Raw genomic sequence first — 131485 nt, 5'->3', positions numbered from 1 at the left:
ACACCTGTGATGGGTGTGGTGATCCCAGGATACAGGGTTTCCTGTGTACTCTTGGGCTGTGATATGAATCTACTGGGAAACACAGCAGTAGACTATTCCCCGTTTCCAGTTACCAGGGCTTCCAACAATATCTTGGGGCCTCCGATGGATAGTCCATAAGCCTGTACCCCCAGACCAGGCAGGGCCCTGATGTGCAACTGGAAGTGGGGAGCAAGCCCAGCTGGCAGGAACTCACCCTCGATGGCATCAGCCAAGCGGAAGGGTTCCTCAAGGCTCAGGTCTGGGAACTGGCCTTGGATCCTTGGCATTCTTGTAGTGATATTCTCCATGGCCACGAAGGAGACCCAGCAGTACACATAACCACTGGGTGGGGCACACAGACAGATGCAGGGCTCACATGGGTATCCTGAAGTCAGCCTGCTGGAGAGAAGAGATGCATGCTTAAGAAAGGCGGTCATGGGTGTAGATCCCACAAAATCTCCACTGCTCCCACCCAGCAACAATTCTTTCCCTAATGCCCTGGGCCTGTGGAGCAGTCTGGAAGGACATCTCCCCCAATGAAACCTGGCCTTGCTATGAACACCCATCCCACCACCTGCGCATGCCATCACTACTGAGGTTTCACAGAGGCGGAGTGGCAGATGGGGGAAGCAGAGTACACTGGGACTGGGCAGGGGTCAGGCTCTGGCACCATCTGTAGCTCCCCTGGGCAGGGGCTAGGATGAATGCAATCCATGCCCATGAACTCTGGTCAGGGAACCAGTCCTGGGATGGCCACCACAGTAGGGTATGGGCTGGGCAGAAGTACTGATTAGCAGATGGCCCAACCATAGCTTTTGGACACAGGGCATCCCATAGCTCTCTTCCCCAGCTTTACTGGCCACTGGCACTTGCCCACAATTGAAGTCCTCATCCAGGTAGTAGCCACCATCCCAGAGCAGACTTACCCACAACAGGGCTTCACCCAATCCTTGCACATCACCACCACCTGGTTGTCTGCCATTTGCAGTTGCTTTCTGGAGGCACCATTTACTGCAAATGAATGGAGACAGGGCAAGCTCAAGCCACACCAAGGAAAGGATGGTATGGGTGCTGCCCTCCCGGTATCCCTCAAAGTTGCATGCCTTCCACGGACACACCTGCAGCTTCTGCCAACCAGCAGAGCACTGATATGAGTCTACTGGGGAACACACAGCAGTAGACTATTCCCTGTTTTCAGCACGGACACTCTGGCAGCCTCTGCCAACCAGCAGAGCACACTTTCTGTCTGGGCTAGCACACTGCCATCCTCACCCCAGCTAGGGATCAAAAGCACCAGCAACCAGGCCCTGGGCCTCCAATCAGCTCTGTGAACTCAGCATCCTTGGTCCCAGCTCTGTTGCTGGGAGGCTGGCTGCCCTAGAGAGGGGCCTCTACCAACCAACTGGCCAGCCAGAGGAGCTCTTGGGACAGCAAGTCAGCAATGGAAGCTAGAACAAACCTGCACCATACATGGGCCATTGGGGCTATGCTCCTGGCCCTGGTACTCGGGGGCACGGGGCTCAGGACAGCTCAGAGCCACAGATGCTGGACCTGACCATTTGGGCCCACACAACACACATCTGGCCTTGCAGGTGTGCAAGTGCCGTTATGACCCAGGGCAACTGGGCAGACACAGCTGCAGGGAGACTCCCACAGTGCCCAGATGAATCCATGGCTGCCTGGCCATCCATGGAAGGCATGAAAATATGAGGGCAGAACTGTTACCTTCTCCCACCCTGGGCTAGCCACATGTGGCCACTGGGAATAGTGTGCAGGGTCTATGGGGCCAGTGTCTGTAAAGATGCCTGAGGCAAATAGGGTTGGCAGGGTTGGCACACCAGAAACTTACCTTCAACAGCCTCCAGCCAGTGGAAGGTCCCTTGGAGCCCCTGGTCTGGAACCCAGGCATAGGCCCAGGGCATTCCCAGCAAGAGATCCTCAGGGACCATGAACAGGACCCAGCAGTCCAGGATAAGCCAGCATGGGCAGGCTTCAATCTTGCTCAAGTATTGTAGAGTCAGGCTGCTGGGGAGGGAAGAGATGGAAGTGTGTAAGGCAAAGGGGTGTCCTGGATTTAGATACACAATATTCCCCTCAAGTCCCTCCCACAGTCACCAGATACCACCCCGAGACCAACCTCCCTCCTAAGCCCACCATGAAAAGAGTCCACCTGCTGAAACTCAACAAATGGCTGTCTTCCGCTCATGGGGACATTGTGAGGCTTTGCAAGGACAGGGGAGTTAGTGCCTGCCTGGTGGAGATGGAGAAACACAGATTACACAAAGGCTATGAGGGCAGGTGCGTCCTGGGACAGGACCCTGATTGGGGCCTGGAGACCAAAGTCCCTGGAGGCCTGTCACCACACCCGCTGAGAGTTTCCAGGGAACAGTGCTGGGAGAGAGGGCAGGATGGGGCTAAGACGCTGGATGTGCTCGAGTAGCAGGACTGAGTCCGTGGGCTCTGTGGTCCTTGAGAGTCCACCTTCCCTGAGACCCTAGATCCAGGGAAAGCCACGGTACATGGCTGGATGGTGGCCACTGTGGCATGTGCAGACTCACCTGGGGTGGGCCTCCACCCTGTCTGCAGAGGCCACCAAGTCCTTGTTAGGTTCTTTGTCCTGCTGATATCTGGAGGAGTCTTCGACTGCAAATGAAGTAGCATGGGTCATGTCTTCGACAGTGTTGCGGCCAAAATGCCCATTGCATTGGCCAAACCTGGAACCTCGAGGGACAAGTTCTATCTCAAGTGCCTGTTCCAATGCCACATGGCAAATGGCTCTATCCTATGTAAAATGCCTGTGCCACTGTCCTACCACAACTACCAGGTTACAAGCTAGTGGACCCATTGTCTAGTGCAGGAAATCCAGAAAAGATCAATTTTCTACCCGCTGTCTGAGAGAACAGTGCTGAAGATAGAGATGGGTCTTCTCAGCCCGGGGCTCTTTTTCTTCTAACAAGCTGCCTCCTGTCACACCCTCCTTGCTGTTCTTTGAAACTGTGGGTGCCACCTCCTGCTGCAAAGGCCTCTGACACCAGAGACAGGCAGAGCTTTGGAATATTGGAAAATTCATGTCTACACATTGCTCCCCATTTTTTTCCACCCCAGGCAAATCTGATCATGTCATGACCACAAATAGTCTGTGGAAATGGGCTGCTGCTGGAAACATGTCCCCTACAGGGACCTGGGATCTAAAGAAAATGGAGACTTTCCTATGGTTGCCTCACCAGTACTAATCCTGCAGACAAGATGCCTTTCCGTCCTGGCCTGTACCACCAAGGGCTCTGGGAATCTTAGTCCATGGAAACTCTCAGGATCACACTGGATGAGGTCTTGAGGACATTGGTTGGGTAGGTGACAAGTCTGTGACTCTGCCCCTGACTCCTGATCCGACTCTTGGGTATGATCTGCACCTTTGACATGCAGTTCCCTAAGGAGGGGGAGGAAGAGAGAAAATGTAAGGAAGAAGGACCTTCATGATACTGATAATGTCCCAGTTGAGCTGTCCCATCCCAGACATATGTCTCTTAAGCCACCAGGCACCCTGCACAAAGTCCCCTTACGTGAACTCAGTAGGCACCGGCATCTCACACTGTGGCTCTCCAGCTGTTGGCATCTCCCTCAGTTTAGACTCAATCATGGCTTGGCATTCTTCCCAATGTGAGCCTGACAGAGACATGCCTGCTTCAGTGGACAGCTGGCCATGCTGCTGAGGCCGCTGTTCAGGGAGGAGAAACCACACTACCCAGCTCCATGGAAGTACTTCCTCAACAAGCCCTAGCTTAGGAAGGCGCAGAGTTCTGAGGGTCAGCGATGATTCCCTTCCCTGAACTGTGACTGAATCACAGCAGTGCAATTCCAATACTTTGCAACTGTTGAAGTCACATCCTGGGTGTGGGGCAGGAAACAGTGACTTTTTAAACAAAGATTATTTTCCTTTGAAAGACAGAGATGGAGACACACAGAGAGATATCTTCCATACACTGGCTTATTCCCTTAATGGCTGTTATGGCTAGAACTGGGCCAATCTGAAGCCAGGAGCTGGGAGTTTCTTCCAGTTTCTTCCATGTGATGAACAGGGCCCTGCTCAAGGACTTAAGCCATCCTCCTGTGCTGTCCCAGGTCATAAACAGGGAATTAAAAGTGGTGCCACTAGGACACAAACTGACACCCATATGGGATAATGGTGCTGCAAGTAGAGGAATAGCCCATTATGACACCACCCAGGCCCTAGGAAGTAATGATTTCTGTATGGTTAGAAAAAAGAAAGCTCTGCTAGCACAAGAGGCTCATGGTTCCCTTGTGCTGAGAAGTTCAAGCTTTCCTGGTTGGAAAATTTCCTAAGACTTAAAACACCAGCTAGAGAGAAGGGTATAAAGCAGACTCCATTCAAAAGCCCTGGAAGAAAAAATATATTCATACCAATGGATTTCATCATCAGGGAAAATAACTATAAAAAATATAAAAAAGAAAATGTGGTACACACACACTATGGAGTGCTACTCAACCATAATGAAGAATGAAATCTTATCTGTTAACAAAATGGACCCAGCTGCAAACCATATGCTTTGTGAATATCATGTTCTCTATGATCTGTGATCTGTATGATACACACAGCACCAGAAGCATACTCTTTGTCAGTGAGGTTGGCATACTGGGAATCAGCAGCTGTAAGCAGCATGTCACTATATTCATGAGTCTATACTCCTGAGGCATAAGGTTTCTGTTATTTTAGCTTATTTTTCTATATGTTACTATTATTTTTTATTGGAAAGTCAGATATACAGAGAGGAGGAGAGAGAGGAAGATTCTCCATCCACTGATTCACTCTCCAAGTGGCCTCAACGGCCAGTGCTGTGCCAATCCAAAGCCTAGAGCCTCTTCTGGGTCTCCCACATAGGTGCAGGGTCGCAGGGTCCCAAGGCTTTGGGCTGTCCTCAACTGCTTTCCCAGGCCACAAGCAGGAAGCTAGATGGGAAGCGGGACCACTGGGATTAGAATCAGCACCCATATTGTATCCTGGCATGTGCAAGGCAGGGACTTTTAGCCGCTAGGCTACTTCCCCCTAGCCCTGTATATGTTAGTTTTTCCTTTTACCAACCTGTTATGCCATGATACCTTTACACACTGGCAAGTTAAGCTTGTTACTTTGAAGCAAATGAGTAAACTTTTGTAGCAATTTGGGAGATAGTAATAAGAGGAGAAATAGGGAGGGAGCAGGAGGGGGAGAAGACCAAATCTGCATTGTGAAAAATGTATCTCATTTTATAGAAGTTTAAAAATTAAGTTTAAAAATACACTAATTTCCACCTTTCTCAGTGTATGGTAGCAATGGAATTTCTCTTGAGGTCAGGAAGAGACATTTATCAACTCTATAAAGCATTTCATTTCTCAGGGAGCAAACTCGAGTCAGTCATCACTGGGAAGATCTCCAGGACTCACTGTGTTCCCCTTGGCGGATGCCAACAGCAAGATGAAGAATGATGTCCTTGAGGTCTTGCAATTCCTGTTGATTCTTCTGCAGCTGGGACAGTACTGCCTGGTTGATGGCTACCATGCTCATTTCACTGGTTGGGTCATACAAAGGACTAAGCGGCACTGCCATCCTGATGTTTCTGGCAGGAGAGGTAGATCCAGAGACTTAGGGGAAGAAACCCAAGGGCCAAATAAGTTCAAACAAGTAACATTCAGCAGCTTTCATTAGGGCAGAGTGATGACAAAAAAATCCCCAAATATCTAAACTTACTGTTAGGAAACACCCCACAGAAAGTCAATCTTCAATCACTATCTCATCAGTGTTAGGTACTGAGATCTCAGCTCTGAAGCAACTACTTCCAGCTTGGTCACTGACACCAGTGAGCACACGAAGGCCTGCTTGCCAAGTAGCTATTGGCTGTACCAATAACACAATTAGAAGGAGGGGGGTGTCATGGAATCTTAGGAGCCCCTGCCTTCCAGTTGCCTAGGCTACTATTGGCTGAAACACAAGGCCTCCTGCCTGGATTTAAGGACGCCACAGTAGGGAAGCAGCCACTCATCCATCAGGGAGCAGTGTACCCTGTGCTGACCCTGAACACCTGCCCAAGCTCATTCCCAGCCTCAGTGCCTCCCTGTGCTTAAAAACCTTTAGGCTGCATTAGTTTCCAACTAGTTTTACTTTCTCCAGGGCTGTCAGGAAGTCACCCAACCTTACCTATAGATTAAAACATATGTCTAGAAAATAAAACAAAAACAAAACCCCCAGACTTCAGAGCTTCTCCTCCAAGGAGACATATCTCATTCTATCTAAACTGCCATAGTGTTCCTCACTGGGTTTCTGAAAAGAAACCTTAGTCATCATGAAGTGAGTCAAGCAAAAATTAGAAACCTTCAATACACACTGATTAAAAGGGGGAAAAGAAAGTATTTACACTCAAAGACAAGACTTTTGAAAATATACCAGTCAGACAAAAAGAACTCACTTCCTGGAAACTAATGAAAATGGAAACGCAACATCTCAAAGCTGTGGCAGCCAGCAAAAACAGTTGTAAGAGGCTACTTTATAGCAAAGGGCACCTATATAAAAAAAGAAATATGGAGATATGAAACAAAGAATCTAACAATGTATCTCAAAGATGTAAGGTAAGAATAAGAAATCAGGGGCCAGTACAGTGGCACAGCAAGCTAGTCTCCATCCACAACATTGGCATTTCAGATGCCTTCTAATCCTGGGTGCTGTCCTTCCTATCCAGCTTCCTATTAATGGCCTTAAAATGCAGCAAGGATGATCCCAAACTTGGGCCACTGCACCCAAATTGGAGACTTGGAAGAATCTTCTAATTCAAAGCTTTCAGCCACCCAACTCTAGCTGTAGCGGCCATTTGGGGAGTAAACCAGTGGATGGAAGTTTTTTGTTTTTATTTTTGCTGTATTTCAAATAAATAAAGGAATCTAAGAAAAGAGAGAACAAATACAATCCAAAGTTAGTTGTATAAAGAAAGATTAAAACCCCCAATATCTGAAACAAAAAAGCTCAAATGAACTCACTTTTGGAAATGGGGAAACAAAGCCCAATGCATCCTGAAGTAAACTAATTAAGGAATATTAGAGAAGTCTCCAATGAGCAGAATTAGGGATGGAAGAGAAGATCCTACAACAGACATAACTGATATACAGTGGCTCATCAGCAACTATTCAGAACAATCACATATACCTATGGGACAATAAACATAAAATGTCCAAATTCCTGTATGCCTGTAACATAACCAAGTTGAACCACATGGGCACAGAAAACTTGAACAGACCAATAACATGTTAGAAGACTGACTGAGGAATAAAAAGCCTATAAAAATAAATGCAGACTACATTGCTAGCTTCTACTAAAATGTTTAAGAAAACAAACACCAATGTTGCTCTATTCCTCAATATGAAAGGGAGAGAATCCTTCCAAATTCATTCTTCAAGACTAGCATACCCTTGATTCTTAGAACATATAAGGATGCACTCCGAATCAAAAACTGTACAATATCTCTAAACAAAAATTCTTGGCCAAATTCCAGCAAATGGAATTCAGCAACACATCAAAAACATCATTCACCCTGATTGAGTGGGATTTATATCAATGTTGCAAGAAAGGTTCAACGAACCCAGGTCAATAACAAATTACTTCAACAGAAAGAAGGAGATACAAACTCTAATTATTATAATAGTCATAGAAAAGCACCTAATGATACAAAAAACCCATCCAGGACTCAGCAATGGAGTGCAATTATTAAGAAGGAACTTGCTCAACATAATAAAGGATTTACACGATGAACCCATGGCGAATGTAATATAAAAGTGGGGAACATTCATATCTTTCATATCTTTGATATCTTTAACCAGACAAGGATGACCAAAGATGACAGAGAACACACGAACTGCTCTTATTTCATGTTGTACTGGAAGTTCCAGCCAGAGCAATGAGGCAAGGCAAGCAAATCAAAGTCATGCAAATAGGAAGCATCAAGCCAAATGACCTCTGCTTGCAGTTGGCATGATTCCATGGAGAGACCAACCTAAAGATTCCCCCAAGGCTATCAGAACTGATGGCCAGAGCAGTAGAATTGCAGGATACAAACCCAACCCATAAAAGCAATTCTATTTTTACATACCAATAACAATCTTACTGAGAAAGCACATATAGTACCAACTCAGTCACAACATTTACAAAAAGAATCAATTCCTTGAATTAATTTTAACTAGGACGTAGAAGAGTTTTGGGACCAGTGTTGGGGTTTAGCTGATGAATCCACTGCCAGAGCCAGCATCTCATATGGGTGTCAGTCTGAATCCCATCTGTTCCCTGCTAATGTGTCTAGGAGAGTACAGGAGTATGACCCAAGTCCATGGACTGTGCATGTATGAAGGTGACATGGAAGAAACTACTGGCTCGGCTTTAGGTCAAGGAGTGACAGCATTTGGCGAGTGAATCAGTTGAAAGTGTTTTGGCATCATTGTAAAACCATTGCATGTGATTCCAGCACCACAGATGGGTACAGCGTGGGTCCCTGGTGCTCCACTCTACCTCCCTGTTAATGGCCCAGGAAGAGCAGTGGAAGATGGCCCTAGTGCTTGGTCCATTTTACCCACATGGGAGACCTGGATGAAGCTCCTAATATGTGACTTTTGGCCTCGCTCAGCTGAGACCAGTGTGGCTATCTGGGGAGTGAACAAGCAAAAGAAAGATTTCTCTCTGCCTCTCCATCTGTGGAGGTCTTTCAAATCAATCTGGTTTTTCTTAAGAAGCAAAGTAATCACTTTGGAAAAAGTTCTGGGGGAAACAGAGATCTGATCAAGTCCTGATAAGCAAAGATAAACAAAGAATAATAGTCAATATTAAAACAGAGAATCTGATAATAAATGGACAAGATTGGCACATCTCACCCCCCCCAAAAAGCCACACACATAAATGGTAATCAACCATACTAAAAAAAACATTCAAACCATCTGTCCTCAGGAACTTGCAGATTAAAACAAGAAACTAGTACCTACCCATGAGAATGTCTAAAATCCAAAGTGCTGATACTACGAAGTACTATCAAGGATGCAGTACAGCAATGGTCAGTCACTGCCAGTGGGAAATAAAGTGTGCTGGAAGACTCGCAGGTGCTTAACAATGGGGCTTTATGTTCACTCAGAAACCAGCACGCAAGTCACTTTAGACTTGTTTTTATAACTGTCAAGAACTGGAAGTAACCCAGACGTTCTTTACATAGTGAATAAACAGCATCCCTGGTATAACCATACCTACAATATGCAGAGGGGGAAAAAAAGCAATGAACTATCAACTTAGGAAAAGACATGAGGGAACTACTTTAACTATGTAATTCTAGAAAGAGACTAAAAGTTGACAGATACACTGTGTGATTCCACCAATATGTCACTCAAGAAAAATCCAAACTATCCAGAAAGCAAGAAGACGAGGAGTTGACAAAGGTGAAGGGGGTCAGAGGGACAAATTGACAAGCAGAGGGATTCTTTGGATCTATAGTGATTCCTGACAGAGTTGTCAAAACTCACATGAGTGTTCCACAAAGAACCTTAGGGAAAACTGTCAACTAGTTAACAGTGATGTATCCAGACTGGTTCAGCAATCATGATAAAATATATCACAGTAAGGCAACATACCAGTAAGGGAAATTGTATGCTGGGGTGTGGGATGGGAGGTAAGTGAGGCTTCTCTGCACCACCTGCTCACATTATCTGTCAATCCTAAACTAGTATGGAAGTAGCATCTATTCAATGCAGAGTGTGACCAGCTCAAATCAAGATTCTGACAGCATGCTGGGAAATGGTACTTAATGCTGCATAGAAAGGTGCAGCAACCTTCAGTCAAACATTGATGAATTCTGTACAGGTGTCTTCACCTGCAGGCACTGGGAGCACACCTGGAATCCAGGAGGTGGATCAGCTGGGTTGAAGCACTCTCACCTTGGGACACAGCAGAGACTAGGGCATCTGGTCAGAACAAGGAGAAATCACTGACCATGTGAGGACTCTGGAAATTTATCCTGAGACCTCCCAGCTAGTCCAGCAGAACCCACACACAGAAGACAGAAGGAGAATGTGAGGACGTGAGGACAGCAGGGTGAGAGCTGCATGTCTGAAGAATAAAAGCAGCACCAACTGGGAGATGAGTCAGCAGACAGAATGAGAACCCAGATGATGATTAGAGCATCTGAGAAAGAGACCTTTCCAAGGTCTGTGCTACCAACCTTTCCCATGAAGGCTCCAGGCTTCCAGCACGGCTCAATCATGGCCCCTGCAGCCATCTGGGGGAGTGAGCCAGCGCATGGAAGGTCTTTCCCTTCCATTCTTCTCCCATCCCTCACCCTCCTATCCTTGTCTCTCATTCTCTTGTCACTCTGCCTTTGAAATAAACTATATATATTGTTTTTACAGCAGTCCTGCCTGAGATGCTCTGCTTTCTAGCAGGAAGTGCCCCTCTACTGAGATGACTCTACCTGATAATACACCAATGACACTGGCCTGTGAAGCCCGGGTGAAAATGGGAACATGTGCTGGCATAGACCTTTCTCTGTTTAAAGTTCAGGTGAATTGCAGTGAAATCATTTGCACTGCTAAGATCGCTTTATCATAGCCTGGCCAGACCTAGAGCACATTGTTTACTGTCAAGATGGACAGTCCCAGCCCTTGTGTAGCATCAATTATTTCCTCCACGCCCACACTTAGTAGGGGGCATCTTTCAGTAAGAGCAGCTCTGAGGCTGAAGCTCTGGAAGCTGGGGCTGGTTTGCGGCCACATCCTTGCATTCTGGGCACTGCTGCCCCCCTCGGTCATCTTGTGGACAATCTTTGTCCAGGTGCATAAATTCAGTGGGAAGAAGCTTCTCTCCCATCCTGCCTGTCATGTTGAGGATGCTTGCTTTTCTAAAGATCTGCTTACTTATATGAGTGAGAGAGCGGTTTTTTTAAGAACATACTGGTTTTAGGCGTCCCACAATGTCTCCTGATGCTTCTGAAATCAACACATGCTTTTCTTACCCTGCTTTGGTTCCCAGCTGCGCTGAAATGACCTCCTCCTTTTGAGGTCAGTCACATTTACCAGAGCACATGACTTTCTCCTATCTGCTTCCCCAGGTCTGCCTCAGCACAGGCACCTGTGAGAGATGTACATCAGAGAAATGAAATGACTCAGCTGTAGCCCTGAGGCACACTGGCCCAGGACGATCTGCTGCAGCCATCTGGGGGAGTGAATCAGAGCATGGAGGATCTTTCCATCTCTTTCCCCTCTCTGTGAATCGTTCAAATACACGCACACACACGAATATCCATTGCTTTCGAGGATTTCATGTTATTCACTCTAGGTTGGACCTTTGAAAATTACTGGATAATAATCACTAGTTTCTCCAATTTCTTTCCCCCTGGCTTGGCTTTCTGATGAGAATAACTGTAGAATTAATAGAAGGAAATTGAACACAAGATGTCTAAATTTTTTTAAAAAAAATTATCTAGTTTTCTTATTTGAAAGGTAGAGGAGCAAATATGGAGGCAGAGAGAGAGTTGCTTCGTACTCCAAAATGGTCATGGCAGCCAGGTGGGTGGCAGGCTGGAGCTGGGAGCTAGGAACCCCATCACGGTCCTCCAGGTAGATGGCAGGGACCACCTGGTGAGTGAAACAGCAGATGGAAGGTCTTTGTCACTCCTTGTAAATCTGCTTTTCCAATAGGAATAAAGTTTAAAAAGTCATATCAGAACAGATTTACAATTCTTTCTTAACACAAACTTTTTCAAGTACCCTCACATTGCTTCTGGCATTACCATAAAAAATTTTTAAAAATTTGGCACATAACAGACGTCTCTTCTAAAGCCAATACACTCTCAACCAGCAACAAAGTTCTGTCCCGATTCAGCCTTCTACAAGGCAAACACAAGCCTCAGAATATTTCCTTCTCACCCAAAGTCAAATTCTCCATTTTCTCAAAAGCTTTATTAACCCCGTTTTCTCTCAAGTCCCCTTTCTGTTCCCAGTATCCTGGAGACCTTTCTCAAGGTTCCCTAAGGAACCCTGCTCTCAACCCCCAAATCATCTTTCCCTCATTGTTCCTAAGCGTCTTCCCCAGGCCCTGTCCCTGGTCCAACACAGATCCCTCTCGAGTTCCACTCACAATCCCATGCAGCCCCGTTACAGCTCTTCCAAGTCCCCTGCGCCTTCTGTAACATCCTTCTTCCCCTTCCTGTGTTGAGATGGGGGCATACACCAACCACCTGTTCTCAGTTCTTAACTGCCAAGCGTTTCCTGTCCAGGGGTCCTCATTCTTCCCCAGGGTTTCCCTCTAAGCTTATCACCCTTAGTCTCCCAACTGCAAGAGGAGTATGTTCTGCATCTGTTCCCTGTCCATGTCTCTTTACAAGCACAGACACCAGCTTCTGACATGAGCCACCTTGTTTCCTCACACTAAGGAACCTAAGATGGGGTCTGAATGGGCTCGCTGCTGGCAGGCGCTGCCACTTACCTCCACGGAGCTAGGCCTGGGGCCTCAGGGGTAAACTCAGTTACCCTGGCGCTCCCCACGCCAGCCCCACAGCACCCATGTTTGCTCCGGCCCCAGACTTCCCCACTGCTGTACCTCCTTTCTCTGCACCAGGCCTTGCCCCATGTTTGGCCGCCACAGCACCAGCTTTCGCCACCCCAGTAAGCCCACAATTCCGCGTCTCAGCTGAGCGTTGCCGCGACTTCCTTGCTGCCATCTGGACAGCCTGAGGACGCGCTAACGCTGCAGCTGTCCCCATGCTGCCGCTCGGTACTGGCGACCACTCCATGCTGCGTGCACCGCCTCCCACATTCCCTGTGGTCACTGCGCAGGGGCTACACGCCCTGGGCCCGCCTATTCTTCAGGAAGAAGCGGGACTCACGTGTTCCCTTTTCCTTCTAGTTTCAAATGTTCCCACGTGGACCAAGGTTCCGGATTACTGCTTCCTATCCATCTCGGGACTGGCTTCCCTCCGAAGTAACAAACCTCTGCAGGTGCCTCCAAGTGAAGAATTGCCATTACTTGCCCACCTGAAGCCAACTTTACTGCTGGCAGAGCATCTGTAAACGTTAACACATGTATTGTAGGAGAAACACCTGGAGGCTTGGCCTGTCCTCTCTTGGGTCCTCCACACTTTGCCAGTCAGTGATCCAAGAGTGGGAACCTGGGACCACTCACCCCTCCCCATGCAGCTTTCCCATCCACCCTTCAACGGCGCATCAGATGGACGGGCCACCAAGGACAGCAGGGCAGAAAGAGGGAAAAGCTCAGGCTCCCTGCAGGCCTGGGCTTCCGGCAACGGTTCACAGGGGGCTCGCGGCAGCCAGAAGGCGCACCAGGGGGTGCTGAGATCACCCGCTTGCTCCTCCACGCTTCCTACCAGCGCCCACAGCTGCAGCCACGTTCCTGGAACCCAGTCCTCCAGCGCATACATGACTCACAGGGTGAATCTGCAGCTGCTCCCGAGGGTGGCCCGAGGCACGAGGGCAGCTCCAACTTAGTCGGGGGCCGCTCCTCAAGGCCAGCCCGGGCTTCATTGGTGACCCGCGCGCACGCGGTGAGGCGGTGAGGCCCCGGGGAGGTGGGAGACCCGCGCACCCTGTGACTTTGGTCCGCAGCCCTGCGTGGTGACAGCAGCAGCTGTAGGCGCTGGGGGCGCGTCACGAGGAAACGTGACGCCCTAGTTCCTTGCCCTCGCCGAGGCGCCAGCTCCTGCAACGCGCAGCAGTGCATCCTGCAGACAGCGTCATGCCTCTGAGCGTCTCAGGATGCCCCGGGTTTGCACAGCTTTCTGCCTGGCTGCCTAGGACCTGCTGACTTCGGTCCCACCCGCCCTTGGTCTGCAGCCTCAGATCACTGGGCGGATGTTTCACAAAGTAAGAGTGTGTGCATTCCTAATAGCAGAACTCAAAAGGCATTTAGGGAGCAAAATCTAACAAAACGAAAGAGAATTGGATATGAACAAATCATAGCTGAAGAACTCCTTTTAGTTGTTGATAAGGAACATAGGTAAGACATAACAGATGTGAAAACTGTCAGCTCACCCTCACACCAGGTCTGCCTTATTCATGACAACACAAGCCTGGTTCCTGGACCCATTTGCACACTGACCATACTCTCTTCCATTCTGCCTCACATAGTGGACCCTCTTTTCCAGAGGCCCAGCCATGTTTGTGATTTCTCATTTAGAAGTGACAACTAGTTTTGTTGCCATTCTGACAGTTCAATGGAACGGATTCCCCTTAAGGTGCAGGCGTAAGTAGTTTCCGCACATACCAATCGAAGCAGCGATCTGGCCATCTTCCTGCGTGTTGGAGACATGCAGCTATTCAATTCAGATTTTTCTTTTTGGGGAGGTAGCAGAGATAGACATAATTTGGGAAGGCCTGGTCTCAAAAACTCCAACCTGATAATCTCAATTAATTCAACCATGATCAATTGCCCTGATTCTACAGACTTGGGATCACACAGTCCAGTACTTTAACTTCTTAACCACCTTATGGAAATTTATGGGTGTAGAAACAGTGGTATTTTTAAAAAAATTATTAATTGTATTGCATTATGTGACACAGTGTTATAGGCACTGGGATTCCCCCCTCTCCTCCTCGAACCCTCTCCCCATGGTGGATTTCTCCACCTTGTTGCATTACCACAATTCAAATTCAGTTGAGGTTCTTTCATTGGAAGTATTTACCAAGTACAAAGTCCAGCATCTTATTATGAAACAGTGCTATTTTAAAACTTAAAGGAGCCTGTGAAGGTAACACACAAACAACCTCAGGGTGAGAGGGGAAACCGACAGCAATGATACATAGAAGCATGGCTTATGTGCTGAACTTCCCATCTATCTGCCTTTACGCAGTGAATAGATAATTTATTTTTAAAGATTTAATTCTTATTTGAAATGCCATTGCAGACAGGAGATCTTCAATCCACTGATTCACTTCCAAAATGTCCATAACTGCTGGAGCCGAGCTGAACTGACCCAAAGCCAGGGATTTCTTCTGGGTCTCCCATGTTGGGTGAAGCAGTCCAAGGACTTGAGCCATTCTCTGCTGCATTTCCAAGCCATAAGTAGGGAGCTGGATTTGGAGTGGAGTAGCCGAGACACAAAACAAGCACCTACATCAGAGTCCAGTGCTGCAGGCGGAGGATTAGCCTATTGCTGTCCCATTGCCAACCTCCAGATCATGGCTCACAGCATACACATGTAAGTTAAAATGCATGCTGGTGACGTTGGAGTACATCTGCTTTTCATCTCTAGTTAATACAAAAGTTTTCCTCTTGTATCCTAAGCATGGAATCCGGAAGCCTGTTATGACCACATCCCATTTAAAAATAATAAAAAATACATATCCCGGACCTTGCCACTATGACATGTGACAGTAATTGTCCTAAGCCGGTACACATGGCCATGGGAGAGTCATCCACAGAGGAATCAGTTGTATTTCTCGAGGTTTTTGTTTGTTTGTTTGTTTGTTTGTTTTGTTTCTATAAACATTGAAATGTCTGTGGTTAGTATCTTTGTGGATTTCAGCCCCTTAGAAAAAAGGCTCTGGACACAGCCCATTTCCTATTACTGACTTTTTATTCATGAGTTGATGATCTGTTGTTTGGTGTGATTTGTGAAGCCTGTTAAGCCAAGAAGGGAGCCCTCTGAAGACCAGTGATCACTCCAATAGAGGATGTTACACAAGATGTTCCAGAAACAAAGACATTGCAGACAGAAGGGGGCCAGGGAAAACACTACTCTTTTCCTTTGCTTTTCCTACTCAGTGTCTAACACTCACTGGAAACTTCCTTATTCAACAAGCATCACACTGTATTGACATATTTCATGCACTTCTTGCCTTCGACACCAACACCCCAGGAAGGTGAAGTGTCTTTTCAAGCCACCGCTGTCTCCACACCTTGGCAGAGAATGCAGTTAGCAATCTCCCAGGATCTTGACTTGGTTTTTAGAATAGTCTCACCACGTTCTGGCTGCTATGGTCTTCCTCCTCTCTGCTTTTTCCCCTCGGAGAAATGAACTGCACACAGATGACACAAACTTTTCAATCAAAAAGTTGCAGAAGAAACATAGCTGTGCTTGCCCCAACCAGAAGGGGGCTGCTCACTTTCTTTTCTCACTTCAAGAAGTGGTATAAAAAAAAATAGTGCTGGGGAGGGGGGTGGGCATTTGGCAGAGTGGGTAAGTTGCCTGGGATGTTCACATCCCATTCTGGAATACACATTCAGTCCCAGCTCTGCTCTCTAGGTCTCCTTCCTGCTAGCGTGCATCCCAGGAAGGAGCAGGTAACGGGCTAAGTGCTTAGGCCCGTGCCCCCCATGTGGGAGATGTGGGATTCCTCACTTCAACTTGGCCCAGCCATGCTGATGTAGGCATTTGGGGCATGGACAAATGGAAAGAAATCTCTCTTTGTCTTGCAAGTTAGTAAGTAAAAATTTTAAAACTACAAATGGAATTTCAGGTGGGCTTCCTTTGTTGACCACAGGTTCCATAGCTCTTGGATCTTTTACCCAGGATACCTCATTGACTGTAAGCAAAGGGGTCCGAACACTTGCTTCTCATTTTTATTTTCTGAAGATCACTGGATGTCTTTGTGCTGATCAAGAAAGATTCAGGATGCATTCCAGAGTATGAATTTAGAAACACATGCTGTGCTTACCTTTATTTATCTGAGTTAGTAGATGGAAGATTAGCAAAGGTATGGTCAGTGTGTGACACTGCTTTCTGATCTATATTTTACGACCTTTCTCTCTGGTTTGTGCACCATTTCTCCCCATCACCACAGTATTTACAACCCCACCTGGTGTTCAACACTCCTCTGCATAGGAACTATTCAGATGTTATGCCAATTATTAAAAAAAAAAGATTCTTTTAAACTATGTATATTGTTTTCCTTGTCTTTGGGGATAAAGTATAACTCATGGAATCATTCACAAGTTGATCTTTACGTGATTCTCTTGGGTCATTTATTTTTATAATTAAAAAAAAAATATATATATATATTTATTTTATTGGAAAGTCAGATTTACAGAAAGGAGAGGCAGAAGGATCTTTCACTGCTGGTTCATTCCCCAAATGGCCACAATGGCCCAGACTGAGCTGATGAAGTCAGGAGCCAGGAGCCAGGAGCCAGGAGCCAGGAGCCTCTTCTGGGTCTCCCATGTGGGTACAAGGTTCCAGAGCCCTGGACCATCTTCCACTGCTTTCCAGGTCACAAGCAGGAAGCTGGATGGGAAGTGGAGCTGCCAGGATTAGAACTGGCGCCCATATGGGATCCCGGCGCATTCAAGGCAAGGACTTTAGCTGCTAGGCCACACCACTGGGCCCTTCCACATTGTTTCTTTCATGTATGTGAGGTAAAGGGGTATTTTAAGGGAGAAGCCCCACCCAGTCTCCCACCCATCCTAGGTCCCAATGTGGGGCATGCTCCAAGGGTCTTGCTCTAGTGGTTTTGATAGTTCAACAGCCATGAATTGCTGCCTTCCTTGCCACTCCAAGCACAATGAGGTTGTTGAAGAATCCACTGATTGACATAGTTCATCTTAGAGTCTCCATTTGCCTAGTTTTTCACTGCCAACATATAGCTGAGGTGGTTGATTGACTTGTTCTGTCTTCTGTCTTTTCAGGGTTAGGGTTCTGAGTCCAGCAGTTTCATTGGGGAGATCCCCAAAGAGACTTTGTCTGAGGTGTTCCCAGACCAGATTCTTGTATGTACTAGCAAGTACAGGGCCCAGCACAGTCCATTGCCCTAATCAGCTGGTGGTTGCAATTGCTGGGTTGGTTCTGTTTCCAGTGCTATCTTCCATGCGAACCAATGGGTGTTGCAGTACGCACTAGTTCTGCCCAGCACACACTTGGCCCTCGCATAAACCAGTGGGAGCTGCAGCCTAGTCGGAGCGACTCACAATAACCCCCACAAGGCCCACCCCATATCCTGGTTTGCCAGTATATACAGCAAACTAGTCCAGTCTGTCCCACATCCCATTCAGCTCTCATACATGTCAATGGACATTGAACCCTACTTCAACCCGATGAGCCCGACTATCCAGCCCACACACATGCTGTTGGGTGCCTTTCTGTCTAGCCACCCCAGCCCCTGTCCTGGGTTTCGTGCCCTCCAGTGGGGGTGGTAACCCAAGACAGAGGAACCCACTATTTCCCTTGTAGGCTACTCCCACTCCCAGATCATGCACTCTCCATGTGGTTCTGCAGTTCGACAGAATTAGCCCCCTGTGCTAGCATCTGCCAGTTGATGCTGCGGCAAAGCCCAAACAACCCTCACCCACTCTGATTTATGCTTGCACAAATAGGAACAATCAGCCCAGCCTGGCTTTTCCTTGATCTAGGTCACATGAGGCGCACAGGTGTAATAGCCCTGCCTAGTCTGGTCTGCGCCCCTTCAGCCCACGCTCTCCAGTGGGAGTAGCCGTCCAATAGGGGAGCACCCCCATATTCCCCCTTCAGGCTCTGCCCCCTCCTTTCCTGGTTCTCACGTGTGCTGGTTGGGTGCTGCAGTCAAATCTGGTACAGGTAGCTTCATGTTGGCATTCCATAATGTGCACTGGTTTTATGGCGCGACCGAATCTGGCTCAACCCACACTCTGTTCTGGTGCTTGGATTTGCCAGTAGATGATGTGAACTGATTCAGCCTGGCCTGCCCCCGACCCATGCCAAGTGTATGCCAGTGGGAAACTTTCCATGGCTTATTCTGGGCTGTTTCCTTTCATGCCTCTTGCGCTTACCTGCCGGGTCTGTGTCCTGCCAGAGGAGTTGCCCAGGTTCCTCCATCAGAACCTCTCCCAATGCAGATTTTGCGCACACCAGGGAGTCCATGAGCCAGCCCTACTCAGTTCACTGCCTGTCCTAACAGGAATAGTGGCTTTTCCTGACTGGCCTTCAACTCAAGCTGGTTCTTACTGTTGGATGTTTCAGCCCAGCCATGGCTCGTCTATGCCCACATACAGCTCACACATGGCTCAGTAGAGGCTGAGACTTAGCCTTGTCTGTCCTACATCTACCCTGGTCCTCCAGAGCACCAAATGGTGTTGGAGTCTAGCCCAGCTTAGTGCATCCAGTCCCAGTCCACATTTGTGCTAAGTGAGACTATAACTGTATCCTGATCAGAACACAGCCCTCATTCCAGCTCTGTGTTCCTTGGTGGGAACCTCCACCCAACTAGGATGTCCCCTTAGCTCCCCAACTAGGGTGTCCCCTTAGCCCCATATATCACATGCATGCCAGTAGTTGCTCTGACTCAGCTTGGCACAGCCCCTCACCTGTCCCAGCCCTTGCCTTAGACACTGTATCTTGGCGTCCCTGGCTCACGCAGACCAGTAGGTGCAAGAGCCTAACTCGGCATGACCTGTGCTCCATCCTGGTTTCTAGTTTCGCTTGTGGGCTAAGGTTTGCTCAGTCCTGCCTGGTACACCCTGTTCCATTACCAATCCACATATTAGCCAGCCTTTGGAGCTACTTTGCCCAGCTTGTCTGACCCCCAGGTCTGGATCATGTGTTCAACAGCTCAAACTATGATCCACCAGGGGCGTTTCCCAAGTTCCTCCACTTGACCCACTCCCAGACCCAGTTCTCACACATGCCATTGGGTTTTAGGCCAGTGTCTGGTATAGTCTAGCCTTCCTATTGGCCTTGTATGAGCTGATGAACACTGCAGCCCGGCCTATCCCACGCCCTATTCAGGATGCACATTTGGATGTTGCTGCCTTGACCAGTCCAGACTGTTGTGGGTTCCTTTACCTGTGAGTGATGGCAGGCTCCTAGTCACACCTAGTTTATTCCAACACCCCTTCAACTCTTGAGCTAACCAGTGGGGCTAGTATTTCCACGGGTTTTGGCCCACACATCCCCCACAGAATCTACCCCAGGATATGGTTCTGTCATGTGCTACTTAATGTCATAGCCCTGCCTAATAAGACCCGTTTCCTGATCCATCATCATGTCAGGTAATAGGATATGGTCCTGCTAGACAAGCCTCAAGCCTTAGCTTTTGCATGGACTGGAGTTCAGTGATTACAAGTACTACACAGTATTTAAAGGAGTTTGGTATATCAGTCTTATCCATAAAGATCATCTGGTCCCTCTCCTCCAACCTACTAGGTCTCATTACCCTCGCTAACCTTCAAAAGAAAAGTTACTCTGTCATTGGGATTCTTTAGGATTAAATGACATCCAGAAGTATAGTGGGCTTAACATGGAGATACCTAACCAGTAATTCAAAGCCCCAAAACCCCAGAGCAGGCCACCATGTGCACGCGGTGACTGGAATCAGGGCTCTGAGCATGGAGACAATCCCGGTCTGGCACTCACCAGCAGCCAACAGGCTGCTGGAAGTTTAAATCCCTAGGTCCCAATTTCGCCCCCTCCCCAATCCTATCCCCCACACCATGATGGAGGCGGGTGGGGCCTGGGTCTAGGTCATTTATTTTTAAAAGATTTATTTAAAGGCCAAGAAAAAGGTGTTTTAACCTATTGGTTCCCTCTCCAAATGAGGCATGCAATAGCCAGGGCTGGGTCAGGCCAAAGTCACAAGCCCAGAATTCCATTTGGGATCCAAGTACTTGGGCCATCTGCTGCCTTCCTAGATGCATCAACAGAAACCTCATTCAGAAGCAGAACTCCAAGTGGGACTCATATATGGGAGGCAGGCATAATAGCAGCAGTTTAGATGGCCGTGCCAGTATTCCTATATCCTCGTCATTTAACATCTTCCATACATGTTTTTTTTTTTTAATGATTTGTTCTCTTTTACTTGAAATACAGAGATAGGAGAGACAGAAAGAGAGGTATTCCATTCTTGACTCATTCCCCAGACGGCTACAGCGGCTGCAGCTGAGCTGGTTGAAGCCAGGAGCTTTTTCAGGTCTCCCATGTAGGTACAGGGTACCAAAGCTTTGGGCCATACTTCATTGCTTTCCCAGGCCACTAGCAGGGAGCTGGATGGGAAATGGAATAGGTGGGACATGAACTGGCATCCATATAGAATGCTGGAGCTGCAGGTGGAGGCTTAGCCTGCTCTGCCATGCTGCTGCTCCCTTTACCTCTTTTTAAAATTAGCTTTACTGAGACATAGTTCATCCTTGTAAAATATACAATTCAGTGGCTTTTAATATGTCTATTTTCTAAGAGTTCATGAATTGAAAGTATACAAAATATCAGTTTATTCTGAAAGGCTTTCGTTTTTATTAAATGTGTTTCTGCTAGTCAGAGCATAAAATACTATTTTTAGGTCAGTATATTGACATTTAAATAAAAAGATATAAACATATTAAAGGAATGAAATCTATATTTTTATTATACATGAAATTTGAGTTCTTACCTGCGGTTTTCTACAACGCATAAACCTGCACTGGCTGCACACATCAGCGCTGTGGCAATGTTTCTGGGTATGTGAAGGTCACATTGTGTGTGTCTCCGAGGATCTGTACACATGTGGCTTAGCTGGTTTCCTAGGGCTGGGGGTGGGTGGGTAAGGACTGCATTTTACTGAACCTCTGCTGCTGTCTTTTGAGGAAGCATGTCCAAATCTTTGCTTCATTTTACTCATCAGATATATGGAGCTTGGTGTCTAGTTTGTGCCTTCTCTTTTTTCAGATATAGCTGGCATGGATGGTACTTAGTAAAGATGAATGAAGCTGTGGATAACAATGCAAGAAATCAGAATGGCACACCCTGGTATCAATCAAGCCAGAAATGCTTCTTCCTAAGGGTAGCTCCTGGACTCTGGCAGATACAGAGGAAGACGGAGTGGGGTCTCTCCCAGCACCAAATTTGAACTGGGCTGAGGAAGGGGTGTGAACAGAACGCATGGGCAAATATAAAATATGAGGTAAACTAAGGCAGAAAAATATGTGTAACATGATGATTACATGTGTATGCCCTTATTTCCTTAACTATAAATTAGCACTGGTGGTCCGACAAGTAGAAACATTTGTAAAAATCAGGGAGAAAACATCTGATGTTGGGACAGTGTTGGAAGGTTTTGCAGGGTGACTCTAGGTCAAGGGCAGAGCGAGTGGTACAAACAGGAGGCTCTGGGAAGGCTTCATTCCATAGAGGAGCAAAGATGTCTGTCAGACGAGGTAGGAAGAGGGTATTCTGGGGTCTGGGGAGATTGCCAGGCAAAGCAGACCCGCAGCAAATGAAGACTAGGGACAGCAACACACTGGGGAGGAAACTGAAGATCAGGCTGCGGAGGGCCTTCCCACATGCCACAGAAACACAGACATTCATGAGGGAGAGGCAGGGAACTCCTGTGGCAGCAAGAAGAAAGGACTAAAAAGTGCACAGGGATCTGGGAGTCGTGCTTTATGATTTACATGGCGCTGACATGGTTTGTTAAAGGCTAGCTGTGATGCTGTTAGGCACAAGATGATGAGGGATCACCCTAAGTGAAAAGAGGTAAAGAACACTTCCTAAGCAAAGTTGTGGTGGTCCACACCACAGTGCGATGGGCTATCTGCTGCTTGCGATGCTGGCATCCCATATCGGAGTGCCAGTTCAAGTCCCAGCTGCTCTGCTTCCTGGAAGTAACTGGGACGGCAGCAGAGGACAGTCCAAGTGCTTGGGCCCCTGTCACCCATGTGGGAGACCAGGATGGAGCTGACAGCTCCTGGCTTTGGTCTGGTCCAGATCTGGCTGTGATGGCAATGTAGGTAGCGAATCAATGGGTGAAAGGACCATCTCTCTCTCTGTGTCTGTCTGTCTCTGTGGCTCTGCCTTTCAGATGAATAAACAAACAAATAGTAAATCTTAAAACCGAAAGAAAATTTTCCAAGAAAGGACCTTGTGTCAGTAAGGAGACATACAAATAGAGTACAATTTTAGAGCTGCTGCTGTTTAAGGCAGTGGCAGGGCCATCTTGGCATCATGTAGGAGGGAGTGGTCAGGTCACAGTGACCTGGTAGGGAGGAGGAGCTGGAGGTATGAGATACGGAAGGAATGTGTACAGAAATAGACACAGTGAGATGGAAAAGGAGCAGGTTTGGGACAGAACCCTGGCACAGGCAGGGAAGTCAGTGAAGGAGAAAGAGCCACAGGAGAGGAACAGGCAGGTGTTGCAGGAGAGGCCAGCTCAGAGAGGTGGAGAACTTTGCAAAGGATCTGGTAACTGCCTTTCTGTGAACTGTAGGACCAAAGACTCAGGTGATTCTAGGAGAAAGCACATTTCACAAAACAAAACAAAAAAAAAAAAAAAGGAAGAACCAGAGCAAGCAGGTTTAAATTCCCTGTTTTAGAATAAAGAGCTATGCATGTCCACAGGCAGAGAAGAAAGAGCCAATACGGAGAGTATAAACGAAGCAGCAACACCCCTGCAGACACAGATGGGCAGAGGAGCAACGGGCACAAAGGGAGCCTGGGGTGGCGGGGCTAGAGAATGGTGCTTCAGGAGAGGCAGAGAAGCCTGCAGCAGCCACCAGGGGCGGGGATGCAACAGAACAAGGAAGAAGAGAGCAAAAAGGTGGCAGCTTTCTCTGGGAAAAGCTGTGAACACAACTGCTTCCTTCACTGCCTAGCCTTCTGCCCCAGGATCCTGCATCCTTACTTGGGAGACTACAATCTCCAAGTCTGGTTGTGCTCAGAGAGAATGGAACATACACAGGTCAGATACAGACCCAGAGAGGCAGGGGAGTACAATATGAGACAGGGAAGGACGTGGATGACTGAGGACGCTTTGAAGTAAGGGAGAAGGCAGCTCAAAGAACTGCAAGTAGCTCAATTCTCAGCAAAGCCAGAACAGAGGAGGTGGTGAGGAGCATGCAGCAGATGTAACACAGCCACCTGAAGGCCCTTTCAGGGGAGGGTGACTGCAGGTGACTACAAGACGGAGGAGCAGCAGGAGGACCTGTGGGGATTCTATGCATTAGCAAAGAGGGCTTCTGCAAGAAAATCTTGCAAAGCTCAGTGAATAATGACTGGGCAAAACAGCCTCAGTGAGGCATGAATGGTGAGAGGCAAAAAGCTAATAGTGCTCTTAGAACTTAGGAATGTCACGTAACAGTGCCTACAGCCTCAAGTGTGGTTAAGAAAGAGGCAAGGCAGGCCAGGGAAGCTGCAGGTCAAGGGACTAGAGGTAGAAAGAGAAACAACAATAACAGCAAGAACAAGAAGATGGTGGGAAGAAGGGAGAGGAACGGTCAGATGGCAACTGTCAGGGGGACAGATTTCAGAGTCTGGTGCTTAGCAGAAATGGCTGGAGTGAGGGTGTGAATGAGAAACTCTGAAGGTAGGCCCCCAGAAGCAACAAGAACACGCTGTTGTCAACATGGAACTACAGTGAGGGACTCGGGGTCTTTGAGGAAGACGACGGCAAACCAGAGGCAATGCCACGCACACTAAGGGTGGTGCCATGGGAGGGCACCCACTTCTTTTACTATCCTGTCTGCCTAATGTGAGGACATCTGATTGAGGGCGGGCAAGCTGCATGTCTTCAGTACCTCTTCAAAAGTGCTGAGATTTATAGATGGTACAATCACTGCCCACATCCCACTCCATCCTCTGGAAGAAGTACACCATGGTGCTTTCCAGCAGCAAGCCGCTCAGGATGGCCATGAAGGAGAGCTTCCGGTTGATGTTGAGGGTCACTGCAGAAGAAAAGACAGTAAATGATCAGACATGTGAAAGACTTCAAGTGTCTTATAAAGCTGGTTTGGGAAAAAAAAAATCTGTATCTGTTCCTGTTTGTCTATGTGGTGGTCATGTCCTATTTTTCCGGCTGGTAAACCTCCTGTAAGAAGCAAAGGCTCTGCTTACAAAATAAATAAATAATTAAATAAATAAATAAAATTAAAAAGCTGAGTTTCTCCTCCATGAGTCAAAAGGCAGATCATGAATATTAAAGAGGAAAATAAAAAAGAGATGACAAAGTCATAAAGACATTAACAGGGCAAAAAGATACGCCATGATGTATCAATTTGTAAGATGACAAGCATGATGATAAAAGTGTCAGGTAACAGATATATTTTAAAACAGCACAGTGTGTACTATGGGTACAATTCTGGGACACAGGACCATTTACTGCTCTGCTGGTGTGGCAGATATTGCCGTGGGCTGAGAGACGGGTGCCTGGCATCTATCCCGTGTGACAACTGCCTAGCCATGTAACTTTGGTCAGGCCACTTCGCCTACAGAGTTCCACCAGCTCATTCATAACATACAAGTAATGATGGCTGCCCTGACTAACCTAAGAGGACAGAGAACACAGGCAGGAAAAATGTGGCCCATGATACCGTCCCAGTGGTTATGTGAAACACCAAGGTTCTGCCCCAGACACACATGTTAGAGTGTTCAGCAGGTTATTCGACACTCAGGTTGCAGAAACACTGTGATTTAGAAACAAGGCTCTAAGTTTTGATGTGGGTGGAAAGCGGTGAAGGCAGAGTGAAGACAGAAACATACCTCGGATTGCCTGGAAATTTGATGTAAGGACAAACACTTTAATGAGTTTGAGGCACAGAGGCGTGTAGTCATGTTCCCAAATGACGGCTGGAATCAGCAAGAGCTTTCCATAGCTGGACAGCAACAACGCTTTCAGCAGCAAAATGAAGTTGGGTTTTTTTTTCGCTGTCATGGGTCGTTCCACCCACAAGAAGGTGAAAATGCCAATTAAATAGGCAGTTTGTTCTATGGAGAAAATACGAAATATAAATATGAAAGTCTCTATTGAAATCATATCTGTCTAAAGACAAATCTACCATAGTTCCAAAATACAAATTTTCAGCTGACTTCATTGGAAATGCGTTGCCATGATCAAACTGTTTTTCTTTTTAAATAAATCCCTAGCTGTTGTGTCAGATCCTGCTGGCATGATTTCAGACAAACATCTCATAGTTCTTTTATAAAGTACTTTAGCATCCATTGAAGCAAAACAACCCCAACAGAATTGCAGTTGACTTTCAGATCTTTCTAGGAAGTGTGATTCTGTTCAAACATGTTCAGTGTAAGAGATCTCTACAGAAGAAATGAAATCGGAGAATGAAAGCTTTCAAGTTTGAAAGATGAGACCTATTTGGAGCGTGGGATAATACCGGAAGATGTGTTTTTTTTGTATACTGGTTTACTGAATGCTTATTAGTTGTGAGATTTTGAATATTCTTCTGTTTGAATGAGAAGACTACTTAAAAAAAAAAAAGAATTGTTTATCTATTTGAAAGCAGAGTGGCAGAGAGAAGAGAAGGAGACATTTTCCACCTACTAAATTACTTCCCAAATGTCTGCAATAGCCAAGGTTAGGCCAGGCAGACCCCATGAGCCAGAAGCTCCAAAGCTCCATACAGATCTCCCACGGGGGCGGCAGGAGTGTTAGCAGGCAGCTGGGTTGACAGCAGAGAAAACCAGGACTCGCACTGGAGCTCCAACATGGCATGATGTGCCACCATGAGGCCCCCTCTATTTCATTTTACCTATATTTTCTTAGTGTAGTTCTTATTTTCCAGAAATTTCATACAAAGAGTCTGGACTGGAGGAAGCAATAGCCCTACTGGTGTTCTAACATTGGAATACAGAACAATCTGTTCAGTTCTTATTAATTGGGAATCTCTTTTTTTTTTTAACTGTACTATTATACTGCTAGCTCCTCTGCTTATTTAGTTGTGCACATTCCAAGAAGTCTGTCTTTAATTCTATCCATTCCTTCACCCCTTGCCCCTGCTTAAGCTGTGTTATTTGTAGATAAGGTATATCTGTAACACCAGATTTCTGGGGAACACATATTTCATAGAAAATTCTTCTTTGAATGTTTTACAATTTAATATGGCTAAACTAAAGAGGTTCTGAGTGTCGATGATTAGAATCAATAAAATTGATTTAGGATGGTTACCCTAAACTTGGTATCTCTTTCAAGGGAGATTTTAAGGGAGATGCATTCTTTCTCTCACCAGATTTACTGAAAGGCTTGTCCAATACGAGGCTCTGCTCAAACAGGTAAGTCATATAACACTTGGATTTTGGATTAAAATATAATAAAATGAGAGAGAACTCTTTACAAACAAGTGCCAGTCAAGTCTCCTGCTGGAGCTAGGCCTCCCAGCAATTCTAGAGAGGGAAGGCTGGACCAGATAACCCCCACATGTTCTGCCTTTAGGATTTATGAGACATGTGGAATTGTGACAGCTCTCAAACTCTGCCCAATATTCCCTACAGGAGACACTTAAGGCTTTGGTGGATTGGCTCTGCTCAGCAGCAACTGCTGCCCAACTACAGGAGACTGTAGTGCAAGAAACACTAGGTTGGGAGCCAGGGGCATGACATGAAACTCTGAGGATGTCGGGGAAAATCATCTCCCCATTTCATGTCTGTTCCAACAACTAGGGATAGGATAGAAATTCTAACTTCCATAATTTATATATGTGAAAACTGCCTAGCAATTACCACCTATAAAAGTATTTTTAATCTGTAAAATGCTTCATTTGTGGGAACTATTCTTTCCTTTTTAAATATTTACTTTTATTTGAAAAGCCAGGTAGCACAGAGAAAGAGACAGAAAGAAAATCTTCCATTAGCTGGTCCACTCCCCAAATGGCTACAATAGATGGGATGGGCCCTAAAGCTAGAACTGTGCAACTCCATCCGGGTCTCCCATATTGGGGACAGGGGCCCAAGTATCTGAACCATCCTCCATATCCTCCTGGAACACATCAGCAGGGGGCTGAACTGGAAGCAGGTCAGCCAGGATCAGAACTGATGCCCTGATAGAAGATGCTGGCATTGCAGGTGGTGGTTAACTCACTGCATCACAATGTTAGCCCTAGGAGATATTCTTGATAAACTCCAATAGGACTTTATAATCCAGTTAAGGTTTAGATTAAGACAAACAAACAAGTAGCAGTAGAAAGAAATTTCTGGTTAAGCATCAAGAGATTCACTGTAGAGTAGATGCTATAGGAATTCCAAACTGTTATAAGACAAGTCTGGTTTTTATATTAGAAAAAGAATATGAAGCAGGCATTTGGTTTAGCAGTTAAGATGCTGAGTGCCTGGGATGCAGTCCCAGGTCTTCTCTCAAGTCCAGTTTCTTATTAATGCGCAAGCTGGGAAGCAGAAAGTCATGACCCAAGTATATTTAGGTCCCTGCCACCCATGTGCTTGCTTCAACTATTGAGGGCATTTGGAAAGTGAAACAGTACATAGGAGGTATCTATTTGTCAGGTCTGTCACCTAGGTGGTAGGGAACACAAGTATTAGAAGCACCATCTGTGGTTTCCTGGGTCTGCACGAGCAGGAAGTTGGATCAGAAACAGAGCAGCCAGGGTTTGAGCCAGGCATTTCAATATGACACGGGAGAGACATGAGCTAATTCCAAGTGGGAATTAGCTGCTTCATTAAATACCCATGCTGAATGAGGCTTTGCCTTAAAACATATAACATTTTTTAAGTTCTATTTCTTGGGTTAGGTGACATGCTCAGGGATGTTTTTTGGGTGACATAAAATATTAATTTATCCTTCTGTAATTTTCAAACATATTTTAAAAGAATTAAATTTGTCAAAGGCCAAATTGTATCTAAGATTACTACAAAATGGGCAACACAGTGACCAAATGATTTTAAGACTTAGGAACTAAATTGTAACCAACTGCTGTCTATGAGCTTAAAGAAGGCTTAGATTCTTGTATGTACTTTTCATGGTGTCTAAAGGAGTGCTGGTAGATAACATGTACTCAATAGATATTTCTTAAATAAATGAATGACTGTGAAGACTAACTGATGGTGGCCTGCTCAGGTTAGAATGCCTACACGCAAGTTTGCTATCATCTACTCAATCAAACAAGCATTGAGTACCTATTATATATAAAACAGATATTTTCCTAAAAGCATGGTTATATCAATGGCCAACAAAAAACACACTGTCCCTCATTCGGTTTTTAGTTACTGAGCAAAAGACAGATCTTTATAAGAATAAATAATGAAGGACTTCTCAGATAACGGTAGATGGCTAGTACAAGGAAAGCAAGGTAAAGCAGGAACAGGAAATCAGAAGTATCCGAGGGAAGGGAGGGAGGAGGTAAGGTCAGTCAAAGTGTGCTTCATTTGAGAAGGTGAATTTAAGTAAGGACTGGAGGGGATGAGAGAATCAGACGTGTGGACAGCAGAGAGACAGGCATTGCAAGCATAACCAAACACACATGTCTCACAGTGGAAGCTCATTTGGTGTGTGTGAGGTAAGCTCAAAAGACAAGCTGGGTCAGAACACATATGGGAGATGGTAGCTCTGGAATGGGCAGATTGCCAGGGAATGAGACTAGTAACCAGGGAGCTGCTGTGTTAATCCAGGCGGCTGATGAAGGTGGATTACATCAGCATTATAGCTGTGGAAGGAGTGGGTAACATTAGTGTGGCAATGGCAACATTGTGAAGGTAGAACCAACAGGAGCTGCTGACATGTGGCTAGGCACTGTCAAAGGAAGAGGCATCAGGGATGACTCCAAGGCTTCTGGGTGTAAGCAACCAAAAGATGGGAGTTGGTGGCAACTGAGATGGGGAGGAGCTGAGTGGAGGCCGAGATGAGGAGTGTGGTCTGGGATATAGTGATCTGTCAGTTATCCAAGTGACAATGGTAGAAGGACACAGAGTCCAGGGATCAGGGGAAAGGCCTGGATTAGAGATGGACACTTGGGAATTCTGAGGAGACAGTAAATGACCAAGGGAGTAAGGGCCAATAGAGAAAAGACACGAGGCCACAAATATGACACTGGAGAACAGTGGAGACATACTACTAAAATGCTACTTCATTATCATCATAGGATTTAGAAAAAGAGAAGCATTTACACTGGTAATAAAATAATCACTGAAAATAATTCAACCCAATTCTGACCCTGGAAAAATGATAACTTATGTCATAAATTCAAATTCTGATGAAAAGCACTTTCTGAATTAAGGAATTGAGGAAATAGCAGATTTCCCTGTTTACAAGCAGATGTGTAAAAGGTTTTCTCAACTAGATATGTGGCATCAGATTATACAGTTACCCAATACTGGGTAAAATCTAGCAATTGTCAACTTATTTTAATAAAGTTGAGATTGGGTAATCCACTCAAATTGAATAATCACAACCTAGAATTTAAGAATTTTATTAAGAATTATTTATTATTACCATTTAATAGTAATATTCAAAATATCCTATGAAACTTTGCTGTCTGGTAAGTATGTTTATAGTATACTGTAGTAACAAATAAAAAGAAAGCAGTTATATTTAGGCAAACTCACCAGGGTAGGGACAGAGCTGAAATTTCCTATGTTAACTATAAAAGTCAGGTTTCAAGACTGTGGTTTCATTTTCATCAGAACAATCTGTACCAGTGAACTGAAAATGGAAAGTGCGAGGTTTCTTACCTAAAGATGCGATGGCAAACATTCTGTAGAAATCCCATTCCTTAGCATATCGGATCAAGTCATCAGGCGCAGTGTTCTGGTTTGAATCTTGAAGCTGCCACCACCTCAGGTATGCTTCACAAAGCAAACAAAACACGCATAGCTTTCCGTGGATCTGACAAAGACACTGCCATTTAGTTAGGTCAAGAAATAGTTGTATTTAATATCAGCAGGAACAGACATCGCTCACTAGCCATAGTTTTGAAGAAAATCCCTATGTAGTGGATTTGCAAATTCACAACTGCCTAATTAAGTAGCTACTTGCATAGACTATAACTCAGTGATGCTTAAGCTATAATGCCTATTAGAATCACATGGGAAGATATTTTTTTCCAAAATAATCAACGATTAGACCTAATCCTGATTGAGAATCTCTGGTAATAAACAGACCTGCACATTCGGAAACAGTTCCCTGGGTAGACTCTGATCTGCAGGACTGGTTAAGAATCACTGCTTGAACAGGCAGTTGAGCTTTACGGTTTCTGACATCAGTCCTGTACACAAAACCGAGCCCAGAGTGACTCAGGTACGTGTCTCTGGTTGGATGAGTGTACACTGACATGTTTTGAAAGAGAGCAATTTAAAGGTAGAGATGAATTCGAGGTTCTCGAGTATTTGAAACTTTAGCTAAAATTAACACTAGGCAACATGGATTGGCTTTTTCTGCAAGCTTTTCTGTTCACTTCTCCCATGAACGTGAAGTCGAAAAGGGGCAGCATAGGTGTAAATCACAAGATCCCAGGGGGTGTACCGATGCTAATCAGCTAGCACTCTGCTTCCCTGGAGTCACCTGAGGAGTTTCAATCAAGATGCCTAGATCCCATCCCTAAAGATTCTGACTGAACTGATTCTGGGGAGATCTCAGTTTTGGCGGTGGGAGGGTCAATCTCCCATGCCACCACCAGGAGATTCTGATATGCAACAAAGTTTGAGAGTCAGTGCTCTGGTCAGGCAACTCAGACTGTAACAGGGCCAAATAAGCTGCAGCGTGAGCATCCCTGTTAGCCAAAACTCAGAGCTGCTTGCTTAAGCAGATAATACAAGACAGCCAGCTAAATCAAGTTCCTGACATACATAAGTTTGTCCCATGCAACTACACACATTAAAAAGTATCCTTTATCTGGTTTTCAAACTTAGAACCTGAAAATATGATTTTCTGGTTTTTTCTTTTTCAATCTAGATAGCCTATGCTTTTATCTGTCAATTCCACTCGAACTTACCAGGCATAAATTAAATGTATATTTTGAAAAACCCAACTTTGTATGTTAGAATTTTTGCTGACTAAACTCACTGCTGTCACTTACCTCATGTGTTCCCTTAAATGCAGAACACAGAATGCAAGAAACTATGCTTTAAAATAGTTTCTTTTGTTTACTTGGTCAGTATTTCATTCTTTTCATACATAAATATGTTTAATTTTTACCCTGTTCAAAGTTAGTGCTTTAACATGTAACTAATGAATAGGTAATGATTTGTCAGTTTCCTGCCAGTGAGCACATCCTTAAACTTTCAGTAAGTACCTGTCTATATCAACACTTGTTATTTCTAGAAACTTCCATACATGCTAAAAACATACTCAGGTTAGAATTCCTTTTTGTAATGTTTTAAACGTTTGCCAAAACTTTTTATTCTCTTAAAATACCAAAGCATTAAGTAATATTAAAAAAATCACTTACATTTATTTTAGTATTGAAAAGAACATGCCTATAGGCCTGGGCTTTGCATAAAATAGCATTAATCAAGATAATAACAGGATCATACTCGATATATTTGTCTACAGGTTTCTGGCAGGATTCCTGAAACAATGCAAGAAAATATTAGAACAAACGAATTCATACATTTTGAGATTCTTAAGGACTTTACAGTAGGAAATTACTTTGGACTAGTATAACAATCACATCATCTCACCATTTTTTGAAATATACTTCCATTCAGATACAAAATGTTCATCTATATAAAATTGGTTCCAGAAGTGACCAAATATAATTTTTAAGGCTAGAATGTTACTATTTTGAAGTAAAGCTAAAATAAAGCTTGATTTAAATACTAATTTTAGCTGGAAAATTATCCCAGGAATTTCTAATTTAAATTTTTCAAGAATTCTATTTTCAATCCCCCTTTTGATTTGTAGTGATTCTTAGCAAATCAATAAATATACAATGCACGTTCATAGACAAATTATTTTCTGTTGAATAGATAACCTGTGATTTCTTGGTTCCTGAAACATGATTTGGAGCAAAGTAAGCCCGTCCCCAAGCTCCAAGTGGGCTCCAATAATCCTGAGGTGACAGAAGCCAGGAAAGCCCATTCCTTCCCCACCTCACTGGCTCCAGTTAACCCTGAGTGGTCTCTACTTCAGCAGAAGTGGTGGAGAGTGCAGAGATGTGTGTAAGGAACTTGGCTGTGTAGATGGTCACAAAAACCACTTGGTAGTTCCTATTAAATGGCCTTTCCCGCATGAAAGGTCACTTGTATACAGTTGAGGTTTTCTAGACACATGTGATTACCATGTGATCAAAATCCAAGAACCATCAGGATATAGAAAACCACCGATGGAGGGTGGCTTTTCAACCAGCAGTTACAATGTTCATGACCCACATTAGAGTACCTTGGTTGTAACACCTGCCTCCAGTTTCCTGCTAAGGCAGACCCCCAAGAGGTTCAAGTAATTAGGTTCCTGCCACCTGCACAGGAGGTGGATTGAGTTTCTGGCTCCCAGCTTCAGCCAGCTGCAGGCAGCTGGGGAGTGAACTGAATGATGGGAATAGTCATTTAGAAACTCCAACAAACAAATCAATCAACCAACCAACATACTGCAGATAAACGAGAACAAGCTCATTGGAAGCGTGATGTGTAAAGCAGTAATGGTTACAAAGCTGCATCAGTGCTCCATTCCCTTCATGAACCAAGTGCAACAAGTCAAACAAAACATTTTGCAATTTTGAGAGGACAAAATAGAAATAAAGGAAGTGATGGGACAGTCTTTCAGTTACCTCAAAGTTATACAAGAAAAATCAAAGTACCAGACTAATCCCGTGCTTCAAATGTAATTTGGAAATTGTATTTGAAAATTTGGATTTGCTTCCAATGAAAATAGCTTCTTCATTTATATCATTACAAAAAACAGATATGGTTTCCCCACCATCCAGGGAGAACTGCAGTTACCTAAAAATTGAAGCTACTTGATCTGAGGCATAAAGAACTAGCAGTCTTACAGCAATGAGTAAGGTAGCATCTGATCAGGAGCCACAAAGAAAGTGGCAGTCCTGCCAAGAGCTGCTTTTCAAACCCCCCATCTTACCCATCTTGAGCTGCCCATGTGGCACACACTTTTCCCTTCCTACACAGAACATTTTTTTTAAGATTTATTTTTTTTATTTTTTATTTTTATTGGAAAGGCGGATATACAGAGAGAGGAGAGACAGAGAGGAAGATCTTCTGTCCGATGATTCACTCCCCAAGAGAGCCCAATGGCCGATGCTATGCCGGTCTGAAGCCAGGAGCCTCTTCTGGGTCTCCCGCGTGGGTGCTGGGTCCCAAAGCCGTGGGCCGTCCTTTTCCGGGCCACAGGCAGGGAGCTGGAAGGGAAGCGGGGCTGCCGGGATTAGAACCGGTGCCCATATGGGATCCCGGGGCGTGCAAGGCGAGGACCTTAACTACTGCACCATCGCGCCGGACCCTCCTACATAGAACATTTTAAGATCATAGATGTTACTTTATTTTTAAATGACACTGCTAAGAGGTCAGGCCCCTAGTTGTCTTCTTCAAAATTTCTGTAACCTGATCTTCAGACAGTACTACAAGACAAACTGGGGAGTTTGATAACTTCGAGGAGTTACGCAGAAACCAGAACCAGCAGATGCAGCAGCTGTTTCCTCTTCCACATTCACTCTTCTGACGAAGTGTCTTTAGAGTGGCACTTGTATTCAGAGCAATAGCTTTCTTTCCTTAGTCATTTTGTGAACCAGGCATTTCCAAAATGCTAGTCACTCATGTTTAGTCCTAGGTCTAACCTCCAGTTTTAAGAGCTAGGTAGAAAGGTGTCTGGGACACAGTCTGATATGTGCTATGATGGATGAGTTACAGGGTGACACCAATTAATCGATCACATTTGTTATGTTCTCTGTCCATCTTCCCTCCATAACACTCTGAGTGTGTTATAAACAATGAAGCCTCAGTCAAGCCTTCTGTTTCCCTTCCAGGTACTATACACCTAACTTTTTCTTGGTATCCCTCTATTATTTGTTTTTTTTCCTACCAATATTTCTTTCAACCTTCTTCCAGCTTTCCTCATAAAGGTAAGAAGAAAACCACAAAAATAAAACAAACAAAACCCCACACATATAGTAAAACAGCTACATATGTTTGCTATATATGGTTCCTTTTGGCAAAATGATTACATTTCATATTATTTGCTACTTTTAATGATGCTTAATATATAAGTTTCCTGAAGGCGAGGTTTTTGTCTAAGAAACTCCTACAGCACAGCAGCCAGACACACTGTGGGAACTTATAGATGGTGGCTTCTATCACCTCAATCATGCATGGATAGGACTGACTTTGCTCTGCTGTGTTCTTCAAACCCCACATGAGTCACATCTCTTATACACCAGCTAAACCAACTGTTCATAAAAATTTGTGTTCCTCTTGCCTTCCCCAACAGTTCTAGGACAGTTCTCTTTCCCATTCACCTTCAATTCTGTTTTAATGCCATGGTAAGTGGAACCCTCTGGATTTTAAGCCACTTGAGGGTAAGGGCTGTGTCTTGTTATCTTTGCATCTAGCATCCCAAGAGTGGGGGACTGACCACAGTAGTACTGAGAATCTTAAAGGAGTCAGATCTTGTTTTGTTACCATACGAATTTAACAAATAACTGAGCATTTCTGAAAGGCCGGGACCTATATTATTATACAATATCAAAAGTATTGTATTATCAAGCATAATTCTAATCTTGAAAAGCTATAACAGAAGAAATGGTTAAAAGTACGGGGCATTCATGAGATATTAGGAAAATCAGGGAAATCCAGAAAGAACTTGGAGGAATGGCAGCAGAAAGAGAATAACAGGAAAACATCTCAGGATGAAAACTACAGCTGGGACATCAGTCGCTATATATGGCTAAAACATGCATGAATTATCTGCTGTACCACTCTGAAACACTGGATATTAACTTCAGAACAAACACCTTGGAATCTAAAAACTTTATCTCAGAAGAGATGAAGTAACCACTCTGGTTTAACTGTGACTCTGGCATCAAATGCTTTTCCCTGAGTAATGTTATTATAGAATACAATTTGTTATGCATTGGCATGACAAAAATGAGAACATTACATACTCTCATTATGAAATGGCTGTGTCCAATGAGTCCATAATGTACTGTATCATTGTTCTATCTTCCGAATATAACTGCATGTGGAAGAGTACAGTGTAGGAGGGAAAGGAGGAGGTGGTCATGGCTCCTGACCTAAACAGCTGTCCAATAATTATATTGCCTCATTATACATAAAATCCAATAAGGAGCAAGCATCTAATGATTTGGAAAGGAATTTTGTTATTTAGCCGAATGTCAATAACAGCAAAGATTGTTCTATATTATTGCTGATCAATAACTGAAATGCATTAAGGAAATATCAACTTCTCTTTGGATAAAAGACCATAATCATATTCACAGTTGTGTAGTTATCATTAGCGTCCAGATGAAACACTTACTTGGCCCAGTTCCAAAGTCCTTAAGTTTAGACCACATAAAAAAAAGATACTGTTCTTTCTTGTAGCAGAATGGTTGAGAATATGCAAATCTATAAAACCTGAAAATGGCTCACTCAACAAATATTTACTGAATACCTACTACGTGTCAAGCACTATTTAGTTGATCCAGATACATTAATAAATGAACATTTTTCTTGTACAGCTTACATTTCAGCAGGAGACAGGTAAGTACACCGAGTTTCAAAAGGCTGCTGATGGTTAACTGAGAATTGAGTAGTGGATCTGACAGATGGATGTTAATAATGGTAAGGAGAACAGTTGCCAGTGAGATGGTGCGTGGGAAGTCTAGCACAAGAGAAGTTGGAAGAGGAAATAAGGAGAAAACAAGCGAAGGAGAAAAAAAGCAGAGACTAAAGGTGGAAGTAGGGTCCAGACCGTTTTATCGTTTGTTTTTAAATGGAAGAAAAAAAAGAGTACATGTGCTGGCAGGAATGACTGAGCACAAAGTACAACACGGGCTGTAGAGGGTCAGGATGGCAACAACCCTGTCAGGGAGAACAGAATGAGTGGTTTTAGCTACCTCACGGACCCAAACGCCCTCTCACTCGATCTCTCAATTTCTCGAGACTGCGAAGGTCGTCACCACCACGCAGGTCCCTTCGCCCAGTAGGAGAGTGAGTGACTTTTCTTCTCATTATCCTAGCTCACACAAAGGGCGGAAATGTCCAGCAACGAACTGAAGACTCTCTCCTCGGAGGTCTCTACCCCTCGGAGTCCCCAAATCCCGCCTTTGCCATTTTCTTCCCCAAGGGCACCCCACACCTGCTCACTCACACAGATGGTTATCTTCAGCACACCGTGGTTATAGTCTCGGTACAACTCCTTAGCCTCCTGGTTGCATTCAATGCACCTGTACTGGCAGGAAGCCGAGGCACCGGGAGTCGCTGTCACTCCATCCGCGCTCCCCTTCCCCGGCCGCTGCCCGCTCCGCCCGCCAGTGCCCATTTCAACTCAACTGCAGCCCCGAACTTCCGATTCAGTGGCGGGAGAGACGTCAGACGCCAGACCGGAAAGCTTGCGCCGTCCGGTGCCTCATGGGATTCGTAGTTTCCCAACCAGAGATGATATGCGTGGTTGGCTGAGGTGGGACTACAACATCCAGTAGACAATGCTTCTCCCCTCCCCCCCCGCCCCTTGCCACGGCCCACCTGCCGGCGGTGGGTGAGAGGCGGGGAGGCCCGAGCGCGGGGGCCGCTGCTGCCGCACATGCGCCTTGAGGGAACATGGCACCTGCCGGCTGCTGCTGCTGCTGCTGCTGCTGCTGTTGGGGCGGCGCTGTGGCCGCCGCGGGCGCCGCCCGGCGCGTCCTGGTGTTGCTGCTGCTGGGGGTCCTGTCCACCGCGTTGTACCCCGGTGCCCTGGCCACTGAGCACTACTCACCACTATCCCTGCTCAAACAGGAGCTGCAGCATCGGCAGCAGCAGGAGGCCCCGGCGGGCGGCGGCGGCTGCAGTCCGCAGTCGGGAGACTGGGGGGACCAGTACTCCGCCGAGTGCAGCGGTGAGTGGGCGGCAGCTGGGGGGCCTGGAGTCGGCCCAAGCCGTGGGGCAGCGGGCTCTGCGGGGCTCTCCATCGCTGGCTTCAGCGTGTGCTCCGCGGGAGCCGGCTCAGCCTGGGGTCCCGCCGGGCCACTTCCCGCCGCTCCCACCCACGCCGTCGCGCGCTCCCCTCCCGCAGCTGAGTTGGGGAGGTGGTGAGTAAAGACCTGACAGAGTGTTCCCGGGGCCAGGGTGCCCTGAGTCTGAAGCAGCTGTGGAAGGGTGGAAGGGAGCAATGGCAGGTGGCCCGGACAGCTCCATTCCCTCCGCAGACCCCCGCGGGTGCTGTGGGGGAGAGGGAGCGGAGGACCAGAACTCAACCCCGCGCTTTTGCGGAGCCGGCTTCCGGAGGCGCATACTTGGCCCATCTTAGGCCTAGAATTGGGGTTTTGTGACCTCCTAGGTTGGTTTGTATTAAACACAGCGCCTAACATTTCGGTCTCTGGAAGGAAGACGGGAAAGAAAGAGCAACCATGCTTTGTCTGCTCGTGGGCATTTTGCTTCCAGGGCTTAAGACTGACCTGTGATCTGGCAGGTGTTTCCCAGAGGGTAGAGTCCTCCAGGCTTGTGCGTATCAGCTGTGTGTGTATTGGAGCTAGGCCAGCTCATTCATTAAGGTTGGATGCTACTGACCTGAGTTTAATAAACCATGTGGATGCTGCTGGGGCAGAGTGTGTGTGTGTATCTGTATCTATGTGTGTATATATATATATATATATATATATATTTGAAGTTCTGTAATGAGTCACCTGCTTTTCTCATTCTGCTTTTTTGGTGTGAGTTCCTGTATGGCTTGCTTGGGAGAAAGGACCTGAGTCTACCCAACTCAACTGGGAGCTGAGATTAGAAAGTTGGGATGAGACGTCAAGAGGCTAGCATCCTCTGCTTTCAGCAGTCTGACTTCCTTGGGGAAGTCTCATTGGGCACCTTGCAACTTCTTCATTTCCTAGTTATGGCTTTGGCTGCTAACGCCATCCATTCCTGTGATTCTGAGTAAGGAAAATGACCTGTCTTCAACATAGCCACCTCTAAAAAAGGAAGACACAGTTTTATTTTCCTTGCAAAGGTGCTGTGAGAAGAATGAGAAGAAACCGACATGAATGAAGGGCTTGTGTGCTGTGAGATGTTATGAGTCCTTTGTGTATGTTAACCTGGTATGTTAGCCTGATATAGAAAACCGTAACCTTGGGAGCCAGTGTGGTGATACAGTGAGTTTAGCTGCTGCATGCCTTGCCAGCATCCCATATGAGTGCAGGTTAGAGTCCCAGCTGCTCTACTTCAATCCAGCTCCCTGCTAATGCCTGAAGTTCTTGAGCCCCTGACACCGGAGAGACACAGTGGAGTTTCAAGCTCCTGTCTTCAGCCTGGTCCAACTGTGGTGTGGTCAGTTGGGAAGTGAACGAGGGGATGGAATATTTCTCCTCCCTCCTTTTTACTCTGCCTTTCAAATAAATAAACAACATTAACAAAAGTATAAATGCCTCCTTGGGTGCTCCTTCAAATGAGGAAACTGAGGCACAGGGAAATTGTCTCCCTCCTGAGCTCTCACAGCTATGAAAGGAGGAACCTGAAGAGTCAGCCAGGCTTGGGACAAAACTGTTCTCTTCACCACTCAGTGGTTATCGTAAGCAAACACTGTCATATTTCCCAATGAGTCAATCTCCCTTTCTTAGCTCATCAGCTAGGCGAGATTCTGTGGCCAGGTAGTATAAGATCTGTACCTGTTGACTACTATTATGGAATTGGCTGGTATTGAGGTAGGCTGCTCACTTCATTCTTTAGCCTCCTGATTAAGCCAGCCTGAGGCCTCTTGAGCCAACTCTGATTTGTATTATGATTTCCCCCAGATCACGATAAATGTAGTTTTTCATGAATGAGGGAGATAGAGAAATCCATCCATCCATTCCCTTATGTATGGAGAAGGTTACCTGATGTTCTTTGCTCCAGAGCATGAGCACCGTGAGGCTTCTTTCTTTCTCCCCTGTCTAGCACTTAAGTGTTTGGAATTTAAGAGATACTGTTGCAAATGAGCAGCATGGGTGTTTCAGACTGCCTCCTCTGGGCTGACACAAGTGTCCCAGTAGCTGCCAACAGTAAAGTGGCTTGGCTGCCACTGCCGTCACCCACTAAGTCGTTGCTGGAATTGACTACCCATGCTACTTGGGACTCCAACTGTTTCTCTCAGCCTTACTGATGTATGATAGAGCCATTGTACTATGGACCTGTGAAAACCCCACTCTTCATCCTGGACAGCAGTGTAGAAAGTGGACCCTACAAAGCCTGCCCTAATCTCTCTGTCCTTGCTTGTAGGGACAAATCCAGGCATTGCAGATAACCTTGTTATGGCCTGAGGGCTCCAGCTAATGCTCTGAACACCAAAGTCCCCTACTTTTCACAGCATGGTCTATGTAAGTGCTAGAATGCAGAAGTAATCAATACTTCAGAGTCCCAGAGACGTGACTACACCATCTAGTGATTGTCCTGTCTACATCAAGCCAGGCCCTGCATGGAGGGCCACAGGGCAACACATCCACTTTTCAGAAGACTTTCAAAGTGCTCATGTTCACATGACTGAGTTGATGCGGGCTGGGATCTAAATCTGCATATCTTCTGGTATGTGTATGTATTTGCTTAAGACAGCTCTCAGTTGTCTTTGGGTGCAAATGCAACAGCTGACTGGAGCCCGCTAGTCTGAAGGTATCATCTTGCTAATGATTGCCTTAGTTGTGGACACCACCAATACATGGAAACTGGTGCCAGTAAACAGCTGGATGCTCGGTGAGCTGAGCGTCACCAGATCCACTGTAGAAGAGGCAATCTTTGTTGCCCTTTGCTTAGAAAACACTCAGTTTTACGTGTTTTCCAAACCCTCTTTATCCTTCAGCACTAATTTTGTATTTCACTTTTTTTAAGTGAAAAAAAATTTTTTTTAAATTGTTTTTAATTTATTTGACAGAGAGCTGCCGTCTTGTCATATGCCCATGGTGGGCTGAGCTGGGGCGAGAGCCAGGAGCCAGGAGCATACTCCAGCTCTCTTGTGTGCATTGTAGTACCATGAGCTGTCACAGCTGCCTCGCAGGGTCGTTCTGAACAGGAATCCTAAATTAGGAGCCAGAGCCTGGGATCCAACCCCCAGGAACAGCATCTTAACTGCTAGACTAAATGCCTACTGCTTTTACTTTTATATTTGAAAAGCAGATATAACCTAAAATTTAGGATCTTCTTTATTTTTTATGGAGAAAATAGTCATTAAACAAAATATGAGTGCTGTTTTATATGTATTTTGAAAATAAAACTTCCTTTCCATGTTTCCCCTAATTCTTTCCTTAGTTTCCCAGTTACATAGTTGTAAGCACTCTGCCTTCCTTGACGCTGAAGCAGGCATTATTTTCATTACTGCTTTACCTAAGGGAAAATGAGCCGAAGAGGAATTAAGCTTACACAGTAAATAGTAGAGCTCAGATTTAAACCTGACCCTTTGCGTTACAACCTCAGTGAGATTTGTATTCTCCTTATAATTTCTTGCTAACATTAAGAATAAAGTCATCTGCCCTTAAACGGAAGATCTAGAAGTTCACATCTACTCAAGTGTGTCTCCCTGAATTGGTATTTAGAATTGTGGAGCTTATTTGGACTTGTTCCTTCATTGAAAGATTACTTGTGTAGCTACTAGGTGCTACTCAGTGTTTCAGGTCCTGATGCGGCTGCATAGGTGACTTCAGTTCTGTGTGTGGACACCATGTCCAGGTAGGGGAGCAGTAAAGATATGATGGATGTGGTGATGCATGTCTGGAGGGAAAAAACTCAGTGAGGAACTAGAGCAACCTGGAGGCACTGTGTTAAGAAATGACAAGGGAAGATTTGTGGTTTTGTGACAAAGGTGGCGTACAGAGAGTGAACTTTGGAGAAATTACAGAGTTATGTTTGATACTCTAATATTATAATTTGATACTCTAAGATTGTAGACCTGGTAAGTTAGGGTCTAGGCAAATTATAAGCTGCCCATTGATTTAAGACGGGTTGTCTTGCTTCCCAAGTAAAGCTGAATCTCACTCAAATATAACATTCCCCTCTATGAGATATGTTTTACTAATTTATTACCAAGAGTCCCAGATACATTTTAATAGGTTGAGCATATGCATTTCTAGCAGGTTTTTCTTCTTCTTTTTTTTTTTTTTAAAGTAGTCTCACACTATAGCTGGACTTAAAATATACTAGCTATTTCACGTGGGAAAATTTACTCAGATTTGCCTTGAGAAAAACATCTCAAGAGATGTGCCACAAACTCACGGCAAAAGGGCTCAGGCAGGGGAAAGCAGCAAGTAAACGCACCAAGAGTGAGGGCTACTGCAGATGCTACAACAGACCACAACATCTGGTTCTCAGCTTCCTCATACAACAGAAAAGGAAGTGACTCTTGTTACTAAAGTTTCCTTCTATTGATTTCCTAATACCACAAGGCGTAGCAATGATTTCAGTGCTGTGAGCAGTAAAATGTATTTCATGTATTTAATGACCAATTCTTCAATGAAAAAAGCTACCATTGAGCCCGGTGTGCTAGCCTAGCTAAAGTCCTCGCCTTGTACACACTGGGACTCTATAGGGACGCCACTGCTAATCCCGGCTGACCCGCTTCCCATCCAGCTTGTGGCCTGGGAAGGCAGTCGAGGATGACCCAGACCCTTGGGAACCTTCACCCATGTGGGAGACCCAGAAGAGACTCCTGGCTCCTGGCTTTGGATTGGCTCAGTATCGGCTGTTGCAGCCACTTGGGGAGTGAATCAGTGCATGGAAGATCTTCATTTCTCTTTCTCCTCCCTGTATATCTGACTTTACAATTAAAAAAACTAAAAAAATATTTTAAAAGGCTGCCATCTATTTCAGCGATCTGAATCTTAACTGGCAGAAGCCTGCAGTGGATTCAGGGCTACTTCCTTATTTTTCTGCAGCAAACAATTCCCAAATTAGAAAGATACACTGAATGCTCATTGTCTACAAAGAACTATAGACATCCTGGCGTGGTGGCCTAGTGGCTAAAGCCTTTGCAGTGCATGCTCTGGGATCACATACGGGTGCAGGTTCATGTGCTGGCTATTCTTCCCATTCACCTTCTTACTTGTGGCCTGGAAAAACAGTAGAGGATGACCTAAGCCTTGGGACCCTGCACCCGTGTGGGAGACCCGGAAGAAATTCCTAGCTCCTGGCTCAGGACCGACTCAGCTCTGGCCTTTGTGGTCATTTGGGGGAGTGAATCAGTGGATGGAAGATCTTCCTCTCTGTAAATCTGAATTTCCAATAAAAATAGATAAATAAATAAAAAAAACTGTAGAGGGTCCAGCACAATAACCTAACCAAAATAGCCTTCAGGAAAATGGAAAAAAATAAATAGGAAGATAAGAAAAGCACTTGTGGCCTGACTGTGCATATTAAGTTATTTTCTGTGAACGGAGCTTTGTTCCTGTAGGCCTGACTGTAACAAGCAGCGGCCTATGAGGGTGTGTGGTGATTGTTATTCCCGTTTTACAGATGAGGCAGTGGAGGCCAAGAGCGATGGAAGGAGTTGGACAGATAGCAGAGCCAAGAGGCATCTGATCTGGCTTAGTCTGATTCCACAACCTGTGCTTTGAACCACTGACTGGTACTGTGCTGCCAAACTAATGAGTTAAATTTGAAGTCTGAGAAAGACTCAGATTAAGTATAATAACCTAGTGTTTTAAATACTGATGGAGTTTAGAGAGTTATCAAGCAGGCTTAGTCAAGAAAAATGAAACATTTGACCTTGTGTTGGAGGACATTTAAGGAAACATGAAAATCAGTAGAATGATAATTCTCTGTGCAGCTTAATACCAAAACATAGCACATTCCAGAGAAAGGGATAGTTTTTTGTTTGTTTTTCCCCAAAGATAATTGTCAGATGTGTGTCGTGCCCCCTGGACTAGCACTTTGCGCTCTGTATAAGCTTCCTTGTGTTACTCTGCTTTCACCACACTATAAGTTAATGATTATCAAATTCATATCTGTAGCTTTTGCCTTTCTCTGGGGTTTCTTTGCATACATACTGGATAATTTTCAGTTAAACATCTCACAAGCACTTGGCTTAAACCCAGTTAGTTGCTGATTTCCCTCTGTAACTGTCTTCTTTTGTGGTCCTGCCTCTTGACTGGTCAGACCAGAACCTGTACCTTTTCCCTGCCGCCTGCCTGTTTCAGAGCCTCTCCCTGCTGCTTCAAATATCTCTTTCAGTTGTGCCTCTCCGTTTAAACCAGGGGCTTCTGCCTTCACTTAGACTTTTAGCCCTGTTGTGGCTGGATGGCATGATCTCTGATCTGGCCTCTGTCCTGCTGTGCTGCTTCCTCATCTCATGGGGCTGTCTGTAACCTGTCTTCCTGGTTACACGGCCCCTGGTTTCTTTCTTTTTTTTTTTTTTAAGAGTTATTTAATTTTTATTGCAAAGTCAGAAATACAGAGAGGAGGAGAGACAGAGAGGAAGATCTTCCGTCCAATGATTCACTCCCCAGGTGACCACCATGGCTGGTGCTATGCCGATCCTGCACTGATCTGAAGTCAGGAGCCAGGAACTTCCTCCAGGACTCCCATGCGGGTACTGGGTCTCAAGGCTTTGGGCCATCCTCGACTGCTTTTCCAGCCCACAATCAGGGAGCTGGATGGGAAGCAGAGCTGCTGGGATTAGAACTGGAGCCTACATGGGATCCCGATGCATTCAAGGCAAGGATTTTAGCCACTAGGGCCACTGCACCAGGCCCCTCACATGATTTCTTAAGGAAGGCAGGGATGACATGAACTTGAAAGAAAAGGAATAAAGGCAATTGGAAAGATTAATAAAGCAGAACAAGAACACTTGAATTAGAAACAGCTGTGCCAGGAACAATAGATTGGCGCAAGTTTGTGTTTTTTTTTTTTTTTTTTAAGTTTTCAAAGAATAAGTTTTGGAGGCCTGTTTTAAATCAATATGATTTTAATTTTAATTGAGATGTTAATTGTATGCTATGTGTAACACACGGACAGAGGAGAGCAAATGCTTAAGCCATAGGAAAAGAAGAGGGTAAAAAGATAAGGCTGGTAAGGCTTCCGTGCAAGGAAGCAAGCAGGTTATCAGTGCTATGCATATTATCAGTGATGGACAACATAAAACAAGACATAGGACCAGTAAAATATTGAAATTTCAGAGAATAACATAGCGTCATTAGTATTAAGAGATGACTGTGCAGAAATCTTTGCTGTTATGTTGGAATATGAAGCAGTAAAGAAATCTCCTGAAAGGTTTATAGAGGGTACAGTCCTGGGATATGTTCTGGGACAGTTTCTGTAGTAATTACCATAACTACTTGCAGTCTCCCAAAAAGAGGAAAATGGATGATCCAAGGAAATCTATAATATTTAAATACAGTTGGTTAGCCTTTAATTATGTATAATCTTACGTAATAGTTATTTAATGTGATAGTAAAATAGTTGCAACTATTGTGAGTTACAGACTGAAGAACAAATTTGAACCTTCTGTTCCATACAATTGTAGTTATAATTCTCTATCTCTCTTTTTAAAGTTTCTTTTGCTTATTTGAAAGGCAGAGTTAAAGAGACAGAATGAGAGAGAGAGAGATTGATCATGCATCTACTCATTCACTCCCCAAGTGGCCATGAAAGGCTGGGGCTGGTCCAGGCAGAAGCCAGGAGCCAGGAGTTTCATCCACATTTCTCTCATAGGTGGTAGGGGCCCAGTCACTTTTGGGGGGCGGATCTTCTGCTGTTTCCTTGGGCCATTAGTAGGGACTTGCCTTGGAAGTGGAACACCCAGGACTGGAACCAGCATCCATATAGGAAGCCAGTGTTGCAGGCAGTGGTTTACCCCATTATGCCACAGTGCTCATCCTTAGTTAAAATTCTCACCAACAGTTTATCTATCGCTGGCCTTAGCAAGTCAATGAGAAGCAACAATGCCCAAATCTAATAGAGCTAGGACAAAAAAATGCAACATACATAGCTAGAAAAGTCATACGCAAAGTACTATTAAGTTGAAACCAACAAGCATGTAAAAGAATAGTGCTTCAATTAATTTACAGTTTAGTTTGTAAATACAAGGTGGTTCAACTCTAGAGAAAAATGAAGTACATAATGGGTCAAAGACCAAGAGCATCTTAAAGAAAAGTTGAAAGGTACTTCATGTTGTTCGGCCAGCTTTCCTGATTTGAAAAATTTAATAAAACAATAGACTCATTCCTTTACAGATAAAATATATCATTCTGTACCATAGACAACACAGAGCAGCTTTTGACTGGATGTGGAAAGATGCTAAATGAAAAAGCTTCCTCTTCCAGAGCTGAGAAATGTGTGGGTTGTTATGTGAAATATTAGCATCAGGAGTAAGCAGGGGTACCAGTTATCACTGGCATTATTAGCACTTGTTGTGGGGGAAATTTCATTCGATGTAATGAGATGCTTAATGAGAATAAATATTAAAAAGCTAATAAAATTATGTGCAGCTGGGACAACTATCAACTGAATAGAGACGTTAATAGAGCTTTTATGAGTTCAGAAATGTGGGGGAGATGAAGTATTCAGCTCTCAGCAGTTAGACAAGAGATTTATAATGTTCTGGTACCTCTCCCCGTGTTGCGGTTTTCTGGGACCTTCATTAACCCTTGGCTTCCTTCAGTTCCCACCCTCGTTCAAGGCAAAGAGCTCAGACTAATCGCATTCACATTGCTTCGTTGTTTCGCTGCTTTGCTGAGATGTGGCTGGGACAGATTGTTGGAAGGCTCCAGTGCTCCTATGGGATGCCAGTTTCACCGGCAGCAGCTTAACCCACTGCACTTCAGGGGCAATTGTGTGGCTGTTTTTTTTTTTTTTTATTGTCACCCTAGTGACCTTATTATTTGGTTTGTGTTTCTCTAATTATTAATGCAATTGAGCATCTCATGTGTACAGTGTCTTTTAGTACCTTATCTGGATAATTCTCCACTCAAACTCTGTGTTCATTATTAAATTGGGTTGTCTTTTTCTTGCTGAGTTGTGGAATATATTTACCTGATATTTATATTCTGGATACCAGACTTAGTGTATCTTTGTAATAGTAAGTCTGTCTGGCTTAACTTTGTTCTTACTTTGGTGATTTTATTTTAAGCCCATAAGTGCTGCCAAATAAGTAAAATCTTTTTTAAAAAAGATATATTTATTTTGATTGGAAAGGCAGGTTTACAGAGATAAGGAGAGATAGAGAGAAAGATCTTCCATCCACTGGTTACTCCCCAAGGGGCCGCAATGGCCAGAGCTGAGCTGGTCCTGAGCCAGGAACCAAGAGCTTCTTCTGGGTCTCCCACGTGGGTGCAGGGTCCCAAGGCTTTGGGCCGTCCTCTGCTGCTTTCCCAGGCCATAAGCAAGGAGCTGGATGGGAAGTGAAGCAGCTGCGACATGAACCAGCACCCCTATGGGATCCTGGCATGTGCAAGCCAAGGACTTCAGCCACTAGGCTACTGTGCCAGGCCCTTATAGATGAAATCTGGATTGAAAAAAATCTCAACAACTGTATTAATATCAGTGTGGAATGAGGCAAGCATTGAATTAGTACTATTTCTGCGTTTTTAGAAGGGTGAAACCCATGTAAACCACATTTCACCATCAGAGGAACTAACTGGTTTTACCCGTTTCTGGAATAGTCATGAGGACATTTATTAGTAGATGTTAAGACACTTGCACGTTGTCAAACATTACACATTTACAAAGGTGAGAGCACAGTGCCACTCTCAGTGTATTTTTGTCCTTGGTTTGGTTTGGTAGATGCTTTAAAGTCCAATTCATAATTAAGCAATTCAGGGCATACACTTAAGGTGATGGGAATAACGAAGAATGTTTGCTTTGCAGAATCATCCTTTTTGAACTTCCACGATTCAGACTGTGAACCCAAAGGATCGCCACCCTGCGACTCCTTGCTTTCCCTCAACACCGAAAAGATCCTGGTATGCGTCTTCTCTCCGTGCTTTCTGCTTTGGGTTTTGGGGACTTGAAGCACACTGATACCAAGTTGCCGCCTTATCACCTAGCAGTCAAATCCCTGTTGGTCCTATATACGTAAGATAAAGGTTGGGTGCAGCAGCCCAAGCATCTGGGCTATTTTCTGTTGCCTTTCCAGACACGTCAGCAGGGAGCTGGATTGAAAATGGAGCCGTTGGGACAGACACTGGTATCTGGATAAGATGCTGGCATCAGAGGTGGCAGCTTAACTCTCTATGCTGTAACACCAGCCTTTAGACCTTTTTCTTAGCTCTATACAGTTTGAGAAATAAAATTTCAGTATATTTGTGATATATACAGTGCAATGATATATGTATATACTGTGAAATTATTCCTGTTATCTACCTATCTAAGCAAGTGACTACGGAAAGGCCCTTTGCATCTATGTGTGTGTGTGTGTGTGTGTGACTATTGGACAAAGAGGAAGGTTAGGATTCTGGTTGTCCCAGACTAGCAATTACACCTTTGTTTTGTTAAATCTGCTACTTCTTGGAAATGCCTTACCACATTCTCTCTTGTGGAAGTTCCCAACCACCTCACAAACTAAGAAGGAACTGTTCATCTAGATATTACTGAAAGGCTCCAAATGTATAAAACATTCCCACCCGTAGTAGCATTACCAGATGTTTTATTTTGTCATGGCTCTGAACAGACTGATTTGAGAATTAGAAAGCACTTGAGATGATATACCTTTTAACTCACATCTTTTAATTTGAATTTTAGGTAGCAACTTGTGTTTTATTCTGACCTAGTTTTTCCTTGACCTATTTGGTAAGCTAAGAAAATACCATTTTGCATTTAAACATTAATCTGGTTTTTGAGTGTGGAGGGAATGTAAGTGGGAGTAACTTGTAACCTTATTATTTAAGTTAATGAAGCTCAACAGATCATAGCTCCTCATGGTTAATGAGTAACAATTGTTAGCCAAGCAGTTTATATGCTAGTCAGAAGAGTATGCAGCATATATGTATTTACTATCATATATGTAGTTATATGGCACATATGTATTGATATATCATATATTAGCATGCATGTATTGTATTTGCATTATATATCATATAAAAGTGTACATATGATATATAACATACCATATAAGCATATATGAGAAGTATTTTATATATTATATGAGTGTGTATAAGTATAACATATGCTTATATATACTTATTTGTAAGTAAATATATATATCACATATATACTTATAGGCAAGAGTACTATGGATTTTATGAAATACAAATACTTGAACTGTGATTAGATTTTAATCCTGTAGATTTGCCCAAAGTGATTAGATCTTTAGTCTTGTCTCAGCTTTTTTTTTTTTTTTTTGCTTATGCATGTATGCATGTTATAATCATGTGTTAGAGGAATCTGATGTTAAGTTGTAACTTCTAAAATGTGCCTTGTGGGCTAAGTAGATCACAACTGATTGTCAACAGTCAGATCCTCTAGTGGGATGGCAGGTGTCTGCATGGCTGATTTGTCTCCCAGACTTTTGCATGGACAGTAACTCCCACGTATAAAACCATTCCAGTTATCAGGCTTTTTGATTTACCTGCTTCCCCTGGCTGATGTTTTAGTTTTGATTCTCCTGCCATGGACATAGGTGTGTCTTTATGGTGTCTTCATGTGTACTACATTAGGTGGGATGTTTATGCTTGTTACTTGTCAATGTGTCACTTCTTGAGTCTTGCTTTTCTACATTTTGCTGGTCCTTTTCTGTCATCCTCTTGGTACAGTGTGTGGCTGCTATTTCAAAAATGTTCTTAGAGTTTAAAGGGCAATGGTCTCATCAATCTGCATTGAAGGATCACTTTCTAAAATTTACAGTAAAATCAGTCATTAAAATGGATGTGAGAGAATTGAGGAAAAGGTGAATGTTTGCAGCTTTCTGAGTTTGTTTAGGTTGTTTGCTGCATGTCTCTTAGGATAAGTTATAGTACTGGGAAAGCTGGAACATAACTGTTCAACACGTCAGTTTAACAGATGAGTTTCACTGTAATGACCCTTTGTTCCTTTCAGGGTTTCGATTCAGACTGGATTGCCATGGTGACTTCATTTGCTAACTTCTAGTGGGCACTACTATCATCAGGCTTGGTTAATAAAGACTCCTTAATACATCCTAATAAAATGTGTGTGAAAATATGGGGAAGGGAGCTTAGAAGCAGCTAGAAGGATCATTTCCTGTGGAAGTGAGGATACTTTGCCTAGGAGTTGAAGCACCAATGGTAAAAACAGCAAGCCAACCAATTTTACCATAGACAACACTCTTGTACTATTCAGTTGATATGATTTAAACTACATATTTTTGTTTCCCTTAATCAGATCTAGCTTTAATGTTTTAAAATGTGTGTGTGTTTCCCTTTATTTGTGATAAGCTAAAGTGTGCGTTGTGGTTCTCTTTTTTTTTTTCAGAGTCAGGCCAAGTCAATTGCAGAACAGAAGAGATTCCCATTTGCTACTGATAATGACAGTACAAATGAAGAGTTAGGTAAGATTTGAATCTGGGAATTGGTCCAGAATTTGTGTTGAGATCCTAAGCTGGAAGGCAGAATGCTGGGGAAGAAAGTACACAGGATTGGCTCTGCCAACTCCAGCTGTTTACTCTTGCATAGGGCTTTTATCCCTTCTGAGGCTCCATGGATCTTGCCATCCTAAAGAAAAGTGATTTGGATGCTGTTTCTATGGAAGTTACTAATTGTGGTAAATGAGTGATGAGTGGTTACCAGTTTTTGAAATGTTATCTGTGTGTTGGCAACCAAATGTGCTTATTAAAGAAGTGAAAACAGGCTTGAATCTCAGAGTAGCCATTTCAATCTTCTGTGTTAAAATTCAGCGAGGTGTATTATTATTTCACTCATGAGGCCAGGGTGTTATTATCGGGCCTAAGAATGAGAATATAGAAAAATGGAGTTTATTCAGATCCATCAGTGAGTCCTGTAATCTGTTTTGTTTGTGGCATGCTTCACTGGTGTCAGATGTGTGTTGGGGGTGCCTCCCTCCCTGCCTGGGGAGCTTGCTGTTGAAGGAGTGGAAACAGGATGCATGCAGGGCTGAACCGTGCAGCTGGTCACGTCTTCCTGCCTGGGGCCACATTGCCCTGAGCAGTGCAGGGTTTTTTCCCCTATCTAATTTATGCACAGTCGTTTTTTCCTTGTTGTGGCATTGCAGGTACTATATTAAGATGAAGCACATCTTCTCTGGGCTCCTTCCCCCTATAAAGACAGACAGTTGGGAGTTGATGATTCTAAGAGTGCTCACTGCTTGCTGCTGGTATTCTTTGAGGAGGCCTTGAGAATCCATTACCCTGGAGGGTATCAGTTTAGGTCTGTCCTGCATTCCTTGGATTCTGTTCAGCCTCATATTCTTAATGAAACCAGGGCCTGATATGTGCCCCTCCTGGTCTGTTCTCTAACGATTATCCTAGTAAATCCAAGGAAAATAAATGTACCACAGTATTTGTGCTACAGTGTTTTTTCTTGCAAAAGCCACTTCTGTTGATAAACACATTGCCTGGAGATGTGGAGTTTCCAGTTAGTAAGGGTTCCTGTGCGAATTCCAGCTATATCAGTTTTGCTTTCATGTTTTTTGGATTGCCACAACAAGGTTTGGGAATGCATTTGCTCTTATTTGACTAAGAGGGTCAATACCTTCGCTTGGACCACAACTTAAATATGTTTCTCAAGTACAAAATATGTCTCCTGAAATTATATTTATGCTTATGGATCACTTATTCACTTGTCGCTTCAAAAGGTGCTTAATGGGAACAGAGGTAGGAGATTCTAAACATTTAGATCTGAATGGGATATTTAAGGAAAAAATTTGCAAGCTTATTAAGCAAGACCTATGGTTATGAGAAGTCATCATGGCCCCCATGATTACATGGGTGTTGAGAGAACAGAGCCAGAATCCAATCCCAGATCTAGGCTTTCTGATATGTCACTGTCTTCCTGTAGGCCCCCTCCACCGTCAAAAAAACAGGTTTGTATTTTATTCCCTGCTCATCTGGCCTTCAAGAAAACCTGGTCATTTTATAGTCGAGGGGTATGCAGCCTTGATTTTTTTCAGTATCGTGAGTGGATTGAGAGGGTGGCAGCCTGGTATCTTTGTCTTGCACACTGCTTACTTGCTTACCCAGCTTGTTTAATGACTGGATGCGTCTTTTCCTTGCCTACAAGATGGAGATAATAGTTATATTTATTTCATTGCAGTTAAAGAGGAAATGAGTTAATACAATAAAAGCTTAGGACTGTGCCTGGTGCATACTTATATTAAAAGTGGAATACATCTAACTACCATTGTTTTTACCATTAATTCTGTTCTCTTCCCCACTATTTACCTTAATGATATCTCAGGTTACTGGAGGTAGGCTAACTTTAGGGTAAACATTCTTATGATTCTGAACTTAAGTTTGACCTTAACTTTTCTCAGGAAACCAGGGCATACTTAGACATTTTATTAATCTGTATTAATCTGAGCCCCTGTTTTGTTCTCATTAGGTGATCGACAGTAAATTCAGCACTCAGATATTGAGATGTGCAATACTTCTGGCGTGTTTCTTACAATGGTCACAGTCAAGTCACAGTGCCTTGCTATTTGACTGTTATTCAGGATTATAATTAGTTCTTTTGATTTCACAAAAACTATTTGAAATTTGAAAGTGAATTATGGGCTTGGAAGAGGATTAGTACTTCTTGTAGACTGATTATTTTATGGATGACTTTAATAATTTAAATCTGAATGGAACTGGAGACCTGATTAGCAGGAGCTAAATAGGGAAAGTAGAAGAATTCAGTGACATTAACTTTAAGGTTTGCTTTAACTATTTCTACTCCTTGGAGCTGCTTTTTGATATTCAATGACAAAATTTAAATACTGACTTTAGCCTGAGCTCCTTTTTCTTACCTTTAATATTTTTGTATTTTGTTTCATAGCTATTGCTTATGTGTTGATTGGCAGTGGCCTCTATGATGAAGCAATAAGGCATTTTTCAACAATGCTTCAGGTAATTTTTCTTAATAATACAATTTCATGTTTGTAGACATGACAGAAATTTGTGTTCATGCATAGCCAAAGTGCTGTAACGACACATCTATTTTGTGAAGATTTTACAACGAAATAAAGGAAACCTGTGTTGACCGAGCGCTGCCTTGACACCAGACCTTGTGACAGGCTTTCCTTCAGTCTTTGCAGTATTAACTCTATTTTAGATAGGAAAAAAGGAAATCTTAAAGAGGTCAAGCAGTTTACTCAAAGTTTCTCAATCATCAAGTAGCAGAGATGGTATTCATTGTACAAGTTAGCTTCAGTTTACTTTTGTCTATCAAGAAATCATGAGTTCCGGCTCTTTCCTGCAAAACACTGGTTTATGTGACTAACTGACTTTTCACTTAGGGATGTGTCCCTCTTCCAGGAGCACTAGGAGATTCTTCAGTGGCAGTGTTGGAGCTTTACTGATCAGCACCCATATTAGTGTACTTGAAATGCAATGTGAACACAATGTCGGAGAGCTATGAAGGAGACTTGGGGCAGAGTCCTGTTATTGGCTTTATATCATGTTACTGTTTGACTGTATTTGCTGTAGGTGCTTATTCATTTGTTGATTGCTGGTATGTCCATCCAATGGGATATGTGAAGAAAAAATAAACTTTGGGGTTGTGATAGCCAAGTCTGAATGCACTCTGCTCCTTGCTACCACAGCATTGAAGCTTCTGGGTAATGGTGATAATAACGACTACAACACCACCACCCCCCCACTCCCCAGATTATTCTGTTTAAATTAAATACTCTGAAAGGACTGAGTGCCTGAGTGCCTGGCACATAGTAAGTGGTCAGTAAATTTCAGCTACTCAAGATGTCACTCTGTGTATTCATCTGTGTTAGTCATAGAGCTAACAGGAGTTTGACAATCCAACAGGAGGACTTAATTAAAAAATACTTACTTCTTTTGTTTTCCATTTAAAAACTAGGATTAGTTGTGTTGGTAATTCTGTGTTCTCCAAAATCAGTGAGATATTTTTAGTTGCTATGAGACCCAAAGAGCAATGGGTATGGATGGTCATAAGGAATACTGGCTGTCAGTGGAATTTGAAGTACAAAGGATAGATTATACATAGTTTTTAAAATCGCCTTCTGTGTACTGTGACAGTATTATTAATGATAAGTAGGCATTTTTATACAGTTAATATTTTACCTAGATTTGAAGTGAAGGCTTTGATGTATTTAAAGGACCAAGTATCAGCAAATTTGTGTAACCAGTAGGCAAGAAACAATAGGAACTTACACATTTGTTACCATTGTTCAATCTTATTATTTATTGTTTCATTCAGCTTTTAAAAAATATTGCCATTGTGGTTGAAGGAAGTATAGCAGTAATAAAGAGTAACTTCTAAATAAAAATTTTATATTTTTGTCACTGAGAAATTTTTGATTATATGATTTACTTTTCAAAGTATGAATTTGTATTTTATAACTTAAATATGTATACAATTCTGTATTACTTTTCACTTAATTTTATACTGTAGCTATGTTAAAGTACTTCTCTGCAACTTTAATATTTTAATGGCTCTGACTTGTTCTATGTTGTCCATCTGTAATGTATTTCTCTCGCATTGATATTCAGAAAATGGATCAGAATTTCTTTGTTCGTAGAAAAGACAGCAATGCACTCAGATTTTCATCAGTTTGTGACATGATGCGTTCCTTTCACGTGGGGTGTTTTTCTCTGAGAATGTGTGAATTATGAAGTTAGGCAGCTGTTGAAGTGTTTCAGGCTATTGATGGAGGGAGAGTAGGAGCAGCTGAAAGTTCAGAGGCAGAAGAAGGAGCCAGGTGATCGCTGACGAGACACTTTGATCGCACAGCAACGGTGCTGTCATCTTTCCCATTGGGGTTTCTCTTGGTGGCTCGTCTCTTCTCCTTTGCCAGGTGTTTCCTGATGTGTTCCACTCATGACACATGTGTTAACTCTTACCCACCCATGGGGATAAACAGGAGCAGATTTGGAAGCATCTGGATAAGCTTGGCAAAGATTGACATTAGATGCATATTGCATCATTATGAGCAGAAATTGAGGAAAATGCTTTTCAAAAATTTCAGTAAAAAAACTGCATCCTGCTTTTGTGGACAGAATGCTTTGAAGCTAAGTTTTATGTCTGAAATTCCTGTGCACAGTTCATGACTTAAAGTTTTCTGTTGATTTCTTCACATTCTTGATAGCCAGGGTCATCAGAACCCTATACAGTGTATAGCAGATGTCTAAAGAATGGCTATGGGTTTTCCAACTGACCAGATTTTTTTTGTGAACTGTAATTTTCATGCATTTGTCTCTTTAAATTGTAATTTTAAAAAAAGATGTATTTATTTGGAAGACAGAGTAACAGAGAAAGGGGAAGGTAAAGAAGTCTTCCTTGTGCTGTTTTATTCCCTAGATTGGCTGCTATGCCTGAAGTTGGGCCAGGCTAAAGCCAGAACACAGCTGGGTCTCTCATATGGGTGGCAGGAACCCAAATACTTAGGAAGTCTGCTGCCACTTTCCCAGGCATGTTAGTAGGGAGCTGAGTAAGCACTGGAGCAGCCAAGAAGTGACTGGTGCTCTGACTGGGGATACCTGCATTGTAGGTAGTTGCTGTGCCTCAACACTCACCCCTAGGATGTATTTTTTAAAAGGTTTATTTATATATATACATAATGACAGACAGCAATATCTTCTATCCGATGATTCACTCCCCAAGTAACCACAATGGCTGGAGCTGCGCTGATCCAAAGCCAGGAGCTTTTCTGGGTCTCCAATGCATGCGCAAGGCCCCAAGGCTTTGGGCTGTCCTGCACTGCTTTCCCAGGCCACAAGCAGGGATCTGGATGGGAAGCAGGGCTGCTGGGGTTAGAACCGGCACCCACATGGGATCCCGGCACGTTCAAAGCGAGGGCTTTAGCTGCCTGGCCATGACCCCAAGCCCTTGGATGTATTTCTTAATAAACAAAAATTTTTAATGTCTCACTTGTTTATTAGAAAGGCAGCATTATGGCAGTTAGAGCTGTAGATAGAAATTTATCTCTGTACTATCCTCTGAGTCACTGTTCAAATGGCCACAGGAGTTTTGAATTCCATCTGTGTTTTTCACACTCGGGGCACAGGTCCAAGAAATTAGGCCGTCCTTTGCTACCCTTCCAGGCACTTGGGCAGGGAGATAGATTGGAAGTAGGGCAGCCAGGACAGAACTGTAGTTCATATAGGATGCCAGCATTACAGGAGGTGGTTTAACTTGCTGTGCCACTGACTATGACGAATGTTTTTAAACTTTATTTAAGAGCAGAAAAATAGAGAGTTCATCACTCACTTGTTCACTCTCCAAATTTCTGAAACAATTAGGGCTTGGTTAGCAGAAGTTTAACCAAATCTCCCATGTGGGTGGCAGTTGCCGCCCTACTCCTGGGTACTAGGTAGCAGGAAGCTGAAATGAGAAATAGAGCAGATAAGGCACTTTGATATGGAGTGTTGGTGTCCCAAGTTACACCTTAACTGCTGTGCCAAACTCCTGCCCCTAAACTGTATTTTAAAAGTATGATCGTCATTCTTTTCTAAATTTGTATTTATTGGGCCTGGCGCAGTGGCGCAGTGGTTAAGGTCCTCGCCTTGCACGCCCGGGATCCCATATGGGCGCCGGTTCTAATCCCGGCAGCCCCGCTTCCCTTCCAGCTCCCTGCCTGTGGCCTGGGAAAGCAGTCGAGGACGGCCCAAAGCTTTGGGACCCTGCACCCGCGTGGGAGACCCGGAAGAGGCTCCTGGCTTCGGATTGGCATAGCATCGGCCGTTGCGCTCACTTGGGGAGTGAATCATCGGACGGAAGATCTTCCTCTCTGTCTCTCCTTTCTGTATATCCGCCTTTCCAAAAAAAAAAATAATAATAATAAAAATAGATCTTTAAAAAATAGTTATCTTTAAAAAAATAAATAAATAAATTTGTATTTATTTTTTCCTTTATAAGCATGTGCATGTGCGCATGCACACTTGCGAGAGAAAGAAGGAGATACAGGCAGAGATCTCTGATTTGCTGGTTCCCTCCCCAGTGCCTGCATCAGCTCTGGCTGGGCCAGATCAAAGGCAAGAGCCCAGAACGCTGCGTCTCTCAGATGGATGAGAGGGAGCCAAGTACTTGAGCCATCAAGTACTTGAGGCACCAAGCACTTGCTGCCTCGCAGGGTGCACATTAGCAGGAAGCTGGATTGGAAGAGAAAGAACTTGGACTTGGTACTGTAGTATGTGACACGGGCCTCCCAAGTGGTGACTGACCACTGGGCTAGCTGCGCTGCCCAATATGATCACTCGTTAAATCAAAATTTTCTCCCTTTACTTTTATGATAAGTGGCAGCAACAAAATGTTTTGCAATATTTGAATTAATTTTTATTTGAATAATTTTTATTTGGTATATACTCTTTCAGAATAATGATGAAACTTCTTTAAGCATGCATGGATGTTGCTCTGTTAGTTACAGCTGAACTATCATTGCAGAGTGTTTTCTTATCAGTACATGCTAGTGCATTTACACTTGTCCCTTACAGGGCCTTCCAGATGTGCAGAAACGTTTTTAGTTAATGAATGGCATTTTACGAGTCTGCAGAGTGATAACCATTCATATAACAGTCTTAGTTTTCTCGAGTCCATTCACTCTTGACGTACCTTTTCTTTAGGCAGCCCATGAACTCCAGCATGAAGTAGCAGAGCCTGGAGTCTGGTGCCTTTCATAGAAAGCTGAATGTAAATGGGAGCATGGGGGCTTGGATTTTCTCAGAAGCCATTAGTGTGACAAGATCCCCTTAATGTGCAGTTCAGATCTAAACATAGGGCCTCAAGTTTCAGAGTGAGCTTTTGATGTCAAGCGTTTCTTACCTACCGGTTGTCTTGACTTCACCAATAGGGCATTTGTGTTGTCTGAAGTGCCTCAAAATGTTTGTTTCTAGTGCTTCCTTTGGTGCTTTTAGGAAGGAAAACAAGCTCTTCAAGCATCAGGATTCCCAACTGAGCACATTTACAAGCTGTAACAGATGTCTGTCTTGAGAACTCTTGATTGTGAAAGCTTGTGAGTTAATGCCGACTCTGCATCCGTGTTCTGAAGTCATTTTCACACGTGTCCGTGTATTGATAATAGCATTCTTGAAAAGTAGAAAGTCTGCACTTCTGTACTTCTTCAGTCTACACTTTGAGCTTGTTAACAAAAATACAGTTTTATTTCACCATTTAGCCTTTGCCATTAATTGTGTGACCTTGAGCATGTCTGATTTCTGATTAGATTCTGGTGGAAATATATTCATAAGAAAACTTTGTCTCTTCAATTACATAGCAGATAAGACCAAAAAAAATTAATTGGCACATGATTTTTTTAAAGCATCCTTTGTATAAATACGTGGGTTAGCACTTAAGTGAAATTCAGTCTTCATTTATGTATTGATTTTTTTAAAACTTAGTTTTCTTTGGGTTCAGTGACTTTCCAGTTTTAATTAGAAAGCTACTCTGGTGGTGGAAAAACTTGTATAATATAAGGTCGCAATGTAAATAATAGAATAAGGGTGCTAAGTTAAGACTTTGAACATTGAGACATTTAAGTGGCTGCAACTCCAGTAAGGTAACTATCTACTGTGGATTTGTAGTTGCTATGGTAAGTAAAAACACTTCTAATTTAACTCGTTTAAAATTCTGAAACTTTATGAAATATAATATTACTAAAGTTCTGTGATAAAAAGTCCTTTAAAAAAGTGATATTCAAAGCCCAAATTATTTTCAGTTTTTACAATTTTATTTAATTTTGATATATGTTTATGTAATGAATAGGGAAGTGGGGAGAGTGTATCTGCTGGTTCACTCCTTAAATGAATGTTATCACTGGGGCTGGGCCAGGCAGAAGCAGAGCAGGCAGGAACTCTACGTGGTTCTCCATGTGAGGGAAAGACCCCAGATATCTGGTGTGTCATCTTCCCAGATACATCATCGGGAAGCTGGACCAGAAGTTCAGACAACCTGAGCCTGGAACTAGACACTCCAGTGGGGCATACGACTATGCAAAAGGTGGCTTCAACTGCTGTGCTCTAATGCTTGCCCAGCCCCATTCATGTTTAGAAATAAATGTTGATTTTTTTTGTTTGAAAATAAACCCCAAAATTACTAAGATGCCCTGTAAAGTTTTGACTTCTTAACATCTAAAGCTAATGATAAAAGTTGTTTCAATTTTAAATAGTAATCAAATCTGTTATTTAAGTGTAGAAAACTCAATATTAGAAAATATATACGTATGTATATATGTAAATATATATGTATGTAAATATATGTATATACACACACATATATATGTATATAAAATGGTACCTCAAAACACTGGTGGAAATCAAATTTAGAGATGTTTATTTTGGTGCAAAAAATTTGGATGCCCTGTGTAGCTTTCATTTCTCATGAACTTTTTGATCACCCTTGATATACATGCATTTCAATTTTTTTTTTTTTGGCATGGGAATAAACTTATCTTTCAATTCCATTTTCCACAGTAGTTTTTTGAAATCTTTTGTTGTAATAAACAGGCACAATGATTATGTGTATTTTTCTGTGTTATTAGGAAAAAACCAAAACAACTCTGAAAAGATAGAGTAAATTGAGTAGAAAAAAAGCCTAAACAGCTAATTCAGGACTATAGTAATGATCAGGTAATGGGTGGCCCAAAGGGAGGGCTTTTTGAGGGATATATGAAATGGAGCCACTCTGATGATGACTAAATTTGGAAATTGTCAGTGTTGAGTGTTACAGACTTTAGCTGTGTTTTTGTTAAGATTTAATTTTTTTTAAAGATTTTGTTATTTATGTGTTTGAAAGGCTGATAAAAAAGGAGAGTGAGAGAGAGTGAGCTGCCATCTGCTGGTTCACTTGCCTAGTGGCCACAATGTCCAGGTCTGGGCCAGGCTGATGGAGGAGCCAGGATCTTCATCCAGGGCTTCCATATCAGTGGCAGGGCCCCGAGTTCTACTGCCTTCCTAGATACATTAGCTGGAATGCTTCGATATAGGATGCTGGCATCACAAGTGATGGCTTAGCCCACTGTAACAAAACTTCAACCTGATGGTTTAAAATTTTTCATTGCTTTAAAATATGTTAAAGCTGTGGTGGCTGAAAGCCCACCATTAGCCATTCACCACGGGGCATCTGCCGTAAGTCCCTGCCTTACCATCATCCTGCATCTAGCCCTGTTGTTTGTGTCAGCTTTACTTCACTACTTCTAGCCATGTGGTTCTTCTTGTTTCCCCTTAGAGAACAGGTTCAACAAAACTGACTTGAATCCATAGCCTATTATTATCATTAAGATTTTCCTATTTCCCAATTGTCTAATATGTGGTTGGAATATGTTGCTAGATCATAACTGACATCTGTCAGACTAAGTACTATAAACAAATATGAAAAGACATGTGCTCAAAGATAATGTTTCTCAGTGGTGTGATAAGTGTGTACATACAAAATAATGATGCAATAAGAGAGCGACCTTACTAGAACTATATCCACCTGGATGCCTGAAATATATTCTCAACTCAGAAGTTCCCTGTCGACCTCATGTTCTCTGAGCCCTCCACACACACTGCCTCCTCAATCATTTGCCAGTGGTGCCCTGTTCAATGGATGATACTCCCTTCCTTTTGGAAAGGTGAGTCTGTGTGCCCCACACATCTTTTTGCTGAGTGCTTTATTACCTGGATTTGTCTCCTGAGTTCATCTGGTTCTCACCCAGGCTGCTCAGATCACACCTAAGATGCTGTCATGTGCCACATGACTGTTGGAGTTGTTTCCTGCCTTATCTCCTTCAACCCATTCCAGCCACACCCCACAGATACACACATTGTTTATCACAATGTGCACTTTCAACATATAGCTCTTTCCTCAGGCTCCTCCCTTGTCTTAGAAACAGTGCCATGACCTCTGCTTTCCCTGCAGTGTTTGAATAGCCTCTTTCTCTGTCTTGGGCCAGTCCCACTCTAGAATTACTGTCTTCTTCCCACTCAATATTGATCTCAGCCCAGCTATCCCTTTTGGGAATTCTTCCCAACCTTGTCTAGGTCTCCATGCATTTCCTGAAAATACATTTCACTACTCTAGCACTTTGTGAAGATGTAACTATATTTGCATTTGTGATTCTTTGATTATACACCAAGAAGATAAGACTCTCTTGCCCTCTGTGCTGGTTTTTGCTGCTAGTCTTAGCACTTAACAGAAATGCATGCTTGCACTTAATCTTCTTAGTCTTTATAGAGCTCAAGCTTGCTAATAGTAGAGTGAAGGAACAATGTCCATACAACCTCAAGTGTGAAGAGGAGAAAGAACATTTATTTCCCAGGGGAGTCTGGAAGGGATCAGGAAGGAGGCAGAGTTTGAATTGAGACTTTGAGGACAGGAGTTTGGGGCTGAGATACGTGTAAGTATAAGTATTTCAAAGAGAAGATGGCATTTGCAGATGCATTAAACTTCTGGGTATGTTGTATGTAGGGAATTACTGGAAGGCTCTGATATGAAATTTGAAGTTTAAAATGTAAGTAGGGGACAAGAAAGAGGTGATGCCAAAAAATCAAGCAGAGAAATGATCAGTATTGTCTCAGAGGCGTTGGATGTTATCTGTTTTTTGAACTGTGGTTTGCTGCCCTTTAGTAGGTTCTATAGGAATTTGTGATTTTAGACTGACACCTTATTGGGAAAAAATATATTGTACTAGAAAATATGAGATTACACTGTGAATGGTAAGTCTGACCAAATGAAACTACTTTTTCTATTAGATGTGTATGTGTGTGTTATATACCTGTGTGTGTGTGTGTGTGTGTGAGAGAGAGAGAGAACATATGAAAAGAAACCTGTAAGACAATTGCAGTAGCCCAGGTAAGAGAGGAGGGCTAACCCTAGGGCCAGAGAGTAATGGGGCAGGAGAGGATATGGTTGATTCTGTGAGGATCATGTTAGACCAATGAGAATGAGGCTGAATGCTGGTCCTGGCTGCAAGGGCCTAGGAATAGCAGAATGGCAGTCATCACATAGGAAATATAGATACACACACATATATATATATCAAAATGTATGTTTGAAAACCAGATTGACAGCAAGGAGGGAGAGTGATTGAGATTGAGAGAATGTGAGAGATTGAGAAATAACTTATATACACCAATTCACTCCTCAAATGACCCTAGTGGCTGAGCCAGATCAAAGCTAGGAGCCAGACATTCCAGCCAGAGTCTTCTGCATGGGTGACAGGGCCAGGCACTTTTATCATCTTCTCCTGTTTTCCCAGACACATTAGCAGGGAGCTGGATTAGAGGTGCTGCGACTTGAACCAGTTTTTCCACTATGGGATGCAGGCATCACAAGCAGTATAGAGCCTACTTACATCGTTTTCTGATTCACTACTTGGTTGTCTATAGTAAACTTGTTCTCAACAGAAAGGTGCTGAGATAATACATTTTGAAGCGTAACAAATCTGAGTGTAGGTTTTGTTTTCACTGGAGATGCCGTCCCAGAGGGCACTGTCTTTCATCCCAACCTGGCCAAGGCTGTGTGATGTTGAATATTCTGGAAGGTGTTATTGTTAGAGAAAAGCACAAAGACAATCTTCCTGTAACTCCTCTGGTGTAACCTTTGCTCTTTTGGCCCATTCCCCTCTGCCTCTACATCCATCTTCCTCTCCCTCCAAACCAATTGTTTTGCCTTTGTTTGAGCGAGGAAAAGATAGTCAAGTGAATATCCAGCATCCACTGGTTCAATCCTCAAGTGACTATGACAGCTGGAACTGAGCTGATCTGAAGCCAGAAACCTAGAGCTTCTCCCAGTTTTCCCATGTTGGTGCAGGTTCCTAAGGCTTTGGGCCAGATTCTATGGGAAGTAAAACAGCTGGGACATGAACTGTCTCCCCTCCTCCCGCCATGGGTTCCCGGTGCTTGAAGGGGGGTGATTAGCCAATCGAGACACAACATCAGCCCAATAAAACCCTATTTTAGAAGATCCCAGCATTTGCAAGTTGACGATTTAGCCATTGAGTCATGGCACCAGGTCCTTTTTTTGTTTTTTGCTTTTCTTTATTTTTAAGTTTTTCCCTAATAAAGTATATATTATTTAAAAAATTTTTTTCTGACTATAAATGACTACTCGTTTGTATTCAACAAAAGGAATGCCACAATACATTTGGAGCATTTCTACTTTTGACTTATTTTTTTTCTGTGCACACAATGACCCGTATAATCATATCCATGTATTATTTATGGCATTTCACTAGCATTCTATAACTTGGGCTTTTCTACTGTTAGCTTATAGCATGGATGGCCCTTTGCCAGCTCCATGTAACTTATAGATCCTACATCTGAATCTGTATGGAGGCTCTGGAGGTAATTTAAATGAGCGAAATTATTTCAGGAGATGTAGCTATGATGGGCAGGTTCCATGATCATGCATCCCTTATCTGGGAAGGCAACTAGCACTTCACTGTGTTTTTTTTTTGTTTTGTTTTGTTTTGTTTTTTCTTTTCCATAGGTATTTGTTAGATTTTGATGTTCTAAGAAGCTGGAAACCTGGGATTGTTCAGATTAATTTTTGCAGCTTTTCATATACTAGGAAGGTCAGTCTGCAGTTGTTTGCCACTGAATATAAATGTACTCTATTCTTTTTAAGCAACAGCTTTAAAAATGTGTGTTATCTTTATGCTTTTGGTGAGTTTCTTCCTGTGCGTATAACGGCCCCCACCATCACATCAGTCACTGAAGTTGCTGTGTTCTTTTTCTGCAGTATATGTAGGCACACTGTCTCAGATTGGAAAATGAATTAGTCTGTCAAGTTCCTAGATCAGTGCAGTTCTGTTAAATTCTTTAGCACTGTCAGAGACCTTATGGCCAGAGATTACTTACTCTTCTTTTTCAAATGTATGGCAAAACATTCAGAGGTAAAAACTGCAGAGTTTACATTTAGAATGGAGGCACTTACATCATTCAGCAAAGGATCCTTCTTCCTAACACTGACCTGAAGATAGGCGCTCCGTGACCTGGGATAGCAGGCACCTTGTCCTTGGGTTGCTCAGCTGTTTCTTCTGGTCCTTGAGGATTGGAAGGTGATGGGAAAGAGCAAGAGAGAAAGTAGCACATAGGATCTGGCTTTGAACTCTGCTCCATTAGTGTGTAGGGTTGGATAACTCTCCCACAAATTGTGGAGAAGATTTGTTTCTCATTCTTCATTGCAATGGCCCTGAGAGGTGCTTGCCTTTTGCAATTGTGTCATGGATGTGTGAAAGGTAAAAAAGAGTTCTTTACTCACGTCTTTTCTTTTTACTCTTCCAAATTCCCATTTTCCTCCTCTAAAAGACGTGATTGCTGCTGCTGTTGCTGGTCATAGAATTGTTAAGGGGATTGCGTATTCATTACTTCTGATCAAAGCCAATATTGTGTTCATAATGGTGGTTCCCTTCCTTTCTCTTTATCATTTTTTTTTTCAGTGCGAAACTCTTAGTACATCTCCTTCAAGTGAGCTTTAAGAATGTGGACTTTTCAGCTGGGGGACTGTGCATTGACCTATGAGTGGTAGTAGCCTAAAGAAGTAGAGCTGTCGCTTGTGACATTATTGTGCTTTAAGTAGAAACTAATTTTTTGTTTTGTTTTGTTTATAGTTTTTCACGTCTTTCTGTTTTGGTCTGACTAGGAGGAGCCTGATCTGGTTAGTGCAATTTATGGCCGAGGGATAGCCTATGGAAAGAAGGGACTACATGTGAGTATGTAATAGTTAACAATTGCTGTAGTGCCTACCTGACTTGACATGGACCAGGGTTCTGCTAGAATCGGTTTGAGCTCTGATGGACAAGCATTGGAATTGTTCCAGTTCGCAGATGAGAAAATGGCAGTAGATGATATCCTGAGGATCAGAGGGCTAGGTGAGGGGGCGGACTGGGTTTTCTGCCCAGGTTTTCTGAAGTCAGTATTGAAGAACTAGATATAGACTAAGAAAAACATGAGACTTGTCTGCATTCCTAAAAAGTATTCGTTGACAAAACCGGAGACTAGGTTTACACAGTGCAGTGAGTGTGAGATTTTGAGTTTTTTTTAATAATTGTCAAAGGTTGGATAAAAGAGCCAGAGAGTCTCTCTATTGTGTGACATTTGTTTCTATTTGTTTTATTTTGCACTTTTTGCAGATAAGTGTAACTGTAGCTGTCATCAAATTATTTTCTTTATTTCTACAAGGAAGACTACCATAATACTAACACCTATGAAAAGACACTGTGCTGTGAAAGTGAAGACCTTGCTGAGATTATATAGTAAATCATGAAATGATCTCAAATTCAGCTCTCTAAATTTTTGTTCAAAAACACTGTGCATAACTTTTTCTGTTGCCTTATATACTAAAATATTCATATCCAGTTGTGCTTGTGAGAAAAGAAGTATCAGCTTATAACTTTTACTAAAAAGATTAAAGTCTTTAATATCCTTATTAAAATACTTCAGTTAAATTCAGTAAAGATGTTAAAATGTAATACTATTCTTAGCTGGTACCAGCTTGGTGGAGAAATGTTATGTGATGTTTAAAATCTTCTAAATCACACTTACAGTTAGGGATGATGAGGACCTGACTCACAGAAACAGTTTTGCATTCACGGCCTCCAAAATGACCAAGGTTGAAGTTGCTCAAGTAGCGTTCAGAGCTAAGCAGCTTCTTCTAAATTCTCACCTTTCAGAATTTTATATATTTTAACATGAGATTTGTTTATATGTTTATATGTTTTTAATAAAAAAAGATGCGGGTTTAATGTAAAAGTAGTTTACCTAATCTTCTTAAAGAGATGCACAGGCTGTCAGTGTACTGGACACCAAGTTAGTCCATTTCTGTTCCTCCATTGTGACCAGTCAGCAAGCATCTGTCTGCCTACCGAGATCCATATGCCCATCCCTTGAAATCTGTTGATTTAGTATTTAAACAGAATCCCTCTAGAGAGTACCCTGCCATGTGTGGAACTTGTGATAGATAGGCAGGTTCCATGGGAGCCAGCCTTGACTGAGTTAGTTAATTGTAGTGTCATGACTTACTTAACTTGGCACATCTCTTAAACAGAGCAAAATCTTTAGTCATTTCTAAACTGTTGATTCTATCATTACTAAATTATTAATTTTATTTTAGAAAATCTTGTCTGCCTGGTTTTGAGTCGCAGTATGTCTCATACTAAGCTAATGCCTTTTCAAGGACATTAAGAATGCTGAACTTGCTCTGTTTGAACTGAGCCGAGTAATTACCTTGGAACCTGACCGCCCAGAGGTATTTGAGCAGCGGGCTGAAGTGAGTGTGGTTTTCTTTTTCCCTCTGTCATTAATGGATTGGTTGACATTTTGACTTTTTTTCATATAATCCTATTGTTTGTGAATTTTGACACTCCCTTATGCCAGCTTTGTTTTCCTACATAGGTAACTAATGCCTGTAAGTGGGGTGAAATTACTAGAAAACTGGACAAAGAAGTACTCCTGCTCTCACATATGAGAGTCATTTTTAGCATTGAAATATGCAGTTATGATGAATGCTATTCATTGAAAAAAGTCTATCCTACTTTTGTAAAACTTAAAAGGATAGTTTAATCAAACAGGTTTATAGCCCTCACAAGTGTTTGTTCAGCTGACGTATGTCTCTGTGTGGGCGCTTAACAATGTACTTCGTTATTCAGAGATAGACCCATCTACAAAGATCAGATCAGGATGATTATAACCAGGCCATAAAGAACTTGAGATTTGAAGTGGAGACAGAAAGGTAATGTGGTAAAAATACCACAAGGATACCTACTCCAGCACACGCCCAGAGGCAGTGCTTCTGCAGAAAGAGAAGCAGGAGTGTAGGGACTGTTTGTTTAGCCTGAGTGAGGAGGTGAGACCAGAGCCTGGAAACTCTTGGGGACACAATAATGTTTTTTTGGAGCAAATGTGTGCGAAGGGCAGGGCTTTTAATGCTTGCAAATGAGATATGTTCTTTATAGCAGACTTTTTCATGTGTGTTAATATGTTCAATCTGATTAAAGCTTAACTATTACTCATCTGATTCAGGGTGATTTTGTAGTTGAGTTAAAAAAAAACAACACTTTTGGCTGCTACCACACATTACCACACATTACCACCACATTATTCCAGTGGGCAAGGCAAGGGTCCAGGCTGGGATCAGGTGGCCCTGCCTACCTTCAGGAGAGAAAGAGGGGGACAATACCTGAGTCAAGAAGAAATTTGTCATGATCAAGCTTAATGCCCTAAGAGTTGTACATGCTTTTCCTTTTTAAATGAAAGGTTTAATCCTAATTTACTTAAAAGGCAGAGTGACAGTGAGAGGGAGAGGCAGAAAGAGATATCTTCATCTGCTGGCTCACTTCCCAGATGCTGCAGTATTGCAGGCTGTGGGTTAACCCACTGTTCTGCAACACTAGCCCCAAGAGATACAATTATTGACCAGAAATACAGACAGGCTAATTGTAGAATGGGAGGAGCGGTACCTGGACCCGGATAAGGGTCACACAGATCTTTCTGCAGTGGACACATCGAAGCAAATCTGTATTTGTTACTTGGCACTGTTACACTGCTGTGCTAGGGTTCCAGTGAAAGTTTGATGCTTACAGAATTTCTTGGCAGTTATACTCTCAGGGTGACTGGTGTGTTTGCTGTGACACAGTCCATGTGGAGGCAGTCCATTCAGTGTTCTGGGCCAAACTGCCAGATATATTGAAGTGGATAGGAAGACCTGAGATGGTTGTTGGCTGGTATCACTGTCTTCTTGGCTTTGGTTGTTGGTTTTCTGATGTAGATATCAAGACTCAGCAGAGCTCTGAAGCCTTATCAGAGAGAGCTGTGTCAGTGGTTAGGGTTCTTATGCATGGGTGAAAAAAGCAAGCTTGTTACTGCTCCTTCAGATTAGTCAGTGTTAACACTGGGCCCCTTGTACACGAACCAAAAGCAACAGCTTCATATCTGGGCCACTTGAACATCTATCCAGGTATTAATTCACAGACTAAAGAGATATAATTGCTCTGCCAGTATTTGAACAGGAACAAAAGATGGCTCAATGTATATAAGTCAACTTGGATTGAAGGTTCAGTGCTTCCAAACTACAGTGAACACAGTAAGCAAAACCTAGCCATTAGCCAAGCAGGTGAAGTAGGTTAGCTGACACCTGAACAGCTGGGGAGAGTGTTGGACCAACATGTGGATTAGACACTTTCCTGTGTAAATAAAATCAACACCAGAAGCTATGAGTGATCCTAGCAGCCTGAATGTTCTTCTGTTGTTCCTAATGGTCAAGATGAAGGGTGCTTGGATGATGTATTTGGTTAGATGCCAGACATCAGGCATCGTTGCTGCACTATTAATATCCTCACTCTCAAGTGTGAGATTTGTTTGGTCAGAAGCCTTGTAGATTCCAAAGCTGCACAGGAGTATATCAAATTTTATAGACTGCATGTAATATGTGAAGAAATGTAGCCCACCTTTATTTAGATTGTTTTTTACAAAATAGGATGCATTGACCAAAAATTACTTTTTTTGAGAGAGAAAATTAGTGAGTAAAGGAAGTTCTAATGCTTGGTAACTAAAAAAAGAAACAAAAAAACTGTATTTATGTTTTTGTTTTTGTTGTTGTTGTTCTCAAAATTATAAGGTGTGTTTTAGTTCAGTCTGAAAATGATTTTTGTGTTTTGTTGCAAATTTGAATTTTAGGGATGAAGTCTTTCTTCATTAATGATATATTTCCTTTCTTGTTTATTTTGGATCATAATTCAAGGATTATATGGCCATAATTTTTTTAAATCACTACACAAGACTATTATTTGTGTGTAGTGGCTAGTTTGTTGGTTCATGTGGTGGCCATTTGCTCAGACTTTTATGGGTATGCATTTCTTATTTTTATTCTGATCTTTGCCCTTGCATGAGATAAGACTCAAAGCAGAGGCATTAAAAAAGTGTACAAATAAGAATAGGAAGGAAAGAGTGAGAATACATTCAAATGTGAGTATAAGTAGAGAATGAAATTGTGGCTAAATCTTTTTTTTTTTTAAGACTTTTTTTTTTATTGCAAAATCAGTTTTAAAGAGAGAAGGAGAGACAGAAAGATCTTCTATCCACTGACTCACTCCCATGTGACGTCTATGTGTAGAACTGAGCTAATCCCAAGCGAGGAGCCAGGAGCTTCTTCTGGGTCTCCTACATGGATGCAGGATCCCAAGGCTTTGGGCCGTCCTCCACTGCTTTCCCAGGCCACAAGCAGGGAGCTGGATGCTAAATGGAACAGCCAAGACTGGTACCCAATTAGGATCCCAGAGGATGCAAGGCGAGGACTTTAGCCACTAGGCTACCATACTAGACCCCAACTCATTTATTCTTTACTCTTTCCTGGTTCCCCCCTTATCAGAGAGAAAAGATGCTGACGTTTTTTCCCTACATTTCTCTAGTGTTATGTTAAAATGTCATGATAAATCATGGATTTAATTAGGTAGACTTAGGTGGGGTTTATTTAACATGTTTTTGGAATTTATATATGTAATAAAAACCCAATTTGTATCTAATAATGTGATACTGGTAATTAGATTTTCTGTCTTAAAAATATATAGTGGCATTTCTCTTTAGATTTGCAGCATTTTAGTGTACCATTTGTATATATCAAAGGTTGTTTTATGAGGAATCTTTCTTCTGAAAGTCTGTGTTTATTGAAAATAATTTAACCTAATTGTGCATATTGATTATTGAATTAGGGTTGGCCAATTTAGGGGTTAATAAGCTAGATAGGGATGTTTTTCATTTTTGAATATAACCCCAGTCCACTGTATTCTTTTTTTTTTCTTTAACATGCAAAGGGTTGCTGTATAGAGTTTCACTGTACTCTGAATTTGCAGGAGTACATTCTATTTCTTTCTCTTTCAGAGCTTTCGTTCTTACTATTGGTGATGGGCGTGTCTGAATCCTCTCTCATTGGTTTTAAGCTCATGTGGTAGAAGAAATCAGTAAAACTTGATAAAAATGACCTACATTTAAAAGAAAAATTTTTTACAAGTATTTAAGCTCTAAGGAAATTTGTTCGAGATAAAATGTTTGTGTTTGATTGCATGAATATTGGAACCATGTTGGATTTTTCTGTCGTTTTGGTTTTACTTTTGCACTGTAAATAGTCTTCTGTATTGTCATGTTTCTTGAAAACAGCTGATTGCTGTTCCAAATAAACTTTTCCAAACAGACCTCTAGATCTTTTCTCTCCCCTTTTACAAGTCATACTGAGAAGTTGAGATTGTTCACATGTAAGGATTTAAATAGTGCTTGGAATCTTAGAAATTACCAGTCAGATTTTACTACTGTGGAGCAGAGAGCTAAAAGCCAGCAAGGAATCTGTGTTTAGTGATTTCTGTAATGGTTCACTTATCTTTCAGACTGACTTTGACATCTTTATGACAAAATGTGATTTGAAAGCTTAAATGATGGGTCAAGAAATAGAAAGATCACATTTCAGGCAAAGTATCTGTGTAATACGAATGTAAGACAATGAAAAGACGAGCGCTGCAGTCATGCTTCGTCAGTCCCCCCCTAACTGAGCAACGAAAATGGCTCTGCAGCTGTTTGACTTTGCAAAGCAGGGAGGAGGGTCATCCAGCATTTTTGCACTCTGTTGAATGAGTAATTTTATGAGTAGAGTGTGATGAGACGGGATATAAAAAAATTTTTTAAGGCAATTTTAGATTTCAGTGTTAGAACTTTTCCTAATTATGTGTTTTGGGTTTTTAGATCCTGTCCCCTCTGGGACGAATTAATGAAGCAGTGAATGATCTCACTAAAGCTATTCAACTTCAGCCTTCGGCTCGGCTCTACAGACACCGTGGGACCCTGTACTTCATATCAGAGGTGAATGTTTTTTCTGGGAACATTTCTTTACACATTGATAAAGATTTTGCTTTTGCCCTAGTCACAGAAAGCTACTTATTATTTGATAAATTTGAGTTTGGGCTGTTAGGCATGAGTTAGGCATACAATATGGTTGTAAAGCGTTGTCTTTAATTGAAATTAAGGGGAGAGAGAGAGACAATTTGGTTCATAACATCTACTTCAGCTTTTTTTTTAACATCAGCAGAGGGAAACAGGGATGTTAATTAAACTTAGAGGTACAATCTGAATTTCTTTGAACCCAATAACCATAATCTATACTGGCATGATTTTTCACACTGTAACTTCTGCATGTGTGTAACCCAAACCTGACAAGATTGTCCTTTATCTTTTATTTATGATTGCCACAATGTTGGGATTGTAGTACTTTTAAAGATTTTTAATTTATAGTAAAGTCGGATATACAGAGAGGAGGAAAGCCAGAGAGGAAGATCTTCTGTCTGATGATTCACTCCCCAAGCAGCTGCAATGGCTGGTGCTGTGCTGATCCAAATCCAGGAGCCAGGAGCTCTTCCGAGTCTCCCACACAGGCTTTGAGCCGTCCTCGACTGCTTTCCAAGGCTACAAGCCGGGAAGTGGATGGAAAGTGGGGCTGCTGGGAATAGAACTGGTGCCCCTATGGCATCCGAGCGCATGCAAGGTGAGGACTTTAGCCACTAGGCTACTGTGCTGCGCCCTGTAGTACTTTTAATAACAATTTCCCATTGCAAAAGAAGATATCTGAGAAAAAAGCCTCAATTGATAGCACATTTGAAGGTTGGTATATGGCATAATTATTGCAGGTGTGTCCTGGAAAATGCTCCTACCAGAAGTTTTGTAACAGGTTATCACTTGGAAAGTATTTGAAACTATATTCTTTGTAGCTGAGACAGAATGGTTAAATTAGTCCTTTGTGAGTTCTCTTAACAATCAATTTCCTAAGCAAAGCTAGTTCAACAGATAGTATAAGCATTCAGCTAATGTTTACAGTCACACAGTGTTTTTCTAAAGCCAAGTAAAGGTACAAGGTGAATGGAATTTTTTATTTCCTCTACCAGCCACAAATAGAACATGTTAAGAAATCTAATGAATATTATTTTATTCTCCCCCCCGTTCTGCTTTTTGTAGGACTATGCAACAGCCCACGAAGACTTTCAGCAGTCCTTAGAACTGAACAGAAACCAGCCCATAGCTATGCTATACAAAGGTTTAACTTTCTTTCACAGAGGACTTTTGAAGGTGAAAGTGTTGTGCAATGTCCATACAGTGTGATGGTCCTGCTTCTCTTTTGTGGGTGGGAGGAACTGAGTTTGACGTGTTTGAAAACGAGCTCTCACAAATTTAAAATACTGCTGTACGGTGGAAAGAACTCAGAACTTGCCCATTTGTTGAGCTCCTACTGTTTGCTTGGTTCTTAGAGAAGGGGGATACAGAAAAGAAAAAGACCAAAGGTTGATGAGAGGGAGGAAGGATACTTGGCAGGGACCAGGAGGTAATAGTAACAGGGTTTCGGTTGTGAAGGGAGAAGAGGAAAAGCCCTTGAGGCCGAGGAGAAAGGCTTGAGGGAGCTCCTGCAGCTTGGAGCTGGCAGCGCCGACTTGAGGAAGCGGACGTGTGGCTGTCAGTTGAGGGCCAGCCTTCAGAATACAGCACTGGGCGTCTGGACTGAGACGTTTCACGCCAGAGGAGCTGTGAATTCTAGACTTGAGGAAAATGTAAAATATCTAATGTTATCTCTCAGTTTGGGCTCTTGCTTTGATTTTTTTTTTTTTTTTGATCTGCTGGAGAAGTCACCTGAACTCTTTGTATTCATTGCCATAGAATAGAAAGAATCCCACTCTCTGCTTTTTGATGTGATTATGAGGGTTACATAAAGTACTGCATATGAAAAGTTCTCTGAAGCCCTACAGGAATCCAGTAGTTACTGTTGATGTTTTTGCCTGCAAGAAATGTATCCTAAGTTTTATATCTTAAAACAAACAAACCAGAAATCCTCTCACCCTGCTAAAACTGTGAAAAAGGGTTTTGCAATGTCTGCCTGAGACACCTCCCTTCTGTTTTGTAAGAAGTGTGGTGGGTAGCTCTGAAGCTCTGAGTCCTGCCGCCTTCGAGATGTCCTTGAAGGCTCGGAGAGCGGTTTCTTAGAGCCTGCACTTAGCTGCTAGATGGGCTTTGCCAGGTTGGCATCTGCGCTCTGTCCCTCTTATCTTCCTTCATCATGACCTGTGATAGAAATGTTTACAGCACAGTACTGTTATCCTGCACTTTTTCCCTTCAGTATCTCATGGAGGAGAAAAAAGGATTCAAGACACAGAAAACACCAACCCATGAAGAAGTTAAACATATTTTTGAGAGTAAACCAAAAAAAAAAAAGATTTAACTTTTTTTTTACTGCAAATTTAAGAAATGGGAATGTGGCAGGGTTCTTTAAAGGAGGTACTGCCTACAAACGGAGTAAGAAGAAGAATTTAGCTTTATGTGTCCCACGTGTGCGTGATACAGCCTGGAAGTAGAACTGTTATATTCTGAACATTAGTATTTGCTCAGTGAGCCAGTCTTACCAGGTTATTTGGTCCTCTTTCTACCAAGTCCAAAGGCACAACATCAAAAGGTTTAACAGATAGGAACTCTTCCTATGCATTTTCATGGATCTGCTGTTTGAGGATGTTGGTATATGTTGTCTCATTTATCCCTACATCAGTCAGAAAAGAAATAGAGGGTGCTCCCCATTATGCAGATTAGAAAACTCAGTCTGTATAAGATAACTGAATTAGTGAATGGAAATAATCCCAATATTTCTGTTTCTTTTGTTAATCACAGAGACAAAATGCTAAATGAACCATTGAGTTTGAGCTATTTTTAGCATCTTAGAAGTCATCTCTCTAGGAGAGAGACTAAATTCTAACAACTTAGAAATTAATTAGGAGGATGGTTGTTGCTTCTCTACTATTGGTATAATATGTTAAAAGTGTATTCAGTAATACTACTGAACAAACTTCATGATTGCTCAATGAGTAAGACATTTTCGATTTTTTAAGGGAAATAACAACAGAAACTTGTTTGTTGAATTCCTTGTGTTTCATTTATATTGTGAACATATGTGAAAAACTGTATATTGCAAGCACTCATTTCAATCAGATAGTGCGAGGGAGGAATGAGTTGTTATCTAAGAGTGTCTCTTAGTCAGTGAACAGCCCCAGAGTGGTGGTTGCCCATCAGCTAGAAAGAAAGATGGTAACTGAAGGTGGTAATGATTGCATTTGCTAAGCAAATGAATTCAGAACCAGTTTGCACTCTGAGAGATTGATTCATTCGAACGTAGTTTCTTTGTTCCCATTGGCTTGAGATCTTGATTCTGCTATGTCCCCTCTTTGGCAGAATGAGGTAGAGAGCTGTGAAGTGATTAGACAGGAACCCTGAAACCAAAGACTTAAAAGCTGAAGAGAAATCAGACTTTGAAGAACTGTGGCGTCCAAGCATGCTGTAAGTGGAGTGGGCAGCAGATGCCTCCTGGGCATCTCCACCCAGATGTCCACAAACACTGCAGACTTAACACGGCCCCAACTGGACTCATCACCCTGTGCCTTCCCTCTCCCACTCGCAGCTGTTCTTCCTGCTTACCTTCCTTGTGTTGGTTAACGCTCTCACCATCTCCCCAGGCTCTATAGCTTAAAAGCTTCCTACCCTTTCTTCCTCATCCCTCATGCCCAATAGGCTGCCAAAATCTGCCTTAGTTTGCTTTGAAAGATGCTTCCCGAAATAGACCCTTCTTATCTCCTCTCAGAGACACTCTCCCAGTTTGAGCTTTCATTATCTCTTGCCTAGACTACTGCAACACCCTTCTAATTGGGCTTTCTGTTTCCAGTCCCTTCATGGCCCTAGTCAGCCTTCTTTGTTGTTGTTAGCGGTAATCTTCTTTAGAAAATGTGTTTCCTGAGGCTGTTGGGTGCCTGCCTGAAACCCTGGCATCTGCAGACTTGTGGCACTGTCCAGGCTGCACAGCTCAGCCAAGGTAGCCCTTCCCTTCCAGCCTCGGTTTGCCAGATTAGTGTGGTCTCTCCACATTTCCCACCAACTCAGCCTGCACCTGGGCCACACCAAATTAACCACCACTCCCCAGTGCCCTGTGTTATTTCCCCTGTCCCAGATTCCCTCTTTCTGTGTCAAATTCCTTGTTACTCTCCAAGACCCAACTCAACATCACTTCCTCGCTGAAGCCTGTCCTGGTAACACACCTGCCCTACCCAGACTCACTTAGTGTTTTCTTTCTCTTTTTCCCGAAGGCCTACTTATGTCTCCATTGTAGCTCTTAATTTGTATTCTAATAACTTGGTAATGGAATTGGCTTTCTAACTGGACTATACCTTCTGAGAGGATAGAGATAATGATTTGCTCATCTGTATCCCCTGTACGTCACGCTGTCCCTAGCACATAGTAGCGCTCAATACGTGTTTGTTGAATTAAAAATATCATTGTGAAAATTCTGAACGAACAAGGCTATACTGTGGCAGGAAGCCTAATTAAGAGTGGTCTTTAATATTTCCTAAATGTTAAAATTCACTATTTCCATCTGTCCATCAAACAGGCAACATTCAGTAAGAATGCTTGATAAGTAGGTTGTAGTCCCCGTGGTTGACTTGAAAGAGTTTGAAAGCCAGCTTCCCTTGTCCTGCTGACTGCCCAGAGAAGACCAAGATGTATGGCATGAAAGACTTTTTGAAAAAGAATGAGGGTTGTATTACTTTTGTGAAACTATTTTGTGTACTCACCAAAACATTAAATATTTATTGAGTGCCTACCATGTGCAAGGCATAGGACATCATTAGTGGTTCTCACCTATGTATTGTCTGAACAGATCTGAGTTATCTAGAAAAAATATTTTTCATTAAAGCTATTAGAGACTGTGATATTTTATAGGACTTAACCTCAATAGCTTATATCATTTTCTTGGCAAATATGTAAACTGTCTTCATAATTTTTTATTATAATTAATAATTATAGTGAAAAGGCCATTCAGCAATGGTTTAAGCCCATGTTGTTTTTTCTTAATAAAGTGTAACATTTTATTCATTGTTTTCACAGAAAGGGAGGGAGTTGAAAGCAGTGACCCAGTACACCAGGCATTTTCCAAGGTGATGCCCCAATGGGCAGTACTTGTGGTGGTTCTCATTTCCTTAATCACAGCCCTGGTCTTAACTGGCAGAGGCTGTGCCCTGAATGTCCCAGCCTTACAATTTTTGTTTTATTTTGTGTTATTGTGTGGGTATTGGACTCTTTCAGATAGTTAGCGTAGGATCTGTTTGCCTTTATTAATGCTCAGTCCTCTCTTTGGCTTTTTTTAAATGCTACTAGTTCTAAAGATTTTGAATTCACTTAAACAGCTGTTAGGGATATATTTGGGTTATATTTGGGTTCATTAAGGAAATAATATGAAAGTGCTGTTGTTACTACTCAAAGGCCTAATAAAGTAGATACAAATGGAAAATTATTTTCTCATAAGGGAAAAACTTGGAAGACTTAGTTTCACAGGAATGCATTTGTTCAATGCATGAAATTAAACCCTCCTGACATTTTGTTGCATTTTCTACCTCTGTTTTTTTTTTTAGTGCCCCCTGTACAAAAGAAAATCTATCCGAGATCATGTATAGTATTTATTTAGATTCTTTAATGATTTAAGCAAGATACAGCTTGCAGTTCTGCAAATGAAATATTTTCTCCATGTTCTTTATAGGAAGCCATTGAATCCTTCAAAGAAGCTTTGAAGCAGAAAGTTGACTTCATTGATGCATATAAAAGTCTGGGGCAGGCCTATAGGTAAGGGACATAATGATTTTGGGCAGGCCTGTGGGGAAGGGACATTTGTCTTTGGAAATTCATAAGTGAATTTTCCCATGCAGTGTCAGGAGGTGATTATGCTGTGATCTGCTAAGATGTAGAAGCAGTGAATGGATTGTAAAGTGTGAAATGCTTTGTAGCTACAAAGTGGTAAAGTAAGAAAAAGAATAGCTGTCTGTATTCGTTTAAGGATCTTAGACCCAAAATGTGATTGGGCCATAATACTGATGATGGCTAATTCTGTGTGCTTATTACACTATCTATTCTCTGTGTGTGTGTGTGTGTGTGTTCATAACTCTTTTTAAATACCTAGAGAACTGGGCAATTTTGAAGCAGCCACTGAAAGTTTTCAAAAGGCACTATTGCTCAATCAAAATCATGTGCAGACCCTCCAGTTACGGGGAATGATGCTGTATCACCATGGCAGCCTACAGGAAGCCCTTAAGAACTTCAAGGTGAGTCTCTAAGCGTGGAACATTGTGATTAGTGCTTGTTATTCTTCAACAGAGTTTAGTGAAATAAATATAGAATGGTGGCCAGGTGCACTCTGTGTACTTCAGCAAAAACAGGGAAGTCTCATTGCTTTGTCCTGTAAGCTGATTTACAGAGCATATACTTGGCATGATCAAACCTGGGAGGAAAATTTCTAATTCCAAATTCAAGATTAAAGCATTTCAAGGCTTTATTGAACCCTAGTGAAGGATAGTTGTTTTGGCTTGTGGTTAAGATGCTGTTTGGAATGCTGTATCCCATGTTGGAGTGACTGGGGTTGACTCCCACTACCACTGTCAAGTCCACCTTCTTGTAAATGAGCTCCTTTGGATCTGTGGTGCCCCTATTGGGGACCTAGTTGAAATACTTAGCTGCTGTCAGTTCGGCCAAACCCTGACCATAGTGGGCATCTGGGGAGATAACCACCAGCTGGGAGATCTCTATTTGTATGTCTCCCTCATCTCCTCACCTTTCAGATAATTGTTTCTTAAAAGACGATGTTGATACTGATACAGCATTTTGTCCTTCAATGCTCCAGCGGTGTCTACAGCTAGAGCCGTATAATGAAGTGTGCCAGTACATGAAAGGACTCAGCCATGTTGCAATGGGACAGTTTTATGAAGGGATAAAAGCACAGACGAAAGTTATGCTAAATGATCCTCTCCCAGGCCAGAAGGCTAGCCCAGAGTATCTTAAAGTAAAATATCTCCGAGGTAAGTCAGAATATTGCTGAACTGGTAGGTTTTCATGCTCAGAGCTGTACGAATCTCATTGGTTGACTGCTTTGTCTCGTATCTTTCGTGCAGAGTAGTGAAGTCCCAAAGAAACCGTGGAACTTCTGCACAGTCACTGCTTGGTGTCTGTACTAGACAGAATCCGTGTCTTCTGAAGTTTTTCCTACCAGTTCTTACTCTTTTTTTTTTTTAACTTTTCTAAAATTTAGTATTTTTGGGATCAATGAACCCACATTTTAGACTAAATTTGGCAGTCATCTCAATATTTATATTCCTTCACACTTTATCCAAGGGCAGTACAAGGGCTGGAAAATAACCTCCTATGAGATTTACTAGTAATGTAAATTTGGCATCTTTAACCTGTCAGTCATTCATATCAGAATGTTCATTTATTTTGAGGAAATGAAATTGAAGTAAGGAAGAAGGTACACTCTCACTTATCCTTTTATTAGTCATAGTCTTAACGTTTCTCTAACATACATAAAGGTATATTTGTTTTCTGTCTAAAGCTTCAGTATTTTTAATTTTTCTCATTAGCCCTCACTACCATTACTGCCCAACAGAAAAAATAATTGCAAACTATGTAAACAGCTTTAAATTTGTGATACCAAATTTAAAAAGTAAAAAAATAGATAGTAGAAAGTACCATTCATTAGATATTTTATATTTTTTTGTATTGAATTCTTGAAATCTGGCATATACTTAACACTTACAGTGAACCTCAATTTGGATGTTAGAGTTACCACTGGAAATTCTTGATTTGAATTTAGGCTTCTTAAAATTTACAACTGAAGAGTAGATTCATATAGGCAAATTCTCAAAATATACTGGTTTTCTAATAATTATATCAAATGCCAGCTTTTAAATTCAGACAAATCAATATTTGATTTCTCAGTCCCCATAATCATATTTTAAGTATTCACTACTCAGGTAGCTAGGGGCTATCTGCTGGGTACAATTGGTCTTTCAACGACCACTTCTCTTTCTGGTTTTTTGGTTTGTTTTAAAAATCCTGTTTTTGGTTTTGTAGGAGGAGGGTGGGCACTCCTTGTCCTGGTGTTTTTCTGCACTATGCCTGTAAAGATACCCAACCTTGAGTGAGTGGGTGAAATTATATACCAATCCTCTAAGTAGACAGAGGACCAGGCTTCAGGACACTGAAGTTGAATTCTCAGAACTCTGAGATTCAAAACAAAACAAAGTAACACAACAACAACAAAAAGACAGGAAAACTGAGATCTTATATTTGTTCATAAGAATGTGGTTAAAGTGTAACCAAAGTAGACCCCAGATTAAATGGTTTCATTTGAGTCAGGTTGTGACAAGCTACCCCTGTTATTATATAATCATAATAATAATGACTCCCTAAAATTTTATATCTGCTTTTAGAATTCTTGTGTTTGAATGGCAGTTTGCCTCAAAGTATGTGTGTGGCAGCTAATGATAAGTCTGTCTCTTTAGCAGTGTTTGGGTGTGTCAGATCTCATGTCTTCTCTACAGAGTATTCTCGCTATCTTCACGCACACCTGGACACCCCCCTTACGGAATATAACATTGACACAGATCTGCCTGGAAGCTTTAAGGACCACTGGGCTAAAAATTTGCCCTTCCTCATAGAAGACTATGAAGAGCAGCCAGGGTTGCAACCTCACATAAAGTAAGCACTTTCAATGAGGGTGGTTTCTTTTTTCTTTTTTAAAACTGAGTTATAAGTTCATAATATTTCTCTACCCTGATTTCTGATTCATTTGTTTTTAATGTTTATATGTCTACAAATATTGCTTTCAATATATAAAGTACCTTGAAACTTACTTTGGATGTTACCACTCCTTCTTGACTGACCTACCTTGCTAATTTTGAGCAACTTTCCAGCTTCAAATGTACTTACACTTATTGGCAGTCTTTGACATGTGTTTACTGTGTTACTTTTAAAACAACTTAGCATTTTCAAAGTTTGGGATTATATGGCTGGGTGACTATTACTATAACATGAAAAAACAGATGCACTAATGTGTAAAGGCAACTGTAAGCATTAAATGCAGCAATTAGGATGCCCACATCTCCAGCCAGAGTGCCTGCTTCGAGTCCTGGCTTCACTTCTGATTCAGTTACCAGTTAATGCGCACCATGGAGGCAACGGATGATGATTCAAGTGCTTGAGTCCCTGCCACCTCTGTAGGAAACCTGCATTGAGTTCGGGGCTCTCAGGCCTGGCCCAGCCCTGGTTATTGCAACCGTTAGAAACATAAACCAGTGGATGGAAAACCTTTTTTCTCTTTCTCTCTTCTCTCTAGGTAACACTCTTTTCAAATAAGTACATTTTTAAATGTATAAATGTAATTGCTAGTTTTAACAGCTGAAGAAAAGATGCAATAATCTCAGTAGATGATGGAAAATAAAGACACATTAATCATCAGTTCATGCTTTAAAAAGATGTAAACTCTTAAGTTAAAAAAGAAAAAAAGTAAATCCTTAGCTTGACAAGTCATATTTATTAGAAGCCAGTAGTAGGTATGGGCATTGAGCATAGCAGTGATGAGGCAGCTTGGGACCTTGTGTTTAATACCAGAGTACCTGGGTTGACTCTTCTCTCATTCCAGCTTTCTGCTAATGTACAGCCTGGGAGGCAGTGGTGATGATGGCTTGCTGGTTGATTTCCCTGCTCCTGGCTTTACCCCCGGTTGCTGTAGGCATTTCTGCAGGGAACCAACATTCTTCCTGCCTGTTTATACTTTTCACAATGACATAAACAAATAAAAATTTAAAAATATACTGTTAAACATTTTACATAATGAAATGGATGGTATATTCATGTTAAAAATCAGGAGTAAAACCAAAAAACTCTAATATTGTTTTGGTGGTGGTGGTGGTGATGATGGTGTTTTGAACTGGTGAGCTAGAGTTCATACATAGTACACAGAGAAGAAAAGTAAGTCTGTTAGGAAGGAAGACAGAAGGTTGTCGTTATTTTTGGAGCATCTGATTTTCTGCAAAAAAAGATGTAGAAGAGAAGATACTAAACAAGTGATTTCACTAAGGAGAAAACATGAGTGGCAAATAAACATAAAAAGGTACTTAAAAGGTCCGAAGTTAAGAACATGAGATTTTATTTTTTACCCACAAATATTGCAATGTCTGAAAATAGTAATATTGATTCAATTGAGGACCCTGGGGATCTTTTCTGTACTCTTGATGAGAGTGTAAATTGTCCCAGCCCCTTTGGAGAGCAGTTGGTTGTTATGCAGTAAATTGAGCATTTGCCTATCCTGTGTTGGGACTTCCCTGCTGCTGTGCGTGTTTATCAGAGAGCCTTGTGCTTGCTACGTGTGTACTACCACAGACCTGTACAAAACTGTTCATAGAAACATTTGTTCACAACCAACCCTGGGATCCAACCTAAACATGCATCAACAGAAGAAAGGATAAATATGATAACAGTTACATAGAGGGCTTAAAAAAAAAACAGATTTATATACCTTTTATTGAAAAGGCAGATTTACAGAGGGCAGGACAGAAAGATCTTCCACCCGGATGACCAGAGCTAAGCTCACCTGAAGCCGGGAGCATCTGCCAGGTCTCCCATGCAGGAGCAGGGTACCAAGGCTTAGGCCATCCTCTGCTACTTTCCTAGGCCAGAAGCAGGGAGCTGGATGGAAAGTGAAGCAGCCAGGACATGAATCAGAGCCCATATGGGATCCTGACACATACAAGGCGAGGACTTTAGCCATTAGGCTGTCGTGCCAGGCCCCACATGACTGCTTTTTCGAAAGAAATTTTATGTATATGTATATGAAAATGACCACAACTGGCCTGTGACTGCTATTCTTTGCAGTGTGGCTCTTGCCTAGCATCCGGGAACCTAATGTCAGGAGGGTTCCTACTGTTCCCAGAACTGACACCAGGGGCTCTGTGTGCCCAAGTCGTTTGTAAAAATTGTGTGGTTTATGCTAAACCCTGGGTTTCCTTTTCAGTCACTGGAATCTGGGTACTTGACAGGCAGGAGGTTCCTGTGTAATTGGCTGACAGCCTGGACACTCAGGGCAGGTTTTTGGGCCATCAGGCCAGTCATACCCACTTCTGGGTGTGTGGATTGGACTCTTGACTCTGCATCCAGACTTCAGCTTCCTGTCCTGCCATGTAGGAGACCTGGTGACCAGCTGCAGTCCCCTCACTGTTGTGCTGGTTATATTCTCTTAGTGAGAGCATAAACTGTGACAGTCATTTTGGAATGAAGTTTGTCATTGTTAGGTGGGAGTGAACATTTGCTTGTCCTCTATCGGATTCTGCTCCTGGTGTATTCAGTGGAGAACCTTGTGATTGTAGGAATGAACCAGTGGATGTGAGCTGTATTTCTCTGATACATAAATTTTATCTATTTTGGAATATCTTTTAAAAATTTTCATTTTTCATGATATAGTTCCATAGGCTCAGGGATTTCCCCTTCTACTGTATGCTTTCTCTCTCCCTACCCCCATTTTCCCATTGTATTATTACAGTAGTTTAGTCCTTCAGCAACAGTCATGCGCTGTTTAAGTGTATCATGATAATTGTAGGTTTAGACACTGATAGAAAATCGAGAATCCTATTGTCAAGATATATTTGACAATTTCATTGGGAGTCCATCTTTTATTCGGGAGTAGAGATGCATACTGCAATGTACTTTCACTTCCTGGTGTGTTCCTCTCCATTATATAGTTAGTCAATGAAAATATATTTACCTGTGTATCTATTGGTCTTGTATTTTGCATGAAGGTTGCCTTATATCAGAGAGAACATATATTTGTCTTTTTGGAAGTGGCTGTTTCACTGAGCGTAATGATCTCCAGTTGGAACCGTTTTGTTGTAGATGATAGGATTTCAGTGGCTGAATAAGATTCTATAGAGAAAAAATATAAATTTGGAAACAACAACAAATAAAAAGCCTAGCTGAATTTCCAGTGAGTTCACTAGCAGGCAGTGTTTTACATAGGCTGCCAGAACTTACTGACAGACAACTAGCGCAGCTTGACTTTAGTGACAGAGGCCCATAGGATATTTATACCTGGTTATCTTTGGACTTTACCCCACATATCTTTCCCTTTGATGATTGTACTTGATATCAAGCATGACTTTGAGTCCCTGAGCCTCCTAGTGGGCTATTGCTCCTCGGTGGCTTTTAGAGACCTCCTAAAACAGTATGATCTATTAAAAACACTAATCAGGTTAGCAGCTCATCAATAGCAGTTAAATACATCCTTCCAAATATACTTGGCTGTACAGTCTGAGTCAGAGAGGGCGCAGACAATGGTGAAGATTTGGCTGCTGGTTGATGAGACAATCTATGCAGGTTTATATTGTGGACATATTCACAGTGGTGAGAATGTCTTCTGAACTGGACATGAGTTCTCAGTGTTACCAACATGTGATAGTAGTTGTGTATTATCATATACTCCCATCAAAGTTCTTTCTTTTAATTTGTGAATCGTTGGGTGCTAGTCACTGGAATAAAGATTATGTGATCATGGACTTCTCTATTGGTCTACCAGTGGAGGAAGTATTGCTTGTCAAGTAGAATTGGATTACTGAATGTCTGTGACAGCCCTTTTCATATATGTGCTGTTTCTTCCAGAGATGTGTTACATCAGAATTTTGAGAGTTACAAGCCTGAAGTACAAGAGCTAATATGCGTAGCTGATCGTTTGGGATCACTGATGCAATATGAGACACCTGGTTTCCTGCCAAACAAGAGAATACACAGAGGTATTCTGGAAGTTTTCTAAGATTTATTTCTTTTCATTTGAAAGTCAGATTTACAGAGAGAAAGGAGAGACAGAGAGAAGAATCTTCCATCCACTGGTTTACTCTCCAAATGGCTGCAGCAGTGGCAGCTGAGCCGATCCAGAGCCAGGAAATCCTGAGTCTCCCACAAGGGTTCAAAGACCCAAAGGAGTTGTGCCATTCTCTGTTGCTTTCCCAGGCACATGAACAGGAAGCTGGATTGGAAGGGAAGCAGCCAGGAGTCAAACCAGTGCCTATATGGAATGCCAGCACACAGGCTGAGGCTTAATGTACGATGCCCCGGCACTGGCCCCTGGAAACGTTCAGAAGTAGTGCTCTTTGTTGTGCTTTACCATGTTCTCCAGGTGATCAAAGCACAGATCTCTGGATTCATTCACACTGAATTCTGAAAGAAAGCTCATTCCAGCCTTAGCTTTTTTTTTTTTTTCCAGTTGGATAGTATAGGTCTATAGAATGTGTCTTTAAGTCCTTACATTAGATAAGACAGCTAGACTGGCAAGCTGTTTTCCTGCTCTAGGACTGAAGAAGAATTTGAACCTGCAGTTGTCTCAAAGGAAGCAGAGTTTGGAGGAGAAAATTTGGAGTGTTTCTGGTTTCCTCCAACAGGTTTCAACTCTGAAATATACTTTGGGACTCATTACATTTCTAGTATTCTCACTAAGATTCTGAAAGTAGGTGCAAATCAGTCCTTCTCCGATGTAGTTAAACACTACTCTTGGTATTTCTTGTAGCTATGGGTTTGGCAGCTTTGGAAGTAATGCAAGCTGTCCAGCGTACGTGGACCAACTCGAAGGTTCGCATGAATGGAAAAACACGGCTGATGCAGTGGAGAGATATGTTTGATATTGCAGTGAAATGGAGAAGGTAACATTTAAATGAAAACATTCTGAAAGTCTTACAATGTCATCTCTAGCTAAAAGGTTTTGAACCCTGCTGTGCTTGCTAACCATAGAGGTTATAAATTAGGTTTTCCTCAGTAAATGTCATCAGAAATTGCTGACAGCTTTACTCTTTGAAATGTGTTCAACTAATAGTTATGAAATAGGGGTCGATCAGAAGAAACACTCTCAAAGAGCAGATTGTTACCTGCAATAGCTTTGCCCTTGTGCATGTTAGTTCCTTTATGGTTTAATGTGTGCCTGGCTAACCATTCAGTGTGCAGAAAGAACCCATAGTGTTCAGTCTCATGAGCAAAACAGTGCTGTAATGGTAGACCTTTACTGGCTTCCTACTGGTCCAGTTCGAGCTTATTTGGAGTTTGCATATTGAATGTTAAAATTTTTGATGTAATGGCTGGCAGTTGCTTTATTACCCACTCAGCTCAACTTTTGCAAATTTCCATGCTTTTATTTTTAATACTTTTGGACCTCTGGGTTTTGTGAGGTCTTGCACTCACTCTAACATGTTCTGTTCTTTTAGGATTGCTGACCCGGACCAGCCTGTGCTGTGGTTAGATCAAATGCCAGCGCGGAGCCTTAGCAGAGGTTTTAATAACCACATCAATTTAATCAGGTGTGGAGTTGGTGTGCATCTCACCTGTATTCATGGGAGCTTATTCTCCACAGACTTGTTGCTCATTTCCTTGTGACTTTCTGGCAAGGGAACTCACAGATTTTGCTTCTGCATATGCCAGTCTGGGTACAGGAATGGTAGTACATGCCAGGCTGCCTCCCTAGGCTTCTCTTTGATGCTGAGTACAGTTGAAGGGTTGACTGTCAGATTTTTTTCTGAGACTATTAGTCTTAAAGGGATCCTAAAATATGGAAAGTACTCCACTGGAAAACATTGTACTTACAGGAAAGGGGCTTCTCCTTCACCTCCAATACACAACGCTTGTGCATAAATAACCAGCCAGTCACTAAAGTCATTCCCTTCCTTAGAGGGTGAGTCAGGTTACTAGAAAGCATCTTCTTGGTCTGGAGGCTCTGCTGAGTTGGATTTATGGGCATGGTGTTCACCTCTGGCGTCTCTAAATAAGTAAACATTGAATGACATCAACTCCAAGGATACCCACAGTTAGCCAGTCTTTAGTGAATGTGATAGTTTTGCCACATCCAAAATGCTTCTAGTTCCAGAAACCTGAATCAAGAAAGTCTCACCGTGTTCAACTTTTGATGTTTGAATTTGGGTTTCTATAGACATGCCCTTATATACACACACACATATATATGTGCGTGTGTGTATAAATTTACACATATACATACACATGCATATGTGTGTGTGTTTGTATATATATATATATATATATATGTAAATTTATTTTCCCCTGTGACTTGTGACTTTCTCCTGCTCTTGGAATAATTTGTGACCTTTAAAGGTAGATTCAACTTACTTTAACTGAAGGCCACCATCTGTTAGTGTGGCTTTCTGCTTGCTGGTGATACAGAAGGAAAAACAGTTGCTCTGGCTTCAAAAGCTTGCAGCCTAGTGAAGAAGACATTACGAGCCTTAGTGGTTGAATGCACAGGATGCTGTGAGAGCACAAGAATGAATCCAGCCCTCAACTGATTCCTGAGCTGTGGGGAAATGTCAGAGGCACAGGGTGATTGGGCATGAACCCTTGGTGAGCTTGACTATGGTTGGGAAGCTGAATCACTCATCCCTCTTGGCAGTTAGCATCTAACTAAGGGCATATCAGAAATTGAAGCTAGAAAGATGGAACTACAATATAAATATCTTTATTTTCCATACTAAGGATTTTTTCCCCTGAAGACAGTGGTGAGCTATGCATGAATTAGAAACAGAAAAGTGACCTGAACAGGTTTACATGCTTGGATCATTTTGGAACAGATGGCATAATAGATTTGAAAGGGTGCAGCAATCTTAGAGGCAAGAAAAAAGGTTAGAAAGTTGTGCAAAGGTCCTGAAAACTGAGAAGGTTGAGTCAGGAACACTGTGTGAGGTTAGAAGTGGCAGGAGGGATCCTTGGAACTAGGAAAAGGCTGTCTAACTCGCAGCTTAGGTGTGTGGTTGCTCTGGTAGGTCAGATAACACCTTAACAAAAGTAGGGCAACATATCTGGGACATTAGAGCCAAGAGAAGTGCAGTGCAGGCAAGTGGATTCTTACTTAACAGTTGTAAACTTGAGATCAGGGATGCTTGTGGGGAACCCAGGAAGTCACGTGCAGTTGGATTTCTCACACCACTCTGTGTGTTGGCGGAACATAAAGTTGTAGGAGAGAGTTTAAAAGAAAATGACAAAGAGGTTGTAAAGGTAAGGAAAATGATACACTGGGCAAAGGGATTGGCATCTAAGGTTCATTAGGTAACTTGAGGATTTTCTTCCCACGTGGCATACCTGGAGCCAGCTTGGGTGGTTTTACTACCAAGATAAGCTCCAACAGCTGACTTGATGGGTGATCTTGCTGTGATGATTCTTTGCCTGGTGTATTTCGCTTCCAGAAATTTTTTTATATCTACATTATTCTCTTTGTTCCCTCTTCCTGTTTTTTTAAATTAACTTGAAATTCTAGGTTGTTTGAAAATATTGCTTTGTGAATAGATTTTTAATTTTATCATTTTTGCCTTCCAGGGGTCAGGTGATTAACATGCGATATTTGGAATATTTTGAGAAAATACTTCATTTTATTAAAGATAGAATTCTTGTTTATCACGGGTAGGTCTTCAGTTTTCTCCTTCCTAGTAATAATGGACTGATTTCATGTGCCTTACATTTCTTATGTTTATGAAACTGAAAAATTAAGCCCATTAACAACTAAACTCTCACGTTTTTAAATAGTGTTTAGAATTGCAAAGCTTTTCGTAATCATTTGTTAACTTTTTAAAAATCAGGTCACAAAATTCGTGGACTGTTAAGTGATGTGCTTTTAACCTCACATACTGGTCTTTTAAAAACTAAATGTTGCTTTGACTTTACCTGTTATGGATTTCCATGTCAGTACTCATTCTCCCTCTCTTGAAAGGCAGTGTGACAGATTCAGCAGTGAGCAGAACTCTGAGCAAATTAACATAAAGTCAATCTGAAAAGGTAGCAGGATACTTTAAATGGAAAATGGAGGGGGAGAGCATGTCCTACTTGTTGCTGAATAAGAATATGATAATTGAAGTTTTCTGATCAAACCCACTCTCATACGTGTATATACAAACACTGGCTGTCAGTCTTCCTGTTTTTTCTCTTTTGCTTCTTGGGTGGACTGCTGTTTTCTTAATTCCCATCTGTAGTACAAAACTCATTGTGATCACAGACGCTACCATAAGTATTACATTTCTGTATTAATCTCAGTAGCCACCCCTCTCTCTTTCTCTAAGAGCAAATAATCCTAAAGGATTGTTGGAAGTTCGAGAAGCTCTGGAAAAGGTACACAAGGTGGAAGACCTCCTTCCAATTATGAAGGTAAATTTATCATCAAAATTATAGTGAGGGTTTTTATGGGGAGGCGAATCCCAATTGTACTTAATTATTAAATGCATGTTTATTTATATGTGGTATTTCAAAATTCATAATGCATGCTTTCTGAAATTACTAATATAAGTACATGTTGAATAGTAAAACAAAATGAAACATAGGCAATAGAGTCAAATAGAAAAGCAAATTTGTAGGGAAACAGTTGTACAGAAAACAGGAGAAAACTTTGATACATATAATTTAACTGCTTTTGGCTTTACTTGAGTAAATGATACTTAGCTTCCATTCCACACTATGACATTTGTAAAGCAGCACTAAATACAAGACAATCATTCTCAGTATCGGACAGTTAGAGAATGTCAGATCTGCTTGGAACGCATATGGGTATGTGGAGCTCAAGTAGAGTGCCATAGATGTGACTGTGTAAGAGAAGGAGGCTGTGCAGAGAGCGCTCCCATATGTCCATGTGGGCACTCCTTGTCATGCTTGGCTGAGATCTGGGTCTTGTAGATGCAGTGAGAGACTGTGAGGAGATTGTTAATTTCCAGTCCTGCCTGGTTGTCTTGGCCAGAGCCAGGTGCAATGATTTCATGGGCTTTCTATGGCTCACGGGCTGGACGTTCTCCACCTTGCAAGGGATGCAAAACAGTCTATGCTCCTTAGTTTCTACAGAAATGAATGCTGTGATTTCAGTGTGGCCACTACACCCATCCCAGCCACCCTACTTATGTAAGTGTGTTAGACGTTGGAGAAGTGGGGCCTGACAGTACATGTTCTGATCATGGCACCAAAAGGGCTTTTGAGAGTTAGCTGTTTCTCACCTACCCTTCCACACTCAGACATGTGAGAATATATAAGAAGGCCCACATTAGGTGCTGGCACCTTGGCCTCAGACTTCTGGGCCTCCAGAACTGTGAGAGAATAGATTTCTCTTATTATTAAATTGTCTGGTCTCTGTATTCCATTGCACTACCATAGAATGGACCAAGGCAGTGAAGAAGTAGGAACATGTGACCCATAACTTAGGAAACCAAAAGCAATTACTAGGAACACATTGTGAGATAATTCTGATGTTAGAATTCTGGGATTAAAAGTTCAAGAGTTGCAACTTCACATTGGTGATTGACTCATGAGGCACCACAGGTTTAACCTAGCACTAGATTTAATTAGCTGTGTAGAGATAAGTTATCTGGATAGAGACCAGCTGCTGTCTGGATGTTGTACCTCGGGTTATTGTGAGGGTCTGATGAGCTAACACAGCGATCCTTCACCTTCTCAAACCCAGTGCACTTAGGCAGTTAATGTGTAGGTTCCTGTTTGTAAGTTCTTTACTGCACTAGGGTGAAATTCATAGAGCAGATGGCCCACCTACTGAAAAAGTCAATGTAGTGCCCCACTGGAGTTACCAAAATTAAATAGTTTATATTCAAATTGCATGTATTTCACTGTGTATCCACATTTAGCCCTGCCTTCTCAAGAGGCCCTAAAGAAGTAGCCAGTGGAGAACCTTTCTGATTATATTATTCTGCATGGCTGTGACAGTCACAAGTGCAGCCCAGTGTCTGTGTTGAGCTGTAGTGTTGTTAGGAAGTTGGTTTTCTGAAATGGTAAGTCACACTCAGTAAGGTTCTAGAGTTCAAAATTGCACACTTAGTAAATTCCAACTGTGTACTTTCTCAAATTTATTATGTTTACATTCCTGGAATATTCCAGGTGTATGAAAACTGTAACAAAGAGTTAGTGTGTAAATACAGAACAGAATTTAGTTTTAGGTCTATAAAATTATTAAATTATAAACAGATTCTTCACCTGTGTAAAAGCCCAATGGGACATTGGAATGTCATGCATAATGCGTGACCATCTCCTGCTCTGTGGGAATCTGGAAGTCTTAGCCTCAAATCATCCATCATTGTTGATAACCAGAATCTCCCAAAAATCTCCATTGCCCCCAGGAGGCGGAATGGCTTCTGTAAGAGCCACTACCCGCATGATAGAATCCCATGATGTGTCTTGGAGTTTTCCATCTGTTTTCCTTTGGATATCTTAGATATTTTTTACTTACTATGGTTTGAGAACAAAAAAATCAGCCTAAGGAGATTTGAATATTTGATATATGTCTTAATTTTAAAAGAAAAGGAAACAGCAGTTAGTCTAGTGATGAAGGCACCACATCCCACATTGGAATAACTAAGTTTGATTCCCATCTCTGGCTCCCAACTCTAGGTCCCTGCTAATGCATACCCTGGGAGGCAGTAGTAATGGCTTAAGTAATTGGGTTCTTCCCTCACCTAAGAGATTTGGGTTGAGTTCCAAGCAGTGGCCTACCCACAGCTGTTGCAGGCATTTGGGAAGTGAACCAACAAATAAATTAAGAAAAATAAACCACCAGATTATTGTATGCAGATTGTTACCTCGTCTCAGTGGAAAGTTATTGACAGACAGTGTTTCTGCAAGGTGCCTTTTGTTGGCAGTGAGAGTGACATTCTACTTCACTGTTGCACATCTAACTAACTTTACTCCAGGATTATAGTTATACTCGCATGGGGATTTTGACAAGAAAGAAGTCTACAAAACAAAACTATCTGCACATTTAAAATGCTTGGTAAAATGTGATATTGTGACAGCTTCCACTGAAATGCCCAATATGACCAAGTTACAGTATATCTCAACTTCTCCAGGGGTTGTTATTGTTATTAGCTGAGTAACTTGGACTGGAGGTATAAGATCCATGTTCACATTCCCGCTCAGCTGCTCCCCTAGCCAGTAACTCGGGCTGGACTTTGCTTCCACAGGCTTATTTTCTTATCTGTTAGATGGAGGTCCTGCCTGGCTTTACCAGCACACTGTAAGGATTAAATGAGAACTGGCATATGTTCGTGTTAGCACATTTCTTTTTCTGGAAGTTGTTCTCTGCATGAAAGTTGTTTCGGCTATCACTGTTGGGCCCAGATCATCTGCTCTGCCCAGCTTGTTCATCCATCTTGTCCATCTCTGGGCCCTTAATGACCACATGCTTGCCTTGCTGTTTGTGGGTGGCTTCTTCCTTTAGCAGTGGCTTACATACCTCCTTTTTATTATTGGTTCTCTTGCTTCAAATCCATCTATCGATCAGAAAAAAAAATTGGTGATATTAAGTGACAGACATTGGATAAGATTTTTCTGGAGTAATGATGAAACCTGCTTACCAGCGTTTCAGTTTTGTCAGAGATGTTGTAATCAGAAAACTGTTGTGTAAAACTGTTCATATGCATCACTCCCTGAGAACCATCCTTTGTTCTGTGTGTTTCTATCACCACACTTCTCTGTCATCTGCGGAGTTAGGGGGTGGAGAGAGCAAATTTCTTCAACTGACAAGTTTAATTCTGGCCATTTCTTGGGAAAATCAGTGCTATTTGAAGATCTGCCAGCATGGATATAAATTACTTTTTTAGCTTACAGGATGTTGGGTGCAGCTGTTTGACCAGCAGTCAAATGTGCTGCCCTCCAAGATGGGCATGAGAAAAATCCAGAAGGAGCTCTTAGAAGGTAGCAGTGCTCCTTGTCGGTTGTAAGCCTCTGAGCTTTTTGTGCTGAGGTTCTCTGCTGGTGTTTGGTGGAAGTCACAGGGAATTTGATTGGGGGCCACAGGACAGGAAGAGGTGGCCTTGATCACTGGTTGGCAGGTGGAGAGTATGTGGTCTGTTGCAAGAGGTAACTTCCGTGGCCTTGTTAAGAACACCTCAGTCTGTCGGCATCACAGACTGAGCTAGAGGCTCACACTGCATCAATGGCACGTTAGTAACGTGATTTTTCCTTTTCCCCAAAAGCAGTTTAATACCAAAACAAAGGACGGGTTCACCGTGAACACAAAAGTTCCCAGCCTCAAGGACCAAGGGAAGGAATATGATGGATTCACAATTACTATCACAGGGGACAAGTACGTATGATCCTTGGGTGGGAGTGTTGAAGCAGAGACCAGTGTCAGGAAGATCGCATCTAATTCATATTATCGCAGAGTTCTGAGCTGAGGAGCGTGGAGGCCCAGCACACTTACCTCCATGGTAACATGGAGTACTGAGTCAGCAGATATACTTTCTAATGGTCCTAAATCTGACTTTCTCTTTATAAAATTTAGTGTCTGAAATAAGTTGTAAGAACATTCTTCTGGGTTCTTGAAGTTCATTGCAGTGGAGGAAGGCTAATACTCATAAAATAATCAACCAAGAGTCTGGCATATTGAAAACTGTCATAGGATTAAAAAGTAATAGATTTCAATTTTCATAGTAGATTGCAATTTTTAGAAGATTTAAGTATTTCTTAAAAAGTTTTAATTGTTACAAGAGTGGCACAGTCTATTTGTAGAAAATTATAGAATATCACAGAGGGGCAAAATTAATAAGAAAAAGTAAACTAAGTTGTGTGTTATTTAAAAACAGATTATTCTATACATGCTATTAATAGCATGTTTCATTTCTTATTTTACATTATGATCATTTTGCAAGTCATATTCTTACATTTTGGTAACCACATAGTATTCTGTTACATGAATATTAACAGCTTCTTTCACTGACCAGTTAGGATTTTCTTTTTCACTGTACAACCATGCCAGGCACACAAAGCTTCTCACAGTGTGGCTGCATACAGAGCCTGCGTGAACACTCTGGAAGCCTGGTCTGACAGTCTGACTGTTCCACTCCACTTCACCGGTCTGTGTTGTCTCCACGTCTTCCAAGTGACATCCGCTCTCCCCCTTTTTCACCTCAAAAAGCTGTGATATAGCCCTCACTGTGTGCTTGTAGTAATTCATGGCCTCCTTTCTCTCTCCCTTCCTCAACAAAGGCAGCAGCTGTGCTCTTTGTGTAGGATCTAGGAACTAAGAAAAACCTTGTGCTGATGGAACTGACCATGCAGCATAAGGTTAAAAACAGCAGAGTCCCTGAGCTTTCTTCCTACACACAGTTCTTGCTCCTGATCTTCAGTTCTGATGCAAAAATATTCAGTTGGAGTTTACATGCATTCTTTATTATGTATTTGTGTTCCTTACTACTTAGTTTATAAGCTCATAATGAATACATATGGTTAGACTTAATGTGAATGGGTGGATATCTATTTAATGTGGGGAAAGTATCACATTTTATGGGGAAAAAAAATGTGTTCTTGTGAAACATACTTACTGCCTATAATTAGTAAGGTAAGGTATTTCCTGCATATGCTTAATGCCACATCAGCATACTGTTTGATTTTTTTTAACATTCTGTATTTGACTCTTTGAACTATATAATACATGCCTTTGAAACTTACTTTTGTATTTTCAGAGTTGGTAATATACTATTTTCTGTGGAAACTCAAACCACAGAAGAAAGAACACAATTATATCATGCCGAAATAGATGCACTTTATAAAGATCTGACAGCAAAAGGAAAAGTATTGATTCTTTCTTCAGAATTTGGGGTGGGTTTCACATATTTCCTATTTTTTTTTCTGGTCTGCTGTGATTCTCTTGTAAATTTGTACAAAACTCTGCCCTTGTGTTGATATTACTTGTCTTATAAATAAAGCCCAATTGAAATATTTCTTTTCTAATATTCTTATAGGCCCAAACTCCCACATTTAGTAACTCATGATAATTGGGGTGTTGGGGGAGTGGAGAGAATACATGTGTAACATAACTATCATTGCTGTGTTGCATCTTGCACATTTGAGCTTTAGGGAGATTTACATGAAAAGGTTAGTGTGTCATGAAGATGGTCCATCCTTCAGCTTTTTCTTCCATTTTTCTTCCCTTCACTAAGTTTATTGCTTATAACTATGGATTTGCACCGAGTTTTTGAATTTAAACTAGATGATATATTTTGATTGGTTAATGTATGTTATGGACTTCAGTGAGCCTTTCCTGGTCTGTGGCCTCGTGGCCTTGGTTGCCTGCTCAGACTAGAGGGTGGGCACCTTGTAGGCCAACTGTAACTTGTATCTGTGGTAGCTGGTTTCCGTTGGCTGTCCTACTCTGCAATAGGAACCTCTGGCCCTCAAGAAGTCACTTTATTTCTCTGAGCCTTATTCATATAATTTTTCATATGATTAAACATATAAATCTGTATACATAAGCAAGTATATTTATCATGTGTCAGCATGAAGTGGGGAGAGCTCAGAATCTTCTGGATGGAGAAAATGTTTGGAAGAGTGTGTTAGAGATTGATGAGTACTTTTACATTTTTAAATTATAACTTATTTTGACATAATGTAAAAGAAGTTTTATATTTATCTTAAGGTTGTAGTTTTAGGAAAATTTGGGAATTGTTTGAAATGAAGCTGTATTGATATAAAGTCCTCTAATTAGGGGGAATTATTTACAGACTATCCAAGAGTATGGGAAGTGGTTCTTCTAAGAGAAAAGTGGAACGGTACTTTTCCCGATGTCAGTGATTTTTCTGTGTCCTGTCGCCAGTGGGAGATCAGCATGTAATCTAGGGTATGAGTTCATGATTCTGTGTCTTCTTTTTCCCAGGAGGCTGATGCTGTCTGCAACTTAATCTTGTCCTTAGTTTATTACTTTTATAATTTAATGCCATTGTCTCGGGGATCCAGGTGAGTAATATCCTATAATTTACATTCTAAAATATTTCCCTGTTTGCTCTTAATGTCTATTGTGGATATTGGTACAGAAATGTACAAAGAAATGGCAAAGAGTTCCCTATTTTGGGGTTAGGATCCACATTGAAATTATTCCTTGATTATCACCATCAAAAGAATTCTGAAAGTTAGGGATCCATTTATTCAACAAAAACCCATTGAAGGTTTATTGTTGTATCCTCCATTGTTTATGTGAATTGTCAGTTTTCATTGTCACTCCCTTATCAACCATTAGTTAACTTTTAACCAAATGTTTTATACTTTGGGGTCACCAGTCATTCCTTACTGTCTCTTATTTTGAATAAATTCCTACTGCTTACATGAGTACATCAAGGAGTTTTTTCTAAGGTTATGTGTGTAATCTTCATTTTATTCTGTTTCCTGTACTGTGTGACATATTGCCATCCTTCCCAAATATTTGAACTTGGGATGATTTGCTAAAAGTATCATGCTTGACTGTCTTTACCTTTAAAACCTGCTGCCCCTAATTTGGTTGTGAATTTTGCTATCATGTTTAAAAAGCACTGAAGCAAAGTAGAAACATAAGTATTATGTGGTCAGCGGTTGGTATTGTGTCTATTGCAGGAATAAGGGATCTAACACCTGTGTCCTCTACCTTCAGTCGGTTGTTTCTGTGGGCTCTCTGACAGACACCTCGCATGTGTCATTGAAGTGGCTAACGGATGGCTCAAGTGGCATCAAAGGAAGTGCCATTTCAGTCCCTATTTAGACTAATGCCTGTTCTTTTAGCTTCTTGACAGGTCTTCCTGTCCTTAGACTCCCTGCTATCCCTGTAGTTCACACCTTTGCATTTCCTGCCCTGATGTTTCTGACTCATCTCCCTGCCTCCAGACTGCTCCTTCTCTCCTAAACACATAGATCTTTTTTTTTTTTTTAAGATTCACTTATTTTCATTACAAAGTCAGATATACAGAGAGGAGGAGAGACAGAGAGGAAGATCTTCCGTCCGATGATTCACTCCCCAAGTGACTGTAACGGTTGGTGCTGTGCCGATCCGAAGCTGGGAAACAGGAACCTCTTCCAGGTCTCCCATGCGGGTGCAGGATCCCAAAGCTTTGGGGGTGTCCTCAACTGCTTTCCCAGGCAATAGGTAGGGAGCTGGATGGGAAGTGGGGCTGCCGGGATTAGAACCGGCGCCCATATGGGATCCCAGCGCATTCAAGGTGAGGACTTTAGCTGCTAGGCCATGCCGCTGGGCCCAACACACAGATCTTTAGCAGCTCTCCAGAGCCAGTGAATTCAACTGCAAGCCAGGGTGTGTCATGTACAGTGCTGGTCCCTGCTCTGCCTGGATTTGTCTCCTTGTCTCTCCATTCGCTGCCCTAAGTTTCCCCCTCCAGCTATCCCCTGTGTCCTCATAATAGCCTTACATGACACCTGCCTGCTTCTGCCTCCTTTATCTCCATCCCAGGCTCCCAAAGATGCAGTGCACATGCCCGTAGCCTTCATGAGATCCCTGGTAGACAACCCCTGCAAACGGATTGCCTTTCCTTCGTGCTTCTGGGAGTTTGCTCTGAAGGTTAGGGTTTGTGTTGTTCTATCTCCCATTGAGGCTACCCTCATTGAAAAGCTAGGCCCCTAGTTTGGGTGGTTTTGAGAAAGGCACATTACCATGGTTCCAATGCCAAGACCTACTAGGCCAGTTTTGCCCCCACACCCGGAACCAGCCAACCGTGTCTCTTCTTACCAGGAGCAGAAGCATGGCCTCTTCCCAATGTCTCCTACCCTAGCCCTGCACACCTGCTGCCCTACACTTGTCCAGGAGGGACCAGGACAGCAGACTTGTTGCCCAGTGAGGCTCTGAGAGGCCCTCAGAGATATTCTACCCATTCGTCAGCCTCAAGCAGTCACTATGGAACCCCCAGTGATTTGCACACACTCCCCAGAATTCAAATACAGCAGCCTGTTAACACAGTTTCAGAATAAGTTCTGCTCTCTCCTCCCCCATTTTGGAAGACAATATTTTTAGTGCATAAGAAATAAGGCTGTGCTTGCTTCAGCAGCACATATACTAAAATTGGAACAATATAGAAAAGATTAGCCTGGTCCCTGCTCAAGGATGACATGCAAATTTATGAAGCGTTCTGTATTTAAACAAAAAAAGAAGGCTAATACACAGTTGTATTTATTACATTTGTGACATGTATCCATTTGAGAGCCAGGCCTTATGAAATTGCTAATGTGCAAAAGAAACATTTTTTTTTTTAATTATCTTGGAAGCAGATCTAAAGAGACAGAAGAGAGAGAGATCTTCCATCTACTGGTTCATTTCCCCTATGGTTGGACCCCAAAAGTCAGGAGCCAGGAGCTTTTCCTAGGTCTCCCATAAGGGTGCGGCAGCCCAAGGCCTAGAGCCATTCTCTGCTGCCTTCCACAGCAAGGAGCTGGGTCACAAGTGGAACAACTGGGACTTGAACCTATGCCCATAGGGAATGCTTGCACTGCTGGCAGAGGGTTAGCATGGTAAATCACCACACCAGCCACATCAGGAACGTTTCCCATTTTGAGGAAAACAAGTAGAGGGAGTTTATTTTTGAAAAAGATTTATTTATTCTTATTTGAAAGGCAGATTTTACAGTTCAGGAGAGACAAAGAGAAAAATCCTCCATCTGCTGGCTTACTCCCCGATGTTTGCAATGGCCAGACCTGAGCCAATAAGAAGTCAGGAACCAGGAGATTCTTTCAGGTCTCCCACATGGGTGCAGGGTCCCAAGGCTTTGTGCCATCCTCTGCTGCTTTCCCAGGCCACAAGCAGGGAGCTGGATAGAAGTGGCGCACTCAGGACATGAACTGGTGTCCATGTGGGATGCTGGCATTTGCAGAGGAAGGACCAATCAGTTGAGACATCATGCCAGTCCCAGAGTGAAAATTCCTACTAAAAAGAGTAGTTTTTCTTTCTGAGAAAAAATGCTCTTGGTGACATTTACTTTTAAATTGATAAATCAGTCAATATTTTTAGTAGCACATTCAAATATTTTAAGTAGATGCGTTCTGCTATTTAATTAAGTATATACTGTGTAATGCCAAGGAATTCTCATGTCTTAACGATGGGAGATTTAACATGACAAATGTTTGTAGACCAGGACCAACTGATGCTTGTCCTTTATTTAAATAGTGTAATTGCTTATTCAGTCATCGTGGGAGCGCTGATGGCTAGTGGAAAAGAAGTAGCAGGAAAAATTCCCAAAGGGAAGGTATGTTGGTGTTGGAAGGGGGAAATGCTTGGCTTCTGTGAAATTCCAATCCCTGTGGTTGGAATTTTTGTTCTTGTTATTGTTAAGGTGTATGAGTTAAACAAGTGGAGCCTTTCTCCTTAATATTTAATCAGATCCCAAATTTCTTTCTTTTTTCAGTTAGTTGATTTTGAAGCTATGACGGCTCCTGGTTCAGAGGCTTTTAGCAAAATGGCCAAAAGCTGGATGAACCTAAAAAGGTAAATACTTGATGGGATGGACAGAAGGCTGGGGCGTTGTGGAGGAAGAGGGTGCTCGTTATTTTGGTGCTATTTGAAAGTGAATGGTTATGCTCATTTTCCAGTTGATATTTGATACAAGCTAATTAATCTTTTACAAGTTTAAAAAGGTTGTATTGCAGATGACCCTTTGTGGGTGAATGTATGAATCAAATAAAGAAAATGATCTGTGAAAGAATAGTTAAAATGTCTCGTTTCTACAAGCAGTTCTCTTTCTGTTGGCCCAGGTAGGCTTTTTTCCCACGTTGTGTGTTCCAGAGTGACTTTGAGTTACCAGTTAGAGAAAACCACCTAGCTTTATTCTGATGTTATTTCACTGTGCTTGTGTTGAGAATGTGACTTTTTATTGTACATTAGACAAGGAATGTATGTGAGCTGGTAAGCACCAGCCAAGAATTACACCTAACAGTCACTGTTAGCACGAAGTCCAGCAGGCTATGATCTTTCTTGGCTCTTGTCTTCAGAAGCCCAGGAGAGGAGAGTATGACGTTAAACTCACAGATGGATTCATGGTCAGCTAAGAATCAGCAGATCTTGTATTTGATCTTACATAGTCTTAAAAAAACCTTTTTTTTTTTGTTGTTAATCATAAGGGCACATATTTATGGGCTACAGTGTGACACTTCATTGCATGTATACAGCGTATTCTGATCAATGCAGGATAGTCAGCATTTCCCCCTTTAAAGATATTTTATCACTGCGGGCCTAGACCTCTTTGTATTTGGTTTTATGAGATATACTAGGCTATTGCAGATCACAGTCTTCTTACTATGCTGTGTAACACTAGGAACTTTCTTCTTTGGTCTAACCCTGATTTTTACTCATCCAACACTCTCTGTCCTCTTAGCCTTTCCACCACTCTTCTGTGTTCAGAATAATCCACTGCATTTTCTTTATCTGTTCATTGATGATGGATACCTTGATTGACTCCCCATCTTAGTGATTGCAAGCAATGCTGCCATAAATATACATGAGACAGATATTTCCTTGATATTGTGATTTCTTGTCTTTTGTGTGTATTTCCAGTAGTAGGATTGCTGAATCATATGGCAGTTCCACTTCAATTTTTTTTTAAAGAAATTTCCATACTAGAGGAGGAGCAAGATGGCAGTATAAGATGAGGACAGCTTTAAATTGATGGAGAATAATTAGTTGTGAGTTGGGGGGTGGGAGGGAGTGGTAAAGCAGAGAGGACAGATTTTAGGAAATAGAAGAGGACAGGCCCAGGGCAGAGGGACACCTGGAGACCCACGGAGACAGGGGAGCAGCAAAGACAACGGAGTAGTGTTGTAGTGACCATATACACGAGCAGCAGTCAGCTGTGGACAATTGGTGATCAAAGCTCCTCTGATGACCAGGTGGGAAGGGCAGTTCACCAGGATATCAGGAAATGAATCAAGGCAAAGAGCTGCCCATCCTGCTGATTTGTTTGATCTGACCATGAGTAGAGATGGAGCAGCAGACCCAAGCAGCAGTGCATGAATAGGGTGAATTTCATGGCCCAAACACCCCCACCAGCGCCACATAGGGCACCATTCTTTTTGTGCTGTGGTAAAGGCTCCAGGACCGGAAGGACAAGTGAGTTGCATGAATGCTAAGCCAGGAGTAATCCGCTGCCATTTTGTGCACTGTGGCAAAGGCTGAGGGACCAGAAGAACAATAATGAGCTGTGCACATGCTAAGCCAGGAGTGAAATAAATCCTGGTTTAGCTGCTTGTGTTGGTCCCAGAGAGAAATCAGTACCAATTTTGCATTCTGTGGGTTCCAACCAAAGTAGGTCCAGGTGGCTATGAGAACTAACAACCAGCAGACCAAGAACTCCACCAGTGCCACATAAGGGGCCATTTTGTGCACTGCAGCAAAGGCTGCAGGACCAGAGGGACAACAGTGCGCTGCCACGTGCGCTAAGCCAAGAGTGATCAACCACCATTTTGTGCACTGTAACAAAGGCCAAGGGACCAGAAGGACAAGAGTGAGTTGAGCACATGCTAGGCCAAGAGCAAAATCAATTCTGGCTCAGCACATTGCATTGGTCCCACAGGGAACTCAGTACCAACTTGATATCCTACTGTTTCCAACCAGCATGGGTCTGGGTAGCACTCAAACTGAAAGACCAACAGGTTCCATCAAGACTAGCACCCAGCAATTTAAGATTAGCATTTCCTTAATCCTGGGCAGTGCTTGAGCCTGGAGTGGGAAAGGCTGTGCAGGCAAGGGTGCAGCTATAGCGTGGGATCACAGGGAGTGGAGGGTGGTGAATTAGGAGCTGGAGCTACAGAGATCATGGTAGAAGCCTAGCACAAGAGCCCAAGAATAAAACTTGCTGGAGGAAGTAGCACCAGTGATTGCAAACGAAGAACTGGGTACCAAACACAGTCAATAAAATTGACCTGTAGACTAGTGGAGAGGAATCTGCTAACCAGAATAGTAATGATCAAGAGCAAAAGAAGAGACAGAGGCACAATGAATACTACAGGTGGATGCCTCCACACAAAGGAGCAAAAAACCCTTGTCAAGCTCAGGATTAATTGAGTAAGACATTGAGAAAATAGGTGATAAGGAATTTCAAAAACTTGTTATAAAGCTTTTTAAACAATAAGCACATATAGGAGTTCAAGGAATTTAAGGAATATATCACAAAGGAAATAGCAACACTGGATCAAATGAAAGCTGATATTTTAGGAATAAAAACACAATGGAGCAAATTGATTCAGTGGAAAGCCTCAATAATGGAATGAATGAGGCAGAAGAAAAGATCTCAGAATTGGAAGATAATTCTTGCCAAAATGGGAAAATAACTGAAAAGCTGGAAATGGATCTGACTTAAGCCAAAAAAAGTATTCAAGAATTAAGAGACAATACTAAGAGGCTAAATATAAGCGTTATAGGAGTTCCAGAAGTACAGAAAGATAATCTGGGTTTAAAGATGTATTCGATGAAATAATAAATGAAAACTTCCTTAATATGAAGAAGGAATTGGGAAACAGCATCCAGGAGGGGCACAGAACTGCCAATACAATTGACTGAAAGGGAACTTTGCTACCACACATGATAATTAAGCTCTTTTCAGTCAAACATAAGGAAAAGATCCTTAAATTTGCACATGAAAAAATCATTTGGCATGTAGAAGAGCCCGTCAGACTCACAGCTGATCTCTCTGAGGAAACTCTATACACCAGAAGAGAATGGAGTGACATATTCCAGATTTTAAAGGGGAAAAATTGTCCAGAACAATTTACCTGGTACAACTTTCCTTTGTCTTTAAAATGAAATGAAACTCTTCCACAGGAAGGAAAATGTCAAAGAATATGCCTCTTCAAGACCTGCCCTACAAATGATGCTAAAAGGTGTTCTACTGACAGATAATAGGAATAGCATGTACCAAAACCAAAGGCAAATATGGAAAACATACCAATAAAACAACAACAAAAGAAGAGTAAACCAAACAATGAACAACTCATTGCTAAAATGACAGGATCAAATTACTACCTATCTGTATTAACCCTGAATGTAAATGGCTTGAGCTCATCCATCAAATGACGGAGATGCAGACTGGATCAAAGAACAAAAGCCTACCATCGGTTACTTACGAGAGACACATCTCACCAACAAAGATAGGCTGAAACTGAAAGAGAAAGGATGGAAAAAGATATTCCAGGCTAATGGAAAGGAACATCAAGCTGGCATAGTATTCTTAGATAATATAGACTTTGATGTGAAAAACATTAAAAGAGATGAAGAAAGATACCACATAATGATCGAAGGATCCATTCAGCAAGAAAAGATCACCATGATAAATGTATATGCACCAAATACTAGGGCACCTAGCTATGTGAAACAAATATTGATGGATTTAAGGGAAGAAATAGATTCCAATATAATAATAGTGGGGAATCTTAATACCCCATTAACATCAATGAACAGATTAACAGGTCAGGAACTCAGCAAAGAAACAATAGAGCTCACCCAAACATTAGAACAAATGGACTTAATTGATATCTACACACTTTTTAAAAAAGATTTATTTATTCATTTTTATTGCAAAGTCAGATATACAGAGAGGAGGAGAGACAGAGAGGAAGATCTTCCATCCAATGATTCACTCCCCAAGAGACCGCAACGGCCGGTGCTATGCCAATCCAAAGCCAGGAGTTGTAGTTGAGCCAATCCGAAGCCAGGAGCCTCTTCCAGGTCTCCCACACGGGTGCAGGGTCCCAAAGCATTGGGCTGTCCTCGACTGCTTTCCCAGGCCACAAGCAGGGAGCTGGATAGGAAGTGGAGCAGCCAAAATTAGGACCAGTGCCCATATGGGATCCCGGCATGTTCAAGGTAAGGACTTTAGCTGCTAGGCCATGTCGCCGGGCCTGATATCTACATACTTTTCATGCTGTAGACTAAGAATACACTTTTTTTCCCCATCAGTACATGGAGCATTATCCAGAATTGACCATGTTATAAGCCACAGAATAACCCTCAGCAAATTTTTAAAATCAAAATTATACCATGCATCTTCTCAGATCATCATGGAGTAAAACTGGAGACTGATAGCTTAGAATATTCCAGAAGATTCTCAAAGACTTAGAGACTGAATAATATGTTGCTAAATGAACAATGGGTTATAGGAAAGATCAAAGGGGAAATTAAAAATTTGCTTGAAACAAAAGCATCAACATGCCAAAACTAATGGGACATGAACAAGGCAGTGTTAAGAAGCAAGTTCATCTCAATCACTGCTTATGTTAATAAATTGGAAAAGCATAAGGGAGGAAATAAACCAAATAGAGACAAAAAAGAGCAATACAGAAGATCATTAAATCAAAGAGCAGGTTCTTTGAGAAAATCAACAAAATAGACAATCCACTACCCCAGCTAATCAAAACAAGGGAAAAGATATGAATCAATAGGATGAGATGAACAGGAAAGTATAATAACAGAAACCTCAGACATACATAGTATTATCATGAACTATTACAAGTGACTATGCCAACAAATCAAAGGATCTAGAAGAAATGGATAGATTTTTGGACACATACAGTCCATCAAAACTGAATCATGAGGCAATTAATAATCTAAATAGACATATATCAATGATGAAGATTAAATCAGTATTAAATCTCTCCCAACCAAGATAAGCCCTGGACCAGATGGCTTCGCTGCAGAATTTCCTTTAAGGGGATGTATAGTAACTGTGTAACAGAGACTATCATGTCCAATGGCATGTTGTTTAATTTCATGGATTGTAAATTTCTGTTTTTCTTGTTGTTGAATTTGTTTTGGCTTTTCGCTTGAGGGGTTTTAGTGACTGTGTAGTGGAGACTGACATGTCCAGATGTGAGGATAAGGTGCAGTGCGTCTCTACTTCCAGATCGAGGATGGACTTTCAGTGACTGTTGGATGTGTCTTTATAGTGGGATGTTGGACTCTGCAGTTGTCAATGTCCACAATGACAAACTTATGACTTTTTAAGGGGAACTATTCTGTTGTAATTATATGGGAGAACTCAGTGAGGGGAGTGGGGTTAGGGGAGGGTGGAAACTGTGGGATGTCAGGCCATTGAAACTCCCTGAGCCAGAAATGAGTTCACTCCCAGTTTAGTGCATGTGCATTCCTGTCCCACTTTGCCTTTGCCTCCGTATACAAGATGGCACCCTATGCGGTTTTACCAGGGATTTGGGCTGTGAAATCCACCCTGTCCCCACACTGCCTATTTGGAATCTGCTGCTCTGTCTCTGTTCCTGGCCAAATCAAACTATCAGGATAGGCAGTTCTTTGTCTGGGTTCACCTCCTGAACTCCTGGTGAATTCCCCTTCTTACCTGGATGCTGGTGCAGTTCAGATCACCACTGGCTGAATTCTGCTGAGGTATCTGGTCACTGCAACATCACACCAGTGTCTCTGCTGCTTTCCTGAGTCCATCAGCCTCCAGGTACTCCTCTTTCATCAGTCTGTCCTCTCCCATTTCCTGGAATGTCCCCTCTGTGCTTCACCCTGGCTACTGTTTTTCTATCTATTTAAACATGTCCTCACCCTATTCTGCCAACTTGATTCTCCTAAAATCTTTTTAACATAGTGATTTTTCATCTCTGCCTGTTAACTGGATAGTTTTTGTTGCTGAAGTTTTTTTTTCAGTTTGTGATATATTCTATATGCCTTGCCACATGACTTGCTTACAATTTTTTTCAACCATTCTATTGCATGTCTCATCACAATATTGTTTCCTTTGCTGTGTTTTATATAGCTTCTGAGTTTTATATAGTTTTGCTTTTGTTGCCTGTGTCTTTGGGATCTTAACCATGAAATCATCATCTAAACCAATGTCTTGAAGTGTTTTTCTACATTTTTTTTTGAAAAGTTTCATAATTTGTGTTCTTACCTTTAGGTCTTTGGTCCATCTTGCATTGATGGATGGGAGAGGTAGAGATCTAACATCATTCTTCTAATATGTACGTCTAGTTTTTCCGGCATTCTTTATTGAAAAGACCCTCCTTCAGTGTATGCTCTTGGGCACCTTTGTCAAAAATCAATTGTCTGTATGTATGTCGATTAATTTCTGTGTTCTATATTCTATTCCATTAATCTAAATGTCCATTTTATTTTTGGCATAGTGTAAGGTCAGGATTGCTGTGGCTGTACTAGGTCTTTTATGATTCCGTATTTTAAGAATTTTTTTTGTGGCCATTGCCTTGAATTTGTTGATAATATGTACATTTTAATAAGACTAGTTTTTCAATCCAGGAAAAAATTTCTTTTCATTTTTATGTTGTTGATAATTTCTGTCATCAGTCTTGTAATTTTCACTGAAGAGATGTTTCATTTTTCTGGTTAAATCTATTACTAAATATTTAATTTTTTTCAATGAATGGATGATATTTCTTTCTTGATAGGGTATCTGGTCAGATACCTTTTAGCAAGATTATTCTTGGTATATAAAGTGCTACTTTCTTGGATATTGAATTTGTGTCCTGTAGCTTTACTGAATTGGTTTATTAGCTCTAACAACTTCCTGGTGGAGTGTTTCGGTTTTCCATGTGAAAAGAGGTGGCGCAAGTGGTTAAAGGTCCTCGCCTTGCACACCCAGGATCCCATATGGGCGCCGGTTCTAATCCCGGCGGCCCCGCTTCCCTTCCAGCTCCCTGCCTGTGGCCTGGGAAAGCAGTGGAGGACGGCCCAAAGCTTTGGGACCCTGCACCCACGTGGGAGACCCAGAAGAGGTTCCTGGCTTCGGATCGGCATAGTATCGGCCCGTTGCGGTCACTTGGGGAGTGAATCATTGGATGGAAGATCTTCCTCTCTGTCTCTCCTCTCTGTATATCCGCCTTTCCAATGAAAAAATAATAAAAATAAATCTTTAAAAAAAAAATCATGTCAGATGCAAATGTATATGTTTCGGTTTCCTCCTTTCCAATTTTGATGCCTTTTCTTCTTTCTCTTTCCAATTGTTCTTGTTAATACTTCTGATAATATATAGAGTCAGAGTGGTGAAAGTGGACATCATTGTCTTGTTCCAAACCTTAGGGAAAATGCATTTCATAAAGCATTTCATAAAGACATGTCATAAAGGCATGTGTGTTCTGCAGTTGCTGGATGAAATGTTCTATAAAGTGTTAGTTAGATCTATTTGCTCTGTAGTCAGTACTGATGTATTTTATTGACTTTCTGTCTTGATAACATGTCCATCGATGCCACTTGATGTTGAAGTCCCCCACTCTTATTAATTTGGAATCTGTCTCTTTAGTCTAATCATATTTGCTTTATATATTTGAATGGTCTGATGTTGGGTGCATATATATTTATGATTGTTCCATATTGTTGAATCAGTCTTCTTATCAATATGTACTATCCTTTGTTTCCTTTTAAAGTTTTAGATTCCAAGTATGTTATATCTAGTTTTTGATAGCTATTCCTACTCATTTTTGTTTTCCATCTGCATGGTACATGTTTTTCTAACCTTTACCTTTTTTTTTCTTCACTAATAAGCCACTCTCTTGTAAGCACTATGTAGTTGCATCTTAGAAAAAGAATAATCCAGTCTGAGCCTGTGGAACTGTATCATGAAAAATAAAAATTAGGAAAAACAAACAAACAATTTGGGGCCTGGCGCAATACCAGTCTGGCACGAACCATCCTGGGGCATGAGGCACACAGACAGTCCTGGGTGAATCAGAGTTTGTCTTTCCCAGCAGTTTATTTGCGTTTCCAGGCACTGGTTAACAGTGCATTGCCGTAGATGAATCTGTTCCATTTATAGTTCTTCCTTGTCCTTCTAACATGGTCCAATATGATGTGCGTATGAAGTATTGGAAAAGGTGTAAAATAGAGATGGACTTAATCGTCTCTGCCTTTTTTTAATGTAGATACCATGTTGTTAATTTTCATGTGTATTGTTTGTGCTTTTCTTTTTCAGTATCTCACCTTCTTATAAGACTCTTCCGTCAGTATCAGAGACGTTCCCAACGTTAAGATCGATGATTGAGGTGCTAAACACGGACTCCTCTCCACGATGTCTTAAGAAACTCTAGTTATGCTGTGGTATTTATACAAGTAAAGGGCCGGACCTCTTGCTTCTTAAGTTATTTTTTAAAACATGGAATTATAAAAATTAGGTCCTTTATTACTTTTGATACCAATTTTTGATAGGAATTGAATACTTGAAATCATTTACTTTTTTGAACCATAACAAAAATCATGAAAGAGGGTTTCTGGGGGGCAAACAAAGCTACTTGACTTGGAGGGATAGTGTATGAGTTAGCCAGTGGCCTGTGGTTTCCACTTGTAAAGTCATACAACTCCTTCCTAATCACAAAAAAATGTTTACTTCAAAAACCAAAAATCAATAACTTAAGATGAGCAAAACCAACAACAAAATAGGAATGTTTTCATTCCTTTAGATATTTGGTTATTTTTCATAGACTTTTTTTAATGTGTATTGTGCTAAAATGTCTTTGACTCATGTCATTTCTGTGTTCTCCATGGGTTGTCTACCTTATTTAACTTTGGGAAGAACAGTGGGCCAGCTGTGTGGGTCTCAGAGCTCCCCATAGGAACATTTACACTGAATCATGCAGATGCTGTTTACCAGGGTCTCAAACACTGAACAGTTGAACCATTAATTTTTCCTTTTTTGTTGGAAAAAATAAACTGGGGTGATTTGTATAGATCACCAGTTTTTGGCACTGGATTATGTATGTTTTTATTTAGTAAACTCGTTTTACTTCCAGGTTTAAGATCATTTATACAATTGATTTTTTCCCCCTCAGGCTGGGTAAATGAAAATTATTTCCAAGTCACTTTTATTTTTTTTTTAATTTTTTGATAAAGAATTAAACTATAAAGTACTTTGTTTTTTAGTGTTTCTCACAAAACCTTGCATGAGAGGAGCACAACAGTGTCCTGTAATTAAAACTCTGCTCAAGGTGATTTACTGGTGCTGGTGGTTAGCAGAGTTATCTGTGAGTCTTGACAGGACATATATGTTTGATCAATTTTCAATATCTGCTGAACTTGCCCTTAGAACACATGATATTCTGGGTATTGATATGTGCTTCCAAAGAGTCACAAAGTTATGATTCATATTCTCATCTCATCTGGATAACCATGGAAGAGAAGTGAATATGATATAAATTGTTAGATGCAGCTCACTTTGTAAATAGATTTCACACCCACAGGTTGATTTTCTCTTGAGACTAAGGCAGAGAGAGACGTGTTGTTATTTCCGCTGCACAGATGAGGGAGTTGAGTCTCTGAAGTCAGTGACTGAAGCGCCTCGCTACGCCTCTCTGGCCCTAGTGCCTACATTGGCCCACCACAGTCTGGGGGAATCAAAGATTCAATCCTCTGATGCTTCTTCAGACCGAGAGGGTGACTAACCCTCAACCACATTAAATCTCCATATTTCAGTTATATTTCTTTGCATTTTTTTTTTAAGATTTTAGTTGTTTGAAAAAGCAACTGAGAGATAGGAAGAGAGAGCAAGAGGTTTTCCATCTTCTGATTCACTCTCCAAATCGCTACAAAAGCCAGGTCTGGCCCAGGTTTGCACTAGGAGCAAGGAACTCCAATCTCCCACATGCGTGGCAAGGGCTCGAGGACTTAGGGCATCTTCCACTGCCTTCCCAGTTGCTTTTGTAGGAACCTGGGTTGGAAATAAAGTAGCCATTGACTTGAATAGTGCTCTGAGATGCCAGTGTTGCAAATGGCAGCTTAACTTGTTGCACCCCAATATCACCCTGCTTTTCTTTGCAGTTTTAACTAATACTGTTTTGGCAAAACTGGTCCACCCTTTTTACATGTTAAGGAAGTGCAACTTGGAAAAATGACTAGAGTCAATAAGGAATGAAGCCGGACCTGAAACCCTTGTTCTGATCCAAATCCTGCTGTACAACAGGAAATGAGCTGCATGGTCCAGTGCAAATGAGAGCTTAGTTTTCTGCCCAAAGTTCTGGTTGAGCTTTCTTACAGCAAAGGAGCTGCATTCAAATATGACCTGCAGGATTGCAAAGAAAGGTGAGCATTATGCAAATGAAAGTAGAAATGGATAGGGTTTTAAAACTTTTCTTTTTTAATTAATATCTGAAAAATAGTTCATTGTTGTCAAGGGTTGCTTTTCATTTAATCACCAACTTTTTATGGCCAATACCTGTTTTTCACTTAGGAAAATGACTTCATAAATTAGCTGACTTTGCAAAATTGTGCCAGGATATGTCCAAAACTGTGGGCTACTTTAACAGTACCACGGATCAGACAGCTTTAGGATGAGACATTTATTTCTCATAGGTCTGAAGACTGCAAGTCCAATATCAAGGTACTGGCAGCTTTGGTGTCTGGTGAGGACACGTCCCACACCAGTGGTGCTGTGCCTTCATGTGATGGGGAGAGAGACAGAGAGCCTGAATCCTTCTCCGCTTCTTTGAGCACAGGAATCCCATCATGGAGGCTCTACTTTCATTCACATATAAATATCTCCCACCAGCATCACTTCCGAATACCATGACATTGAAAGTAGGCTTTCCACAGGTAAATCTTAGTACAGTGTACATACTCAACCCATTGTTTCCCAGAATATACACAGAATAGAATTATCACCTCCCCCTCCACTTTTTCATTCCTGCCCAATGTGTTGTCATTTTTTGAGGACCAATCTGTCATTTTCTGACTCACTTGCCTGTTTCTGCCCTGTTTAAATGCACAATTTTTCATTGCTCTAAAGTAGTCAACCTGGGAACCCTAGTCTTTATGGTCCCATATACTTGCCATAGTGTGCCACTTGGAGATTTTGAAATTTAAATTCACTTAAACACTATTTAAAACTCAGTTCTTTTCATGCCCATTCTTGGTCTCTTAGCTTCTCCAGCCTCACCTCTTCTAGCTCTCTGTTGTCTACATGCACTAGGTCACCTTTGTTCATATTGCTAAGTCACAAAGTTTTTTCCTTTATCATAGACCCTACAGTGTTCGTGGTGATAGCCACAAAATCACACAGCAACTGTATACTTGAGGTAGGGATAGTGTGCCAGATAAAACTGAGTTTTAAATAAAATTCAATTAATTTAAACATAAAAATGTCAATGTAGCTATGGCAATTATATGGGGCCATAAAGATCAGAGTTCCTAGGTTGAGTTTAGAATCAATTCCTTGCCCCAGAAACAACACAAATGATGTTTTTCAGAGTAATGTAAGGGGAGAGAAAGAGAACCCACTTCAGCACAACACCGATCCCCTTACAGCACTTCTTGACACTACATGTGTAGAGATTTTTTGTGTATCAGAAGTGACAACAATTCCCAAGGCAACCCATTCTAGATTCCATGATTATATTAAATTTAAACAGAATGGTAGCAGGTGAATCTAGACACTAACTAAAAAGAAATTATTCCTACCATATGAGCAACAGGTGTATTAAGGAGGTTGCCAAAGTTATCTAGTGAATGAGCTAAAGGATCTCTTTGGATAAATAGTCTTGAGTTGGCATATTAGATCCACCAGTATGTCAGGTTAACCTACAGAAGCTTTCAGATTTTTAAGTTCTCATTTCAGCATTATCCTGCTAAGAGATAAAGGTGGGCACAAGCAAGGAAAAACAAGCAGGTAAGAGTCTCATTGTACTGGAGGAGTTTTGTTTTCTTACCTTGGGAACCACTACTTGCAACATGAAGTCAATCACACATCTTAAGTTGCAGTTTGAATGTCTCTGGTCATCAAGTGGTTTGAATGAACCTCTATGTGAACCACAGTTGAAGCACAACAGTTTTCCCATGAAATTATAATCCAGTTGATTGCTTTCCAGTCATCTTGCTCTAGTTTACAGAGCAATTCTTGTTCTTATTGGTTACATGGCAGAAAAATGGAAGAACCCTAGAAGAATTCAGAAACCATTTCAATCTACAGAAAATAAAAACTCAAAACAATGAAATAGTCTACAATCTTGTAACAAATGTACTGTAGTCTGTCTTTTGAAAAGTAATTTTTCTCTTCACAGTAAACTTTATTCTTACCTCCCCCAAAATAGAGTAAGACTAAAATGTTGGAGCTAGCATCATGGCAGGTAAATGCAACTGCTGCCTATGATGCTAGCATGCCATATAGGCACCAGTTCATGTCTCAGATGCTCTACGTCTGCCCCAGCTCCCTGCAAATGAGCTTAGACTACAGCAGAGGATAGCACAAGTGCTTGGATCCCTACCTGCAACATGAAGACCCAAATGAAGCTCCTGACTTCAGCCTAGCCCAATATTAGCAGTTGCAGCCATCTGGGGAGTGAACCAGTGGATAGAATATACACTCTATGCCCCTTCTCTCTGTAGCTCTTTCAAATAATTAGAAAGGTAGATTTACGTAGAGAAGGAGAAACAGAGAAAAGGATTTTTCATCTGCTATTTTGATCCCCAAGTGGCTGCAACAACTGGAGCTGAGCCAGTCTGAAGCCAGGAGCTCGGAGTCTCTTCCAGGTCTCCCACATGGAAGCAGGGTCCCAAAGACTTGGGTCATTCTCCCCTGTTTAAGCCCATGAGCGGGCAGCTAGATCAGAAGTGAAGTATCTGATACATGAATTGGCACCCATAGGGGGTTCAAGCACTTGAAGGTGGAGAATTTGCTTGTTGAGCCACAGTGCTAAATACATAAATAAATAAATCTTTAAAGAAAAAAATGTCTAGAATATTTACAAACCTGTTCTGATTAATTACACAAGTACAGCAACAGTGGTGATTGAGCACATACACTCTTTTGTGTTTCCTTTGCTGTAATTCTAGATAGGGGAGCTCAGAATGGACTTTTAAAAGCCTTTCAAGGTTAGGAAGCCAACACAAAGCAATTTCTGACATCATCTGCAGGACCTATATATTCATCTATCTACCTTCCCAAATGGGGTATCTCAGCCAAAGCACTGGTAATATAACCTCCAATCTTAGCTACAACCAAAGAAACTGTAGACATGACATTACTGTGCGCACTGGAACCAAAGCCCATGTAGCTTACCCAACTGACACCATAGACAAATCACCAGCATAACATCTTTTGATATGTGAGCCACCTAATAAAACTAATGAAGGCAGAGACAGCAATAATGAAAGGCCCTTTGCTAAAACGGTATCAGCAACATCAACTTCCAAGCTCATATTGGTAGTAAACATTAACGCCCGCAGAGGCAGACAATGCCTAAATATATTACAGAATTCTCAGTGGGACTGTCCGGTATCCAAAGGGAGGTGGAGCTGCATTCAGGTGGTTGTAGAGACATCTGCTCGGCCCTACCTGCAATGGAATAATACTCTTCACACCTTCCTGTCTTCCACACCCATCACACGGACCCCAGCACATAACAAAGAAAAGTGACAAAGTTTATAAAACCTAAATTGAAAACAAATATTTTCATGTGAATTCCAAAAGGAAAGGACAAAGGAGGAAAAGGGGCTTAGAAAACTTTTAGTGGCTGATGTTGCAGGGCAGGTTGGACTTCTGCATGTGATGGCAGCATCCTATGTTGGACTGCTGGTTCAAATCCTGGATGTTCACTTCCCATCCAGCTACCTGCTAAAGTAGCAGAAGATGATGTAAACGCTTGATCCCCTGTTACCCATCAGGGAAATTCAGATGGAGTCTCGGGCTCCTGGTATTTACTTTGCCAAACCTCAGCCATTATGGCCATTTGGTGACTGATCCAGCAGATGGGAAATCTGTTTTCTTTATCCCTCTCTATCACTCTGCCTTTTAGAAAAATGAAAGTTATATTTTTAAGAAAAAAAAAACTCTGTTAAAAGAAATTATAGCTGAAAACATCCCATATATTTGGAGAGAGATAAACATTCAGATTTAGGAAGCTAAAAAGATCCTCATTCTACAAAAACTCCTTTCTGAGGCATTTTGAAAAGATTTATTTATGAATCTCTAAGAAGCAGAGTTAGAAAGAGGGAGAAACAGAAAGCTTGGTTCATTCCCCAGCTGACCACAGGGCTGGGACTGAAGCCAGGAACTTCATCTAGGTCTTCCTGTGGATATAACGCCCAAATTCTTGGGCTGTCTTCCACTGCTTTCCCAAACACGTTAGAAGGGAGCTGAGGGCCCAGTGGCATGGCCTAGCAGCTAAAGTCCTTGCCTTGAACATGCTGAGATCCCATATGGGTACTGGTTCTAATCCCAGCAGCTCCACTTTCCATCCAGCTCCCTGCTTGTGGCCTGGGAAAGCAGTCGAGGACAGCCCAAAGCCTTGGGCTCCTGCACCCATGTGGGAGACCTGGAGGAAGTTCCTGGCTCCTGACTTCGGATCAGTGCAAGATCGGCATAGCACCAGCCGTTGTAGTCACTTGGGGAGTGAATCATTGGATGGAAGATCTTCCTCTCTGTCTCTCCTCTCTGTGTATCTGACTTTGCAGTAAAATAAATAATAAATCTTTAAAAAAATAAAAGAAGGGAGTTGAATGAGAAGTGAAGCAGCCAAACTGTACATAGTTTAAGGAAAAGAGGTGATGCTAAATAAAGCAAGAAAAAAAAACATGTTTTGATGGACATCATAGAAATACAAAGGATCGTTAAGAACCATTACTAAAAACTATATCCAGTTGCCAACAAATTTCAAAACCTAAACACATTTAAAGGAATTCCCATCAAAGTAATAGCAGATTTCTCAGGAGAAATTTTACAGGCCAGTAACATATTAAAAAAAAAACAAAACTGAAAGAACAGTTATATCTCGAGGTACTTAAGAAATCAAAACTTAATGGTAAATGGGTTAAGGTGGAAATGATTTGACTGTGGTGTGTAGAAGGTGGGCCCATAGCAGTCTTTAGGTCATTGAAGACATACTTTGAGAATGTGGTTCTTGGGAGAATTGACTATAAAACCCGAGTCTTGTCTCAGTATCTTGGTTCATCATGTGGTCATTTCTCCACTCACACTCTACCATTGCCAACCTCTAGACTAGGAGGCCACCTGTTCTTGCACTGTGAGTGATCAAAACCATAAGCTGAAATAACCCTTCTTTTATAAGTAACTTCTTTCAGGTATTTGAGTCATGGAAATGAAAAGGTAAGTAACATGAGAGCTAGTACCAATTCTCCAATTATTCCAGAAACCTAGAAGTGGGGAAACCCTTCCAGTCTCATACTATCAGACCAGGAATTTCCTGTCTAAAACCAAAGACCAGTATACCTGCTGAACATAAAGCAGAAATCTCCTGGCTTTGGATTGGTTTATCTCTGGCCATTGTGGCCATTTGGGGAGTGAATCAGCAGATGGAATATTTTTCTCTGTGTGTCTGTTCTCTGTAAATCTGCTTTTCAGAATAAAAATTAAGTATTTTCAAAAAGATGTAATTAAGTTTGAAGTAAGACTTACAGTGTGGGGGTGGTTTAAGTGGGGGAGAAAGAACACTTTTTCTGTCCGTCAGTCCACTCCATAAATACTGCAACAGCCAGGGATTAGGGCTAGGCTGAAGCCAAGAGTCAGGAGCTTCGTTCAAATTGCCTGTGTAGGTGGCAGGAGCTCAAGCACATGATTCCCTAGGACGTTAACAGGAAGGCAGATCAGAGATGGAATATCCCAGATGTGAATGCCACTGTCACAGATGCTGGCTTTATACCCACTATTTCTCAGAATCAGTATAAATTATAATTTTAAAAAAGGACTTATTTGTTTGAAAAGCAGAAAGAGAGAAGAGCTCTTCCGTCTACTGCTTCACTGTCCAAATGCCTGCGACAACCAGGTCTCTGCTAGGCTGAGCCAGCATCCCAGAACTCTGGATCTTTCACATAGGTGGCAGGGGCCCAGGACTTGGGCCAGCATCTGCTGCCTCCCAGGCACATATGCAGGAAACTGCATTGGAAGCACGGACTAGCCAGAACTTGAACCAGGCTTAAACCCTGATATGGGATATGGGTGTCCCAAATAATATCTTAAATTTTTGCATCATAATACCTGCCCTGTATACTTTTTATTGTCTTCATCTTTAATAAAGTTCAATAGAACTTTAAAATGAAAAAAAAAACTTTATCAAGTTTAAAATAATTACATTTCGTTTGATTTTTTTTCAAAAGTGAACACTTGACTCAGCAGTTAAGTCTTCTCTTGAGGTGCCTGCATCCCATACTGCAGTGCTTGGTTCAAGTCGTAACTCTTTTCCCAATTCCAGGTTCCTGCTACTGGGTAGCCTCAGAGGCAGCAGGTGATGGCATAAATATCACCCACTTTTGAGACTCAGATTGAGTTCCTGGCTCCTGGCTTTGGCCTGGCACAACTCTGGTTATTGCAGGTGTTTGGAGAGTGAACCAGCAGATGGGAGTATCTGTCTGTGTCTCTGCTTTTCAAATAAATATAAATGACTAATATTTGAAGATATATTTAAATACCGAAGACTTAAACTACAATTACCTTAGATCATCACTTACAGTAGACACTAACAATGGGTGCATTGTTAGTGATTTTTTGAGATAAACGTAAGAATGCTGTTGTTTTTTTTTAAGATTTATTTGTTTTTATTGGAAAGTCAGATTTTATAGAGAAGGGGAGACAGAGAGGAAGATCTTCCACCCACTGGCTCACTCCCTAAGTGGCTGCATGGCTGGAGCTGAGCTGACCCGAAGCCAATAGCCAGGAACATCTTCCAGGTTTCCCACTTTGGTGCAGACTCCTAAGGCTTTGGGCCGTACTCGACTGCTTTCCCAGGTCACAAGCAGGGAGCTAGATGGGAAGTGGAACAGCCAGGATACAAACCGTTTCCCATAAAGGATCCTGGTGTATGTATGCAAAGTGAGGACTTTAGCCACTAGGCTACCATGCTGGGCCCAAGAATGCTGTCTTTTATGGAATTAGTATGATCTGAAAATAGTGGCTACTATTACAGGCAGATTTCACTGCCTGATGAGAACACTACACATGCATAGTAAGATTAAATTCAGTAGTCTCTGGCATTTTGTAGCCTTGGCCTGGGTGTTTTTTTTTAACAAATCATTTCATCTCTCTGGCCTTAACTTGGTGGAACAAAGGAAATGTGAAACTAAATAATTTACAGTGTTTTTTTCCCCCAGCTTTAAAATGTTAATTTGTTATATAGTAATGCAATTTCAAGTTCTTAAATTTTCTCTGAGTGGCCAATTTGAGATGATTCAGAAAAACTAGAGCCAATTTAGAAGTTTTTCTTTCTTAGTGTATCTGAAGCCACAAAAGCTTTTATGCAGACGAAGACCTTATCCCCTGTGTTAGCTATAGGATACTCTGAAAAAGTGAGCTTAGAAAACAGTTGGTAGAATATTATTCTAGTTGGTAGAATAACATAGTTCCCAGTTCTCATTTCCCTTGAGCCATGCTCTGTTGGGTATAAGGACTGAAACCGTTTCTTACCTTTTTTGAAGATTTTGTTTGTTTGTTTTGCTGGAAAGAGATCAGATTTACAGAGAGGAGAGACAGAAAGAAATTTCTTCCATATGCTGATTTACTCCCAAAGTGTCCACAATGGCTAGAACTGAGCTGATCCAGAGCCAGGAGTCAGGAGCTTCTTCCAGGTCTGCCATGTGGGTACAGGGTTCCAAGGCTTTGGGCCATCCTCTACTACTTTTCCAAGCCACAAGTACGGAGCTGGATGGGAAGTGAAGCAGCCAGAACATGAACTAGAACCCATATGGAATCCTGGAATGTGCAAGGCAAGGACTTAGCCACTACGCCATTTTGCTGGACCCCATAATCTTTTTTTTTTTTTAAAGAGGTAGTTATTTATTTGTTTAAAAGAATTACATACACACACACAAAGAAAGAAAGAGGGAAAGATTTTTCATTCACTGCTATACTCTCCAAGTAGCCACAATGGCCTGGGCAGAGCCAGGCTGAGTTCAGGAGCCAGGAGGAGATTCATTTGGGTTTCCCATGTGGATGGCAGGGGCCCAAGTACTTGTGCCATCTTCTGCTGCTTTTCTAGGCATCTTAACAGGCAGCTGAATCAGAAGTGGAGCAACAGGACTCAAAATGGCATCCGCAAATGCCAGCCCTTCATAGTTGTAACTGCTTTTATTCTTCCATGCTCAGAATGGAAAAACAAGACTCAGAAGCACCGTTGGGAAAAATTTCAAATTCCTTTTTTGTTCTGTGATTCCTGCTGATAGGTGTTCTGTCCTTATTGTCAAAAGCTGGAGGCAAAGTGTGACTCTGAGTTGCTTTAGTCTCTGCAGAGAATAGAAGCAATGCTGCCACTGCTGGGCTGCTACCCCCTGTTTTGTTGGTGAGGCTGTTAGCTGCTCTGTCTAGGGGCTCCTTATGCAAGTCCTCTCACTTTCCCTCCTCCAACTTAAACATTTCTTCATGTATTTATTGGTCATTTGTATTTCCCTTTTGATCTGGCTTCATAATCTGTAGTGCTGCTTTCAATTGATTAATACTGGAGGAGCCAGCTTTGTGGTATAGCACATAAAGCCACCACCACCAGCAACACCTACATCCCATATGGATGCTGGTTCATGTCCCAGCCATCCCAATTCTGATCCTGCTAATGACCTGGGAAAAGCAGCAGATGGCCTAAGTCTTTGTGTCCCTGTACCCACACGGGAGACTTGGATGAAGCTCCTGGCTCCTGGCTTCTCACCTGGCTCAGTCCTGACCTTTGTTAGGGAATGAACCAACACAGGGAAGACCTCTGTCTGTCTCTCTATATATTACTTTAACTTTCAAATAAATCAGTGGATCTTAAAACAAAACAAAAGTACTTAAAATACACCTAGTGTATATATATATATATTGGAGCATAGAATCCTGAGTGCTCCCCTGGCTTTCGAAAGGAAACTTGAGCTGTGCAGGTGATTAATACCTGTTGCATGTTCCTCCCCAACTTGATCTCCTCCCGTAGACCTTGACATTCCCTAGAGGTGACCACAGCCCTAAGTTCTGAGACCGCATGGTCCCTGCATCTCTGTTTTAAATATACACATGTTTCTCTATTCTTTCCTTGTGTTTATGGCTCTACCTGAAGCAATTTGGAACATTAGCAAATAGACCCTGACTCTAGACCCATGCTTTTTGAAAAGCAGCTTCAACCATATAATGCATTAGTTATTCTAGTTTCTTAAGCACAAGTATAGATAATCTGTTCATTATTTATTTATTTATTTGGTCTAAGGAAAAGCATGTCATTGACTGTGGCATTTAGGCCATCACACGGTAGACAAGAGACATGATGTCCACGTAGCAGAGATGAAGAGCATATGTTGTGAAAACTTTTCTCTATGTTCTTTTCTTAATATTAATTCAAGGAATTGGAACAACATAGGGTGCAGACTACTGACAACAAAAGCCTATCTCCACTCAATCACTCATCTCTCATCCATTCATCCAGCAAACAACAGAACCCACTGTGAGCACCAGGCACTGAGTCAAATGCTAGGGAATAAAAATAATACGGGCCTAGGCTCTGCCCACTCATGGTTGAATCAGGGAACAAAATAGTTTGATGAAAATAATAATAAAAATAATAAAGTATCTCATAGTTGTTGAATGTTTATGTTTTGCCATAAACTGTGTGAAGTGTTTGTGTTGCATTATTTAATCCTCATGTGAGACATAGAGAACATTGATTCGGGCTATGTTCTGACAGACACTGAGGGTCTTTATCTCTGTTGGTTTGGTGTTGAAGTGTTAACAGAGGCTGGTCTCTGAGTGTGGTGCCAAATCAAAATCACGAGGGCAAGGTTTTGGAGTGAAGGAAAGAGACCCTTTAATCTGTCAGTAGATGAGAAGGTAGCAGATATCAGGGTCCCCAGAACTACCACTCTGCCAGATGAGGGTATTTGGAGGTTTCTGAAGGGGCTACCGGGAAATGGGTAACCAGTGTGGCAAAATCACCAGTCAGTTGCAGGTCTCTGGTGCAAGAGACACCAAGGCTTACACCTGAAGTCTGTAGGTGTTAAGCTCTAGCCTGACCAGGTCATCAGACTATTTAGTGGAGCAAGACAATTTGTGCCTTAGGACATGGGCAAGTGGGAAGCCATAAGACTAACCTGGAAGTGTCGGTTTATCATCTTCACATTGAAGTAGTGAAAATTGTGTGCTTCTTTGTATACCTGGTTAAGGAGGGAAATACAAAAGGTGAAAATGGCCAGAGATACCTTGGAATGTGGCTGTGGCCACTGTTATCCAGTGAAAAGAGCTGCCTGCATTTACTCTGTCCATAAAAGAAAAATGTCCCATTGCCTACTCTATTTTTCCTTCCATCAGTCTGCTTGACCAGTTGATCTTGGGGGCAGGGTGGGGGACTTTCTTCAAGTATAGTCTCAATCACATGAGTCTGTCTCCTATGTGCGATTCTAAGCCATATAGGCTACAACTTGAACCCACAAGTGGTGAATCTAGAAATATTGTAGGGATGCTTGATTCAGAGCTCAGACATTCTGGAGGTGATTCCATTGAGTCCAAGAGTGAATAAATTTCTTCTGATTCTCTACTTGTCTCTGGTGCCTACCTGACCACGTGATGGAGAAATCTCCCACCTCTGTTTACTGTAGCAGCATCATAAATAAGCTAGTCTTCAGGGATAAATAACATCTACCAATTTGCTAACATTGGACAGCAGAGATTCCCCATGTGTAAACTGGGATGATTCCTGGCAGCCAATGAGAGGCTGCAGAGCTGCCAAAGTATGTGCCCCCTTAGCAGGGACTGGAGGAAGGCAGCCTGTGCTGTGTGGCACAGCCAAGCCTTACCTTTGTTTGCTTTGGCCTTGGTGTAGTGTTGGTGAGCCCAGAGGTGATTAGGATCATGAGAAGCCAAGATAGCAAATCATGGAAGTTTTGCCTCTGTGGCCTCCTGAACAGTAACACCTGTGGTCCACATGGTGCCATATGGTTGTGAGGCCGTCCGAAGCATCAGGTAGCTCAGCGCCCTGCAGGGAGCTCCTTCAGCTTGCTTCCTGTTGCCATTTCTGGAGAGACTGATTAGCAGGAAGCAAGGAGTGAGCACGAAGTTGTTAAAATGACTTTAAGATGATGGCATCAGGAGCCTCCCGCCTTCTTGCAGGCAGGCTCGGATTACTGCAATTTACAGGAACAGTTCTCTGTTTGAAATTAGGAAAATTACTGTAAACCTCAGCCTTTCAAAAGGAAAATTCCATTTGTACCCCAGCCATGTGCCTACACACATCAACGGAGATGACAGCATGCACCCACTCTTGCAAGTGCAAGTTACAGCTCTGCTGCTTATGCGCATGCCAGTGGGCAAGCTCACACCTCTGCCTCCAGCAGCACTCAAACAACAGACTCCTCTGAGCGAGAACTATGCCCAGGAATGCCATTGGTCTGAAAAATCCAGACACTTGCAATGTAGATGTGCCTTCTCTGGAAGGCAACTCAGCAATCTGTCTACCAGAATTTCCCACAGTGATTGGAGCCTGGCCCTATCTTTTCTGAAGCCTGACTGTAGGCAAAGACAGGCAATGAGGGCTCTGGAGAAGTCACAATTCTGGGACTGTTTTCAAAATCACATTTGAAAATAGTAGGATTCCTTGTATCTTTCTGTTGAAGCTTCAGGTTCCTACCTGAAGTACTCTGCTGGACCCTGGCCTGTTCCTAGGGAGACAGAGCCCTGTGGTACAAAACTGGCCAGGGTCACCTCCTGGGGGGCAGGGAGGTACAGCGCCAAGCTGAGGACCTTTCTTCTAGAGGTTATAAAAGAACCCAAATGGAGGTTCGGTAGGCTAAATGACGTATTCTCTTATTTTGAAATTCTATGTTGTTATTAAACTCATGTTCCTCAAGGAATTTAGAGAAAGATTCATAATCGTGTTGGGTGAAAGGCAGGAAATGGAAAGTGATATTTAGTTTTTACTATGTATCAGGGATAGCGATTATGTAAATTTTAGTACAATATGCAAGTATATGAAGAGAGACAAATGTTTACAATATGATATCCTCCTGGTAAGTCTATGTCTGTGTTTTCTCCATTTCCCAGGTATTTATGCTGGTGTTTGCCTTTTTTTTTTAAATCAGGACAAAATAGCTTTTTAAAATTAACTGCTAAATTAAACAAACTTACCTAAGATGGGAAGAAAACAATTCGCTGCTTACATCCTGAATCAGGGATTCTGTAATTTCTAAAGCCAATGCAAAAATGACATGAAGATTACCTAGAAAGAATAAGTGGCTCTTTTGAGAAATAGTTTGGAAGAGTTCCATTCAGTAGCTGTTACTGAAAGTAGGGTCACATTTTATTTAATTGCATTTTTCGCCAAGCAGAGCTCTTGAACAATGTCCTGGCTTGGAATCAATGTGTTTTAGAAATCATACCTTTAAAACTGTCTTTAGTATTCATTTGCATAATGTGCACAATGCTTGGCACATAGGAATAGAAATGATCAAAAAATAGACTGCCAGAGAAAGCCCATTTTTCTCGGGAGGCAATGGGTGATCACCTTGTTCCCCTCAGCTACCTGATTGCTTGCTGTGGGATGCAGTGAGGGAGCTAGGGAGGGGGGTTCGCATGGAATCTCTGCCCTGAAAAGTGACTAGTGGACAAGGTGATTTCGGGAACTTATCTTCCTTTATTTAGCCGGAAGCAGACCCTTGATGGGAGGATCCCTATAGAAGGTTTGGGTGTGGATCTTATGAGGTACATTGGAGATGTAATCAAACCTGGAAAAGCCAAAGTGGATAGGAAGGTATCCATGAAATCTCCAGAGAGAGGAACAGAGTGCCAAGCTGTAGGCAGAACCTCGGGTGGGTCAGGAAGGGCTTTGGGGATCTTTCCAACCTCCTGACATAGTTGTCACTCACTCCCACATCCACCAGTTCTGTAACTGTGCTCTGGCTTAGTCTTCAGCTTGTCTCTCCTTTCTCTGACTCTGTCCATGGACATAGCTTTGCTCTGGCTTTCAGTCTCTTTTTTTCTGCTTTCTTGCTGAATATCTTTCTTGCTCCCTGGGTTGCTTGATCTTGGGCTTGGTTGAGACAGAAGGTATAAATAATACAAAGTGATGGTAACTATAAGAGGACAAAGTAAAAAGGCATTTGTGGAAAATGAAAATTTTCCTAATTATGCCTACAGAGTCAGATGGTAAGAGATGGAGTGGGGTGATGAGTGTGTTGGCCCTTGGAGGATGAGCAGCAAAGCTGGGAGATGTCCAGAAATGTCAAACTATGTGGGAGTCATCATTTGGGTAGCTTGCAAATGGGGCTCGTAAGGTAGGTTGGAACAGAAAGCCGTTGGTCCTGTCATTGTAGAAGACCTAATCATTCTTTCTCTGCAGGTGGATTTTTAAGCAAAGACCTCACTACTCCAAGTGTGCTTTGCAAGCTGGCAAAATCTGCAGTATCCAGAAGCCTGGTGAAATGCAGAGTCTCAGGTGCCTGTGAAATGGCATTTATTCTTCCTGAGAAGACCTATGGGTATGTCTTGGTGGTGCCAGAAGGGAGGCAGTGACCGCAATAGGCCATTCTAATGCAGGGAGGGTGAGCAGGCGAGAAGGGAAGGTCAGGCCTTATGCTTAGGTAAAAAAAAAAAAATAACAAACAAGAGAAAGCCCACCCATTTGTACCACTGTGATGTGTCAGTCAAGTGTAAATAAGACAAAGGATACCAAAGGAGCGAGGAGAGAAGTATACACAAATCTGCAGGGAGTAGAGTGTCCCACAGAGGCCTGGGGCCATGGTAGGGTGGTCCAATCCAAGGTCCTATACATGATGGCTGAAAGGCAAAATACAACATGTTGGGGCTGTTGAAGGAGGCTTCAGTTTATGGGGACAGGAGGCAGGAAGAGATGATGCTTATCTGGAGCTGGTGAAAGAAGGGGGCAGCAAGGCATGAGTCTGCAACTTAGAGGAAATGCTCCATGCATAGACAAATGGCAAGGGACTGACAGCAGTTTCTACCCAGGTAAATAGTTTCAATGCTCACTTGTTTGTTTTTTAAAAATAGTTAGCTCTATGTGAAAGAGAGCGAGCGAGCATGAGACAGAGCTCCAGATATTTCATCTGTTGGTTCATTCTCCAGGATGCTTGCAGCAGTCAGAGCTGGACCAGGCTTCAGCCAGGAGCCAGCAACTGAACCCAGGTCTCCCACATGGGCAGCAGGGGCCTCATTATCTGAGCAATCGCCGGATGTCCCCCCAGAGTGTGCATTAGCCTGAAGCTGAAGTGGAGTAGCCAGGACTCAAACCCGGCACTCAGATGTAACAGCTTAGCCTGCTGACCACAGCACCTATCCCCCTTGCTGTAAGCTGAGAAGGAGCCTAGCCATGGGAGACAATGCAGCCTGGAAGAAGAGGGACATCTCTGGTCCTTCCTAAGGAGCTGTCACTTGGCCCTGCACCCTACTGCAGATCAGGTTGCAGAGTCCACGGCGGGCATCCATGCTGTTGAACCTTCAGCAGTGCCCCCAGTTAAGCCCCGTGGAGCTGCAGAGGATCTTCATTTCTTCTCGGGCTTCATTTCTTCTAGGGTTAAGGAGGACATTTCTGGCCTGGAGGAAGACAGGAAAAGCAGCAGGGCAAGGTACTATGGGGAGTTCCTCTAGGAGCCATCTCTTTGGCTTACAGTGCTGGGACCACAGCAGTGCTGTGTGGCAGCAATCCTGGGGCAAGGCTGCAGGACTCCAATCCCATCTTCTGGGCCCCACGCCTCTGCATGCCTGTGGCCTCCTTCCCAGCTGCTCATCCTTGTCTCTCTGCTGCCTGCTGCGCTGGGCTGCCCTGGTTTTTACCCTGCCCTCCAGGTGCTTCCTTTTCAGCTTTTCTGGATTGGGTGTTCTTCCTCCCCACATGGCCAGTTCTGATCTTACCCGAAGCCTGGCCAGAGGAGGGCTGCCACTTTCCTGACTCCTGGGAAGTCAACTCCATATCAACTTTCCATGTATCCACATGACCACTCAACCCAGCCAAATCCCACCTCTTCCAGTGATTGAGTTTAAACATTAAGTCTCCAATAGCTTTGCCAGCTTGGCCTGCTCCAGGCAGTTGTCTACGTGTGAACAGTCTTTTAAATCCAATAGAGGCTTTCCAAAGTGGTCTATACAGAGTAACCATTCCCATTTTACAGATGTGGAAACTGAGGCACAGAAGGTAGCATTTTGGCACCACAAGTCTTGAAAGCAGGGAGTCTCGCTTCAGAGGCACCTCCCTCAGCATAGCATTTGTTCCATGGAGGGAAAGCTCTAAAAGCACTCAGCTGAACAGAGAGGCCAGTTGCAATTCTCAAGGCATTTCAGTTGGAGAAAAAAATTAGCCATTGGACAGCCAGGATGCCTCTGACGCATGTACCAGATTCTGTGTGTATATGTGTGTGTGTGTGGGGGGGGGGTTGATTGTAGCTGTGGTTTCTGAGTTTCTGTGACTATCATGAGGCCTACAAAGGCAGCAGAAGGAGAGGAGGTCAGTTCCTCGTCCAAAGCGGGTGGAGCAGGGAAGGAAGAGCAGCCAGCAGAAAGAAGCAAAGGAAGCAGTGCCTGATGATGCAATGTGGAAAGCAGCAAGCGTTCTCCCACTCCATCGTCCTCACTCCATTCCTCTGTGCTGTTATTTTAATAAGTACCTGAAGATCAGTACTGATACAGTATTTAGTTTACAGTTTTGGAGACCAGAACTTCAACATCAGCAGCCCTGTCTGTGTGGCCTTCAGTGGGGGGCCCATGGCAGAGGGCATGATGGTGGGAGTGCATGTGGAAGAGAGACACTGCATGATGAGACAGGAAATCAAGAAATGGAGAGGGCTCAGGCTCCCTGTCTTACAACAGTCCTCCCCTGAGAGCAACTTGGGTCACACAGAAACACAGTTACTTCCTTCCCAGGACACAATCCTCATGATCAAATACCTCTCACTGGTTCACACTGAGCACCAAGCATACAACACACAAGTCCCTCCCTCCCCGTGGGTACACTGAAACCATATCCAACCCATGCACATAACATCTCCGAGGAGTGCCCTGATTCAGTGGAGCTGCAGTGGCCTCTGCCTGCCTGCTCTTCCTCTCTGCTCAGGTTTGGCCCCTCTGCTCCCTCCTCCCCACTCTTCCTCTCCTGGAGCCAGGTGAATGCTCATCCTTCCTCAGTTGTTCTTGTCTTCCCCTAGCACTCAAATACTTCCTCCTTGCAGCTCACCATACCTCCTGCTTACTTGTAACAAATAAATTGTCTGCTGTATTATGCCGTGATTATTAGGCATGTAGTTGTCAGAGAACCATGGACTCCTCAAGGACAGGAGGATGTTCTTGCATCTCTGTAGTCCTTGACCCACAGTGGACCCTCACTAATGTTAAAGGACCCATTAATGCTTCTTAACACTACTTGGCATTTCCTATTTGGATGGGCTTATTCTTGGGAGTAGAAATTTGGGAGCATATCTCAGAACCATGAGCATAAACACCATCTCTTCAACTATTTCAGGCTGTACCACAACAAAATGAATGGGGAAGAAGGAACTCAAGGGATATCCAACAAGACACTTACAGAGAGGAAGGATGTTCTAGGATAGACTTGGTGTTTGTCGTTTGGAGACTGGCCCAGGGAATGGATGAACAGGAGCTGGAGGAAAAGAGTAACGTGGGCACTGCTTCTCTGCCAGCCACTAGGAGAGAAGTACGGGGCAGGTTTTGGTGTTTAGAGCTTCTGTTCCTTTGTCCTTACGATGTATTCTTCACAGAGATGCCATGAGAAAGAATGCCAGGCACAGTAAGCATTCGCCAGGTACCTGTCAGTGCTCGCCATTCTGTCTCTATGCTTGTTTCCCATGGTCTTATTCATTGTCATTTCCTTGGCACGAGCACAGCGTTTGCCACAGGATGACTGACTGACCACATGGGTGTGCAGTGAATACCCTCCTGTGATGGCACACAACACTGAGGTTCTAGGTACGAGTGTCAGTCCCATGCTAACACTGATGTGCTCTGTGAGCTCGGGCTTTCCTATTGTGGTTCCCACCAGCTATTAATGTAATTTAACATCATTTTAAAATATGTTATTAGGTCTCAGGGACTGATGTAGCTGAAGCACTTAGAGCTTTCTAGATGAAGGTTGCTATTAGGAGATAAGGCTAACCTCAGGAGGCAGGCTCAGCCAGCACCCTGCAGTGTATGCTGCATGAAGGGTCTGACCTTTGCTGCTTCTATTCCTGGTTTAAAGTGAAATGAGTTTTTAATCAAGCCACTGTTTTTATTTTATATATTTTTTTAAGATTTACTTTATTTTATTTGAAAGCCGAAGTTACAGAGAGAGAGGGGGAGATAGATTTTTCATCTGCTGGTTCACTCCCCACATAGCTGCAAAGGCCAGAGCAGGCCAGTCCAAAGCTAAGAGACAGGAACTTCCTCCAGATCTCTTATGTGTGTGCAGGGCCCAAAAGCTTGGGCTATCCTCTGCTACTTTCCCAGGCCATTAACAGGGAGCTGGACTGGAAATGGAGCAGCTGGGACACAAATTGATATTCATTTGGGATGTAGGTGCTGCAGGTGGAGGTTTGGCCTACTATACCATGGCACAGGCCTCCAAATATTGGTTTTTTGTTTTTACTATTGGAACACAATGAATAATTCTGAAATATAACTCTCTTGATCTCTCTGGTCTCTATTTCATGCTTCCAAAATAATTTAATCTGAGCCCTCCCTATTTCTGTTTGTGGGTTTTGTTTGTTTGAATTCAGTAATTGCTCAAGAGACCAGCAGGAATGTCCTAGAACTGGGAACCTCTTTGGCTTGGGGAAGATAACAGCAGCTAGAGGTGGCAGGGCAGCCAGGCAAGGGGGTGGGAAAGGAGACAGGTCAGGGGGCTCTCTGGGGACTGTTTGCTTATAAGTGGGCACATGGCCACCTGTATGATCACAGTGGTCTCCTTGGAGCCATCAGTTGTCACTGGAGCTGCTTGGCCACTGTCTTATGCAGCAGTTAATATCCACAGTTCTCTTCCTGCTGTGATGGAGGAAGGACTTTGAAACCAAAGACAAAGGTGAATGAAGACAGGGTGAAAGTGACTGAGGCTTTGGGGATGGGTGTGGCTGGTGATGGTCAGTCAGGGTCAGAGAGAGCTGAGGTCTAAAGTGATAACAAAAAGGAAGAGATACTCAGGTGGAGCGCTGGTTAAGGAGGAGGAGGCTGTCAAAGAGATACAGGGCAACCTGAGGGGGAACAACCTGAATGGGGAAGGTCAGGCACACCCCAGTGGACTGCAAGTCCTGGAGTGCTGATAGTGGAAAAGGAAAGGTGAGGACAAGAGGTATCTGGAGACCATTGCACTTGTTCCTTGAGGTGAAGCACAGAGCGAAGTCATGAGCTAGATGACAGTATGACTTCTAGGATGCGAGTCATTGGCATGAGTCCCTCCTCTACTCACAATGTGAAAAGCATTGTGAGGCCCCAGCCTAGCCTCCACTCCCTGAGGCAGAGAACCCACCCCCCAAAAGAAAAAAACTGCTCTTCCTTGTTTCCTATTGTGTGGGCTCTTAAAGGGCAACTGTTCTCACTTCTCTATAATTGTCCTCCTCATTCGTTCCATCTTCTGATAGCATTTCAGGTTAATAGGATAAAAGGACCTAAATGAAACTGAAGCAGGGAAAAATATCTGCTCCACCTAAGTCAGTCTTTTCCATTGCCTACAGTTTCAACCAAGTCTCTGAACTTTTGTAAATGATGAGAGAGGTAACAGAACAAACTGGAGTCTCCTGTCCAGCAGGTGCAGCTGCTGGATTCCCGGACACCAAAGGAGCTGGAGATGGCCATCTGTGGACTTCAGAGCAGCAGCATCTGCAAGGCAAGGCCTCCGAGCCCATTTAACAAACATCAGGTAGCCCAAAGACATGAAGAAGAAAATGCTTTCACATCTTCACATCTGGGAGCGTTTAGAAATTCTGAATAGATGGCTTATAAGAGGACAGAAAGAAATTCCTTTTATTGCTCAGCCCATAAATCATAGCCACTTAGAGTTATACCTTCCTAGCCATTGATCATTTCTGTCCTCCTCACCTTCCCCACCTCTTGAATATACGCTTACACACTCTGATTAAACAAAGATCTATCTCAATTTGAAGCTGTTTCGACATGTGTAAGAGCAAAGTGTTGACATTATTCCTTCCAGGCCAACCATAAAGGAGGTAAGAAGTCCCTTTGGTGCTGCCTTCAGTCTCCAGAAAATGTTAATCTTTTAGGAGATCATGGAGACTTTCTGGAGAAAAGACATCTGACCTGTGGCTTAAGGATTGAGTGGCTGCCACTAGTGATAATGGGATGGGGATTCCAGATAAAGGGGAAAAAAATTAACAACAGTTTCCAGAATGATTTATATAAGGGTAGAAAAAATGGATTTCAAAGATTTTTGTTTCAAAAGGTTTCTGAAACCCATGCATACATGGAGTCTTCAGCAAAGCTCATGATGAATGCAGGTTACAAAACAAAGGACACATTTAAACAGTGTTTTAAATCAAAATCAATAACCTTTAAATTTGTTTTCCATGGACTTTTTAAAGTCTTCTGTCTTTTTACAGGGGGCTAAAAAAATCTCAAAGTCTTTTCTAAATGTAAACATTGAGGCAGGAAAGAGGTGTCACTTTGCTATTTTGAGAAGGTTTTAGCGTTTGTCATAGAGCAGTTATCTTTGCTAGCTATGACGTAGAGAAATCCTTATGTGAGTCATGTGGCTTTGCCCACAAAATGATTTTCTTCCAGGCTGTGGACCCAACATGCTCCAAACTTGCTGCACTTAGTGACAGACAATGACAACTCGGGGAAATTCTCCCTGCCATTGGAAAGGCAACCCGAGGCATTCAGTTTTGGTGAAGAGCAAATTTGTAACTAAACCATCTTCTTGTCTTCCCTTTCTCACGTTTTCCCTCCTTGATCTTGGTTGCAAACACTGCCCTCCAATCACACAATGATTCTCCGTAAAGAAAGCAGCTTCCCTCTTGTCCATCTTCCACTCTCTAGGACTAAGGGGGAAAGAAGGGGGAGGATGGAAGGATGGACAGAGAGGAGCCTGTTGTAGGCAGCATCTGGAATAAACAGTAACAGATGTGGGCATGAATCACTGTCCTCAGGGAGCCTTGCCTGCCTCTGTGTTGAAACCATGCGCCAGAAAGGCTAGCTTTTCTGCAGATGGCCCTGCTGGACCCAGGGGCCAGAGACTCCCTTCTTAGGCTCTCATCTGCTTGCTACAGAACTGGGGACTTCAGCAGCAGGCTCAGGAAATCCAGTGGCTCACTCAGTTATCTGGAGTGGAACTAGAAGGCAAGTCCTGTGGTGTTTCTCTGACCTCTCGGGGCTCTCCATACAGGACAGTGGGTTCACAAAGTATTTGTTTGAGATAGCAAATTCATTCAACAGTTGCTCCTACTAAGAAATACTTGGCACTCACCTGTGCAGCAGGCATTTTGAGATAGGTGATAGAAAAAGAAGTGAATGCTATCTTTGGTTCTGCAAAGATTAAAGACCCCCAGCTTAAAGGTGGAGAAATTGAGTGTCAGGAATTTCGGAGCCTCAGGAGAGACACACTTCACCCTCTTGGCTCACTCTGTGGCAGGCAGGTGTCTGATGACGGTGACCAATTTCAAATGCACCTGACTTCATCAACTCAGAACTTTTCTCTAAGGCCTTTGACTCTCATCAATTCTGAGGTCTCCCAGAGGTGCCCAACCATGCAGGTCAGAGCTGAACCAACAGATAAAGATCCTGGCATCCCCTGCTTAGAAGGGACAGTTCTGAGATATTTCAGAGTGATTCTCAGAGGGTGTCTGGCAGAGCAGGACCCCAGCAGTGGTCACTGGCTCAGCAATAACCAGTCCTTTCTGCTTTCCATTTCCTTGTTCCATCCTCCAGAGATCACTTCCCAAATAAATTGCACACATCTCAGTCCTGTCTCAACTGCTGCTGTGTACGACAGGCTCAGCAACTCATTCAATGTCATCTAGCAGGATAGTGGTAGGCCCAGGATGGATGTAGACATGAAGTCAGTTTTTCATTACCTGAGGCAGGTTACTTTATAAGGCAAAGAGCTGTACTTAGCCTGTGGCCTTGGAAGTGCGATGCATGGCTCCAGCTCTGGTGGGGAACTCATGGTTAGAAGCGTCACAATGGCAGGAATGTGTATTGGCTGGGGTGTGGGAAGGGAATCACATGGTCAAAGAGGAAGTCAGACAGCAATGCAGGGACTGGGCTCCTGTCTCTAGCAGCTCATTCTCATGGGCACTAACCAAGGTTTTGCAAGAACTACCTTAGTTCCCTCTGAAAGCAGTACCCTCATGACCTGTAGGAGAGAGAGGAGAGAGAGAGATGAGAGGAGACAGCCTTCATCTACTGGCTCACTTTCCAGATGACCATAATAGCCAGGGCTGGGCTAGACAGCAGCCAAGAGCCAGAGGCCCCTTTCAGGTCTCCCATATATGTGGTAGGGACCCAAACCATTGAGCCATCTTCCACTGCCCTTCACAGGCTACTAGCAGGAAGCTGGATGGAAAGTGGAGCAGCTGGGATGTGAACCAGTGTCCATACAGGATACTGGCATCATGGGCAGTAGCTTTACCCTCTAGGAAACAGTTCTGGCCCAAGACCCTGTCTCTCAAGGGTCCCACCAGCTTTCATGCTGCCGCACTGCAGACCCAGTCTTCAACACACCATTCAACCACATCCAATTCCTGGCACCTGGGCATCCTGCCTGCCACGTGGAATGGATGAGTGCTGTGTGGCCCTGTTTCTGAAGGCAAAGTTTCCCAAGGGTGCTAGGCTTGAGTTAGACCTGGAAGAGTGTGAGGGAAGTCACACCGAAGAAACAGACAGTGCTCTGGTTAGCCAGTTTGTGCCCCAGCTTCTCCACTTCCCATCCAGATCCCTGCTTGTGGCCTGGGAAAGCAGTCGAGGGCAGCCCAAAGCCTTGAGACCCTGCACCCGCGTGGGAGACCTGGAAGAAGTCTTTGGATGGGCTCAGTTGTGGCCACTTGGGGAGTGAACCAGTGGACAGAAGGTCTTTCTCACTGTCTCCTTTCTTTCTGTAAATCTGCCTTTCCAATAAAAATAAATCTTAAGAAATCAGTGGGATTCAGGTTGGTGTACTGAATGCACATAACAGGGACTAGAAACAGAATAATACATATTCCTCTCTCCCTCCATTCTCTTCCTAAGTTTGTGGCTTCATAAGTAAGCCCCACTCTCCCTTGCTATCCAGTCAACTCTCTGGGGGTGGTGGAAGGGTCCTGCTGTTTTCACAGTTTAGTTTGTTATGCTGGTAGCAAGATCCACAGCAGTATTTTCTGGTGTAGAGCTGGCCACATTCACCGCATTCCAAACATATTCCTAAGACTTCCGCGTTGGTTACTTCAAATTTCAAATAGAAATGCACACGTTATTTCTATGTTAGTGTTCAGAATCACGCAAATAGTACCTCAGACTCCAAGTAACAAACAGCGAAATGACGTGAGAATGGAAACAACTCTCACCTGAAACGAGTACCATCGTATTAGCGGGACGCGGGGGGTGGGGAGGAGCTGGGCGATTTTAATCTTGTGGTCAGCAAGAAGGTTCCGTGTGACAGGCCCTGGTCACAGTGTACAAACACACGATGTTTCCCAGCAGGACTAGGAGCACTGGCCTGCCGCTCTTGAGCGTGTTTGCAAACATCTGAACTGTCCAGAATTCTTGCGCTTCCTGAGATTCCAAGCTCAACCTTGCCCTTTGATTTGGAGGGCCCAGGACGGCAAATCCAGGGGGCGGGTTCCGGGGAGACAGCTCCCTCTCCCCCTTGCGCTCCCCCGCTCCTTCAACCGCCCGCTGCGCAGCGGCAAAGCCACGCACCTGTGTGCCCGACTGGCTGAGCCCAACTCGGCCCGCTGAGAAGGCGCGTGATCCACCTGGTTGTACCTTTGCGTGCTCTGCCCTTCTGCAGGGGCGCACGCTGGTGGGTTGTTATTTAGTCTAGTCTCACCCCTAGCTCGGCCCCTGGCAGCCCGCACGCACCGAGCAAGTCTGTCCCTCTCGCCTCTCCCCGGGGAAGGGGCAGGGAGGCAGCGCGGACAGGCAGCGGGAGTTGGTCCTAAGACGCCAGGCTCTCTTAGGCAAACACAAAAGTTTCCTTTGTCAAGCCCTGACCACGTGGC

At 42.5% G+C, this 131485-nt stretch overlaps 3 protein-coding genes, 1 long non-coding RNA gene and 1 other non-coding gene across 17 annotated transcripts in view; 3 read left to right on the top strand and 2 right to left on the bottom strand.

Moving 5' to 3' along the window:
* Positions 1-13431, bottom strand: part of LOC121148115 — a 16268-nt gene extending 2837 nt beyond the window's left edge. The window contains exons 1-8 of the mRNA XM_040968134.1: positions 12915-13431; positions 5461-5633; positions 3582-3684; positions 3246-3448; positions 2580-2664; positions 1871-2046; positions 948-1032; positions 236-417 (exon numbers count right to left, since the gene is read on the bottom strand). Coding sequence (XP_040824068.1) covers positions 236-417; positions 948-1032; positions 1871-2046; positions 2580-2664; positions 3246-3448; positions 3582-3684; positions 5461-5633; positions 12915-13051 — 1144 coding nt within the window. The 5' untranslated portion in view covers positions 13052-13431. The remainder of the gene's footprint in view (positions 1-235; positions 418-947; positions 1033-1870; positions 2047-2579; positions 2665-3245; positions 3449-3581; positions 3685-5460; positions 5634-12914) is intronic.
* A 7897-nt stretch (positions 13432-21328) lies between these two features.
* On the bottom strand, positions 21329-37323 carry ARV1 (ARV1 homolog, fatty acid homeostasis modulator). 4 transcript variants are annotated; one of them, XM_040968149.1, is made up of 6 exons: positions 36967-37323; positions 32099-32218; positions 30384-30537; positions 25455-25679; positions 24494-24640; positions 21329-21691 (listed from the first exon to the last, which is right to left on the bottom strand). In XM_040968149.1, exons 1-5 carry the CDS (start codon positions 37135-37137, stop codon positions 24498-24500), a joined length of 813 nt encoding a protein of 270 aa, XP_040824083.1. In that variant the 5' UTR covers positions 37138-37323; the 3' UTR covers positions 21329-21691; positions 24494-24497. The 4 variants fall into 4 exon arrangements, with proteins under 4 accessions (XP_040824083.1, XP_040824082.1, XP_040824079.1 ...); XM_040968148.1 differs by having other exon boundaries at positions 30384-30549; positions 36967-37160; XM_040968145.1 differs by having other exon boundaries at positions 30384-30549; positions 36955-37142.
* Positions 37324-37388: 65 nt separating this feature from the next.
* On the top strand, positions 37389-107139 carry TTC13 (tetratricopeptide repeat domain 13). 10 transcript variants are annotated; one of them, XM_040968136.1, is made up of 23 exons: positions 37389-37692; positions 47607-47701; positions 50166-50241; positions 52685-52755; positions 64442-64507; positions 65975-66067; positions 70525-70641; positions 71788-71898; positions 76391-76473; positions 76808-76949; positions 77525-77699; positions 79221-79377; positions 83329-83459; positions 84230-84362; positions 84918-85010; positions 87031-87114; positions 87768-87852; positions 91674-91780; positions 93159-93294; positions 94349-94428; positions 97610-97688; positions 97848-97927; positions 106371-107139. In XM_040968136.1, exons 1-23 carry the CDS (start codon positions 37416-37418, stop codon positions 106483-106485), a joined length of 2586 nt encoding a protein of 861 aa, XP_040824070.1. In that variant the 5' UTR covers positions 37389-37415; the 3' UTR covers positions 106486-107139. The 10 variants fall into 10 exon arrangements, with proteins under 10 accessions (XP_040824070.1, XP_040824069.1, XP_040824072.1 ...); XM_040968135.1 differs by having other exon boundaries at positions 91671-91780; XM_040968138.1 differs by lacking the exon at positions 65975-66067.
* LOC121148266 lies at positions 96482-96588 on the top strand. Its single transcript, XR_005882542.1, has one exon. It is a non-coding gene; the product is annotated as a U6 spliceosomal RNA (small nuclear RNA).
* Positions 107140-121023: 13884 nt separating the features above from the next.
* On the top strand, positions 121024-127428 carry LOC121148108. The gene is made up of 2 exons (XR_005882509.1): positions 121024-121813; positions 127007-127428. It is a non-coding gene; the product is annotated as an uncharacterized LOC121148108 (long non-coding RNA).
* Positions 127429-131485: the final 4057 nt, after the last annotated feature.

This window comes from Ochotona curzoniae, unplaced genomic scaffold (genome assembly GCF_017591425.1).
Source record: "Ochotona curzoniae isolate NIBS_2020 unplaced genomic scaffold, NIBS_Ocur_1.0 scaffold_4683, whole genome shotgun sequence".
In the NCBI taxonomy this organism is placed as follows: Eukaryota; Metazoa; Chordata; class Mammalia; order Lagomorpha; family Ochotonidae; genus Ochotona; species Ochotona curzoniae.
The sequence above is the reverse complement of the archived record's forward strand: the minus strand, read 5'-3'. Positions and strand labels throughout refer to the sequence as shown.

Excerpts from the sequence above, each read along its gene's own strand:
- ARV1 (XM_040968145.1), bottom strand. The coding sequence starts at position 37,137 with ATGGGCACTGGCGGGCGGAGCGGGCAGCGGCCGGGGAAGGGGAGCGCG. Across the intron at positions 32,219-36,954 it reads CCATCTGTGTGAGTGAGCAG|GAATCCTGCCAGAAACCTGT; the intron begins GTGTGGGGTGCC and ends GCATTGTTTCAG. Across the intron at positions 25,680-30,383 it reads GTTTGCCATCGCATCTTTAG|AACAAACTGCCTATTTAATT; the intron begins GTAAGAAACCTC and ends TTTTCTCCATAG.
- TTC13 (XM_040968135.1), top strand. The coding sequence starts at position 37,416 with ATGGCACCTGCCGGCTGCTGCTGCTGCTGCTGCTGCTGCTGTTGGGGC. Across the intron at positions 70,642-71,787 it reads CCCTGTACTTCATATCAGAG|GACTATGCAACAGCCCACGA; the intron begins GTGAATGTTTTT and ends TGCTTTTTGTAG. Across the intron at positions 85,011-87,030 it reads AACCACATCAATTTAATCAG|GGGTCAGGTGATTAACATGC; the intron begins GTGTGGAGTTGG and ends TTTGCCTTCCAG.